The following is a 144,179-nucleotide window of genomic DNA, read 5'->3' as shown; positions in this document are numbered from 1 at the left end:
CCACTGATATTTTGTTCTCTTCCTCCACTGTGAAAATAGATACAAACTATTCAGTTGAGCAACCATTTCCTTATCAACCATTATGGGCTGGATTTTATGAGGCCTCTGGTGCAGGGGTCATGGCAAATAAACTTACCTTGTCCCAGTGGCCGTCCCACGTCAATATTCCAGCCAGCAGCCAGAAATCCCATGCCTTTGGAACTCCTTTTGGAGTTCCATTGGCTGTGGGGATGGTGGGAAGGGGTTGAAGGGTAAATGTTACGAGGTTGGGGGGAAGGTTCAAGTTGGGAATAAACATACTTTTGGTGATAAAGGCCCAAAAGCAAACATTGTGGGGTGGGGTGGGGTGGCGGGAAAGGGCCTCAAGCTTTCTTTAATTTTTTAATAACAATCACTTTAATATGACCTTAAAAATTCAACTTTCATCCAAGGGCTTGAAGCCCTTTAAAAATGGGGCCGGCGCCTGCGCGGTGGCGCCGGACGCCATTGCCAGGGAAGGAGCGGCCGCCCCCTCCATTTAAATGAGCTCCCGTGTGAAATATCACGTGGGCTTGCGACAGCGCATCCGCGCCTGTAGATCGTCAACTTTAAAGCAAGCCGCCACGATTTGCGGCGCACTAATAAAATTTAGCCCTATAAGTCTTACCTGCACTCATCTTTAATGAACCCACATTTTCCTGTACCACTCTCTTTTGCTTAATATTTTATTAAAACCTTTAACTTTGATATTCCTTGCAATTTTATTTTTATATTTCCTTTTTGCCTCCTTACAACTTTCCTTGTGTTACTTTTTCATTGCTTTCCCAGTCTGCTGAATTCCCATCTCTAAACTAAACTAAACTAAACTAAGCCTTTACTTTTAGCTTGATACTGCCTCTTGCATCATTTGTTGACCATGGTTGCTTAACTACACAAGTGGAGCCTCTGCCTTTTAGAGGTATGTACTAGTCTTGTTTCATAATGTGTAGTAGAAATTCGTTGTCTTTACTACTTGACCTGTTCTACTCCCAGTCTATGTACAAATTAAAATCTCCCATTATAATCACATTGTTTTAGTTACATCGGCCTGCGCACCCGATTTCCCCTGCCCATTGTTCTCCGAGCCACAGCAGAGCCTTGAGGAACTCAGATCAACTGTTATTTCTTCGCATATCCACCGTGTTATGGAATGCTGACAGGTCACACACTTCGGGCTGGATCTTGGTCTCATCCTGACAATGGGTTTCGTGGTGGGAAGGGCTGGAGAATCAGGGAAGAATATCCCTTGCATATCCGAAGACCATGCCCCCACTACCCCTCACCGGGGCCTTCCATATTGGCCCCAGCAACGCCACCTCACCTACCTCTTCTCCGGGGTTCCAGCACTGGACGAGGGTCTGAGGCCGCTGCAGTCCCGGCAGTAGCCACCACTCCTGGTGGCGCCGCCAGTACTGCTGGGCTGCTGGCCGTGTGATTGGCCAGTAGCTCTTGGGGGTAGGATCCCTGTCCCGATTAAGTCTTTAAAGGGACAGGGCTCCCACCTCCTTAAATTTTGATCCCCAAAGACCGGATGATTGCTCCAGGGGGGTTGAAAAAAATGCAGAGGCGGGGATCCCCCTGACTTTTCAACCCGGTGCTGGGAGCCCTGCCTCCTGCACAAAATCCAGCCTGCTCATCTCTGCCACTGAGAGGAAGGGGAAATAATTGGCTAGGATCCAGGCCATCATTTATATTGCTCTTTCACAGAATCAGAGAGCATGAAGGACATTGACTTCTATATTGAGAGGCCCTATTTCTACATAATGCCTACTTGTGTGCCATTATGGTCAGCAACCACACAGATCACACTGGTCATACTCTGAATTTTGCATTGAAGCTTTTGGATGGTTATAATAAATGATGATGACTAAAAGACTGTCAGGCCCACTGACTTTACAAACAGTACTTTCCATTATTGCTTGCAATTCTGAACAAGTTTACAATTGGAATATCCCTGATAACATTGCTCCTTTGAGATTTTTTAAAGAATCTACCATTATAACAACTCTTATTATAGCTGATCATTATAAGTTTGTTAAATGTGATGTAAAGCAGAAGCCAGAAAAATGTGGGAAAAGAAGGTTGATTTAAGAACAAAATTAGTCTTGGCATGTTTCCTCGATCCTGAGAGACCACACACACCCAAACCGAAAGGATGTGAACTATGTGATTTTTTTTTAATGCTCACTATGGTATAGTTTTTATATCAATATGTCCTCATGTTACTGAGAAAATAAGATGGTGACCAAAAGAATGTCAAAAATATTTGAATGATTTCATTGGTTCCTCCATGCTAGTCATTTTATGTACAGCAGTTTCCTATTTATTGCTGATTGATAATTCGTACTTCATTGGTAGCGCTTGATTGGTCGGTTTTGTCCCTGCTTGCTACTTGTTGATTGGTAGATTGCCTAATTGTTTAGCTGTGATTTATTGCTGTTCTAGGAACATGGTATTTTAGCCAATCAGATAGAAGTGCTCTTTCACACGTGATACATTTAGATTTGACAGACATTGTAATGAAAGTGTAGTTTTTTTCTCTCCTCTGTTTAACAACTAAGGGGGGTTGTGGACCTTTAAGGCAGAGAGAAGCTTTTAGATTCTCTGGGCACAGCGTGCCAGCAGCAAGCCTGTTTCCTAGGCAACAGCAGGAGAGAGGAGGCCACCGGCTGTATTGTATCAGTTGACTGCGGGTAAAGACTGGCTAAAATCAGCTTGATTTGGAGACCAACGAAGTGTGCTCACTGAAGGAAGGATCTCTCTCAACAGAAAAATCTACATTGATCTACAGGCTGTGGTATTGCCTAAGAAGGGGAAAAAACACAGAAAGGAAATCTTTGTATTGTTGGAGATAGCAAATTCCTTTTTACTTCCAATCTCTAAAAAGTCTTTGCCTCTGTTGCCTTTTTGTGTTTCTGGGAGTTCTAGAATGCTAAGTAAAGTTTCTACCTATAGTCCGCCAATTTAAAAGTCCAAATAGACCAGTCATTATATTCCTTGTTGTGTGGCGTCTGCTGCAAACAAAGTGCTTTGAAAGCCTATCCATTATAAACTGTTCACCAAATTCGCCTGGAGACTTTGAGTGGCATTTGACTATTCGACTTTGGGATACCTCACTGAACCGGGAACGTAACGCCCAAAGACTTACAACCCGGTTATTTATTTATTCCTAAGGAACAGCTCTAATTTTAAACATAATTTTTGAAACCAGTTAACCGTTGGTTTTTGAATGTATGCGTGTGTGCATGAAGGTTAGGAGAAATAAGAAGTTATAAAGTCTTTTAGACATAGGTTTATCTCAATAGTGTTTAAGATTTAGTTTATTAATAAATAATTAATTTGTTGTTGTTTAAAGATACCTGGTTTGGTCTATTTTATTCTGGGGGGTTAACAAAGTGTTTAATTTGGCTACATTAATAATATGCTATGACCGGGAGTAATGGAACCGAATTAACAGTGCTTTACTCCCACCTTGGTCGTAACAACATACAGTATATGCGAAACCTCTATACATATAGATTGATAAATATAAAAGGTGATCACAATGAGATAAGGATCGCTATCTCAGGAACCTAACCCTGCTGAGTGCTGGGAGCACTTGAATGTGGGGAGCAATCAGCTAAACTGGTGTAAAAAGCACTTAAAAGGGATAAACACCAAGTTTCCATAAACATATTCATGTATAATTTATCAATGATGCGTTAGATGATAAAATGCAGTATTTATAGACGGTATCTATTTTCCTGGTCATGAATTTATATAGGTTTTGCAGTGAGTCCATTTCAGCTTTTAACTGTAGTAATACTACCATCTTTGATTGATTAAAATGCCTACCTTAATTGAGTACCGTCTTTATTCTTATGGCCTAATTTAGATTCAATACTCCGAATTGCAAAGATGGCTTGTAATCTTACTTTTCTGAATGTTAACCTTATCAGTTTTATTTGTCAATTAGCAGTTATGAATCGACTCTTGTTATTTTTTTGAGGATGAGGGCTGTGTAGCTGCTGACAGTGTAAAATATTGGTTCTAATTACTAATCCAAATGGTATACATCAATGGAACCAGCAGCAGCTACTATGACAGAAAATGAAAGCAAACAGGAATGCTTTACGCCATGTTCTACAACTCTACTAAGTAATTTTCCTTACCCTCTCCAGCGGGTAGACATTTGGGAAACATTTCTAAATATCTGGCACACTCCGTATGAAGAATTGTTCCTCTTCCATTGCTAAATATCCACAGGTCTTCTGCTAAACTCTTTAACTGAATACTTGTAAAACAGTTATTGCAGTCTGTGGAAAGAAAAAAGAATGATAAACTTGCATTTATATTGCCTTTCATAACATGAGGACATCCCAAAGCAAGTGTTCTGTAGAAAGTGCGGCAGCCAGTTTGTGCACAGCAAGCTCCCACAAACAACAATGAGAAAACAACCAGGTAATGCGCGATAGAGATTTAACTCGGGCGGTGGTGCAAACAGACGGTATTGGATCTGCCACCCATTATATGCAGCGCCTGGTATTCAGTTCCATTGCAGTCAATGATACTAAATATCAGGCACTGCCTACAACAGGGGGGCCGATCTGATGCCATCACTTTTGTGCCACCGCCCATGATAACTTTCTACCCCAAACTGTTTGCATCATGTTGGTTAAGGGATGAATATTCCCTTCTTTGCCATAATGCCATGAAATTTTTCACATCTACCTGAGGGTAGAAGGGGCCTCAGTTTAACCTCTCATCCAAATGACGGCACCAAGAACAGTACAACAGTCCCTCAGTACTGCACTCCTATCAGCCTAAATTATGTTCCCAAGTCATTGGAGTAGGACTTAATCTCACAACCTGCTGACTCGGGGCAAGAATCCTATCACTGATCCAAGGCTGGTACCTAAGAGAAATGGATTGGTAGAATTTGGCAAGATTAATGAAAGATTCTAAAGCTCTGTTGAGGATCACCTGCTCTCTTGCCAGATCTTGGCTGGGAGATTGGTGGTACCCCCAGAGAAACTGTACAAACAGTCATTTTTTTCCCCATTCACTGTGTTTCCCTGGGTTTTCAGCCAGTCTCACTGAGACCAGGAAAACCCCTGTAGGATTTCAGGCCTATAAAGTTAGACAAAAAAAACCTCACTGGCCGAGAAATTGCGCCACACTGTGCCCATTTTACAGGCATAAAAAGGGTGCTTTAGGGTCCAATATGGCAGAGGTGTGCCACTCACCATATTGCGCTGTGCATGCTGTGGTCAGTTTCTTCAGGCACTTGACAAGCCAGAGGTCTTGAAGGAGCCGTTAGAGGCTGCCACCAAAAAGGCGTGTTGTAACTGTTTTTACTTACTGATAGTAGAGCCGGGAGGAGTAGAAATACTCCACCCTGTTCCACATTAATTCAGCAGGACTGTGTTGGTTGGCAAAGTAGACAAGTGGACCAATTATCTGTGGTCCTTCCACCGGTCACTTTTGATGTGTGCTGTATCTGGATCATGATCCATTTTCTAGGCCACTGATTCTGCATGGTCAAGTGGAATAGCAGTTGCAGATATGCTAAAAAATGCAACTGACATCAATGGAGGGGCCTATCTCTGCAGAACACATTTGCCTTTACTCTCTTTTCATCTCTTTATTGTTTTGTAATTTAAAAAAATAAGAAAAACAATGTTTCTGCTTTCATATCCTCATTATTTCTGCCTGGCTTAATTTGTCACTATCGCTCAGTACTTTAGCTATGTGATTTATGGGTGTTGGTCAGCTCACTGATCCAGACACATCCAGCCAGCACAGTATTAGTTCATGGAGATTTCCATTTTAGAAATGACTACAAACTGCCAAAATCAATATCCAAAAGACATTGGGCTGGATTGTAAGAGCTCAAAAAATGGCAGGCGGGCCACTACTCATTTTAGTAGCCGGGGTGGCCCACCCACCGCAGCCCCCCGCAATCTCATGGAGGGGGCGGGCTGTCCATCCCCGGCAATGGCATCAGCTGCCTGTGTGCAGGTGCTGGCACCACTTTTGAAGGGCAGCTAGCCCTGCCGCCCAATTTAAATGTTTCAAGACAGTCCTCCCAAAATTAAATAAATATATTTCTAACACCCCTTTCCCACCCCCCCCCCCCATAACAACTACATTAACTATTTGCCCTTCCCCCCCAAAATACTTGCCTTTAACATCTGACCTGTACCCACACCACAAACTGCACAAATTTTACAGTTCAACCCTTCCCACCATCCCCCACAACCATTACAAGTATTTGACCCCGTTCCCCACTCCCCCCCCACCCCCCGCACTGACAAACTTACCTCCTCCCTCCTCCCACCCCCCCCCCCCCCGCCCCGAGTATGGTGCCTCATTTCCCCGGACAGGGATCTGAAGGCACGGGAGGGCCAGCCGTCATGCCAAGGATCGCAGCGGGCCCTCAAGGTCGCCAGTAAGTATATTTAAATTTATTAATTTTACTAATTTGAATATTTAAATTGTGGTCCCGTCACCCAGCGGCAGGGGTGGGGGGTTGCCTCGGAGCCTCGCCGCCATCGGGAGGATTGGGCTAGGCCCGCAGCCAACTTCAGGCCACCCCTGCCACGGAACCCAACACCTGGGGGAGAACAAGATCCAGGTCACTGTTTCAGTAGCTACCCTGAGATCTTAACTCTCTGGGATCTGTGTGAAAGGCCACAACACAATTGGAGTGTTCAGGAGACTACACAAATTGAGAGTGCTTGTCTTTCCTGGTCAATTATTTTTATATATTTATTTAGAGATACAGCACTGAAACAGGCCCTTCGGCCCACTGAGTCTGTGCCGACCAGCAACCAGCCATTTATACTAATCCTACATTAATTCCATATTCCCTACTACATCCCCACCATTCTCCTACCACCTACCTACACTAGGGGCAATTTACAATGGCCATTTTACCTATTGACCTGCAAGTCTTTGGCTGTGGGAGGAAACCGGAGCACCCGACAGAAACCCACACAGTCACAGGGAGAACTTGCAAACTCCGCACAGGAAGGACCCAGAACTGAACCTGGGTTGCTGGAGCTGTGAGGCTGCGGTGCTAACCACTGCGCCAATGTGCCGCCCACGTTTTTTTTAAACTATCATACATCTGTTCCCATGTCTTTAGTAATGAGCCAGATTCAGCATTATCAATCCAGGTTTCAATGAAGTTTAAGTTAATAGCACAAATTCCCCAGTTATATGGTGCTAGGAGAGTGGAAGCTATCAAGTTTCTATCATCTGTACAATTGTGAGAGATATTTATTATGATTTGTAACTAGATGTGTTACACCCAGGACTCTCTCAATGGCTGAGTTGGGAAATGCACAGCCTGGTGTAGCAATTCACCATACAGACCAGTAGACCCAACATACAGACCAGACAATCCAACATATAGAACAGAAGACACAACAGTTGGACCAGGAGACACAAGATACATGATACAAGATAGCCTGCCGGACTGAACATTGAGTTCAATAATTTCAAAGCATGTTGGGCCCACTTTTTTATTTATTTTTTAGTTATTTTTTCTTTTTTCTTTTTCATTTTTTATGTGTTTATTTTATTTTAGTTTGTTTAGTTTGTTTCTACTGTGCCTACCCACTGTTTTTTCATGTTTGTGCTTGGGGCCAGGGCTGATCAGTTTTCTGTCAATTAACACCCTGTCCGTACTAACGCTTTGTCTTTCACCACACCATTAACATACTGTTTGCCTTTGTTCCATGACCTTCTGGTTAGATATTCTCTGTGATCTTGTCCTATCAACACCTTCTCATTTGTTATCTCTTGCCCCACCCCCGCTTTACTTGCTTTAAACCTATTACATTTCTGGCTCTGCCAGTTCTGATGAAGGGTCACTGACCTGAAACGTTAACTCAGCTCCTCTCTCCACAGATGCTGCCAGACCTGCTGAGTATTTCCAGCATTTCTTGTTTTTATTTATGATATAAGATACATCTCTAGTTAGCCACTCAGTTGTACCTAACTGCGACGAAGTCAATAAAAAGGAATGAAACCGGACGGACCACCCGGCATCGACCTAGGCACCGGAAACGACAACGGCAAATCCTGCCCTGTCGACCCTGCAAAGTCCTCCTTACTAACATCTGGGGGCGTGTGCTAAAGTTGGGAGAGCTGTCCCACAGACTAGTCAAGCAACAGCCTGACATAATCATACTCATGGAATCATACCTTACAGACAATGTCCCAGACACTGCCATCACCATCCCCGGGTATGTCCTGTCCCACCGGCAGGACAGACCCACCAGAGGTGGCGGAACAGTGGTATACAGTAGGGAGGGATTTGCCCTGGGAGTCCTCAACATCAACTCCGGACCCCATGAAGTCTCATGGTATCAGGTCAAACATGGGCAAGGTAACCTCCTACTGATTACCACCTACCGCCCTCCTTCAGCTGATGACACAGTACTCCTCCATGTTGAACAGCACTTGGAGCACTGAGGGTGGCAAGGGCATAAAATGTACTCTGGGTGGGGGACTTCAATGTCCATCACCAAGAGTGGCTCGGTAGCACCACTACTGACTGAGCTGGCCGAGTCCTAAAGGACATAGCTGCTAGACTGGGTCTGCGGCAGGTGGTGGGGGAACCAACACAAGGGAAAAACATACTTGACCTCGTCCTCACCAATCTGCCTGCCGCAAATGTTTCTGTTCATGACTGTATTGGTAGGAGTGACCACCGCACAGTCCTTGTGGAGACGAAGTCCCGCCTTCACATTGAGCATACCGTCCGTCGTGTTGTATGGCACTATCACCGTGCTAAATGGGATAGATTTCGAACAGATCTAGCAATGCAAAACTGGGCATCCATGAGGCGCTGTGGGCCATCAGCAGCAGCAGTATTGTACTCAACCACAATCTGTAACCTCATGGCCCGGCATATCCCCCACTCTACCATTACCATCAAGCCAGGAGACCAACCCTGGTTCAATGAAGTGTGGAGGAGGGCATACCAAGAGCAGCACCAGGCATACCTCAAAATGAGGTGTCAACCTGGTGAAGCTACACCACAGGACTATCTGCGTGCCAAACTGCTTATGCAGCATGCGATAGACAGAGCTAAGCGATCCCATAACCAACTGATCAGATCGAAGCTCTGCAGTCCTGCCACATCCAGCCGTGAATGGTGGTTGACAATTAAACAACTAACTGGAGGAGGTGGCTCCACAAATATCCCCATCCTCAATGATGGGGGAGCCCAGCACATCAGTGCGAAAGATAAGGCTGAAGCATTTGCAACAATCTTCAGCCAGAAGTGCCGAGTTGATGATCCATCTCGGCCTCCTCCTGAAGTCCCCAGCATCACAGATGCCAGACTTCAGCCAATTCGATTCACTCCGCGTGAAATCAAGAAACGACTGAAGGCATTGGATACTGCAAAAGCTATGGGCCCTGACAATATTCCGGCAATAGTACTGAAGACCTGTGCTCCAGAACTTGCCGCGCCCCTAGCCAAGCTGTTCCAGTACAGCTACAACACTGGCATCTACCCTGCAATGTGGAAAATTGCCCAGGTATGTCCTGTACACAAAAAGCAGGACAAGTCCAAACCGGTCAATTACCGCCCCAACAACCTACTCTCAATCATCAGTAAAGTGATGAAAGGTGTCATCAACAGTGCCATCAAGCGGCTCTTGCTTAGCAATAACCTGCTCAGTGACGCTCAGTTTGGGTTCCGCCAGGGCCACTCAGCTCCTGACCTCATTACAGCCTTGGTTCAAACATGGACTAAAGAGCTGAACTCAAGAGGTGAGGTGAGCATGACTGCCCTTGACATCAAGGCAGAATTTGACCGAGTATGGCATCAAGGAGCCCTTGCAAAACTGAGGACAATCGGAATCAGGGGGAAAACCCTCGGCTGGCTGGAGTCATATCTAGCGCAAAGGAAGATGGTTGCGGTTGTTGGAGGTCAATCATCTGAGCTCCAGGACATCACTGCAGGAGTTCCTCAGGGTAGTGTCCTAGGCCCAACCATCTTCAGCTGCTTCATCAATGGCCTTCCTTCAATCATAAGGTCAGAAGTGGGGATGTTCACTGATGATTGCACAATGTTCAGCACCATTCGTGACTCCTCAGATACCGAAGCAGTCTGTGTAGAAATGCAGCAAGACCTGGACAATATCCAGGCTTGGGCTGATAAGTGGCAAGTAACATTCACGCCACACAAGTGCCAGGCAATGACCATGTCCAACAAGAGAGAATCTAACCATCTCCCCTTGACATTTAACAGCATTACCATCACTGAATCCCCCACTATCAACATCCTAGGGGCTACCATTGACCAGAAACTGAACTGGAGAAGCCATATAAATACCATGGCTACAAGAGCAGATCAGAGGCTAGGAAGCCTGAGGCGAGTAACTCACCTCCTTACTCCCCAAAGCCTGTCCACCATCTACAAGGCACAAGTCAGGAGTGTGATGGAATACTCTCCACTTGTCTGGATGGGTGCAGCTCCAACAACACTCAAGAAGCTCGACACCATCCAGGACAAAGCAGTCCGCTTGATTGGCACCCCATCTACAAACATTCACTCCCTCCACCACCGACGCACAGTGGCAGCAGTGTGTACCATCTACAAGATGCACTGCAGCAATGCACCAAGGCTCCTTAGACAGCACCTTCCAAACCTGCAACCTCTACCAACTAGAAGGACAAGGGCAGCACATACATGGGAACACCACCACCTGCAAATTCCCCTCCAAGTCACACACCATTCTGACTTGGAACTATATCGCTGCTCCTTCACTGTCGCTGGGTCAAAATCCTGGAACTCCCTTCCTAACAGCACTGTGGGTATACCTACCCCAAATGAACTGCAGCGATTCAAGAAGGCAGCTCACCACCACGTTCTCAAGGGCAATTAGGGATGGGCAATAAATGCTGGCCTGGCCAGCGATGCCCACATCCCATGAATGAATTAAAAAAAAGGGTGGCATTAGGGCTACCATTCCCTAAATCCAAGACCACACAAGGTGAGATCATAATCTTCTGATGATAAACAATGATTGAAAATCTTAGTAACCTTAAGAATTAATGCCTCTACATCATACAGACAGAAGTCAATGGGTAAAATGTATTTCCGTTTTAATAACTGAGCTAATAAGGGCAACTTTGTGACTTTGTGCTTCTGGCAGGGAATCTTGCCTGCTGAGAGTGCATATTGGAAATTTGGGTGTACTCCGCAGACAAATTTCCAAGCTGTAATTCAAAAGGTCCCTGAATTTCTAATACGTGCTCCCAACAGGCAAGGCTTCCTGCCACGAATGCATAGTCAGAATATTGTCCCTTGAGTATTTAACCTTTATTTTAGAGACTCCCAGCTATAAAATGCTAAATATAGGGAGCAGTACTGTTTCAATATATAAAGAGTAAATCAAACCAAGGTTTTGGTCAGTCTAGCCTCTTGTTGCCAGATCTAGGGAATGGTTTGAGGATACACACCCAGAAGAAAGTCATACAGCGATTGATTGTCCTGCAAGTTGATAGCAAACATTCCAGACATGGGCATCTGGATAGTAGTGTTGCTGTCTGTCCAGATTTGAATCCAAGGGTCTGGCATTTGAGTGGATTGGCTGGTAGTTTTCAAATACTGACCTGACAAAAAAAATCTGGATGCTAAAATGAAAAAAAAAACTTCTTCCATTTAATTCCATATCTTATGATGTGAAAGCATTAATTCTTAAGATTGTTAAGATTTTCAACACATTTTCTAAAACAGCAACTATCAGAACTAAGATCATGTGATCTGCCTGGGCCCCAATCATCAAATAGTAACAATCCTACTGAATAGAAAATTGGAAAAGAAAGACGGAAATTGTAGGGCGATAGTTTATTTCTACTAAAGAAAATCAAGTATTGTTTCCTGTTAAAGCAAGGCTCGTCATAAAAGATGACTTGACTTTTATTTATTTTTACTTTTATTAGCGCTTTAGTTCTTTCCCCTCAATTATTTCTTCATTTCCGTTTCCAGTCTCTCACTATGATACTGCGCAATTCTCTTTGGAGTATATACAGACTCGAAGCTGTATTCATTGCCTGCCACTGATCAATCCCACAGGTTTAAAATTTAAACACTCTAATCTCACCACATCAGTGTGGCTTTTCTAATTATTTTATTTGATGAAGCAGTGAGTGCATGTAAAATACAGCCTGTTTCACTGTTTCAAGTGCTTGACTATGGAGTAGGACCATAGTTTCCTTCATTATGTACCTTGAACATTGATGAATTATTATTGACTTATTCATTGAAATTCCAGTTCCCGCTTCCTGAAATTTTTGTTTTATAGATTAAAATTGGAAAATAAATAAAAGTAAACAGGGATTTGAATATTTCACAATTGATTAATCTGGTCATTAGATTAGCAGAAAGAGGAATTTCATACCTACTTGTTAACATTTGTTACTAACATCACATAGTGCAATTTCAAACCATGTACCTCACGGCAGTTGGAGACCAAGAGCAGCAACAGTGCAGCATGCAAGCAGATTGACAGTCATCCCCATTAAATGGGCTTGTGTGATTTGGGGATGTGAAATGGTCATAGGTGACCATTCACAACTGCTCAGATACTGAAGCGGTCCGTGTCTATATGCAGCAAGATCTAGACAACATTCAGGCTTGGGCTGATAAGTGCCAACTAACATTTGCACCACACAAGTACCAGGCAATGACTATCTCCAACAAGAGAAAATCTAATCATCTCTCCTTGACATTCAATGGCATTACCATCGCTGAAACCCCCACCATCAACATCCTTGGAGGTTACCATTGACCATAAACTGAACTGGACCAGCCACATAAATACTGTGGCTACAAGAGCATGTCAGAGGCTGGGAATTCTGCTGCAAGTAACCCACCTCCTGACTCCCCAAAGCCTGTCCACCATCTACAAGGCACAAGTCAGGAGTGTGATGGAATACCCTCAACTTGCCTGGATGGGTGCAGCTCTAACAACACTCAAGAAGCTCGACACCATCCAGGACAAAGTAGTCTGCTTGATTGGCATTCCATCCAGCATCTTAAACATTCACACCCTCCACCACTGATGCATCGGGGCAGCAGTGTGTACCATATACAAGATGCACTGCAGCAACTCACCACGCCTCCTTTGACTGCACCTTCCAAACTCATAACCTATTCCCCCCAAAAGGACAAGGGCAGCAGACATGTGGGAACACTACCATCTTCAAGTTCCCCTCTAAGCCACACACCATCCTGACTTGGAACTGTATCGCCGTTCCTTCATTGTCGCTGGGTCAAAATCCTGGAACTCCCTCCCTAACAGCAGTGTGGCTGTTCCTGCACCAGATGGACTGCAGCGGTTCAAGAAGGCAGCTCACCACCACCTCCTCAAAGGCATTTTGGGATGGGCAACAAATGCTGACCTTGGCAGTGATGCCCCATGCCAGGAAACAAATGAAAAAAGGCAGGGAGATGATGATAATAGGTTGTGTGCTCCTTCTGACACACACTATACATATTAGACCCATATTGTGAGTCAATCAAGCCAATGAGAAACAAAGCAGGAATCAAATGACCTTTCCAGGGCTTCTGGATTTTTCAAGTTTTAATATTCGGCTGTAGAGAGACAAATCCCATCTCAACCTTGAATGTCCCAGTTGGGAAATAGAAGAAAAAACCTTAAAGGATATATAACAGCTGTGATCCTTCTGGCTATTTTACTTTTCAAGTCATCAAGTTATTCAAAGTTGTGAAAAGAAAATATACACAACACCCCACCACAATGGATTCCGCTGCCAATGTTTTATATGGAAAGGGAGAGCTTGTTTCACTTGCAATATGCAAAGTTCAAATATAGGCTCGGAGCAGGCTCGCAGGTGTCGAATGGTCTACTCCTGCTCCCAATTCGTATATTCGTATGTACAAAATAAATCACAGCTGTCAAAGAGCTAATCTCTTAAATACATCTTCAGTTTTGATCACATTTCTGTGACTCATTCTTCCATAGTAGAAAGACCAATGTGACTGACAAATTAGGTAAGTCAAGGCCACTTATCTCTAAAATGCATCCTAACAGCACAGTGGGTGCCTACACCCCAAGGACTGCAGTGGTTCAAGAAGGCAGCTCACCACCACCTTCTCAAGGGTAATTAGGAATGAGCAACAAATGCTGGCCAAGCCAGCGTTGCCCACATTCTGCGAACAAATAAAAAAAAGTATTGTTTGCTAAATTCAAATATGTGGAAAAATACAAGGGAAAAATTTAACCCAAGCAAAATGATTAAAACTGCTCCTAAAACAAGTGCACATATCTGTGTTTTTAATACAAATACTATAATTATTCCTGATATAAACACAATAGTTAATAACAGATATAAGAATTGCTCATGTCAAAATATTGAATTGCTCATATGTAATAGTAAGATAAAATAACTATTCATATACAAGTCAATTAATTAATAATTGTTCCTAATAAATAGAAAATAATTAATAACTAAATAACAAACACAAATACTAGAATATGGAATTACAGTTCAACCAAATACCATAATTAATAACTTTCCTTATCGCTAGGAAAAGTAATTGCAATTATTAACAACTGCACTTAGTTTAATAACTAATATCTTTGGATGCAAATTAAATGATTAATAATTATTGCTAATAGCGATAAATAATTGTAACAACTTGCATATGTAATGCATTCCTCATGCAAAGGATATGTCTCAGAGCAACTTTACAAGGCAGATATCGGAGAAACATTTGGTGGTGAGGGCCAAAGGCTGTCAGGATCCAGAAAGCCAGGTGGTGAAGGCTAGAACTAGAGATAATCTTTTTATACTTTTATAAGCATTTATTTACAGTTTTATACTTTGCAAATCTGCACCTCCTAACCCAACAACTGTAGTTTCAGTCTGTTCCTTTTTACAGGAGCACAAGTGAATAACCAGTTAATGCTCACCACCTGCATACAATTAAATACAATTAACAAATGCTTGGACAAGTTAACAGCTGCTCTAAATTCAAATATAGTAATTGACACTGTTTTTGATGCAAGAAAATATCTGGGGCCCTTTATTCAAGATACATTGATATATATGGCATTCAGATTCTCAAAGTAAGATTTTCATTCTTTGAAAACACGTAAGAAACTAGGGGCAAATACATAGCATTTAGCAATTTGAGCTTCTCTATTCTTCAAGTCCATGCACAGGATCCAATCAAACTAGATTTATCCTGTCCTGCTTTCAGTTCAAGCCAGTATCCTTCCAGTCCCTTTTGTTAAAAATCAGCTCACTTCCACATTTGAATGCTTCACCTGAATCCACGTTGATCATGCCAGGGAGCAGTCTCATCCCTGCCTTAACAATTTTCATATTCCTTAAGCTATGTTTAGTTCCAAGTATTTTTAACTTCTAATCATGTCCCTTTTCAGTTCTTGCACCTTTTGCTTCCTGTAGGTATTATACATAAAAACAAATAGAGATTCCAACACAGGAACAGGATGAAGGTTATAACATACTGGGTGACATTGAAGAAGCCCATATCAGAAGGGTGATCCATAAGGGGTTAAAATGTTTCATGAGATGAGGAGACATTCAAGCTTGGGCAGTTCCAGCATTGCATATACTTTTGCTGTAAGAATGAGTGGAGGAAGAAGATTTCGAGGAATGAAGACAGGAAATAAATAGAAGTTACAACAAGTAAACAGACTAACAAAAACAGAAACTGCTGGAAATACTCAGCAGGTCAGGCAGCATCTGTGGAGTGAAAAGCAGAGTTAACGTTTTATCAGAACTGGATAGGTTAGAAAATTAATAGGTTTTTGTTTCAGATTTCCAGCATCATCAGTATTCTGCTTTTGTATGTAAACAGGCTATTTGGCCTAACCAGCTCATGATCTCACCAGAAACACTTGCTACTATTTGTGGATTCTTTTAAATTCATTCTTTGAATGTGGATGTTGTAGACAAATAAATTAGTGCCCATCCCTAGTTGCCCTTGAGAAGGTGGTGCTGCTCCTCCTTCTTGAACCACTGCAGCCTGTGTGGTAAAGGACTCCCACAGGTTGGGAGTTGTAAGATTTTGACCCAGCAACACTGAAGGAATAGCAATATATTCCCAAGTCAGAGTTGTGTGTTATTTGGAGATGTTCTTGGAGGTGGGGGTGTTCCCATGCATCTGCTGCTCTTGTCCTTCTAGGCTTGGAGGTCACGGGTTTGAGAGGTGTTGTCAAAGTAACCATGGTGAATTGCTGCAGTGTATTCTGTTGATAGTATATACTGCAGCCAAAATGCACTAATGGCGGAGGGAATGGATGTTTAAGTTCTTTTTAATTTTTTCATAGAAAGTGCGCATCACTGGTAAGACCAGCATTTGTTGCCCATCTTCAATTGCCCTTGACAACTGAGTGGCTTGCTAGGTCATTTCAGAGGGCAGTTAGGAGTCAACTGTAGTCACATGTAGGCCAGACCAAATAAGGACAGCAGATTTCATTCCCTAAAGGACATTAGTGAACCAGATGGATTTTTGCAACACTCGATGATAGTTTCATAGCACCATTACTGAGATTATCTTTCAATCCCAGATTGTTTAATTAATTGATTGAATTTAAATTCCACAGCTGCCATGGTGGGATTTGAACCCATGTCCCTGGGGCATTAGCCTGGGCCTCTAGATTACTAATTCAGTGACATTACTACTATGCCATCATCTATCTGATGAGTGTGGCAGATGAAGAAGGAGTTTTGCGCGTAAATACTTATCGAGGTCCTATAAAGCAGATTGGCAACTGGTGGGAATGGCAAAGAGGTTCTCCATGTTAAATGTAAGACTTTCCTTTATGGGACTAGGAGGAGCAAGATGCTGCCAAAACCCCCATTCCAACACTTACCTGCAAGCCGCTGACAGCCAAAGGCTGCTTGATATTTCCCTGCTGGGAATCACTCTGCACCCTCTTCCTGCCCAGTCTTGGTGGGAAGTTTAGAGATACAGCACTGAAACAGGCCCTTCAGCCCACCGAGTCTGTGCCGACCATCAACCACCCATTTATACTAATCCTACACTAATTCCATATTCCTACCAGATCCCCACCTGTCCCAATATTTCCCTACCACCTACCTATACTAGGGGCAATCGCTAATGGCCAATTTACCTATCAACCTGCAAGTCTTTGGCATGTGGGAGGAAACCGGAGCACCCGGAGGAAACCCACGCAGACACAGGGAGAACTTGCAAACTCCACTTGCAAACTCCACCAAGTGAATTGGTGGTGTTTAAATGAGGCCCAGGAATTGTAATAGCCTAAGCTTGAAACGTAAGCACTTTTTGCACTTTGCCTGCCCCTTTACAGTCTGAAACCACTAGGGGCTAAAATCGTCCCAATGTTTTTTCTGAGTTTGATCCAGTCCCTTATACATATAGCTATGTATAAGTGAAGATTATTCAGCAGTTTCTTAAAATTAAACAGATTCAAAGCACTGCACACACATAAACTGCACTCATCAGGTAAAAGATATTGCTGTGCCCTATCGGTTCTATGAGCACTAAAGTAATCCACAGATTATCCACTGACAGATGCTAAGATAAATCTCCACGCAGCCTGTTTTATATTGCAATGGATGAGATGGACTAATGATGAAAACTGATGGCTGGGATCACTGCTTCTCAAACATTTCTCACAGTCACTTTATCTGTCAAAAATACTGAAGTGCATTCTCATCATACACAGGGGAGTGTAGTGAATAAGTAATGCCAAGTGTAAGCCGACTGTGTACTTACAACTGTTATTTCAGATGTACATTTAAAGGATAATTAAGGTCCCTTGACTATGAATGACAGGGATAAAGTTTCTAATATACGAGACTGACTCCCAGACAGATCGAGCATTAGCTCTGGAAAGTCTGTTCTAAAATAATAAATATTGTTTACCTTTTTCTTTCTCTTTCTGACAGAATGTAAAGAGCTTTGAAAGCTCATCTAAATCAAAGATAGCTTATCAGTTCAGTAATAAATATTACATAGAGCATGTTGAATTATTTTTACAACATTCACCAACATGAGAAATTATCTATCTTTTGAATCAGGGGTTCAATAACACATAGAAGGAATGTACTTTAAAAGAGGATCTTACTTTTTGCTGATGGACAATGAAGTGGACTGTGCAAACTCGCATTCTTCAAACAAGTTGCTGTCAATGGAGATGAAGATTAGGAGAGATATTTAAAGAGCAGCTGAATCGATATTGCCCATTTTAAAATATCGTCCAAAGTCACAGCAACCCCCCACCCGCCCATTATGTCCTCTATTTATCTCCATCTCTGTGGCAGGACAGTGAAAGGGGAACTCAAACTGAGAAAAGACTCCACTATTTATTTTGCTTTCAGGCAGTATCTGAGCAGGGAGCTGTCAATCAACACCAGCACTGGACACCCTGAATGAAGTGCCTTCTACAACAGGTTCACACTCTACTGTAGGTCAGTCATTCCAATTAGGCAGCTACGCCTCATCCTCAAAGATTTTAAAGATTTTTAGACAATTGACAGAGAGACGATGAGCAGCTCTGGATTAGTTCTTAGCCCCTTAACTATATCAATTGATACATCAAACAGCCTGGCTTGTATGTTGAAGATCTTCTCCCCAGCAATCAGTAAGGCAGGAAAGCATTGCCTCCCGTAACTTTTCTATGGCCAGGCATGTTTTCCTCAAATGTTATTAAAAACATCGGAGAAGCAAAGGAATTCAAAAGTCACACCATTTACATAGTTCCTGGACCAAATAATTGTGTTTCCAACCATGCAGAAACCATTTGAACTAACCACAATACAGGCCAGAAACAAATGCCTATAAAGAAATACGAGAAAATGTAAGACTAAATCTTGTGAAGCTCCTCGCATGAGAACTCCATAGAGCAGAGTGCAGATCATAGAATCAGAGGCACAGAAGGAGGCTATTCAGCCCATCTTTCCTGTACCGGCACTTTGAAGGAGCTATCCGATTAGCCACATTCCCCACTCTGTCCCCATAGCCCGACAAATTTTTCCTTTTCAAGTATATATCAAATTTGCTTTTGAAAGTAACGAGCGAATCTGTTTCCACTACCCTTTCTGGCAGTGCATTCCAGATTATGATAACTTGCTGTGTAAAAGAAAATTCCCTTCATCTCCCCCAGTTCTATTGCTAATTACCTTAAATTTGTGTCCTCTGGTCACCGACCCTCCTGCCAATGGAAACAGGTTCTCCTTAACTACTCTATGAAAACCCTTCAGAACTTTGAACCCCTCTACTAAATCTCCCCTTAACCTTCTCTACTCTAAGGAGAACAGATGGAGAAATGGCCACAGATGCCTGATTTATACTGATCCGAAAGTTCCAAACAATAACTTTAATTTATTTCAAGTGACCAGAAAATTACGAGTGCTACAAATCAGGCACACTGGCCTCTGATCTGCACCACCGGTGGATGAGGTCCCACGCTGGACGTGGAGCCTCAAAAAGTTTGCTCGACCGAGTATTTTATGATTTGAAACAGGACAGATATTTGAACCTTTAATGATAATGGCAGGAGTAAATGCGAACAGATGGGAATTCAAGCATGTGCACATTTACTACCCAAACTCTTATAACTGCTGCAAAATCCACCCAAATAGCACTGCACATCTGAAGATATACAGCAAGGAAAGAGAGTTCCTCCCTGCGGCCTGGATTTTAAGAGCCCACTGGCCAATCTTGGCGGTAAGCTCAAAAAATGACAGCCCGCCCATGTGGGTACGCCAAAGAGCCGCTGCAAACTTCCTACTTATCTTTGTGTCATCAGCAAATTTAGCAACCATACCTTCGGTCCCTTCATCCAAGTCATTTATATAAACTGTAAAAAGTTGAGGTTCCAGTACTGATCCCTGTGGCACAGCACTCGTTAGATCTCGCCAACTAGAAAATGATCCATTTATGCCTACTCTGTTTCCTGTTAGCTAGTCAATCTTCTATCCATGCCAAAATATTACCCCAGCCCAACTAGAAAGAGGCATTGCTCGATCTGCTGCTGGGAAATGAGGTGGGTCAAGTGGACCAAGTGCCTATGGGGGAGCACCTGGGTAAGAGTGATCATCATATCATAAGGTTTAGACTAGTAATGCAGAAAAGCAATGAATGAAATAAGGTAGAATGTCTAGATTGGAAGAGGGCTAATTTTAATGCAATAGGAAGGGATCTCGCCAGGATAAGATGGAACCAAAGACTGGCAGGAAGAGCTGTATCAGAATAATAGGTTATCTTTAAGGAAGAGATGCTGCGGGTACAGGCTAGGTACATTCCAACAAGGGCAAAAGGTAGGGAAACCAAAAACAGGGCTCCTTGCATGACAACAGAGATAGAGATTACGATGAAACAAAAAAAGGTGTAAGGTGCATGTCAGGTGAACTCACCAAGTGAGAACCAGGCCATATACATTAAGTTGAGAGGAGAGGTGAAGAGGAAAATAAGACTGGCAAAGAGAGAATATGAGAATAGAATAGCAGTTAATATAAAAGGGAACCCAAAAATCTTCAATCAGCATGTAAATAGTAAGCGAGTAGTACTAAACGAATAGTAAGAGGTGGAATGAGGCCTATTAGGGACAAAGAGGGTAATATATGCTTAGAGGCACAGGCAAGGCTAATATACTTAATGAGTACTTTGTTTCAGTGTATACTAAGGAAATAGAAGTGGAATCTGACAAAATATCGGTAGAAGCTGAGCGAGTAGAGGCAATGGATAGCGTAAAAATTGAGAGCGAGGAGGTACTGGAAAGGCTGGCTATGATTAGGGTAGATAAGTCACCTGATCCAGATAGCTTGCATTGCAGCTGCTAAAGGAAGAGGGGTGGGGAGACAGATGAAGGGCTTGCCATAATCTTCCAATATTCCCTAGATACGGGGGATGTGCCAGGAGATTGGAGAGTGGCAAATGTGACACCCTTATTCAAGAAAAGGTGTAACAACTACAGGCCAGTTAGTTTAACATCAGTGGTGGGTAAGGTTTTAGAAACAATAATCAGGGAAAAAAATCAACAGGCACTTGGAGAAGTTTGAGTTAATTAAGGATAGCCAGCACAGATTTGTAAAATAAAGACCATGCTTGACTAATCCAGTTGAAGTAACAGAGAAGATTGATGAAGGGAATGAGGTAGATGTTGTCTATATGGATTGTTACGACCAGGTGAGAAAGGTGTCTGGGGGTCTCTTTCAGCTTTCACCTGATCTTGTCGTAACAGGGTTTTGAGCTTCCCCTTGGTGAATCCTTGTTCACCACTTTCCAATTATAAGGAAAAGAAATGAGCACAAACAGGCCTGCTTAGGTTTAATGAAGAAAATTGAAATTTATTGAAACTTAAACTTAAACTCTAATATGGTTAACACCTCCCGATATATGCCACGCCCACGCTAGCATGCATACATGATACACACATGCAAATAGAGACAGAAAAGAGCAGAAGAAAAATAAAGTGTAGAGGTTTGAGGCAATAACTGAAGGGTTTCTTGTTACTGTGCTTCAAGCTCACTGTAGTTCTTTTTGTTGGGGCCCAGTATTCTTCTTAAACCTTGTTCACTGTAAGAGACTTGTCTCTCTTGGTTCATGTGTCTTCAATGGGTCTTCAGTTCGAGAGAAGGAGATGGGAGCAGACAGGAAAGAGGTCTTTTCCAGTCCAGGAGCAAACAGCTTTCTGAGTTCAAATTCTCTGTGGCAAGTTCAAATTCAAAAAATCTCCAACAACCAGTTAGTCATGTAACTAAACTGGTCTGACCACATCTGTTAGTGTATTCAGCCATCTTAGCAGTTAACCTGGAATGCTAGCCTCTCTACCTTCAACGTCTGGTAATCAAAAGTCCATTGTGGATTAAATTGGAGCATGGAGTGGCCCCTTTGTTCTTTCCAAGCACTGTCTGTTACTATGCAAATATCTTTCCAGTCAGGGGCGTGGCAACTCCTTGTAATAGGCCTTCTTTTCTTCCCAGCAACAATTCTAAAATTTAATGTCCATGTGACGAAATATCTGTGCCCTATTCTTGGCAGGTGGGGGCCTGCATGACAAGATTTTAAGAAAGCATTTGATAAAGTTCCACATAAAAGGCTGGTTAACAAAACTGAGGCTCATGGGATAGGCGTCTCAGTGTCCAACTGGATAAAAAATTGGCTTAAGGGCAGAAAACTGCCAGTCATGGTAAATGGTTGTTTTTCAGACTGGAAGATGGTTGACAGTGGTGTTCCCCAAGGGTTTGTGCTAGGACCACTGCTTTTCGATATAAATAAATGACTTGGATCTTGGAACACAGAGTAGATTTTCAAAATTTGCCAACAGTATCAAACTTGGAAGAGTGGCATACAGTGAGGATGATATGAACCACCTGCAACAGGACATAGATAGGCTAGCAGAATAGGCAGACAAGGGGCAGATGGAATTTAATACTGATAAGTGCGAGGTGATGCATTTTGGCAGAAGGGATATGATGAGGCAATATAGACTTAATGGCACAGTTCTAAAGAGTGTGCAGGATCAGAGGAACCTGGGGGTGCATGTACATCGATCTGTGAAGGAGGCAGGACATAGTGAGAGAGTGCTTAACAAAGCATATGGGATCTTGGGCTTCATGAATAGAGGTATTGAGCACAAAAGCAGGGAAGTTATGCCAAACATTTATAAAGCTCTGGTTAGGCCCCAACTAAAGTATTGCATCTAGTTCTACTCACCACCCTTTAGGAAGGATGTGAGGATCCTTGAGAGGGTGCAGAGTAGATTTTCCAGAATGATTCCAGGGATGGGGGATTTTAGTTACAACGTTAGTTTGGAAAAGCTGGTGTTGTTCTCCCTGGAGCAAAGGAGACTGAGAGGAGATTTGATAGAGGTATACAAGATTATGACAGGCTTAGATAAGTTAGACAAGGAAAAACTGTTCCCATTAATTGATGGCACAAGGACTAGAGGACACAGATTGAAGGTTTTGGGAAAGACTGTGAGGAAGAACTTTTTTATGCAGTGGGTGGTAATGACCTGGAATTCTGTGCCCACAAGGGTGGTAGCAGCAGAGATAATCAATGATTTCAAAAGGAAATTGGATGGGCACTTGAAGGAAATTAACTTGCAGGACTACGGTGATCAAGCAGCGGAGTGAGACTGACTGGACTGTTCCACGGAGAGCCGACATGGACTTGATAGGCCGAATGGCCTGCTTCTATGCTATAAATAATTTACTCTATGCGGTTGTCATTGTAGTGAAATGACTCTAAGCGATAATCATTGAGTTTAGTGCTCTCTATATCACTGCCAACTCTCAGTAAATTAAATTTATGTTGAATACTTCCATTTCTAGCACACTGTCATGAATCTGCACTTTACAATAATACAAAGTTCAAGTTGCTATGCAGTCAGAGGCTCATTATTGCTCCAATGTGGCAATGAACATCTGGGAAAGTCAAATAACATTTATTTTGAACAGTTCTGAGTGGGCAAAGGTTAGGAGAGTAGGTGCAGATAAAATAATTCTAGTGCAGCAATCATTTTCCACGATAAAACGATTACATACACCACAACATTGGGTCTAACGTTCCTCAATTTATAGGAAAAAGTAGAAGTAACGCACCATTGCAAATGTTTAATCGATTTAATAATGAACAGCTGTAATGCATCACTTTCATCAATGACAAAAGTGAAAGTTGTAAATATTGAAAAGTCTGTGGGAGCGAAATCTGATACCCATCAAAAACAGGCATGGGGATCACGATGTGCAATTAACTGCACTGTTCATTGGCTGCACACATCAGCAGGGGGCCCAAAATTGAAACTTTGTAGCACCAATTAAAGCTAGCCTGTACAGCTTAAAGCTGGACATATACCTCCGAAAGGGGAGGCACATTGTGTCAGGAACAGGTGCTGGCAGTCATGCAGGAAGTGAATCTGACCTGGGAAACATTGAAGAATGGCACCACATGGGAGAGTGTGGGCTCTAACATTTTTCAACACTGCACTGGAAGCCTTCATTGAGGGGGTAGAAAGTAGCAGATGCCCTGTATCCACATGGGGCTAGGAGGTCCTCCAGACACATGCTCAAAAGAGCCGTGAAGGTCAATGCCAGGAGGCAAGCCCCAAGGACCTGAATCCAGTGCCACAAGAAGTCCTTGTTGCCCAGTAACCACCCTTTGGTTTGCTGTGATGGCTCAAATGCAGCTGACACAATGGACTGCCACAGAATGAAGGCACCATGATTGCTGCTAGGATACCAGGCATGGACCTGCACGATTCACTGCCTACGATTACACACCAGTTGGACATTGAGGGAGTGGAATCCATTTCAGTTGTGGTATAGGGCAGAGCTGATATGCAACACCTGCAAAGAGATGTGCATGCAGGTAATGCCACTGCACTGTGGGGAAACCTGCAATCCTAGTGAAGCCCTGAGCTCGTTCCATCTATTTGTCTCTGGCAAGAGAGAATTAAATATATTCTGCTCCCAATGAATAGAGAGCCTCAGTGACCTTACCTATGCAACAATGGACAGCAAACTGTGAAATGGCGCAAATATCTTCAGTTCCAGCCTGGAAAGAGTGAGACACATAAAAGTGCATCACCATGGTCGCCGTCACTGGAACTGCAGCCACTGGAACTGCAGTCCTTTCCCTGCTCTGAGGTTGCAGTTGTGGTTGCAGCAGGTGGCAGATTTCAGTGAGGACCTCCTTCTTGAAGCACGGACATCTCCCACATTGTTCCTCTCTAAGGTTCAGGTAGCAGAATTGCTCCCTGAGCACCCTGGGCAGATATGGCCTCCAGCTGAGAGTCCTTCTTCCCCCTCCTCCTCCCTCTTGCAGCAGTTTGTCCTACTCTGCAGGCCTCTATCCATGCTCCACGTCATGCAACTGATTTGTGCAGAGGCCTTGAAGTCAGCAAAAACTCCTGCAGCACCTGCCACACCACTTCCTGTAGACTTTGACAATTTTAAACAACTACAGAAAGCACCCAAACACTTATACAATTGTAACAACAGCCAGAAGAAATCAACCAGCAACTGAAAGTAGTTGCTGGTCCCTCAAATGCCACTGGTGGTGGTGGCAGTGGGGTGGGGGGTGGGGTCCTTCCTGCTGTTGAACATGTGTTCAGCTGTGCAATGTTAAGAGAGGGTGTTAGCTGCAGCATTGAGCTCCACAATGGCACTGCTTGTATTACAGGCTGATTGACATCCTGATCTGCCTCCTCTGCATACTTTCAACGACCTTTTACTGCATGTGCAATTTTATAGACAATGCGATTTGCCTTACAAGTGTGCAAATGTGTCACAAATAGCCTTTTGGAGCTCTAAGAACATTCACACCACCCAAACATGGGTGCTAACAAGCCCAATTTCTCACCCAGGGAATGGGTATGGCTGCCCAACCATCCATACCTCTCATGCACCAAACTCCCTGCCTACAGTGACTTGCTAAGATACATTTGGTGAGTATGTTGTAATATATAGCTTCAAATACCTCTTCGTCAGAGCAGTACATTGCAAAACAACACATCGATGGAAGCTAGAAATTTCCCTGAACACATTTGTCTGTTCCCTGCAGATCTTAATGGGCCAAATAGCACACATCTCTGGTGAGCCTGAGTTTGCTAAGGCAATAGTCCTCCACTGTGCTGAGCCGCTGATTGTATTGAAGAAGATCTGCTGCCAGGTCAAGCTATAGTTTATGAGCCTCCCTTGACTTCTGTAGTCCTGGAACTTTCTTTTCACCCCCTGAACCACAACACTTATACTTTGACACTAAATCAATACTCTCCTATAATCATCACTCTCTTCACTTGCAATGCTCGCTTATACCAATGCGAACCTCCACAGAATGCTCACCTTTCAGTATGCCCCATAGCTACAAATGGATTAACAAATTCAGAAGGCCTTTTCTCATACTTTCTCAAAAACTTTCGAAAGCCAAGAATGGTCAAAGTACAAATGATATACTCCAAAGTTGCCCAAGGTAACCACTCCCCCCTTCTGGTCTACTGTAAAAAGAACATGGGGGGGAGGGGATTTTCAATTTCAGCCCAAAATGGATGAAGTCAATGGAAATAAAAATGGCAAAAGATATAAACAGGGCAACCGATTCAGTATCACCCATTTTACACTATCACACAAAGACAAAATCTATCCTTACTACCCTTTGTGAATGGACATTTCAATCATCCATAAACTGCCCAGTGATACTTCACGATTGGACAATATTCAGCTGTGGGCCTTGACAATAAATGTCAGCAGGGGGAGTGGAACTGAGCCTGATCCTGCTTTCAATCAATATCCCCATAGTCACAGTTTAGAAGCAGGAACCTGGGACAGTTTTTCAATCACTATACTGGGGCACTGAGGCCAACTATTGCAATTGTGTCATTGACTCAGCAGAGATTGCCTAATTCAATACAAAAAAGGCATTGTATGACTCTCTGATCAAATTTCCTCAATTTTTCATACATTGCATCTTAATATGCAATTTAAATATCTCTTTAGAGACACAATTGTGTTCTTCAGAGTTGTCCAGAGACATTCTCAGAACAACATTGATTTCAGGTCATACTGAGATTAGTTTTACTCATAGGATTGGGCCGTGAATAAAAAGACTGTTGATAACTATATGACAGAATTTGAACAATTTCTTTCATGTGTTGTGATTTTTATTACTAACAATGTAGTATTTGTAGCATAAATGAGAAACACAAACTAAGCGTGAGATTAAATTGAAGAGAAACAGGCATAACTACATAAGCGTAGGTTATACATTTAGGTATATAAAATTATAAGGTGCTGAGATAGAGAGGAAGGAATAAAAACAAGAAATGCTGGAACCACTCAGCAGGTCTGGCAGCATCTATGGAAAGAGAAGCAGAGTTAACGTTTCGGGTCAGTGACCCTTCTTCGGAACTGAGGATAGGAAGGACCTGTTTCTGTTAGCAGAGAGGTCAATAACCAGGGATATAGATTTAAAGTAATTGGTAGAAGGATTAGAGAGGAGCAATGTTTTCACCCTGAGAGTGGTGGTGATCTGGAACTCAATGCCTCAAAGAGTGGTAGAGGCAGAAACCTTCATAACATTTAAAAAGTATTTGGATATGCCGTATTCTACAGGCCAAGAGTTGGCAGGTGGGATTATGCTGGATAACTCTTTTGGTTGGCACAGGCTAAATAGCCTCCCTCTGTGTCGTTAATTTTTCTATGTTTCTAAGCAAATTAGTAGCACAGAGACAATCATCTGTGGGTTTCCCAGTACAGTTTTCTCCTATAAGATCTTCTGGCTCCTGTTGAATAATAACAACAAAATGACCTCTAGACATGAAACTCTAAGCAGTACAGCAAAACTAAAAGAATGCCATCTAACATCTAGCACTCCTCTGCCTTGCGACACAGCCTCTTCAAACATTTCAGTCTGAGGACAGTCCAGGCACAAGGCTCACTGTTAGATTCTTGAGATGCCACTAAAAATGGCATTCCATTCTTATCTATCTCTAATCATAGCTAGAAAATTGCCATCAATGACAACTCTTCCTATTCCTGCAGTTACATCTGGTGTCTTCCAAGGATCTATTCTTGGCCCCCTCTTATTTCTCATTAACATGCTGCCACTCAGCAGCATCATCCGAAAACACAATATCAGTTTCCACACTGACGACACCCAGCTTTATCTCACCACTTCCTCTCTCAACCTCTCCACTGTCTATAAATTGTCAAACCGCTTGTCTGACATCCAGTACTGGATGAGCAGAAATTTACTCCAATTAACTATTGGGAAGTCTGAAGCCCTTGTCTTCGGTACCCGGTACAATCTTCACTCCTTCGATTCCATCCCTTTCCCTGGTAACTATCTGAGGCAAATCCAGGCAGTTTACAACTTTGGTGTCATGTTTGACCCCAAGATGAGCTTCTGACCACATATTCGCGCCATCCCTAAGAGCGCCTATGTCCATCTCTGCCCCGCCTCAACTCTTCTGCTGCTGAAACCTTCATCCATGCCTTTGTTACCTCCAGACTTGACCATTCTAATGCATTCCTGGCCAGCCTCCCACATTCTACCCTCTGCAAACTTGAGGTCATCCAAAACTCTCTGTCTATGTCCTAGCTCGCACCAAGTCCCATGTACTCATCACCCTGTTCTTGCTGACCTACATTGGCTCCCAGTTAAAGAATGCTTCTATTTCACCCTTTTATTCAAATCCCTTCATGGCCTTGCCCCTCCCTATCTTTCCAATCTCCTCCAGCCCCACAACGCTCATAGATATCTGCACTCCTCTAATTCTGGCCTCTTGAGCATCCTCACCTTTAATCACTGCACCTTTGGTGGCTATGCCTTCAGCTGCCTAGGCCCTAAGCTCTGGAGCTCCCTCACTAAATCTCTCCCACTCGCTACCTCGTTTTCCTCCTTTAAGACACTCCTTAAAACCTACCTCTTTGACCAAGCTTTTGGACACCTGCAAAAATATCTCCTCATGTGGCACGGCATCATATTTAGTTCTATAACGCTTCTGTGAAGCACCTTGGGATGTTTTATTATGTTAAAGGCATTATATAAATACCAGTTGTTGTTCTTGTTGTGTCCCTAGTCTATAAGTATAGGAATTTGAGTGGAAGGCCTGGGATTATCATCTTTCACCTCACCATCACATTTGTGCTTGGCCTGCAATTATTGCAGGTGCAGGATTGCAAGGATAGACCCTACCCCACTGCTGAAGCCCATCTACGGAAATCCAAGGGCAATATAAAAGGGAATGAGACCTGGGTGTGCATCTCTCTTTTTCCTGTGCAGGAGCTAGGCAATCCTTGGTGTCAATGGTCAGACAAATTGGCCCCACTATTTGCTGATCACTGAATTGAATATGTATTTAAGAATAAATACATATCACACAGTTAGATCTGTTTCTATAACTTATTGCTCATTATATTTTCTTTTAAAACATAGGAGACATATGATCAGGGGTAGGCCATTCAGCCCCTCAAGCTCGTTCCACCATTCAATTAGAGCAATGCTGATGCTTATTTCAAATCCTTTTACCCTCCTTGATTGCATAACTGTTAATAGTGTTGTGTAACAAAAATCTAGCACTCTCAGTCTTGAAATTTTCAATTGGTCCAGATGCAAGAGGGAGAGAGAGTTTCAGATTTCCTCTACCCTTTGTGCAAATAAGTGCTTCTGATAGTTCTAATTTTAAGGTTTTCACTGAAGTTGTGGAGGTGAATTGATAGCAGTCTTCAAGATTATGAAAGTTTATAATGAAGTAAATAATAATGGATTGTTCCCACTTTTTGGCAAAATGCTAATGAGAGGTCTCAATTTCAAGATAGTAATGGAAAGAATTAAAGGGTAGTTTAAGAAATATTTCTTTACACAGGGATTGGTTAGAATATGGAATCTTATGCCACAAACCATGATAGAAGCAGATTTCATAAATTCATTAAAAATAAATGCTAAGCAAGTAATAGTGAAGGGTGTAATGAGAAGCTTCTTATGTTGTCTGATGCAACATAAATGAGATGCATGGAGTTCAGTTGGTTGAAGATCTCCAACGAGTTTATTTACAGCTAACAAGTATATACAGTGCAGAGCAATCTATAGGACCGACCCCTTGGTGAATCAGTCACAGACTGACTCTAGCTGAAAGTCAAATGACTGCATCCTGGTACATAGCTCAGTGGCATACTAAGGTCTTAAAGGGACATCACTCATAAAGGCTATCACACATCTGTCTTCTTTCCAAAGATAAGTCTTGTATGCTAAAAGTAAAAAGACATAAAATTAGATATCAAAATTATTTACACGTGAATAGGGATTATGAACTTTACAAATGTAGAGGCTTGAAAGTCCATTTATAGTCTCGGTGGTTTGACAAATCTTGCTCGGGGAGTTTGCACCTCATCTGTTGCTGTTTTTCTGAAGTTTCTCCCTCTCTACATTCGTTTCTGTTGCTCTGCCTTCAGTCTGCTAACATACTCTTGCTTTTCTCAAGATAACCAGTTTTGGGGCTTGTCATTCTTGGAAAGTTCCGGCACCTTATCTCGAAGAGCCAATAGACAATGCTTCAACTCTCATTCCTCCTCTGCCTCTTCAGGACATTGCATGTCCTTCCCCTCTCATCATCTTCCAGTCTGAAGGCTTGGGACTCCAGGTTGAGGACTTGATGGGGGAGGAGCACTTGGCTATATGGCGGTACCTGTCTATTCTAGCTCATTGTGGTGCTGGCGGTTCTCTAGAGAACAGAGTGAAGATATAGTTGTGCTGTTGCTGGGTTTCCAGATGCTTGTTAGAGTCGGCAAGCGGCTTCTGGACCTTGGAGATTTCTCCTTGGCAATGCTCTCATGGATAGTTATGATATTGAGGTCCTTACACGCTGGTAGTCCTGCCACTGCTGGTCCGCTTGTATCTACAAGGTAGAACGTTTCTGGTTTCCACGCCAACTTGCCGTATCTGCATTGCATCATCAATGTGCCACTGCAAAGGATGCGTGACCCATTGTCAACTTGGCAGTTGTCGATTGTATCATTGATCTCCAATGAGTACATATCATTGAGGATTTAAACTGGTAGGATATTCGCACGAGCACCAGTGTCAATTTTGACCTTGAGTGTATGTTTGCCAGCTTTCTTTGGGCACATGATGTTAAAAGCGGTGAAAGCTTCCAGTTGCTTGACTTTATCGACATTGTGTGTCAGGTTCACAATGTGGAATGCCTGTTCATCTTCTGACTGAGACTTGCTTCTCTCTGGGTCTTGCCTCAGGTGTGTTTTGCTGTGGACCTCGTGTATCGGCTTTTGTTTATGCAGAACTCTGGCACTTTCCTTGCTGTTGTTGCCCTGTTGCTGTGCCTGTCTTCGATTGGCTTGTGTCCTACCGAGGCTTCTGGCTGCATCTTTGCAGCCAGATTTCCTGCATAGGCAGACCCAGTGTCCTTTTACACTGCATGCCTTGTACAGGTCTAGAAAAACAGGGCAATTTCACTGAGAGTGGGACAGTCTGCATTTACCACACAGCTTACTTGCTCTTATCGACCTGGTTATAGTGCCGATACTGTTGGCTGCATCTAGTGCTTATAGGTGCTATTGTCCAGTTACAATGGCTTTGTATTTTCTGCCATCTTCCAGCAGTGTATCAATGCTGTGACCTTTTTTTTCCACAAGAGGTTTTTCTGAAATGCCTCAATGGGTGGTGATACAATCACCAACTCTATTATTTAGTCTGACAGCTCAACTTCTGAAAAGTCACACTCATTGCTCTTGCTACGGCATCTACTGATGAACTGGTCTATTGATTCCTGCGGCTGTTGCCTGTAGGACATCAATTCTGGGTGGTGAATTCGAAAATTCACTCTCAATCAGAGCTGATCTTCCAGCACTTTCCATATCTTTGTGGGATCTCTCTGGTCCTCGTCAGATATGCCTGAGGCATTGGTTCTGTGTAATCCCTCATTTTTAATTGCTATCATTATTTTACAGCTTGTTTTTCTGGTTCTGCAATGACTTGGTCTGTAAAGCACAATTGCATTCTCTGTTGGAACAGTTTGAACTCGTATAGGGTATCCAAGGATTTCCAGTCCACGCTGCGAAAATTGGTATCCATGTTCCTGCTATTCTATTGTTTTTAACCTTGCTTCCCTTTAAAACAAATTCTTTGTTCTTTAAACTGTCTGGTTATATTGACAGGAGCAGCTTGTCTTTCTATCTAGCTTCCAGCACTCTGGTCTGTTTATACAATTGCGCAATAAGCATTGCAAGTGCTTTTTTTTACGAGTTTGTTTATGCAGCCGTTCAATAGGCAATTCTTCATGCTTGAGTTATTTTATGAGATTTTGAAAAAGTCTGGCTGAGTGAATGAAAGCTCTTCACGCTGGAGTGATTTAATGGTTTCTTTTTATAGCTCTATCTGCGAGCTGCATGAATGGAGGATTCCCACATTTTTTGCTGTCGGGCACCTCCTGTAATGGTGCCGACCTGATCAGCATGGGGGATCCTTTGAAAACAATCAGTCAGCCTGAGATAGGGATTGGGTTTTCCCTGTTTTTTCCTTTTACTGTGCCTTTAAAAAAAAATCAACTTTGCAAGCACCTTAAAGCTTTTTTTTCAACTGGGGTTTCTGTACCAACAGCACACCGACTCACCCGATCACAGTGATTGATTTGCACCTGTCGTTTAGCTCTGCCTTCTACAGCTTGAGGTGAGTTTTCTTTTTCTTTACACTGTTTGGGCCAATGTTTCTTTTAACTTTCTCCCTTTTGGCTGTAAATAGTTTTTAAAGCTGCTTTCCTGTGGTCTTCAGTCTTGGATTCTGTCTTCTCACCACAGCTGCCACCATGTAATGAGAAGTTTTTTATGCTGTCTGATGCAACATAAACGAGATGCTTGGAGGTCAGTTGCTTGAAGATCTCAAACAAGTTTATTTACAGCTAGTAATATATACAGTGGAGAGCTATCTATTTATAGGACTTGCCTCTTGGTGTCACAGTTACCAAGTGACTCTGGTTCTGAGTCACATGACTGCGGCCTGGCACATAGCTCATTACCATACTAAGATCTTCAAGGGACATCACTCTTAAAAGCAATCACATAACAAAGGGTATGGAGACTGAGTTAGAAAAAGAGATTAGAATAGGAGGCTCATGTGTTTGGAAAACACAAGCATACACTTCATGCGCTAAATGGCCTGTTTCTGTGCTGCAGCATTTTATGATTTTTTTCTGTTATTTGTATTTAAGACTCACTTTTTAGTCTGCTTTAGAGATAATTAGAGATGTCTGATAAAACGTTCGGGAGGATTGAAGTCCGTAGAACCAGAGGACACAGATTTATAGTAATTGACAAAAGAACCAGAGGTGACATAAGAAAACTTTTTTTTTTAAGCTTAAGCACAGCAAGTTGTTATGATCTTGAATGCACTGCCTGGAAGGGTAGTGAAAGCAGATTCAATAACACCTTTCAAAAGGGAATTGGATAAATAGTTGAAGGGGGAAAATCTGCAGGGCTTCAGGGAAAGAGTGGAGAGTGGGACTAGTTGGAACATGATGGCCTGAATGGTCGCCTTTTGTCCTGTATTATTCTATGATTCGAAGAAGAATGCAGAATTATTTCACCCATCAATTAAGATGAATATTTCTGCCTTGCCTCCTGACATGGATAAAGAAGGAAATGTTTCAGGCAGATTGATGATTATGATTGGGGCAGCACAGTGGCGCAATGGTTAGCACCGCAGCCTCACAGCTCCAGCGACCCAGGTTCCGTTCTGGGTACTGCCTGTGTGGAGTTTGTAAGTTCTCCCTGTGACTGCGTGGGTTTCCGCCGGGTGCTCCGGTTTCCTCCCAAAGACTTGCAGGTTGATAGGTAAATTGGCCATTGTAAATTGCCCCTAGTGTAGGTAGGTGGTAGGAGAATGGTGGGGATGTGGTAGGGAATATGGGATTAATGTAAGATTAGTATAAATCTTAGTATGGTTGTTGGTCGGCACAGACTCGGTATGCCGAAGGGCCTGTTTCAGTGCTGTATCTCTAAATAAATAAATAAATAATACATTTAAACCCAAAACCAGGAAGGATAAGAATTTGCCCAGGCATCTCTTTCGTCATGCACATTGATCCATTAAAAGAAGCTGATTAAGTAGATTCTTTCTCCACAAGTTTGAATCCAGTCAAGATAAAGACAAGAAACTATTCCAGCTAGTTTACATGTAACTGCTGCTCTGTTTTCAAGATGCTGGTTAAGGGATAAATATTGGCCAAAACACAGGACATAATTCCCTTGCTTTCCTTTCTCATCTTCTTTTATTCATTCATGGGATGTGGGCTTCACTGGCTAGGGCAACATTTATTGCCCATCCATAATTGCCCTTGAGAAGGTGGTAGTGAGCTGCCTTCTTGAACGGCTGCCGTCCATGTGAGGTAGGGACGCCCACTTTGCTGTTAGGAAGGGAACTCCAGGATTTTGACCCAGTGACAATGAAGGAACATATAGTTCCAAGTCAGGATGGTGTGTGACTTGGAGGGGAACTTGCAGGTGGTGGTGTTCCCATGCATTTGCTGCCCTTGTCCTTCTAGTTGGTAGAGATCACGGGTTTGGAAGGTGCTGTCTAACGGTCCTTGATACGTTGCTGCAGTGCATCTTGTAGATGGTACACACTGCTGCCACTGTGTATCGGTGGTGGGGGGACTGAATGTTTGTGGATGGGGTGACAATCAAGTGGGCTGCTTTGTCCTGGATGGAGTTGAGCTTCTTGAGTATTGTTGGAGCTGCACCCATCCAGGCAAGGGAAGAGTATTGAATCACACTCCTGACTTGTGCCTTCTAGACGATGGACAGGCTTTGGGGAATCTGGAGGTTGAGTTACTCGCCTCAGGATTCCTAGCCTCTAACCTGCTCTTGTAGCCACGGTATTTATATGGCTATTCCAGTTCAGTTTCTGGTCAATGGTAGCCCCTAGGATGTTGATAGTGGGGGATTCAGCGATGGTAATGTCATTGAATGTCAAGGGGAGATGGTTAGATTCTCTCTTGTTGGAGATGGTCATTGCCTGGCACTTGTGTGGTGCGAATGTTACTTGCCACTTATCAGCCCAAGCCTGGATATTGTCCAGGTCTTGCTGCATTTCTACACAGACTGCTTCAGTATCTGAGGAGTCACGAATGGTGCTGAACATTGTGCAATCATCAGTGAACATCCCCACTTCTGACCTTATGATTGAAGGAAGGTCATTGATAAAGCCGCTGAAGATGGTTGGGCCTCGGACACAACCTTGAGGAACTCCTGCAGTGATGTCCTGGAGCTGAGATGATTGACCTCCAACAACCACAACCATCTTCCTTTGCGCTAGGTATGACTCCAGCCAGTGGAGGGTTTTCCCCCTGATTCCCATTGACCTCAGATTTGCTCGGGCTCCTTGATGCCATACTCGGTCAAATGCTGCCTTGATGTCAAGGGCAGTCACTCTCACCTCACCTCTTGAGTTCAGCTCTTTTGTCCATGTTTGAACCAAGGCTGTAATGAGGTCAGGAGCTGAGTGGCCTTGGCGGAACCCAAACTGAGCGTCACTGAGCAGGTTATTGCTAAGCAAGTGCCGCTTGCTAGCACTGTTGATGACAGCTTCCACCACTTTACTGATGATCGAGAGTAGACTGATTGGGCGGTAATTGGCCGGGTTGGACTTGTCCTGCTTTTTGTGTACAGGACATACCTGGGCAATTTTCCACATTGCCGGGTAGATGCCAGTGTTGTAGCTGTACTGGAACAGCTTGGCTAGGTGCGCAGCAAATTCTGGAGCACAGGTCTATTGCTGGAATATTGTAAGGGCCCATAGCCTTTGCAGTATCCAGTGCCTTCAGTCGTTTCTTGATACCACGCGGAGTGAATCGAATTGGCTGAAGTCTAGCATCTGTGATGCTGGGGACTTCGGGAGGAGGCCAAGATGGATCATCAATTCGGCACTTCTGGCTGAAGATTGTTGCAAATGCTTCAGCCTTATCTTTTGCACTGATATGCTTGGTTCCCCCATCATTGAGGATGGGGATATTGGTGGAGCCACCTCCTCAAGTTAGTTGTTTAATTATCCACCAACGTTCACGGCTAGATGTGGCAGGACTGCAGAGCTTAGATATGATCCATTGGTTATGGGATTGCTTAACTCTGTCTATTGAATGCTGCTTACGCAGTTTGGCACACAAGCAGTCCTGTGTTGCAGTTTCACCAGGTTGACACCTCATTTTGAGGCATGCCCTCCTGCACTCTTCATTGAACCAGGGTTTGTCCTCTGGCTTGATGGTAATGGTAGAATGGGGGATATGCCAGACCATGAGATTAATGATTGTGGTTGAGTACAATTCTGCTGCTGCTGATGGCCCACAGCACCTCATGGATGCCCAGTTTTGCATTGCTAGATCTGTTCAAATTCTATCCCATTTAGCATGGTGATAGCGAAGTCCAAAGTACGGAAAGTCCTCATCAGGGAACTCCTCTTTACTGACAATGCTGCTTTAACATCTCACACTGAAGAGTGCCTGCAGAATCTCAACGACAGGTTTGCGGCTGCCTGCAATGAATTTGGCCTAACCATCAGCCTCAAGAAAACGAACATCATGGGGCAGGACGTCAGAAATGCTCCATCCATCAATATTGGCGACCACACTCTGGAAGTGGTTCAAGAGTTCACCTACCTAGGCTCAACTATCACCAGTAACCTGTCTCTAGATGCAGAAATCAACAAGCGCATGGGAAAGGCTTCCACTGCTATGTCCAGACTGGCCAAGAGAGTGTGGGAAAATGGCGCACTGACACGGAACACAAAAGTCCGAGTGTATCAGGCCTGTGTCCTCAGTACCTTGCTCTATGGCAGCGAGGCCAGGACAACGTATGTCAGCCAAAAGCGACGTCTCCATTCATTCCATCTTCGCTGCCTCCGGAGAATACTTGGCATCAGGTGGCAGGACCGTATCTCCAACGCAGAAGTCCTCGAGGCGGCCAACATCCCCAGCTTATACACACTACTGAGTCAGTGGCGCTTGAGATGGCTTGGCCATGTGAGCCGCATGGAAGATGGCAGGATCCCCAAAGACACATTGTACAGCGAGCTCGCCACTGGTATCAGACCCACCGGCCGTCCATGTCTCCACTTTAAAGACATCTGTAAACGTGACATGAAATCCTGTGACATTGATCACAAGTCGTGGGAGTCAGTTGCCAGCGTTCGCCAGAGCTGGCGGGCAGCCATAAAGACGGGGCTGAAGTATGGCGAGTCGAAGAGACTTAGTAGGTGACAGGAAAAAAGACAGAAGCGCAAGGGGAGAGCCAACTGTTTAACAGCCCCGACAAACAAATTTCTCTGCAGCACCTGTGGAAGAGCCTGTCACTCTAGAATTGGCCTTTATAGCCACTCCAGGCGCTGCTTCACAAACCACTGACTGCCTCCAGGCGCTTATCCATTGTCTCTCGAGATAAGGAGGCCAAAGAAGAAGTGCCACACAACATGATGGAGGGTATCCTCATCGTGAAGGCAGGACTTCATCTCCACAAGGATTGTACGGTGGTCACTCCTACCAATACTGTCATGGGCAGATGCATCTGCAGCAGGAAGATTGGTGAGGACGAAGTCAAGTATGTTTTTCCCTCTTGTTGGTTCCCTCACCACCTGCCGCAGACCCAGTCTAGCAGATATGTCCTTTAGAACTTGACCAGCAGTGGTGCTACTACTGAGCCACTTTTGGTGATGGACGTTGAAGTCCCCCCCCCAGAGTACATTCTGCACCCTTGCCACCCTCGGTGCTTTCTCCAAGTGGTGATCAACATGGAGATGTGCTGATTCATCAGCTGAGGGAGGGCGGTAGGTGGTAATCAGCAGGAGGTTCCCTTGACCTTGTTTGACCTGATGCCATGAGACTTCATGGCATCCGGAGTCAATATTGAGGACTCCCAGGGCAATTCCCTCTCGACTGTATACGACTGTGCTGCCACCTCTGCCCTTCCAGTGGGCAGGACATACCCAGCGATGGTGATGGCAGTATCTGGGACATTGTAAGGTATGAGTATGACTATGTCAGGCTGTTGCTTGACTAGTCTGTGGGACAGCTCTCCCAACTTTGGCACAAGCCCTCAGATGTTCGTAAGGAGGACTTTACAGGGTCGACAGGCCTGGGTTGCCATTGTCATTTCCGGTGCCTAGGTCGATGCCAGGTGGTCCGTCTGATTTCATTGAATTTGTAGCGTTTAGATACAACTGAGTGCCTTGCTGGGCCATTTCAGAGTCAACCACCTTGGAGTCACATATAGACCAGATAAGGACAACAGATGTCCTTCCCTAAATGGCATTAGTGATCCAGCTGGGTTTTTACAATTATTGGCAATGGTTTCATGGCTATCATTAGACTAGCTTTCAATTCCAGATTTATTAATTGAATTCAAATTTCACCTTCTGCTGTGGGATTTGAACCCACATCCCCAGAGAAACACCCTGGGTCTCTGGGTTACTAGTCGAGCGACAATAACACTACACCACCGCCTCCCCTTGTCCACATCATTCAAAACCATAACACCAGGTTTCACATGTTGCTCCCAACTCTACCTCATCACCACGTCTCCCAACCTCTGTATGGTTTATAATTTGTCAGATTGCTTCTCTGATATCCAGTATTGGATGAGCAGAAATATCCTCCAACTAAATATTGGGAAGGCAGAAGACATTGGCTTTGGTTCCTGCCACAAAGTCCATTGGCTAGCCACTGACTGAAAAAGACTATTTCGCAACATTGATGTCACATTTGACACGCAGGTGAGCTCCCTGCCACGTACCTGCTCCATCACTAATACCACCTATTTCCACCTCCGCAATATCGCCTGACTGTATCCTGTCTCAGCTTATCTGCTGCTGAAACCCTTGTCAATGTCTTCACTACCTCTAAACTTGACTACTCCAATGCACTTCTGACCAGCCACCCATCTTCTACCCAGCAATAAACACGAGCTCATCCAAAACTCTGTTACCCGTATTCTAACTGGCACCAATTCCCATTCACCCACCCCTGTGCTACATTGGCTCCCAGTCCGACAATGCCTCAATTTTAAAATTCTCAATCCTTGTTTTCAAATACCTCCACAGCCTCACCGCTCGCTACCTCCATAAACTCCACCAGCCCTACAATTCTCCAAGATCTCTGCATTTCTTGAATTCTGGCTTCTTGAGCATCCCCAATTTTCACAACTGTACCATTGGCTATAAGATCTCGAATTCCCTCCCTAAATCTCTCCGTTTCTTTTTCTCCTTTAAGATGTTTCTTAAAAACTACTTCTTTGACCAAGCTTTTGGTCATCAGTCCTAATATCTCCTTATGTGGCTGAGTGTCAAATTTTGTTCGATAGCTTTTCGGTGAAGTGCCTTGGATCGTTTTACTAGGTTAAAAGTACTATATAAATGCAAGTGGGTTTTGTTGAATAGTACCATGGGATCTTTTACATCTCCCTGAAAAAACAGACAGTGCCTTAGTTTAATGTCTCACCTGAGAAATGGCAGCTCAACAGTGTGGCATTCCTCAGTAATGCAATGGAGTATCAGCCTGGATTATGTGCTCAAGCCTCTTGGGTAGGACCTGAACCTACAACCTTCTGATTTAAAGGTTAGGGTGCTACAATTGAGCCAAGGCTGGCAGCTGAATTGAAAGCTGGATTTATGATGGACATAAAAATTCTCATTGGCAAAAGTCATTGAGGACTGAGAAGTAGCTTGGAGCATTTGAAACAGATTTCAAATGATTATTTACAGCAGTGACATCTTAGCAGTAAGATCCAGAATGCTGGTGGAGACAGACAAGGTCATTAGCTGCGTTGAATATTCCATAAAGCCTGATTGATATCATAAACGATGATAAAGGTGAACTTATTATCGAATATTATGTAGCAACTTAGAGGGGCATTAAACTTAACACAACGCACTAAAAAATAATGTGGTTTAGTAGTAAACAAAATAAAACAACAGACTTGCACTACTAAGTCAGGCTCGCTTGCTCCTGTTAAACATATTAGGGCTGAAAATCCACAGGCCCGACATCTCAGTGTAACTGGCAGGATGCACCCGTCGATGAACTCTGGTGCTGACGCTGCCAAAGTACAGGGGGTCATGGGAAGGTCACCTCATTGACATATGACAAGCCAACACTTGCATCACTCGGAGCACACCTCAGACACCGCCAGTTGGGGCAAACCTGGAATCCGAGCAGGCACTGTGGGTGGGGTAGGGGAACCAGGGCAATCTCAGATGCATTAAGAGGGCCAGAAAGTAAAGCAAAATTGTTTGAAGTCTTGCGAGCTCTTGTCCCTAAGATGGGCTGTTGTTGCACTAGCTATCAGACCAATAGCCTTCCTCTCAAAACATACGCATGGGCTGAATTTTACTAGACCTCCAACGTTGAGGGTCACGGTGGGAGGGATCCAGAAAATTCTTCCAGGAGAGGCCCACCATGACCCCTGACGCTGGGAAGGCCCCGCCGCATTTTACAGGCGGCAGCGAGGCCTCGGTGCAGAACCCTGCTCATTTTAATATGGAAATTATATTACAATTAAACAATGATTACTTACCTGGTAGTGATGGCTGCCCCACGCCGATTGGTTGTGGGGATGGTGGGAAGGGGTTGAGGGTCAAAGGTGCTGAAGTCGGGGGTCTGAAAGTTCCACATTTAACAAATTGGTTTTCTGGGGGGTTAGTGGGGTGGGGAGGGGGGGTTGTGGGAGAGGGGATTGAAGTTTTACTAAAATTTAATTTTTTGTTTCAGTGAGGCGGCACCTTTAAAAATTTCAATCTACCCAAAGGGCTTGAAACCCTTTAAAAGTGGCACCAGCGCCTGCGTGGTGGCGCTGGATGCCGTTGCCGGGGATGGAGAGGCCACCTATGTCATTGGGAGGGGGGGGGAGAAGCTCCACCCCCTTCATTTAAATGAGCCCCCGTGCGAAATATCGCGGAAGCTCAGCGGCAGCCACTCCACACGAGCAGACCACCATCTTCAAAGCACACCGCTGCGATTTGCGGCACGCTAGTAAAACTCAGGCCTACTATCAGGCTAGGGATAAGAAAACTCTTGGACATGAAGCCCCCTTTGATGCTGATCACCTTGCTTTAGGAGGGGAGTGGGGGAGTGAAGGCTGCACCCCAAATATGTTCCCCCAGTAGAAACAAGTGGAGCCTACCAGAACAACAATAACTATAACAATATAGCACCTTCAACATAATGTAACATAATAAAACATCCCAAGGCACGTCACAGGAACATTATAAAATTAGACACCAAGACAGGAATCCAGTGTGTTGGAAATTGCACATGAGAACAGGCCTTTGCATCATTGCTGGATCATTTTACATAGAAAAGCATAGATTTTCTGTAATGCCCACACAAATTGAATGGGAACTTTGGATAGTGGATCTTTGTACCCTTCAGTCTTGTGAATGTTGCTCCCCTTTCTCTCTGACTGTTGTGGGGTCAGGCTTAATTATATATGTGCAGCAAACTCCCGATGTGTCTTATACCAGTCACTGCAAACTCACTGTTCTGGGACTGGAATATATGGTGCTGCTGCAATGATCTAAAATCCATTAGCAGAATTTTAAAAGGGTTGATGGATAAAAAGTTTGATTGCATTACAATTCATAGCCAACATGGAGCAGATGCATCAATTCGTTCCTTGATTTGCTTATACGACAGTAAGCGTGCTGCTGGAAAAATTGCAGCAAAGGAGGATTTCCCCATAAGTTACTGCAAGGCATTGTCAATATAGATGAACCATAGAGAATGCACAGGAGGTGGCGCTGGTCCATGTTTCCACAATGCAATGGACCTGGTAACAAACGGGGAAGGTTGCAGACCTGAGGAGGTAAGACTACTTGCCATGACCTTATACTAAGTAGATTGATAAAGACTGCATGCTACAAGGGTTTGCTACCATTCAGATTACATTACAGCTCTCTGAATGTTGCACCATTTCTGCCCAATCTGCAGCTGGGTATGTTTGCAGCTGTAATTTATATACCTCTAATGACTTGCCATTCTGACATCCTCAAAGGGCTGTTGTCCAAAAAATACATCAGAAAAAATCCAACTTCATGAAGTATACGTGTGAACTCACACTCATTATGGACCCTAGAATGAGTGTCACTGTCTGCTGCCCATATCCTAACTCGCACCAAGTCCCGTTCACCCATCACCCCTGTGCTGACTGACCTGCATGGCTCCTGGTTAGGCAATGCCTTGATCTTAAAACTCTCATCCTTGTTTTCAAATCCATCCATGGTCTCGCCCTCTCAAGCTCTATAACCTCCTTCAACTCTACAGCCGTCCGAGATATCTGTGCTGAGCCGATTCAACTGGCCTCTTGTGCATCCCTGGTTTTCATCGCTCTACCACTGGCGGCCTTGTCTTCAGCTGCCTAGGCCCTAAAGTTCTGGAACCCGCACCCTAAACCTCTCCATCTCTCTACCTTTCTCTCCTCTTTTAAGATACTCTTTAAAGCCTAACCCTTTCATCTGTCCTAATATCTCCTTATGTGACTTGCTGAAATGTTAAAGGCATTATATAAATGCACGCTGTTGTAGTTTGCACTCCAGACAGTTCCAACTAAGTTCAGGGCCTGTAACATTGTTCTCATTATCATTCTTCACACAGTACTCACTCATTCACTCACTACCCACAGTTATATGCTCAAGCACAGTATCATTAGAGGGAATTTAACTCTTGACTGCTATTCAGGGACTCCTGCTGAAAAGTTTGTGGGTGAGGGCGGGTTCAGTGAAGTAGCTCATTTATTATCCATGAAATGATTGTCTAAGCTAGTATTGTAAAGAATCACCATCTCAACAAGATGGCAGAAGGTACTGCTGATGCCAGTGGAAGTGCAATATGGAACTGAACTCCAGCTTGAGTCATTGCCTTCAGAAGAAGAGCACGGAAACGGAGAAGAAAACGTGAGTGGCGGGGTGGGGGTGGGGCTGGGGGGGTGGTGAACTGATTTAAGAATAAATAAAAGAAAATTTAAAAATATGTCAAAGACATTGAAGGAGTTCTCACTATAAAAAGGAAAGCTGTTTACTGTAGAGTTACACAATGATAAAAAGCAGCTAGGAAGTTGACAAAAACTGAAAATCTAATTGTGCAGAAAAACAAACACGATCATTGTCCTTTATTTTTATCTGGGTAAATTAATTTACTCCTTTTCAACCCTCTTTAGTAATTCCACGAAAACAAAACTTGTTTCACTACTATAAGGTGCACTCCTTATACGCTAAGTCAAGAGAAAAATGTATCTTGCACTACGGTGTACATTAATAGTAAAACATTTTCAATTTAAGAAGTCTCAACAGGAGAGGCTTAATTGGGATTTCCATCTGACTGGACAGCAGGGTGCGCTGTATCAATCAATCCATTATTGTGTCTGGGAGGCAGAGCATGGAGCCCTTTGGCTCTGACCCACCTGCCCCTCAGCAATTCATTTTAGCAAGCCCTCCTCAGGAATTCATACTGCTCCAGTCCCCCCCAGCTGCCCCCTCCCCCAGAACTGCAGGCAATCCTGAGGGCAGAAACGTCATCGAGAGCTTTCCAGAGACTGCCAGACTGTATCATTTACATAACTACCACTGAGCAGTCAAGGAGGTTGGGGGGAGTGAGAAACAAGAACACCAGAGGATCCTTTCAGTGCAATTGTGTCACCACAAGAAGCACTGAGTGTGTGTATGAGAGAGAGAGAGAGAGAGAGAAAGAGGCTGAAGACTTTCCAGCTGGAAGCATTTAGATTGTGTTTACCCACTGGAGTATTTAATAGAGGGCTTAAAGAGAAAGATGCTGCAGAATGCGTGGATAAGTCTGTTAGCATTTGCAGAGTTTGTTGGCAGCGGGAAAACAGAAAGCAACAGGTAAGAATTTTATTAATAGTGAGAAAAACAAGAATTTAGTTAAGTGATCCTTTTCTTCAAATAATCCTTGATTTGTTCATTCAAACCAGAAAGATGGTGTCAGAGCAAAAGTGAAAATTTGAATTAAAAACTTTCTGTTCAATGAACAGCTATGGCTCTCCAGAGAAATTCTGTAATCGACTGAGGTGCTAAATAAAATAAAATACTTCCCAATGTTGTTGGCTTTCAATTCACCTCAACAAATGTTAATTTTAAACTGCCCAAGAAAATAAGAAATGCTAGACTTGTCTAGACAATGTGACATTAAATTCTGTGTGCACTGGCATTGGGCAAATGATAAATAGATAAGGGTAGACTTTCTGCTTTGGGCACAATCGGCAAATTGTGCCTAAAAAGCCCTTGGAGTTTAGCTGGTTAGGTCAGGCTTTGTTTCTGCTAAAATTAATTTGCATAAACATAAACATAAAATCTTTTATGAACCAGCAGAATCGGCAGCATAATAGAACGCAATTATTTTTGTTTCTTTTTCCAGTAAAACGTATTCTTTGATGTATTAAAGAGCTGTAACCTGGTGCAATTTTATTAATGCAGCTGAAAATAGGCTTACAAACAAAATTAAGCATTATTTAAAATGGGTGTTCAGTTCTCCTCCATTGATTATCACTAGTCAGGGTTTTTTTTAGTAAATTAGATATTATTTAATATAAAGAAACTTTTAAAACGTGCCTGCCAGTGCCTGTGGGACGTGCCTGCTAGTTCTTGAATCAGCACAATTAGCAGAATCTCCCCGTTTCATCCGGGAGCTATGGCCAGTTTTGGGGGCAAGGCCTGATTTGGGCAAATTGAATCTTGAACCAGTGAAAAGATTGTGGAAAACACAGTCTAACTGATTTTGGGCATAGTTCACCTATGTTTTAAATTCCCTAAAATTTTGTGCTGTTTCAGCTGAATGCGCTAACATCTGGGTGCAAAACTAACAGAAAGAAGTGGAAATGCAACCCTATAATTGTTTCTGTTCCGCAAATGCACTAAGTCCATTACTTAAACCATGCTGGCTTTGTTTACTTGAAGATGAAGTTATTGTTAAGTAGATTCCACGCAATTTTATATTGAAATGGCAGTGACGTTGAACAAATATTTTGTGTCTGTCTTCACAGTAGAAGACACAAATTACGTACCAGAAATAGAAAGTAACCAAGGGCCTAACAAAAGTGAGGAACTTAAAATAATTCATATTTGCAGAGAAAAAGTATTGGAGAAATTTAAGGGAATAAAAGCTGATAAATTCCCATGACCTGATGGCCTACATCCTAGGGTTCTAAATGAGGCAGCTCCAGAGATAGTGGATGTGCTGGTTATGATTTTGAAAAATTCCCTAGATTCTAGAAGTCTCAGCAGACTGGAGGTTAGCAAATGTAACACTATTCAAGAAAGGAGGGAGACAGAAAGCAGGGAACGACAGGCCAGTTAGCCTGACATCAGTCGTTGGGAAAATGTTGGAATCTATTATTAAGGAGGTCTTAACAATGCACTTAGAAAAATCATAGTATGATGAGACTAAAACAATATGGTTTACAAAAAGGAAATTGCATTTGACAAATTTATTGGAGTTCTTGAGGATGTAACAAGTAGGGTAGATAAAGGGGAACCAGTAGATGTAGTATACTTGGATTTCCAAAAGGCAATTCAATAAGGTGCCACACGAAAGGCTAATATGCAAGATAAGGGCGTATGGAGTTGGGGGTAATATATTAGCATGGATAGAGGATTGGTTAACGGAAGGAATCAGGGATTATGGATAACCGGGGTGTTTTCAAGTTGGCAAACTGTAACTAGTGGAGTGCCACAACGATCAGTGCTGGGGTCTCAGTTTTTACAATATACATTTATGACTTCGGAAAAGAGACTGAGAATAGTGTGTCTAAGTTTGGTGATGATTCAAAGCTATGTGGGAATGTAAGCTGTGAGGAGGACACAGAATCACAGAATTGTTACAATGCAGAAGGAGGCCATTCGGCCCATTGTGTCCGCACTGGCTCTCCGAAAAAGCTATTCCTCAGTTCTAGTCCCCTGCCTTCTCCCCATAACCCTGCACATTCTTCCTCTTCATATAACTGTCTAATTCCCTTTTGAATGCTTCAATTGAACCTGCCTCCACCACCTTCACAGGCAGCGTGTGAAAAAGTTTTTCCTCATTTCACTTTTGCCGTTCTTACTAAGTACTTTAAATCTGTGCCCTCTTGTTCTCGATCCTTTCATGAGTGAGAACAGTTTCTCACTAGAGAAGAGGCTGTAAAGAAATATAGGCAGTGTAAGTGGTCAACAAGGTGGCAGATGGAGTATAATGTGGGTAAGTGTGAGATTATTCACTTTTGTAGCAAAAACAGAGAGCAGAATATGTTTAAAAGGTGTGAAACTTCTAAATGTTGATGTTCAAAGGGACTTTTGTGTATTCATAAAAGGAACACAGAAAGTTAGCATGCAGGTACAGCACACAGTTAGGAAGGCAAATGGCATGTTGGTCTTTATTGCAAGGGAATTGGAGTACAAGTGGCACAGTGGGGGCAGCACAGTGGTGCAGTGGTTAGCACTGCAGCCTCACAGCTCCAGCAACCCGGCTTTAGTTCTAGGTACTGCCTGTGCAGAGTTTGCAAGTTCTCCCTGTGACCGTGTGGGTTTCTGCCAGGTGCTCTGGTTTCCTCCCACAGCTGAAGACTTGCCAGTTAGTAGGTAAATTGGCCATTGTAAATTGCCCCTAGTGTAGGTAGGTAATAGGAGAATTGAGGGAAGGTGGATGTGGTAGGAATATGGGATTAATGGAGGATTAGTATAAATGGGTGGTTGATAGTCAGCACAGACTCGGTGGGCCGAAGGGCCTGTTTCAGTGCTGTATGACTCTATGACAAGAATAAGGAAGTCTTGTACATGGCTTTGGTTAGAGTGCTGTGTGCAGTTTTCATATTTAAGGAAGGATATACTTGCATTGGAGGCAAAGGTTCATTAGATTGGTTCCTGGGATGAATGGGTTTTGCTAGGATGAGAGGCTGAGTAAATTGGGCCTGTATTCTCTGGAGTCTGGAAGAATGAGAAGCATTTTGAAGCATACAAGATTCTGAAGGGGCTTGACAGGGTAGACACTGAGAGGTTGTTTCCCAGCTGGGAATTGTAGAACAAGGGGGCACAGTCTCAGGGTAAGGGGTCGATCATTTAGGAATGAGATGAGGACAAATTACTTCACTCAAAAGGTTGTGAATCTTTGGAATTTTCTACCCCAGAGGATTGTGAATGCTCCATCATTGAATATATCTAAGGATGGGATAGACATATTTTTGGTCTCTCAGGAAATCAAGCCATAAGGGGAGTGGGCGGGAAAGTGGTGTAGCGGCAGATTGTATTGGATGGTGGAGCAGGCTCAAGTGGATGTATTGTCTACTCCTGCTCCTATTTCTTATGTTCTTATGAAATATTTGGGATTTGCGCTTCTGATGTGAATGAATGTTATGGCATTTTGTGTGGTAATGGGTGGACATAGCTGATGGGCTGTAACCTGTTTCCATGCATGGGTAGTGTATGTAATTGGCTGTGTTGACCTTTATTTCAAGGGATCGATGCCAATTCTCAACATTTTCGCAGCTGTACGAGCCATACTCTGTAAGAGAAGTGATACTCTCTTGAGTTTTAGTTAAGAGAAGAATAGTTGTGCACAATTTCTGAATGGAATAGAAAAACAAACAGAAATTTCAGATAAGAACCTGACAGTCTTTTTTGCTTAGGGAGAGGATAAGTCAAAGTCTATCTTTTGCAGTCAAAATTATCCAATCATTTGAGTTATGTTATGTAAGTAACAACAAAGTGCAGATTCAGCGCTAGAAGAAAAATGACGACAAAAAATTTCAATAAATGAAGCAAACTGAAAGGGATTAGCTGTTTTAGCAGGTTTAAAAGTGGATAAATCCCTAGGCCCAGATGAGATGTGTTCCAGGCTGTTACGTGAGGCAAGAGAGGAGTAGCAGAGGCTCTAACACAAGTTTTCAAATCCTCTCTGGCCACCGGAGAGGTACCAGAGGATTGGAGGACAGCGAATGTGGTACCATTATTCAAGAAGGGTAGCAGGGATAAACCAGGTAATTACAGGCCAGTGAGTCTAACATCAGTGGTCGGGGAACTATTGGAAAAAATTCTGAGGGACATGATTAATCTCCACTAATCAGGGATAGTCAGCATGGCTTTGTCAGGGGGAGATCGTGTCCAACTAACTTGATTGAATTTTTCGAGGCAGTGACTAGATGTGTAGATGAGGGTAAAGCAGTTGATGTAGTCTACATGGACTTCAATAAGGCTTTTGATAAGATCCCGCATGGGAGATTGGTTAAGAAGGTAAGAGCCCATGGGATCCAGGGTAATTTGGCAAATTGGATTCAAATTTGGCTTAGTGGCAAGAGGCAAAGGATAATGGTCGAGGGTTCTTTTTGCGAGTGCAAGCCTGTGACCAGTGGTGTACCACAGGGATCGGTGCTGGGACCCTTGCTATTTGTAGTGTACATTAATGATTTAGACGTGAATATAGGAGGTATGATCAGTAAGTTCACAGACACGAAAATTGGTGATGTTGTAAATAATGAGGAGGAAAGCCTTAGATTACAGGATGATATAGATGGGCTGGAAAGATGGGCAGAGCAGTGGCAAATGGAATTTAATCCTGAGAAGTGTGAGGTGATGCATTTTGGGAGGACTAACAAGGCAAGGGAATACACAATGGATGGTAGGACCCTAGGAAGTACAGAGGGTCAGAGGGACCTTGGTGTTCTTGTCCATAGATTACCGAAGGCAGCAGCACAGATAGATAGGTGGTGAGGAAGGCATATGGGATACTTGCCTTTATTAGCCAAGGCATAGAATATAAGAGCAGGGAGGTTATGATGGAGCTGTATAAAACGTTAGTTAGGCCACAGCTGGAGTACTGTGTACAGTTCTGGTCGCCATACTAGATAAAGGATGTGATTACACTGGAGAAGGTGCAGAGGAGATTCACCAGGATGTTGCCTGGGCTGGAGCATTTCAGCTATGAAGAGAGACTGGAAAGGCTAGGGTTGTTTTCCTTAGAGCAGAGAATGCTGAGGGGGGACCTGATTAAGGTATACAAAATTATGAGGGGCATTGATAGGTTAGATAGGAAGAAACTTTTTCCCTTAGCAGAGGAGTCAATAACCAGGGGGCATAGATTTAAGGTAAGGGGCAGGAGGTTTAGAGGGGATTTGAGAAAAATACTTTTCACCCAGAGGCTGGTTGGAATCTGGAACACACTGTCTGAAGGGCTGGTAGAGGCAGGAACCCTCACAACATTTAAGAAGTATTTAGATGAGCACTTGAAATGCCATAGAATACAAGGTTACGGGCCAAGTGCTGGAAAATGGGATTAGAATAGTTAGGTGCTTGATGGCCAGCACAGACACAGTGGGCCAAAGGGCCTGTTTCTGTGCTGTATAACTCTATGACTCTATAACTCTAACTATATATAGCTTTTGGATTCAGATGTGTAAACAGTGCTGTGGTTAGGAGAGACAACACATTCAAGCTACATATTGGCCTTGGTATTTGTAGTGAGGCGAGGAGGGTACAGCGAAGGGCGAAAATGGCTGGGGAACACATCAAGACCGGGGAACGCCACGGAGGCCAAGAAATGTGCCAAGGCCAGGGAGTTTAACAGCAGGAGCACGTTATAAATGTTTTCATGCATTTTCTTGCAACTGGTCAAATTAACAGGTTGGCCAGCTGCCAGGCAAGGAAACCAATTTGTGGCAGAGAGGAGGGAAAGGCGATGATTTGCAGAAGGGAGACCAAAGGCTCCTTTGAGGGGCTTGAGGAGCACACCTGCTGCAATGAAAAAAGGCATGTAGGTGGGGCATGTGCAAAGGAGGGGGGCAACACATAGGAGGATCACGGGGGGGTGGGGTGTGCATGATGGGACACACAGTTGGCAGCATGCTCAGGAAGTTGAATGGGGCGGGGCTGCGCAGGGCAGGAAACGCACTGCATATGTTCATATGGTCCCAAAAGTCACCTTAAGTTTACACTGAGATCCCATTAAAATGGTTGAAACATACAATAGTACCTGTACTAATCATCACCTGTTTGGGGAGGCCCTGAAATCAGGCAGATCTTAAAGGCAGCCAACACCTCTTAAAAGGAATGTGCACTTTGGTTGCAGACTGCAGGGAAACTGTCCAAATTCAACATGGTGGCTGAAAGAGGTCCAGACAGTGTAGACGAGTTCTCTGATGGCACATTGGAGGTCCTGGTGTTGGGACTGGACAAGGCCATGGTGGTGAATATCCCCTTTAAGCTACATAGGTGCGCAGCCACACAGCAATCGGGAATGTATCAAGCAAGGAATAAACAGACCACGCACAACCAACGTTCACTTTAAGATGCGTGCATGTGCGGCTATCTGTGCATTGCAACAAGCAGGCCGCGCACAGAAAAGAGAAATTCAAGGGAACGCGAATGGCGACTTTAACAGCCACAGGCAACACTCTCTGTGTTCTGGTGTAAGACTTGAGTTGTGGCTGCACCAGGTTCTATAGCTTGATGACAATTTCCACATTGCAGGGTAGATGCCAGTGTTGTAGCTGTACTGGAACCGTTTGGCTAGGGGCGCGGCAGGTTCTGGAGCACATGTCTTCAGTAATATTGCCGGAATATTGTCAGGGCCCACAGCCTTTGCAGTGCCTTCACTCGTTTCTTGATATCACACGGAGTGAATTGAATTGGCTGAAGTCTGGCATCTGTGATGCTGGGAACTTCAGGAGGAGGCTGAGATGGATCGTTCACTTGGCACTTCTGGCTGAAGATTGTTGCAAATGTTTCAATCTTATCTTTTGCACTGATGTGCTGGGCTCCCCCATCATGGAGGATGTGGATATTTGTGGAGCCACCTCCTCCAGTCAGTTGTTTAATTGTCCACCACCATTCACAACTAGATGTGGCAAGACTGCAGAGCTTAGATCTGATCTGTTGGTTATGGGATTGCTTAGCTCTGTCTATCGCATGCTGCTTACGCAGTTTGACATGCAAGTAGTCCTGGGTTGTAGCTTCACCAGGTTGACACCTCATTTTGAGGTATGCCTGGTGCTGCTCCTGGCATGGCCTCCTGCACTCTTCATTGAACCAGGGTTGGTCTCCTGGCTTGATGGTAACAGTAGAGTGGGAAATATGCCGGGCCATGAGGTTACAGATTGTGATTGAGTACAATTCTGCTGCTGCTGATGGCCCACAGCGCCTCATAGATGCCCAGTTTTGCATTGCTAGATCTGTTCGAAATCTATCCCATTTAGCACGGTGGTAGTGCCACAGAAGAAGACAGGACTTTGTCTCCACAAGGATGTTCGGTGGTCACTCCTACCAATAGTGTCATCGACAGGTGCATCTGCGGCAGGCAGATTGGTGAGGACAAGGTAAAGTATGTCTTTCCCTCTTGTTGGTTCCTTCACCACCTGCCGCAGACTTGGCCAGTCATGGTGCGACCGAGCCACTCTTGTTGATGGACATTGAGGTCCCCCACCCAGAGTACATTCTGGGCCCTTGCCGTTCTCAGTGCTTCCTCCAAGTGTTGTTCAACATGGAGGAATACTGATTCATCAACCGAGGGAGGGCAATAGATGGTAATCAGCAGGAGGTTTCCTTGCCCACGGGGTCTGGAGTCAATTTCGAGGACTCCCAGGGCAACTCCCCCCTGACTGTATATCATTGTGCCGGCATCTCTGCTGGGTCTGTCCTGCCGGTGGGACAGGACATACCCGGGGATGCTGATTTCGGTGTCTGGGATGTTGTCTGTCAGGTATGATTCTGTGAGTATGACTATGTCAGGCTGTTGCTTGACTAGTCTGTGGGACAGTTCTCCCAACTTTGACACAAGCCCCCAGATGTTAGTAAGGAGGACTTTGCAGGGTCGACAGGGCTGAGTTTGCCGTTGTCATTTCCGGTGCCTAGGTCAATGCCAGGTGGTCCGTCCAGTTTAATTCCTTACTGACTTCGTAGCGGTTTGATATAACTGAGTGGCATGCTAGGTCCTTTCAGAGTCAACCAGATTGCTGGGGGTCTGGAATCACATGTAGGCCAGCAGATTATCTTCCCTAAAGTGAACCAGATGGGTTTTTTACAACAATGGTTTCATGGCCATTGTTAAACTAGTTTTTAGTTCCAGATTTTATTTATTAATTGAATTCAAATTACATCTTCTGCCCCAGAGCAATACCCTGGGTTTCTAGTCTGGTGACAATACCACCCCCACAGCTCACTCTATAACCCAAGAATGGAATGCCAATCTCTGTGCTGGTGCAGGAGAGGAATGGAATGTGTGACAGTGCATCGTCCGGAAGATTATCCTCCTCTGAGATGCCTTCTGCAGGATCCAGGTGCTTAGAAGGATCTCGAAGTAAACAAAGAAGAATAGTGTACCATACCATTGACAAGCTAAGCATTAGTAGCTGACAGTCTTCAGATTGCATCTTGAAGTTGGCTGAATGTGCAATTTACTGAGGTGACTGAAGGGCTACAAGTAATAGGCTGCTCAAATAAGCTTCCTGGGTGCTCGTTGTTTTTGCTCTGTCAAGGCCTGCTAGATATTAGTACAGGGTATTTTCCTGCGAGTGCTAAGGAACAATATTTTCTTCCTTGCTCTGACTTCCACCACCAGGAACTCCACAAAGACACACCAGGGCCAGAATTTTACGGCCCACAAACCAGCGGGCTGGTGGCCGGGGGAGGGGGAGGGGCACAAATTGTCTGGGAGGCGGAGGGGGGGTGGGGGGGGGGCGGGATGCCATTCCCGACCTCCTCTCACCCCTGCTGCAACTTTCCACAAGGCGGCAGCAGTGAGAAATGGCCCGCCCACCCCAGGCCAATCACAGCCCTTAAATTGCCAATTAACTGTCACTTAAGGACCTCCTCCCAGCGCTGCAGGTATTTTACCCATGGCAGCCGGATGACAAAGGCCTCAAGAACCCTGGTAAAACCAGGCGGCCTTCTTGCCGGCTGGGGGCGGGCCCTCCTGATTGGGCACCCTGTGCCCCACTGATTGGCCGGCAACTCCATTAGGCGGGACCTCCTGCTTCAAGATGGTGGAAGTCCCGCCCAAGGCCAATTAAGGGCCTGGATAGTGAAAAATCCCGGACTGGCTGCCCTGGCTAAGTGGAGTCGGGCTCGCCACTGACTTTTCGGCCGGTGGGCTGGGCCTCCCGCCCAATGTAAAATTCCAGCCCAGAAACCTGGGGCAGCCCCTGAGTCATTCCTGAGATTCACTTTCTTGCAGCAGTATAACAATGAACACTGAAAGCAGCAAATGCAACCTCCCTTAAAGAGGTAAATTCCAACTTTAGATGGGCTGAGGGAGGCCCACTAGAAACTGAGCCACGGAAATGAGCGGGCTGTCCATTTACTGCATTCTGTAGGGCAGCCCATCAATCATATAAAAATGAAGCCAGTGGGCAAAAATCACCCAGATTTCACGCTGGCAACATCAACAGGTGACACTCACCTGTTTGAATCTCACTACAGATTAAAATCCTGGGCTTTATCTCTAACACAAATATTTAAAACCCATATTGTAAGTAATCAACTATTTATGTTTTTAAAACTCATAACTAGACTTGGCTATATACCAAAAATAGTATTGCACCTGTGCTGGAATTCCAACCATTTTCAAAGGGGACTTTTATTGGAGACTGAAGCATTTGCCTGTATTGTTCTTCTGTCTACATGCATTCCATTAGAGTTGGTTGAAAAGTCCAACCTACCATTAAGACGGTCTGGACCATAAATGCAATGTATTTACAAAGAGAGGGGTCCATAAGGCCCCAATTTGTATTACGGTGATGTCATTGTATCTGCTGCCACAAATAACCCCGTGCAACATGCAGTGGCTGAGGTGAATAGTATAGATGTATTTAAGGGGAAATTAGATAAGTACATGAGGTAGAAAGGAATAGAGGGATATTTTGATAGGGTTAAATGAAGTGTGGTGAGGGGAGGCTGGCGTACAGCACAGACACTGGCATAGACCTGTTGGGCTGAATGGCCCATTTCTGCGCTGTAAATACTGTGTAATACTAGGTAATGTAATCTTATGTTTTTGTTAAAATTAAAATGAAAATCAGGATTAAGAACACCTTGATAAAATTGTTGAAGCTGCTGACTTATATCCACTGCAATTCAAACTTGCTGTCATTGCCAAAACAGGCTGGGCATGACAGGCATTCTGGGGGTGCAAGCAACATAACAACAAAAGCAGCTCTTTGAGGCACATCAGATTCATTGAGACATGCATCATCAGTCCTTGAGGGCTTCATCAGTACAGCCCCATCCACAAACCTCCTCTTCACATTGAGGTAGCATCACATAGGAGTAAGAGGTTAGGGACAATAGTGAAAGTAGGCACAATGGGGAGTCATGGTGTTAAGAGATAGCAGTAGTTGTAAGATACAATAAAGGGATGAGAGGTACTTTGCATATGTGTGTTTGTGTATTTTGTGCAGGAGGCCTTCTGTTGTCCATCTTATATGATTAATATTTGTAACCAGCCTCTTACACAGAGGATATTAGAGGTATTATAGATCAGCTGAATGATTGCCCGAGAGCAAAGCAAGGGAATTTGCAGGGGTTTATTTATCATGTAGTTGGATAGATGCTTGAAAATGCACTCTACCTGATGGCATGTGCTGCTGGCAGGGAGAGTATCATCGTGCACCCCCTGGGCTTCTTCATCATCAGCGGGGAATTAGTTTCCAGCTTCTTCATTTTCTGTGTCTGGAAGACCCAACGGTCAAATTCTGGGAAATGCAGCAAGCCACTGAAATCATGGAAATCCTTACTGGACTGTACTGCAGTGTTCCCCCTGACCTGCCCAGGTGCCAGAAACAGAACTTAAGAATTCTGGTGATCTGTCAAGATCCTGGTCATGCCCACAGCCTAATTATCCTGTTTTCAGCCTCCATCCTTGGATTCCTAAAAGATGCCATTAGCCAAGGCTGAAATGCGTGTTCCTAAGTGGATTATGGCTATTCTCTAGATAGTGTGCATTGACAAGTATAATGGGGAGTTGAGCATCACTCACTATCTGGAGATTAAGGAATGAAATACCTTTCAGTTTGTGAAGTTGATGGGGTCTTTATAGTCACAAGAGTGACATCAATGATGCTTTGTACTTGTGAGAATTCAGCCATTCAGGAGAGGTTGGTGGTTCTCCCTGTGTACTTTGGTGGGCCCACGTGGAACTGAATAAACTCAGAGGCTTGTCTAACCAGGGCATCCATGACCTGTCTAATACAGCGATGAATCGTTGACTCACTGATTTGAGTAATGTCATCAGAGGCTGCCTGGTAGCACCTCTAACCCTGGTGCTTTATCACCTTCACACCCATGGCAGCAAGAATCCACAAGGGTGGTTCAAACAGCTGTTATGGCATCAGGGGGTAACACCACCTTCTCAGCCACAAGTCAAAGTCCAGATAGGACCTCCATAATGTGTGGACCCTGATGCATGGATATCTGCGGCTCAGGAGTTGCCTCTGTACCAGCGTCTGTACTCTCCTGGCTTCCATCCTTTCCTTCTGCAAGTCCTCATCATTCTTCTCTTCAGAGCACACCAATACTGGAATCCTCAGAGGGAAATGTTTTACTTCATATGAACAGCTGCCTTTAAATACCCAGCAAGTTTCATCAAGTGCCTTTAAATGTTCAGAAACTGTAAGCTTCAAAGTACTGGAAATGACTCCCTGACAAAAAATACTGTAGAATGGTTCAGCTGTGTGACCTTTCACCTTCACAATTTCTTATTGCCTATCAAGCACTGTCCAGACACAGCAAAGCCACCTAAATAGTAATGGTTATCTGTTGAATGTGTAAGTATGTGGAAACACAAGGAAATCGCCGAGGGCACTTGGCCACCGTCCACTTCACTTAAATGACCTAGCAGAGTGCTTCCAGTGGGCACATCAGGAGACCAGCAGGGTGATTGCAGTAGCCATTTTTCAGGACGGAATGCCTCTCCAACTCATTATGCTTGCCAAACCAAAACAACACCACCTGAAATTGGTGTTGTCTTTGTAGGAAGGTCTAAGGTAGAAAGACTAGTCCTTCTCCTAATCAACACATAGGGCCTAAGCCTGCTCCTGTCCTGCATATTATGCACCAGTCCAGCTCTCTTGAAAGTGCAGCTCCACAGAAAATAACACTCCCCAAACCCTGAGTGCAGTACACATGATGCTACAGTCATATAGTCAAAAGTCAAAGAGACATAAAGGAGGAATACAAGAGCCACACGCCGTTCATGAGCCACTGTTGGTATTGCTGATTTGGAAGTTTATCAGCATCAGCACATGAGCTTTTAAGCAATCCAAGGGAAAAAGGCAGATGTTAACTCTAATTAAATGTGTTTTTCTCCCCCAGTTTTCGAGACCATAGACGTTCTGGAATTCAGTCTGGACTTTGTCGCTATGGATCCCGGCTTGAATGCTGCTATGGATGGAAAAAGAATTACAAAGGACAGTGTGAAGGTACAGGAGCAGCATTCACCTTTTCCTGCCTTTCTGACACAGTAAACTGTAGCTTAATCCTTTTCTGAAAATGTTGTAACATGAATTCATTTGTTGGTCAGTGGATCAGCAGAGTGAACGAAAGAAAAATAAATAAATGAAGAAAGAAAAAGTTGCATTTATATCGCACTTTTCACAGCCTTTAGGATGTCCCAAAGAACTTTACAGCCAATGAAGTACTTTTGAAATGCAGACTTTGTTGTTATGTGGGCAGATGTGGCAGCCAATTTGTGCACAGCAAGGGCCCACAAACAACTACTTGAATTTATATAGTGCCTTAAATGTAGAAAAATGTTCCAAAGCCCTTCATAGAAGCATGGAGGAAATGGCTGTCAAGCCAAAGGAGAAGTTATTAGGAAGTGTGGTCATAAATGGGCTTTAAAGAAGGTCTTAAAGGAATAGAGGAAGGTGAAGAGGTGGAGAGATTTATGGAGGGGATTACAGAGATTTGGACCGAGACGGCTAAAACACAATCGCCAATGACGGGATGAGGGGACGGGATGCCCAAGAGGTAGGAGTCAGAGGAACAGAGAGTTTGGGATTGACTGTGTGGTTGATGGAAGTTCTGGCAATAGAGAGAGGTGAGACCATGGAGGCAATTGAATACAAGGATGAGACTTTGTAGCATTGGTGGATGGGGAACCAACATGGGTCAGCAAGATGGATAAGCAGGACTTGGTGAGTGTTTTGAGTAAGCTGAAGTTAATGGAGGATGGGTGATGTGAGGCTTGAAAAGAAAGCATTGGAGTAATTAAATCTTGAGATAAGGAAGACAGGTATTAGAGTTTCAACAGTACATGGGCTGAGGTAGGGACAGAGGCAGGTAATGTTATGGAAGTGGAAGTAGGTTGTCTTTGTGATAGAGAGGATAAGGGAGCAGAAACTCAGCTTGGGGTTGAACGGGACACTGTTGTTGCAGACAGTCTGGTTCAACCTGTCAACATGGCCCAGGAGGATGAAGGATTTGTTAGCTAGGGAACAGAGTTTATGCTGCCTGCCAAAGACGACAGCTCAAACAGAACCTTAGATGAATGACCAGTTAATCTGTTTTTGGTTTGTTGTTTGAGGAAACCAGAAGTACTCCCCTGCTCATCCTTAAATAGCACCAGAGGATCACTTCAGTCCATCTGGATAGGCAGATAGGGCCATTGTTTAACATCTGACCTGAAAGGCACCTCCTTCAACAATGTAGCACTTGTTAAAACTGCACTGACGTACTCATCCATAGTGGGGCTTTAACTCATAACCTTCTAATGCAGGTGATAGCCACATAGATATTGCCCACCGAGCAAAATAAGCACCACAGAATTACACTCAGATTCATAGGGGTCGATTTCAACTCTCCCAGCTGTTGGAAACCAGGTCCCTGAAAAGAAGTGAGCAAAACCACCTGCCAGGGTGATGTTGTGCAGCTCACATTGTCTATACAATAAAAGTGCTTCCAACGGCACAAGTTTTGGATGTATTTTATTAGCACAAATGAGGTATAAAATATCTCCAAATATGTTGTCATTGGCCTCCTGTGTGGTACTTGAGGTGTTAAAGCTCACTGCCAGAAAGAAAGCAGAAACTGAACAATAACAGTAATTGGAAAACCTTGTGGAGCTTTTGACTTGAAGTCTGATTACAATCCCTGGATCACCAGTCTGAGGGAAGCTTGTGAGAACCTGTCTGTGCAAACAAACTACAGGAAGTGTGCACACCTGCTTTGCCAATGGCTTGAAGTAACTGTATAAAACATCTGATGAAAGCTGCTGTACAGGTCGTAATTTTGTGTCTAGAACAGTTTTCCCACCAACTCAGATTTAAGTCTTAGCTGTGTTCGAATCTACCTTTGGCTCCAACCTCAACAAATAGTATGTCGTAGACAAGTAGGGCTAGCAGCTGTGTGTCTGGTTCACTCAGTCTGAACGGTTTACCTCATGTCACATCAAGCCAAAACTTAGATGGTTAGTCCAGAGACACTGATATGAATTGCTTTTACTTTATCTGGTGCCTGATGTTTGAATTGTTGTACTGTGTAGCATTCTTTCCTGATTAACATAGGATTGTTCTTAATGCTGCTTTTCAATGATGAGTATATTGATAGCATGAATGACATAATGTCATGGTGACCTGTGGTTTGGAGAAGATATGAAGCTGATTGCAGCTTTGCAGCCAACATTTCTTCCAACATATGGATTTGTATTTAGGATTGTACAGAGAGCAGAATGAAATAGTTTTGGGGATGTGCAGGAAATATGATCGCCTGCAGGAATGCTTCCTCTTTCACTCCAGAGAGGGTTAAATGATTGCAAGCCACAAATCTCTCCATTACCATTGCCAGAGTGTAATCTGCTGATAGGTTGTGTGAGACAATATTGGTTTGGTCATATATTTTCTCCCCTCTCCCAAGTGGACTATTCACCTCAAAATATTTGTCTTTTTCCCCCAATTTCCCCCCTTTATTTTTTCGCTTCTGTCTAGAAGGTGCTGAGTCCAGAATCCTTTGGGTTCTGGGGGGAGGGGACATTTGACAAAACAGGCCTTGAGGGAACAGGAATTCTGGTGGGCTTCAAAAGTTCCAGATGTCCACCCAAAATCCTAGTGCAGGGGTCGGCAACCTCTTTTATTTAACAAGCCTTTTTTTAAGAAAAATTGCCTAAAATTTAGACTACTGGGAGCCACAAGACAAAAATTTAGCATTTCTAAACCAAATACTTGGCAAATTGTCAAGTGTCTCTGGTAAAATGCTTAATTTGCACATACAATTAATCAAATGCATGCATTGAATTTATTTCATTTATTTTTTATTTAGTTAGAGATACAGCACTGAAACAGGCCCTTCGGCCCACCGAGTCTGTACCGACCATCAACCACCCATTTATACTAATCCTACATTAATCCCATATTCCCTACCACATCCCCACAATTCTCCTACCACCTAATTTATTTATCAATAGAAAATAATCAAAATTAAAATAAACCTAACTCTGAATTATTGCTTTTTTTAAACTTTTTTTACTATAATTTTGTCAATAAAATCATCTTTAAAACAAACTTTAACTTAAGATGCATAGAATTAAGACAATTTTTTCAGCGATTCATTCTCGTGATAAATAGTTTCTAATAGCACATTCAGAATAATTTATCTTCGCTGTTACATTAGAAACAATAATGGCGCAACCATAAAAGCTGTTCCTCAAACCAAAGGCAGTATCTATAACCATTGTGCAGCTATATCACTTCAACAGGTTTATTTACAGCACAATGGTGTTTCTTTTGTTAAAATAATCATTTGAAACCATAAAGTGCAGCATAATGATTAGCTTTTTATCCCCACAATAAAAACACAGCGTTTACTTTTCTTGGCTAAATTGTTTTAGGCTTTTTTCATGGTAATGTAATCCAACAGGAAAAGGTTGGGAGCTGTAAATGAGATGTTAAAGAATAGGGTGTGGCTCTGGAGCCACAGGTTGCTGACCCCTGACCTAGTGGCGCCCAATGGGCTGAATTTTAGTAAGCCCGGCCCCGGGTCCTGGCAGCGGACCAGGAAGTGGGCGCAATTGCTGCTTGTCATGTGCAGACGGCCAATTATAATAATGGAGTCGTGGGGCATGGCCAATTATACAACAGGGGTTCAAGGCGCCAAATACGGTGTCAGATGACTCTGGAGCAGGAGCTGGTGCCATATTTAAAAACCAGCCAGTCCTGCTTGCATTGCTGCCTTAGAGCCATTTGCTGTTTCGTGTTCTCTGCTGAAACAAGTGTTGGAGTAACTCCTCGACTCCCCACCCCCCAGAGAAGGATGCTGCATTAAGGCAGAAGCAAGACTCAGGGTGGCCCCACAATTTAGCGATGCCTCCTTGGAGATTATCCTCTTGGTTGCAAGGGAAAGGCGGGAGGTTCTCTTCCCCAGCGAAGGGAAGAAGAGGCTCTCCCGCCTGATCAAGCAAGCCTGGATGGAGATCACAGAGGAGGTCTGCAGTCGTGTGGTCATGTATCCAGTGCAGGAAGATAGTCAACGATCTCCATCTGCCAAGGTGAGTGCTCCATACCTCTCTCCTTTTTGGGGATTGCATGTGGCTATGCAGGAGGCAGTGCGACATAGGGAGGGAGGCACCATAAAGGCTCTGGCAAAGGAGGTTAGGCATCAACACATTCAGCCAGATGTGTGGATGCTTCTCAGCCACAGGCCACTATCTTAAAAAGCTCATCTCCATTAACACCCTGAATAGCTGACGTGAGGATGAGCCTCATAGAAAACCCCAGGAGGGGACAAAGGGCTGCCATTAGCACAACTTTCCTGTTGATTTTTCTGCGAAGTCTGACTATGTCCCTCTTTCCACTTGCAGGACAAGAGGCCCCATAACAGCAGGGAGACCTCATGGACTGGAGGAGGAATTCCAGACATCCAGCCTCTCTCGACAGCTGAGGAGGAGGCACTAGGGTTGGCGGGGGCCTAGGGTGGCCGCTCAATAGAGGATGATGAGACTGGAGTCTCTGCACAAGAGAGTGAGGATTGTCTTCAAATGATATACAACACATTTGTAGAGATCCACATCACACATGGTTGGCATGATGAAATCTGCACAGACTAACCCACTTGTGTTCTCTCATGCAGCTCAGTGTGCTCAGGAGACTCTCGCTACAAGGGGGTTAGATGTCCAACTCTGGAGGAGGAACCGCAATCAGATAAAGCACTGTCCCATGACTCTCCTGCACCTCCCACCAGCCCAGATACTTTCACCTCGGTGGTTTTCTGCTCAACTGTAGAATCAGTGTCACAAGCTGGTGAGAGCAGCACACACATGCCCAAGCAGCTGGCTGAGGCTGAGACAGCCGAGTCCACTGACAGTCGGAGGACTGGGGGTGTCCAGGCCCATGCTGAGCCCCAGGCTGATGACGAGACTCTGGTGGCGACAGCATAGGGCATGCTGGAGTTGCAGGGAGAGGTAAGGCAACATCTGGCGGAGATGACAGAGGACATGGGCAGCCATGAGCAGACGATGGAGGAGTCCATCCATGCCATGACTGCTGCCATGTCTCAGCCATGTGTCTTCTTCCATCGAGGGCCCATTTGTTTTGTCCTGTAAAGTTTATTCATAATTGAACTTAACACACATTGTGAAAAATGCTTATTCTTTCACGCCTTAATTGTGAGATGCTGACTCTACACTTCCCCCTTCATGGCTGCCAGTGGAGGCACAGCCCTCATTTGATTAGCTTCTCCCATGGGCCATAGCACATGTTTCTGCTGGGCCCTAGGCACGGAAGACAAGAGGAGGCAACAGACTGGATGCTTTGAGGTGAATCTTTATTGATTTCACATGCAGAGGCCAATTTTGGGGCTGGAAATGGGTAAGTATGAGATGGTCTGTTGTCTCCTTGGCAAATTGCTCAATGTGCCTAGCCTCCAGTGCAAGGGCTTCAACATCCAGTGCTGCTTGCTCATCACCCTCCTCCGCATTCTCCTTGTAAGTTGAGAACTGGCGGCCAATCATGTTCTCTTCATGCAAGTCCTCCCCCCTCTGCAGTGCTAGATTATGTAGGGCACAGCAGACCACCACAATACGCGACACCCTCGCAGGGCTCCACCAGATTGATTGAGGCAGTGGAATCTCATCTTCAGCAGCCCAAAGGCCAGCTCGATGGTTGCTCAGGTGGAGACGTGGCAAGTGTTGTACCTCTCCTCCGCTGCAGTGCGAAGGTTCCTCACAGATGTCAGTAGCCAAGTCTTCAACAGGTAGCCCTTGTCCCGGAGGATCCATCCTTCAAGACAAGCAGTGAGCCTGATAAACTGTGGCACCTGAGACTGTCAGAGTATGTAGGTGTTGTGGTTGCTTCCCAGTAAGCGGGCACACACCCGCAGGAAATGCTTTTGGTGGTCGCAGACCAGTTGAACGTTGATGGAATGAAAGCCCTTCCTGTTGATGAAGGTGGCTGGCTGTTCCGTTGGAGCCTTGATGGCCACATGCATGCAATCTATCATACCCCACAACCGGCATAATCCAGCAATGGCCCCGAATCCAATGGCCCTCTCTGCCTGAGTGTCAGTGTCGGTCCAGTAGTGCACAAAGTCAGTGACCCTCTTGAACAGGACATTGGTCACCTCCTTGATGCAGTAGTGGGCTGCTGCCTGGGAGACCCACATATGTCCCCCCTGGATCCCAGGAATGATCCAGGCACGTAGAAGTTAAGCACCATTGTGATCTTCAGGGCCACTGGCATATGGTGACCCCCAAATCCCATAGGTTGCAACTCGTCCTGCAGCAGAGCACATAAGTCAGCAATGGCCTTCCTGGAGAGCCGTAGTCTTTGCTGACAATGCAGCTCAGCCATTTGGAGGTAGTTGATTTGAGTCCATTGTACTCTCTGGCATAGGTGGGCCTTTCTTGACATGGCCTGCTGCTGTTGCTATCGTCGTGGAGCTTCACGGGCATGCACAGCAGCCTCTTGGCCCTTCCTCCGTCGGAGCAGCTGCATTACGTCACAGGGATCCATAAAGACAGGATGTATGAGACCCTTGCCAGGTGATCAGTAGGCCTCAAGAGCGCTGTCCTTGCAGAGATGAAGCTGCCTTGGCAGCTTTGCCTTTGCTACTTCTCTCAGCTGTCTCACTAATGGCCCTCAGTGCCCACAGTTGCTGACAGCCGACCCTCTCACCCAATAATATGGTCACCCAACCCTCTCACCCTGCAATATGGTCACCTGTGCAGACCACTCAAGACCAAACCCACCCAGTCAGACCACCCAAGACCAAGTCCACCGGTACTGCTACCCGAGACCAAGCTCACCCGGTACTGCCACCGAAACCAAGCTCACCCGGTACTGCAACCCGAGACCAAGCTCACCCGGTACTGCCACCCGAGACCAAGCCCACCGGTACTGCTACCCGTGACCAAGCCCACTGGTACTGCTACCCGAGACCAAGCTCACCCGGTACTGCCACCCGAGACCAAGCCCACCAGTACTGCTACCCGAGACCAAGCTCACCGGTACTGCTACCCGAGACCAAGCTCACCCGGTACTGCCACCCGAGACCAAGCTCACCCGGTGTTGCTACCCGAGACCAAGCTCACCCAGTACTGCTACCCGAGACCAAGCTCACCCGGTACTGCCACCCGAGACCAAGCCCACCAGTACTGCTACCCGAGACCAAGCTCACCGGTACTGCTACCCGAGACCAAGCTCACCCGGTACTACCACCCAAGTCCAAGCCCACCCGTGCAGACTACCCAAGACCAAGCCCACCCAGTACTGCCACTTGAGACCAAGCCCACCTGCTCAGACCACCCAAGGCCAAGCCAACCCATACAGAGAACACAGACCTGAAGGCCAACAATGGCCTCCGCTCAACCCTCTTCCCCTTTGCAGTGCTGGTCATGTCTGCCTACCATTCGCGGTACTGAGGCCTCACCTCAGTGGCGCCAGCTTTCAGCAGCTGGAGATCCGAATGCATGTGAGGGTCACCCATCATCTACTTAATACCAACCCCGCCATTGAATTGCTTTAATTACATGAACATTGTAAGTAACTGTTCTACAATTTCAATGGCATTCTCATCACAGCGTGATGGCAATGCTGCCTTGCTGCTTTCCTGCTGCTGACTCAATCCAGAACCAACGTCACGATGTTGGATTTCTGGGTAGCTGCCCCGGTGCTCTTCTCTGGTCCCCTACGCCTCCATTCCTGCCATAGAGGGAATGCAACAAAGGTTCACCAGACTAATCCCTAGGATGGTGGGTCTGACCTATGAGGAGAGATTGAGGAGAAAGGGCCTGTATTTGCTCGGGTTTAGAAGAATGAGAGGTGATCTCATTGAAGCATACAAAATTCTTACAGGATTCAACAGGGTAGATGCAGGAAGGATGTTTCCCCTGGCTGGAGGGCCTAGAACCAGGGACACAGTCTCTGAATAAGAAAGAGATAGGCTATTTAGGACTGAGGTGAGGAGGAATTTCTTCACTCAGAGGGTGTTGAATCTTTGGAATTCTCTACCCCAGAAGGCTGTGGAGGTTCAGTCACTGATTATGTTCAAGACAGAGGTCGATAGATTTCTAAATATTAAAGATATCAGGGGATTTGGGAATAATGTGACAAATTAGCACCGAGGTAGAAGATCAGCCATGATCTAGTTGAATGGCAGAGCAGGCTCGAGGTACCAATTGGCCTACTCCTGCTCCTGTTTCCTATGTACCTATTGTTATGAAAGTACTTCCATTTTTTGTTAAATTTTGAGGACTTGTGTTTTAAAACTGAAAAAGAATTCCATAGGTGCTGGACTTTGTTTTTTTTTTAAAAAGGTCATCGTAAGGTCTTTTTGACTTGGTTTGTAAACAGCCCTGACTGGAAGTCACCTGTCTTCAGATAATTACCCAGCAGGGATTTTTTTTGACTTGGAGAAGATGTTTACAGAGAAGTGACAGGTCAAGATTTATACAGCTTGACTTTTGAGATATTGTTTTGGTTTCACTTTGGACAGTCAGTTGGAGTTTTAACAATCAACCTGAAGGACAGAACCCCAGCTCAGCCTGTTCCATCTCTTTGAGAAGCTCTTAGAAGCAAGTGTAAGAAATAGAGAAATTGATGATGCATTCCTCCTTAAAGGCCTGCCTGAAACCCCAGTTGCCACATTTCTCCTGAGACATTGGAAAAACCTGCTGGATAAATCCTCGATGCCACCAAATTGCTCCAGAGAAAGATCCCAGTGACAGCCGCCTACATGTATTTGGGACACCAAATTGAAAAAAAGGACATCTGACATTTTTCCATATCTTTTCTTTTTGCTTCAAGAATTAGCAAGTATTTGGCCAAAGTATTCTTTTTCTTTTTTTTTTGTAAAGAGAAAATCTCTTTATTTTGCAGTTGACCGGTGTGTATGTGTGTGTCTGAGTGAGGACCAAGGTAAAAGGGAACTTTCATATTTCAATCTGTGTGTTAATGTTTTGCTTCAATACTTGTTAAGTCTTGTTTTATAATAAACTGATAATTTTGTTGTTTATTAAAGAAACCTGGTTGGTGTATTTTATTCTGGAATAAAAATAGAGTCCATGATTGACCGTATCGGTATCTGAATTAGCATTTAAAAATATGTTGTGACCTGTGGAGAAGTAGAATTAGAAAAAACAGTGCACTCCTCCTGTTTCGGTCATAACACTTTATTGCAAATGGGCTCACTAAATTCAGCCCAATATGTACAGAGTCCTCGGACAGGCGGGACTTTTGTCCGTTCAAACCATGGACCCTAATATTAGAGGAGAAGGGTTCCAAGGGGAGAGAATTTCCTCAGCCCAGGCCTCCCTTCTGCCCATCAACATAGATGCAGGGATGAACCTATCATACAAGTCACCCAAGAGGTAGATACGATGACTGCTATGGCCTCCCAGCTGGGCTATGGCCTGGAACACACTTGAAATTATTGTCTGGTTTACTCCTATCAAGTTAGATCAAGTCTACAGCACAGAAACTGGCCTATGCTGGTATTTCTACTCTACTCAAGCCTCCTTCTTCATCTAATCCTGTCAGCATATCCTTCTATTCCTTTTTTCCTCGTGTTTATCCAGTTTCTCCTTTAATGCATCATTGCTGTTTGTCTCATTTATTCATTGTGTTAGTGCGTTCCGCATTCTTACCGCTCTTTGGGTAAAGAACTTTCTCCTGAATTACTTACTGGATTTATTAATGACTATTTTATGTTTATGACCGCTAGCTCTGGTCTTCCCACAAGTGAAAACATTTACCTAATTCTGTCCTATCAAACCCTTTTGTTATCTTCAAGACACCTATCAGGTCACCCCTCAGCATACCCTTTCCTAGAGAAAAGAGCCTAGCATATTCAATCTTTCCCGATTGTTCTAACTTTTCAGTTCTGGTATCATTCGTGTCAATGTTTTTTGCACCCTATCCAGTGCCTCTATGTTCTTTTTATAATATGGAAAGCAGAACTGTTCACAATACTCCAAGTGTGGTCTAACGAAGGTTCTATACAAGTTTAACATTCTCTGCATTCCCTTTAGGAATGATCCCCAGTGATTTGTTTAGTTTTTTCGAGACCTTATTAACCTGCATTGCTGCTTTAAGTGATTTTTGCATCTGTACCCGCGGATCCCTTTGCTCATCTACCCTGTTTAGACTCTTAGGGCTGAATTTTCCCAGCTGTATGATGGGGACTTGGAGATGGTGAGGTGGGAAAATACGGGAGGAGCCGCATTGGATCGGCTCCCTGGCGCATTCCTGCCGTGGGCAAGTTTCCCATGGGTGGGCGGGGACCTAAATCAGTTGTCGCACTACTAAGGATGTCAGCCAATGAAGCTAATTACAAACCCAATTAGGTCTGATTACGCAGGCATGCCGGCATTTTGGCACCAGTGGAGTGGCCTCCCCACCCCGCCACTGCCACGCGCAGAAGCCGCCATCTGCGTGGGAGCAGCATCCCTGTGGCAGGCCAGGGAGCCATTGGAGCTGGAGTACCAAGCCCCAAAGTGGGGGCTGCCTACTGGAAAGACTGCACCCGAGACCCAAATGAAGCACCGCCAGGTTTCCCCTCTGCTTCAAGGGGCCTAACAGCTTTGCCCCTCATAATTTTAACTTTAAATACACGCCTCTGAGGGCACCTCCATGTTGAGACACCCTCGGGATTCCCGACCTGTCTCAGCAGCACCAACCTCTTCCGTTGGGGCTGCCAAGGTTGCAGAGCTGCCGGCCCTCTGATTGAGCCAGCAGCATCAAGAGCCCACCAGAGGCAGCCAATTAGAAGGCCACCTCCAGGAAGATTGCACCATCGAGCATGCTGCCAGTAAGTGCAGGCTCAAGACCCTCATTTGGTCCTGGAGTCGGACCCTATGTGTATGTGGCCTCCATATGCTTCCTACTAAAATTCACCAATCATACTAATCTACATTGATTTGCCAATTACATGCCCATTCTGCAAGTTTATGAATGTCTTCTTGGTATTTTGTTGCGTTTAGTTTAGTTTAGTTTAGAGATACAGCACTGAAACAGGCCCTTCGGCCCACTGAGTCTGTGCCGACCATCAGCCACCCATTTATACTAATCCTACACTAATCTTTCTTCCTTTGTCTTCACTACACACCGCAATTTAAATCAGAAGATCATAAGAAATGGGAGAGGAGTAGGCCATTCGGCCCCTCGGCTCCTGATCTGATTGTGGCCTTAACTCCGCTTTCCTGCCTGCCCCCCATGACCCTTTACTCCGTTGTGGATCAAAAATCTGTCCAACTCAGCCTTGAATATAGTCAATGACGCAGCCTCCACTGCTCTCTGTGGAAGAGAATTCCAAAGATTAATGAACTTCTGGGAGAAGAAATTCCCCTTCATCTCAGTCTTAAATGGGAGACCCCTAATTTTTAAGCTGTTCCCCCTAGTTCTAGATTCCCCCATGAGGGGAAACATCATCTCAACATCCACTCTGTCAAGTCCCCTCAGAATCATATATATTACAATAAGATCACCTCTCATTCTTCTAAACTCCAATGTATAGGCCCAACCTGCTCAACCTTTCCTCATAAGACAACCCCTTCATCCCAGGAATCAGCCTAATGATCCTTCTCTGAACTGCTTCCAATACCAGTATATCCCTCCTTAAGTAAGGAGGTCAGGGTCCCGAAGCCTATCCCACTATGGCAGTTGAGAATTAGAATTCTTTTTTTAAAAAAAAGCTGGAATCAATAAAAGTGACCATGAAGCTGTTGGATTATCATAAAAATGCAACTGGTTCACGAATGCCCTTCAGGGAAGGAAGGTTTTTGACTTAGCCTGATCATGCCTATTTGTGACTCTAGTCTTGACTCAATGTGGCCAATAAATGTCAATCTTTCCAGCCATGCTCATCTTCTGAGAATGCATTAAAAAGAAAATTAAAAGACATGAAGGAATTATCAGTGTTTGCTCAGGAGAAGACCCCCTGCCAAACTTCACCCCTTATGGAGATGCCGAGGCTATTTCCCACCTATGCCTTATCCTGTGAAGGATTGTTAAGGCTTTCAATGAATTTTCATGTCGAGCAAAACAAGCATCAAAAGTTCCCCAACTCTGATCCCACCCTCTGACTCATCCCCACTTGGCTTTGATAAAGTGGCAGCTCCTTGACACTGATTAGGCGTGAGACTATTTTAATATCTCTCCCTTCCAAATAAACACAGCTCCTACCTATAAATGGGTTCAATTCTAACTCCTCGGAGAGGCATAGATAAACCTAGGACAGAATCGGACTTAAAAATAGATAATTGCTGAAAATCCACAGACAGTTCATCATCAACCAAAGAGAATGGAAACATGTTAGGATTTTGGGTCAAAACTCTTTAGTAGAATTCAACTACTTTGTTCGACTTGGACTGAAAGCAAGTTGCAGCTTCAGTTTTGTAATTTTTAAGTGATTACGTTGCTTGTGTTTGTGTCTGCTGCAGGTTGGTAAATTAATCCCTCTTTGAGTAAAGTCGTATTTCTGATCTCTTGTTGTAAGTTTACTTTTCACTAATACCCATTTAAGTCCTCTTGTCCTACTTTCTTGGTAACTTCAAACTACAAATGTCAGTTTATTTCATAGAAGAATGTAGCAAGCTGGTCAAATTCTAAAGCTGATTTCTTTCTGTTGATGTGATCTCTTTTCAGCTGTCTGTGTACATGGATGTAAACATGGAGAATGCATTGGGTCAAATAAATGTAAATGTTACCCAGGGTTTACTGGTAAAACATGCAATCAAGGTGAGTGTCAAGACAGACTTCTAATGGTCTAAATATGTTAAGTTGAGTGAAATCATGACCCTGATATTTACGGGGAGGCAGGGAGGGAGATGTGGAGTGTGGTTGTGCAGGATAAACACAGCAAGGCTGGGGACATGGGGGTCCTCCTGAATTTAACAACGGGACCTTGTTATAATTTTTTTTTCTGTTTGCGGCCTGACAGACTGCCAAATTGGCAGGACTCCAAGGGTGTGACATTTTGTCTCTTCCATTCCCATTGTGGACAAATAATTTGCATTGTCCCCTCAATGCTGTTTTGAAAGCAGTACAACATTATCTAAGATGGGTCGATATAAAACAGAATTTAAACTCTTTTATTTGTTTTACCATTGGTGAAATCTGTGCAGGATTTAAAATGAGTTTTTCAGTAATTTTACTTCTTTGACTGTTGAGCACCTCCCAAACTGTGCCAGCGCAAGGTTATTTAATGTTGCATGTTCTCGCAATCACTGAAGGTGGCTAACGTCCGTGGCGCTTGGGTATCATTCAAGGATTTAGAGTTCACAGCCCTTATGCACACGTGTACCTTCATCGCCGAACATCAGCAGGCCACTTTGGAGTGTGCCAACAAGCCTGTACAGTTTGGGGCATCGACAGCATCCTATTTCGAACACAGGTCTGAGAGGAGTAATGGCAGTCTTCTAGAGGACAAAGGCAGCATGGGAACACCATCCTTTCCAATGGACAGTGCAATGCATATGTAGAAAGAGTACACCTTGACCATAACACTGCAAGTAATGAATCTTAAGTTTGATATATTAAGTCCTCTCCATTTAGATGTAATACCATATTTGGTAATGGAAATGGAAATGGAAAGCTCCAGAATCCCTACAGCACTTTGGGCAGCAAAGTCCCATATTATCAGAGGCCTGAGGTCTACTCTGTGCCCAATATGGGCTGAGCTTAATCATATAGTGCTTCGAACAGTCAGGCCATCATGCGAGATGTGGATTGTGGACTCTCTGTCGATGCCCCAAACTGTACAGGCTTGTTGGCACACTCCAAAGTGGCCTGCTGATGTTCAGTGATGAAGGTACACGTGTGCATAGGGGCTGTGAACTCTGAATCCCTGAATGCTACCCAAGCACCAAAGACGTTAGCCACCTTCAGTGATTGTGAGAACATGCAACATTAAGTAACCTTGTGCTGGCACAGTACATGATGCTTGTTACTAGACATATGTAATGGGTGACATGGTCGACATTTTCAGACAGCAACAAGACACACTGCAGTGAAAGAACATGATCATATTTGTGCTTTTAGAAATCTGAATATATGGCACAGTTCACCCCAGTCTCCCTCTGTGATGCTGTTCCAAGTTTACAATGAATACCTATAAAGCACCAAGGCAAGATGTTGTGACTTGTCCACATACTTAACTTGGCAACCTTGCATAGGCAAAAGAAACAATTCCCCTCTTGCTCCCAGGTTGAGGCCACAGGTGAGACTGTGTTTATAGCCTTCAACTTCAGCTGCCTGGTCTTTCCGTCTCCCTGTGTTCCTATATCAGATCCCAAATCTTTTCCCCCTTTGCCTACATGTTCTGATCTCAGGCTCCTCCATTCATGTGCCCTTGACTTTTGATGCCTCACCTCCTGCTACTCACTGATCAGGTTTTATATATTTACTCATTGGCATTTCCAGCCCAATTCTCTGTTAGTCACTTTTAATTCCTCAAACCTGCCTATTAAATTTATTAATTGCTATAAAAGCAAAATACCGCGGATGCTGGAAATCTGAAGTAAAAACAGAAAGTGCTGTAAATACTCAGTAGGTCAGAAAGCATCTGTGGAGAGAGAAACTGAGTTAATGGGCTGAATTTTACGCCGTCCCAGTGGGTCGGATGGTGGTGTGGGTGTGGATGGGGGGTGGGGGCAGAGTAAAATTGAGAGGGAGGCTCCGGGAGGCCTTCCCACCCCGCTCCCGTCTCCAGCCAACTTTACGGCGGTTGGGCGGGGGGCAACGGTCCGCCCGCTCGAGGCCAATCAAGGCCCTTAAGTGGCCACTTAACGGCCACTTGAGGGCCCTTGCCCGCCTCCATGGGTATTTTACCCATGGCAAGCGGGCGTGCTGGGGACATGAAAGGCCACCCAGCAATAGCTGCCAGCCTTTCCACACGCCAGGGGGTGCCATGGCAATCGGGCACAGGGTGCCCGATTGAGGGCTGCCTCTGCTTCCCAACCCACCGCCGGGATCCAACATGCCCCCCCCTGCCCCCCCCCCCCCAAAATAACCACCCTAGCCTGGTGAGGCATGCCCAACTTACCTTCACTCCTGGCTCCATGTCATCAGCTGGGTTGCAGTCCCAGCAGTGGCCACCACTCCCGGTGGAAGTCCCGCCTCGGGACAATTAAAACGTGGGGACCCGTAAAATACGGGACAGATCCCCGGGCTGGGCGGAAGCAGGTTCGCCACCAACTGTTCAGTCAGTGGCGAATTCCTGTCCTAAGTAAAATCCAGCCCAATGTTTCAGGTCTGTGACCTTACATCAGAACTTTCAGGTCTGTTACCTTTCATGAGGAGTTCTGATATGGGGATAACTCAGGAAAGTGGTGTTGATGTGGATGATCAGCTATGATCTAATTGAATGGTGGAGCAGGCTTGATGGGCTGAATGGCCTACTCCTACTCCTATGTTCCAATGAAACGTGAACTCTGTTTCTTTCTTCACAGATTTTGGCAGGCCTGCTGAGTATTTCCAGCACTTTGTGTTTTTATGTTCTATGCCTCACTTTACTTTATTTACCCTGAGGGTGGCATTCTACCACCCCCCCCCCCCACCCCCCAGTTCAAGGGGGCAATCTTCTTCTATCTCCCTTACCCATTTGCACGGCATCACTTTACCCCGTTTATGTTTCCAAAAGCGTTTGAACACTTTGCACATTCACATGCTACTCAAGAGTGTTAAAAATCATCTTGTCAAACAAATGAAACAGTTCTTTCAGCTATTCTTGTTTTTGTGCCAATGTTTTGTGGCTGCAACAGATTTTAACGAATGTGGACTAAAGCCAAGGCCCTGTGAGCACAGATGTATGAACACACATGGCAGCTACAAGTGCTACTGTCTAAATGGCTACATGCTGACGCCAGATGGCACATGTGCTAGTGAGTAAAACATCCCTGGAATGGTGTGATAAAATATTTCTGTTATATGTATCATCTGTTGGGTTCATTATGTTGTACTCATAGCTAATTTTTAAGTTTACAGCACTCAGCATGATGTTTTGATAATTTTGAGGCCATTTGGTACAATTGAGCATTTCCTAAAAGCTCAGCGGCAATGGTCATTTGATGTTTGGCAAACACAGCAATATCATGGATCAGAAATTATTGTCAAAATAGCAGTGTGGCTAATAGCATTCGCTATTATTTAAGCCTAAGTAGCATAGCAACCTCAGGCAAGGGGCAGGTGCATAGTTAAATGCAAATATCTGAAAATGACTGCTGGAGTTGCCACTCTGTTAGCTTTGCAAAAACGTCATCTCACTGTCTGCCTCACCATTTGAAATGTATTGAATGGCATGAAGTTGATGTATTGTGCACGAGATAAAAACTAAAGCCACCACAGAGATTTAAGGCTAGCATGGGTACACCTTTAACAACATGATGATTGTTAATTACCTCTCTGGCACTGAAAACTAGCTGTTACAAATGTGGACTCTCATTCCTTCAGGTTTTGAACTTTTCAGGGACAATTTAAAAATGTCAAATTATAAATTTTAAACAATTTTTATTACTTTCTCTTTCTGTCTCTTTTTTTCTCTCTCTTAATCCAATCTTTATATCTGTCTCTTTATTTTTATTTATCTTTCTGTATCTGATTTCCCATTGAATTCACCCTCCTTCACCTCATTGGTTAAGGCTTGCCCTGTTCAGTCAGGTCCCAGATGTTCTGTTTTCCTCATTGTACTGTTTTCAGCTTGCACTTGCAGCAACTTTGTAGGCAACATTTTTTTTTTAGAGCTGAGGAGTGCAGGGGCAAGTCTACCTAATGGCAGATACCATTAGATGCCCTGTTACACACTCTGTCCCAATATTGGTTTAGTTCTCAACAGATTAAGGGAAATATTTTTGTAATGGAAGATGTATATATGGGCTTACTTTTATCCTAATCTACTCATTGGAAAACTAACAGGATTGGGTGCAATGTTGGTTTTACCCGCTCCCCCACTTCTGCCCAATTGAAGTCACTGGGGGTTAATATCGGGCAGGGCGTAAAATGAGTATTCCACCCGATCCCATGGGTTTCCTTCCCGGTAAGTTAGGTTAAAATCCTCCCATACTTTCAGTAAGTGCTTTCCACCTAATATATGTTAGATAATCTTTCTTAACAGTAACAATTTGGATTGATCTAGCAATATTTACATAGTGAGTGTCCTCAGGACAAGGGGGGAGAGAACAAAAAAAAAGAGATAACGTTATGACTGCTGAGCCATAGTGGGACAGTTAGGAGAGATGGTCAAAAGCTTGGTCCAAATGATAGGTTTTGAGAAGGTGAAAAGAGAAGTGGTAATACAGAGGGAATTAAGCAGGGGATTCCAGGGAGTAGGGCTAGGTCTCCCCAAGATAGACACCGTCCACTCAATCCAGTGCCAGGCCCCTGACACTGCCACTAGGAGGTGTATGGAGTGACTAGGGGTGATTTTATTTCCCCCCCACCCCCCAAAATTTTCTCTTCCTCCTTTTGGGGAAGTGCCTGGTTTCCAATCAGTATATCTCCAACAGCATGGCTGAGATCAGGACTCCACTGTGTAAGCAATTGTGGGTAGAAACCTATGCTCTGCCAATCTGCAGCACAGCATCATAGAAATCCAATGCACTGTGTCAGTGAAGCAACAATAATGCCAACAGGGCACCCTTGCTGGCAGAATGACAGATATTTAGCATAAAGGGATGGGGAGACCTGCTCTAATTAGTGACTGACATAAACCTTTATCTGTTCTTAATCATCAATTAATTCATTAATTCCTATCACGTTCGGTAGTTGCATTTGATAATGATTTGTTTCATCCAACTATAAAAGACAAATTAATAAACAAACTTTGCCATAAAGAAAAAAATTAAACTAACAATTTACTGTTCAGCCTTTTCCCAGTCAACCTATTATGAAGGAAATGGCCTCTAGCTCTAAAATGATAGAGATCAAAAAAGGAATGTCCTTTTCCGTTGTCATTTTTCCTTGGGAATTGTGAGGAATAGAAATATTAAAATAAATTATTATTTTTTCCCAGCACACAGCTGAATATACCTATGTAACTTGCACCTGCAAAGGTTCAGAACAACATTAAATTTAAGTCACCCAAAAAAAGGAAAGAGAATTTCCTGAATATTGTGAATTTTTTTGTCATTGTCCATGTTTCTGGGTGCCATTATAAGAAATCACTAATTTGACGTTTTTTAGATTCCAGGACATGTGCCATGGCAAACTGTCAGTATGGCTGTGAGGATGTGAAGGGAGAGATCCGCTGCCTTTGTCCATCCTCTGGACTACAACTAGGACCAGATGGAAAAACCTGCATAGGTCTGTACATCACTCTGTAATTTCATGCGCTAGAACAAGTTCACCAGTGACAAAACAACCTGACTTATGGTGGAAAAAAAACTGTTTCTTTGAGGTTTTTTCCCCATTATTTATTACAAAATATATATAAAACTTATTATTTTCTGCAAATCAATTTTGGATTATTATTTAATAAGCATACGCCAATTGTACCACAATCATGTTTAATGTCGGGTCTACTAAAACTTCCAGGTCTCTATCAACTTTGTCCTGAACTATTTCAACACCATTCATGGAGAATGCTTGTTGACTTCCAATGTGATATTGTGCAGTTTGTGCAGACAGAATGCTCATTGCAATGGAGATAGCTTTCAGTGTTCCCTACCACTTGATTTACAGAGGAAAGCAAACGGAAGCAAAGCAAGGCTTCAGTAGATGTCAGGTAATAACAAGGATGCATTGTCTCTACCTACCTCTAGTCCACACATCCTGCTGAATCTTAACCTAATAAAAAGAACTGAGTTTTGGTCGAGTGGGGGATTGAACACTGAGCTGTATTTTACGCCGGGCAGATGGGAGCTGGCCACCGACGTAAAAGTCGGTGGCAAACCCGCTTCCGCCCAGCCTGGGGATCCGACCTGCATTTTATAGGTCCCCAGGCTTTAATTGTTTTGAGGCGGGACTCCCACCCACTTGAGGGAGGAAGTCCCGCCTCACTGAGCTGCTGGCCAATCATCGGGCTGGCAGCTCTTATTCCCAGCAGCGCCACAAGGAGCGGTGGCCACTGCTGGGACTGCAGCCCAACCGAGGACATGGAGGTGATTTGGAACTTTAAATATGATAATAAGGCTATGAGCCTGTTTGTTATTCAATTTCTCAACTTTAGTTCTGGTTGGCCAGATTTCCTGAGTCAGGAAACCAATCAGCCTCATCGAGGCAAGGACTCAGTAGATTCAGGAAATAAGTGCCTTCACACCTACCTCCTGGATCCAGGTGCCTGTCTGAGAAGCCTCTGCATTTGGGAAATCCCTATAACCTTCCTCCGAGGCCTCTGATCCACCCCCACCACCAGGCCCCGATCCCCCGCCAGGCCTCCTATCTACACCCTCTGCTTCCAAACTCTAATCCCCAACCCCCAAGGCCTCCAATCCCCCACTCCACTGCTTCACCCTCGATCGAACACCTCCAATCAACCCCTCTCCTTCCCCGATTGATCTGCCCACATCCAATTGAAACCCTTTCAACCTACACTCCTCCTCCCCTCCAATCAACTCACCCTCCTCCTCCTGACTCATGACCCCTCCTCCCCCACACCCCAATTGAACTCCTTCCAATCGACCCCTCCTCCTCCTTCCCCTACCCCCAATTAACTTCCCCACCTACTCATCCCCAGCATGGGCTTACCTGCTGCTGCAGCCTTCATTGACTGGCACCCTGCCCAGCTTGAGGTCCAGCTGTCAATCAGGTTGACCTCCGGGAGGGGAACCAATCAATGACATCACTGACACATTGTGATTAGATAGATTTTTTTTTAGATTAGAGATACAGCACTGAAACAGGCCCTTCGGCCCACCGAGTCTGTGCCGAACATCAACCACCCTTTTATACTAATCCTACACTAATCCCATATTCCTACCAAACATCCCCACCTGTCCCTATATTTCCCTACCACCTACCTATACTAGTGACAATTTATAATGGCCAATTTACCTATCAACCTGCAAGTCTTTTGGCTTGTGGGAGGAAACCGGAGCACCCGGAGAAAACCCACGCAGACACAGGGAGAACTTGCAAACTCCACACAGGCAGTACCCGGAATCGAACCCGGGTCCCTGGAGCTGTGAGGCTGCGGTGCTAACCACTGCGCCACTGTGCCGCCCTGAGTCACAAAGTGGGAGAAAATCCCGAATAGTGGGTTCCCCCCCACTTTCTGACCAACTCACTCCCTGTGGGTCAGGTAAGTAAAACTCCCTCCATTGTCCGAGGCACATCTACCCAAAAGCTGCTGAAGAACACTTATTATAGAGGTTTAGATTTAGCATGGAGCCATCTGCTTGAGCAAGCCCTGCAGGAATCTCAAATAAATAGACTATTAGCAAGCATTAAGGTGACCACAGCACCGAGCCTTGATACCTCTGCTCCTTCCAGGCTAGTGCAGAACATTTCAGCTGAGTTAACTAATTTGCTATCCATAGATACGTGAAACAGGTGATTGATGCTTTACTCACTTCCCTTTCCTGTTCTGCTCACCATAATAACAGCAGGACATGTAAGCTTGCCAACTCTGGTTGGCTGTATTTCAGAAGATTTAATCCCATGACTTTTATGGTAGCATTGTAAGACACAGTACAAATACATCAAAGATTGGTCAATGAAGCTGAGATACAGATCAGCCATCCTCTAACTGAATGGCAAACCAGGCTTGAGGGACTCAATAGCTTACTGCATGTTCCTATGTTCCTACACCAATAGGATGGTCAAGGTAGGGAAAGCACATGATGCCTTGATATTTCAAAGACTGACTGGACTAGAGAGTCTCCAGGAATGTAAGGCACAAACGAACAAGATAACAAGATAAATCTGATTCACCATTCAATACTCATTTTGAGAATTCCCTATTATTTTTCTCATAGGTTGCTTGAAGTAATGTCCAGAAAACAAATTTTTATTTTATGGACATAAACGGGGCATTTTCAAGTTGGTAGGCAGTAAATAATGGAGTGCCGCAAGGATTAGTGCTGGTGCTCAGCTATTTAGAATCTTAGGTGAAGAGACAGAGAGTAATGTATCTAAGTTTGCTGATGATGCAAAGGTAGGTGGAAATGTAGGCTGTTGGAGGGCACAGAGAGGCTGCAAAGAGATATAGACAGGTTAAGTGAGTAGGCAACAAGATGGCAGATAAAGTATAATGTAGGGAAGTGTGAAGTTATGCACTTTTGTCATAAGAGTAGAAAAGCAGAATATTTTTTTCAAAGGTGTGCAACTTGTAAGTGTCGATGTTCAAAGAGACTTGGGTGTGCTTGTACAAGGAATACAGAAAGTGAACATGCAGGTTTAAGCAATTAGGAAGGCAAATGGCATGTTGGCCTTTATTGCAAGAGCATTGGAATACAGGAATAAGGAAGTATTGCTACAGTTGTACAGGATTTTGATGAGATCACATCTGGAATACTGTGTGCAGTTTTGGTCTCCACATTTAAGAAAGGATATACTCACAGTGAAGGTTCACTAGATTGGTCCCTGGGATGAGGGGGGTTGTCCTTTGATGAGAGACTGAGTAAATTGGGCCTATATTCTCTGGAGTTTAGAAGAATGAGAGATGATCTCATTGATAAGATCTTAAAGGGGCTGGATAGGGTAGACACAGAGATTGTCAGGGAATCTAAAACACGGGGACACAGTCTCAGGAAGAGGGGCCGATCATTTAGGACTGAGATGAGGAGAAATTACTTCACTCAAAGGATTGTGAATCTTTGGAATTCTCTACCCTACAAGGTTGTGGATGCTCCATTGTTGAATACATTTAAGGCTGGGAAACAGATTTTTGGTATCTCAGGGAATCAAGGGGTATGGTGAGCGGGCAGGAAAGTGGAGTTGAATCCTAAGATCAGCCATGATCATTTTGAATGGTGGAGCAGGCTCGATGGGCCATATGGTCTACTCCTGCTCCTATTTCTTGTGTTCTTGTGAATTTTTATTTCCAGGATAATCCAGGGGGATTAACAACTCTAATGGCAACGCTTTCCAAATCCACTGGACTCCTGGTTTTCCAGAAGTGCAGGGTGTGCTCCCTAATTAAAACATTCTGCAAAACATTTCCTCAAAAAGGTCCTAAGACCCCTTAGGGGTAAAATTCACATTGGACGGTAACATAAAACAGGTAATAGCACCTCCGCAGCCTCTTTATGCTCTGCCAAAACCCAAAGACGAATTTCACCCACGTCCCCACCCCAAATTTTAATCTATGAAGCAATTCAAAATAGTAAACTAATTCAAAATTAAGTTCCTATCAGTAGTACACTGCAACAGTTTCCTCACCATCCGATATTTAATTAAACACATAACCTTCAATAAATAGTTTATTTACGCATTAGGCTGCTATCTGAAAAGAATATGCAATTATATCTTTCACTGTTACTGTTTCTTCTTCCAGATATTGATGAATGCGCAACTGCCAAAGCTCTTTGCCCTCCTATGCGGAGATGTGTGAACACATTTGGCAGTTACTTCTGTAAGTGCCAAACCGGCTATGAACTCAAATACATCGACGGCAAATACAAATGTATAGGTAAGGGTAATATGCTCGTTTCTCAGCCGTCAGCTGATAACCATGCAGTCATGTAAACAACAATTATCAAACAAATTATGACAGTTTCCTGTTCCCATTTCCTCCTCTCCAGAAGCCATTGACTCATCCTAAGATATAATTTCATGAATACTTTTTATTACCTCATGCAACTGTTTATTCTGTATATGTAAACCTAGACTGCAAGTGTGGGCAAGTTATTCAATTCTTAGGGGACTTCACAGACACTGATAATCTATCATCACTGATGTCCCATGCACATTGGTTAGTGCTCAAGAGCAAGAACCCTGACCAATTTTCTGCTTCTTAACCCTGAGGCTTTGCGGCCAATTATAGTTCCCCTAGTGCCATCCCAGCTGAGGTCAACTAACTCTGTACAGACTGGGAATAAATCCTGGAGCATTCTGACCTATATGGTTCAGCTGTACAATATATCTACCAAACAAACTGTTTTACTTTTTTAAAAAACAGGTCTATTGACAATTGTGTTGTTTGACAGATGTTGATGAATGTGCTGCCAATACACACTCGTGTAGTGCCCATGCAGACTGCTATAACACGCAAGGATCTTTTAAGTGTAGATGTAAGCAGGGATTCAGAGGCAGCGGCTTTCACTGCTCTGGTAAGTCTCAGTAATTATTATATCTAATGTTGCTTTCCACAATGCATGCTCCTGGTCAGGAACCTCAGCTGCTGGGAGTGCAGATCAGGAAATCACAAGTGCACTTCATGTGATTTTCTGCCGATTAATGCATCATGCAATTGGAAAAGTGGCCTCCAAATGTTCAAGTTTTTATTAAATGTAATTACTATCTTTATAGTTGGATAATCCTGTAACAGGTAAAATCACATAGCACTCATAAACACATAGAAACATCTGCATAGACATATAGGTAACATTAAAAAAAAGATAAAACTAGTGGCATTTCTTTATTAATGGTTCAAGGCCAGACAGAGAGAAGTCAGTGCATGTTGGACAATAAATGCAAGTGACTTAGAAGCGGTTTAAGGCTTGTATTGGTGCTTGTGAAGGTAATGGGGAATTAGTGCATTCCCAGACTCAGCCTTCCTAGGTCTGGAGCACGGGAGAGACCTGAGGTGGTAGAAGGACCTGGCAAATGGAGGGGCTTGGGGTGTTGGAGGGGCCTGGAGTACTGGAGAGAACTTGAGTAATGGAGGGACCCGGGGTGCTGGAGGGGCCTGGCGTACTGGAGGGTTGGGTGCAGTGAGCCAGACAGCTGGTACATTTTATTAAATCCCCGCATGTCCTCATCCTTTTCTGTCTCTGTAACCTCTGCCAGCCATACAAAACCATCCATCGAGCTCTCCATGCCTCCGACTCTAACCTATTATGCGTACCCCCGCCCTCCCACCCCTCCTTTGCACAAATTGCATTTGTAGCCTCGTCTTCAGGAGCCAAGGCCACATAGTCTGGAATTCTCTCCCTGAAACTCTTGGCCTCTCCACCGCTTCCTCATCATTTCAGACCCACCTTAAAACCCATCTTAATGATTCAGCTTTTTGTCTTCCCTCCTAATATCTCCTTCTTTGGGTCAGCATCCTTTTTTTGATTACATTTCTCTGAATGTTTATCTTTGTTAAAGGAGGTACATAAATGCAAGTTCTAGTTGTTGTTTTCCCAGCTCCAGGTACAACCATGTATTACTAGTTAAATTTGGCATATATCCCACAAGGTCTTGTCCACTTGTTATAGTGGGGTGTCAGATTGTACCATGGCTGGCCTATGCATCCTCTCACTGTCACTTTGTACATTTCAGGTGAGTTTTATCTGACAGGCAACAGACAACACAATATTTTGAGTAGCTCTTGGGGGATGGGATTGTGAGACTAGTTATGGTCCTGATGATCTCCAAAACCTCTTTCCTGAGGAATATGACAAGAATGGGTGCTCTTTGGACACAGCCCCTAAGACAATGGTCTGACAGGGTATGTTGTACATTAACATTACAGAAATAACTGCATCCGAAGTCACAGATAGGACAACACATGCACTGCACAGTGCTAACATGGGATTATGTGCTATCTGCACCAGCTCTACACAGACCATTTAACACCATCCAATGAATTCCAGGAAGAGAAAAATAAATAACATTATAAGCCATCAGCAACAAATGAGTTAGCAACATAAGAAACTGCTCCTTTTCAATATATGCTTTCTTTCTATAGGGTTCTAAGCAGTGGGTTTAAGTATAAGTGTAAATCATGATGGTTATGAAGGATTTAACCATGAACTGTTTAGAATTAGAACTAGCTTTGGTTAAACAACTTTCTGTCCAAGAATAATGCTAATTTTCTACTGAGTTCAGAAGATTACAATGTACAAGATGCTTTATGGTGCTTGAGGTGCTCTCAACATAATGATGTTGATACAGCTGTACATCTTTTACCAGTCAAAAACCAAGCAAAATTTCTAGGTTAAAAGATTTTTTTCTAGATGAAAGAAAGTTCTAGTGTTCTTAATTTGTATGATTCACACTTCTTAACTCAAGCAGATTAATGTCTTATAGTTTGCTGGTACATACATTGAAGGATGTTGATTATACTGAGAAATAAACCATTAACAAAAAGAACCAAAGGGACATCCTCTTGGATGTAGAGCACACCACTGACCATTGAACATTTATTGGTTGAATGGTTTTTGCTCATATTTCTCAAGATATCCGAGGCACTCTGTGTAGCATGGATCTTGCTCCTGAAGCCTAGGAGTGGCGGGAGGTGGGGAAGGGGGGTCTTCCAACATCATCAATCATGGTCTTCACTAAGTAGATGGTAAAGCAAAAGCATCTTTTACAAACTGGTCCAAATTGCAGACATGTTTGATCTGAAGTTAGGCACTTATGACATGAATCATGTAATTATGCAGGTCTCACAGAGGTGAACCATTTTGAACATCTGCATAACAACCTTGGAGCTTTTAGTGCCAAATAATTATTTAGGGCTTTTTCTGCTATTTTCAGCAATTTTCTAATGGGCATTGGTAGCTTGTGAAGCCTCATCAGTAGTGTAGGCTTTTGGGTGGTTTATCACAAAATCTCCAACCATCTTAAAGAGCCAAAGTGTGCTGTCATACCCTCAGTTGACTAGCACGTTTGGCTTCACCGCCTGCTTTTTCTGAGATGCAAATATTTGTAAGAAGTTAACAAACAAATCTTTGTTTTATAGTTAAACCTTACCTACAAGGAACCTTGGAAGGAGAACAGGGCAGCACTGATGATGAAATCCTCAATGGTGAGAACCCAATGAATATAATGCAATCTCTCAAACTCCCTTTCCATATGCCATTGTCATATATAATCATCCTTTCCACATCTGCAGCCAAATACTATCTGTGGATTCACATCTGTCTTTAACTATCTGCCATTGTTAATCATATTTTAAATCTACAAAACATGCAGATCACATCCATCGATTTCCCATGGAATGACTATGGTTCAGATGTTGTGGTTAGACTTTGCTTATGCTGATTTTCAGGTGTTTGACTGAATTGAGGTGCAGTACCACCTTTTCAAACATAATTTTGTCCTTGTGTATTTGCCACATCTACGGTCAACATTGTTTGTCTGTTCTACTGTTCCTGTCCAATTACTCATTTACTTTTGGTCTGGTTTATGCAAGAACAAGAACAGGAAGTTAATATTTACTACCTTCTTATTACCTTCTGTTGTGTGGTTCATTGGCCACTTGTGCATGAACAGAAGACCAACAGGGCGGTTTGATTTTTCTGTGAGTTTTCACTCCCTTGAATTTTCTTTCCTCCTTTCTGAAGATTGTTACGACAGGGGGAGGAAGGGGTCTCAGGCTCCCCTCTGGTCCCTTTCCTTGTTTGGCTGTAGCAGGGTTTAACTTTTAAAACACTGTGTTTTTAGCTGCACCTCTAAGTCCTTGCTCACTGCTCTCTAATTGTAATTGTAAATGAACCAATTAGACAGGCTTCCTTAGGTTTAAACAAGAAGGGTGTAAGTTTATTAGCCTTAGCACTCTAAAACTCAGTTAAAGCTACTAAAAATACGTGATGCAACCACACTAGCATGCATACGTGCTAAACACACACACACACAAATAGATACAGAGAGGAAGAAAGAATTAAAGGGGGAGGGTTTGGAGTAGTAAATGGAATTCAGTTACTGTTTTAAATTTTGCTGTAAAAGTCTTTGATTGAAGTTAAGTCTTGCAGTTCTCGTTGGGGCCCAACGCTCACTTTCAAACTTGTTGCGCTGGTACCAGAAGGCTGCAGGGGTCCTCTGTCTTGAGGCTTAAGTTGCTTCTGGGGTCCCTGGAACTTTGCATGAGCGAGAGAGGGAGAGCGCGGTGCTTTCTTCTTGAAGTTCAATTGCAGTCTGCCCCAAACTTTTCCGTGAGGCACAATTCAATCAATTCCCAAGTTGGCCAGCAGGTTAGTCATGTGACTAGCACTTTGTTTGAAACAGCATCGCCTGCGAGGGTTGTTGATTCTTCAAAGCTTACTAGACGCACTCGGTGGGGGGGGGGGGGGGTGGGGGGGTGCAGTGGGGGGGAGGTGGAGTGCTGGCTCTTACACAGACAAAAGGTGGATCATCACTGTTGCCCAGCCTAATCTTGTTAATTGAATTAAGGAGAACTTACATTGTCTCTCTATTCAACTGTGTCTCAGAATTCAAATGTGCAGCCATGTTTTCAGCCATTCAGCTCTGTGGTCTATTTAAACAAGCTATGTTCAGTGTCCAGTAAATGTTCAAATGGTGTTCCATATGACGAAATTGATATGTTTCCATTTGGTAGGTGTGGTTTCATCACAAGGCAATAGTTGATATTAGCATATAAAGCCAGGGGTCATGTGCACAAATCACTAAAAGCTGGTGCACAGGTACAAAAAAATCAAAAAAGACTAATGGAATGTGGGCCTTTATCTCATGGGTCTGGAATGCAAAGGAGAACAAGTTATGCTTCTGTTGCATAGAGCCTTAGTCAGATCCCATCTGGAGTACAGCATTCAGTTTTGGGCACTGCACCTCAGGAAGGATATATTAACCTTGAAGAGGGTCCAGAGCAAATTTACCAGAATGATACAGGGGTTTATAGGGTTAAATTATAAGAACAGATTGTTTAGCTTTAAATTGCCTTGAGTTTAGACAGTTTAAGGGAATGCATTTAAACTGATGAGTTTTGATAGGGCAGATGCAAAGAAACTATTACCAATGCTGAATGATCCAGAACAAAGAGGCATGATTTTAAAATTAGATCTAGGCCATTTAAGAGCAAAATCAGGCAGCATTGTTACACACAAAAGCCGGAATTTTATCCGAGCGACAGGGGGTGGGGGGCAGGGGGTGGGTCTCAGCCACTGGCTAAAACGCCAGCGAGAGCCCTGCATTGCCTCCTCTGCATTATGTGCCAATTAGACAAGTGGACAGCGGTGGTCCTTCCCTGGGTTAGGACCCTGGTGACAGAAGTCCTGCCTGCTGAGAGCTGCCGACCAATCAGAGGCCAGAAGCTGGACTCACTGAAGGCACTGGACCCATGCCACAGGTGTCAGGTTGGGAGGGGTTTCACGGGGTAGGGGGTCAGCAGCAAGGGCAGGGGGGTGGCTTTCAGTGGAAACCCCCCTTCCTGACATGTCCCTTCATCAGGCACTAAGTGCCTTTTATCGAGGTATTCCCCCACTGGAGCCAGCAAGCAACCTGCACATGATTGCTTGGCGTGCTCCCCGTGCAGCGACAGTCTTGCCCTCTGCTGGGTTGATACCAGTGGAGGCAGGATGAGGCCCTTAATTGGGCATTAATTGTCCACTTAAGGGCCTCAATTGGCGACCCATGGATGGCCTCCCGCCCCAGACTTATTTGGGGTGCAGGCGGGGAGGTGTCGAGGTCACCCCCACCACCATTCTGCCGATTATATGCTCTCCCCGCCTCCAAGGTCACCATGGGAAAGAAAATTCCTCCAAAGTGTCGTGCAAATCTAGAGCTCACTCACCCAAAAGGCAGTGGATACACGGTCAATTAAAATCTTCAAGACTGAGATCGATAGATTTATGTTAGGTTAGATTATTAAGGGAGCTGGATCAAAGGCAGGTAAATGGAGTTAAGCGATGGTCTGATTAAATGGCAGAATAGGCTCAAGGGAGTGAATGACCTGCTCCTGTTTCATTGTTCACATGTGGGCTCTGTGTGACCTCTGATACCTCAGCAGATCCACAAACTAAGTAAGTGGAGGTAGGCTATTTGATGATTACTGTCCTTACCTGAAGTCCACACACTTTCATTTCCAGCGGAAGTCTCCAGACAGATAGGAACGGGGACCTTATCTGATTTTTCTCCTCCTTAGCCCAGGATGCTGAGGCCAAATTTAGCCCCAAAACTACCATTCCAGCTGAAATCAGATAACTCAGTACAGAATATGGATTGAATCTGCAACATTCTTGGTTTGTGTGGTTAAGCAACTGGGAAGCATCTCTGACTTTATTTTATTATTAAATATTTTATTAAGACAACTTTGGAACAGCAATAAATATATCAAAGGTATGGATAGAGTTGGAATTAATTAGTTAGGTAGTGTGCTAAATTGAAGTTAAAAGTTTAGACATTTTTATAACTAAATGTGCGCATTTTCTAGAACATTGGATGTTTTGAGGTGTACTATAAATAGCATGCAGGAATGCTAGATTACTTACAGTTACTTGACTAGTACAAATAATGCAGGGTTTTCTGGGGAAAGTACAGGATTGCAGAAAGCATCAAGCAAGATTTACAGATAAAGACCATGACAGATAGCTTGAGAAGACGGTGAAGTGCTTCCTATACAATAAAGGAACAAGTCAATATTGCCCAAAGTAACACCAACACACAAGAGATCAACATGGTAACGGATCATGGGATATTCAGAAGGATGTCCAGAAGAGGGTGTCAGACTTTAAAAAAAATGTCAAGTGAGAATGAATGGATAAATATAGCGTGCCTTATACGGAAGCTGTCAGTTATAAAGGAATGACAATCAAAGTAAGTTACATTTATCAATTACTTTTGTATACATAATCTGAATTGATCCAGTAGCATGGAGCAAATGCAACATAAAGGAAAGGTTTAGCACAGCAAATAAAATACTTTATAATGATGTAGCTGAAAATAAGACTGATTCATAATTACTCAGACACAAGCTGACCATTACAATGCACTCACAAATCAAACATTCTCAAATACCTTCTGGAGGCAAGATATTTTACACTCTAGTCACCTATAAATCTGTGTTGTGGCCTAAAATACATAGAGCAAAATGCTCACTCATTCAATCCATGCTCATTGCTTGACTGAAAAAAATTGTTTTGTCAGAAGGCATAGAGCACAGAGAATAAGCAAAGAGAACAACAAGGCAAACCTCAGGCATCTACTGAAGATACTACCCTGAAGGTCATCTAATGGGGAACTGTACATGGTGTGGGTGACATGCCAGAAGAGGAATATGCTTCAGGTCTGCAGCATTATAATTGAATACCTTCCCTTTGCCCATGTGGTTCAGCAGGTGTAAACGAGCGAGGGGCAATTTTCCCAGGATACTTTAAGGCACTAAAGAGCTTCCAAGATGGGCAAGGTGGGATCTTAAGCCGAAAAGCCAGGTTAGACCACGTTTATCGCTAAACACCACTTTGGTAAAGGAGTTGAAACCTGTGCTAGAAGCGACCGCCCGGAGGATGATAAAGAGCTGATTGCTACTTAAATTGCCTGCTAGCACTCATTAAGGAGACTGCATGGCATTTTAGTGGTTTGACCTAAGATTGGCAATAAACAAGTAATTGCTGAGGATTTTGGATGCTACTTAAAGTTATATCACCTTTTACTTGCTGTTCATTTGCTGCTGGATGTTTGAAGGGGACTTTTGAAACATATCAGGAGTCTTTTTGGACACTTTGTCAAGACTCCACCAACATTCTATCAACACTTATTCTGGAAATTCTCTGAGGACTTCACCTAAAAAGAGCTAGTGTACAACTCGACCTTATTGGACACCTTATAGGTGTTATCAGGCAAAAGGGAGTGCTTGGTCGTGGGCTTCTTACTAAGGGTCCTTCTTGTCGGCAGGAGGAATAGGAGGAGGACGTGAGGCCAGGCAGAGCAGCACCAGCTGCTGCAGGAGAGAGGGACGGAAGGAGCAAGGGGGTGATGTGGATTCTTTCCGTCCTTAAGGCACAGGACACCCCTCCTCCTTTGGACCTTCTCCACCAGCACCACCAACAGTTCCTGTATCACATATGAGAACCTCTCACTCGCTCCCTAAATGTCAGCTAGCCCATTCCATACCTTCAGTGGAAGTGGGTGCGTGGATCCCACATTTCCTGCTCCACAAAAATTGCTTCTCATTGGTACTGGAGTGCTAAACCTGCAGTTGTCCGTTTTATCGCCTCCAGGTGTATGTTTAAATCACGGTAATCATCAATTAGCCCCAAATTGCATGTTAAAGCCAGCCTTTCAAACAGGGGTGTCTTATTAGCAGAGCACCCACTTAGTGCCTGTTTCACCCTTTCACCAAACTAACCCCCATAAAATGTGCCATGTACTGTTTCCACAGTGACAATAAGTATCTAAGTGCATTGAGGTATCATGTTCCTTTTCTCATTGCAGATATACCACTACTCCAGGAACTGACTGCTTTCAGTAAAAGAAAATCACCGCAGTACTCAGCATCATCACCTCTTTAAGCATTCACCAGTTCAGAGATGTACAGTCTGGGAGGTTTTACAGATTATGAAAATAAGTTATTGGGTGATCACCTCACACAGATGCGCAAGGTGCAGAGATTGGGTCTGACAAAGGACTGGTCACTGGTGAGCAGAGGTATTGTATTGCCAAGGACCCAAATAAATTGCTTTGGGATTGCAGTCTCAGAGGGCACATTATCAGTACTATTGGGTGCACCAATCAGCTTTTCTTCTTGCAAAACACACGACAGATTTAGTTCACTGCAGCTGCAGATTTTACTATCCTGTTAAACGTTATTATGTAGCAAGGGTTCTCCCTTCTGCAGCCTATCACTGAGCTGTTGGCAGTATCAACACCATCAGCAAGGAAGATCACATGCCCAGCGAACACAGTTAGAGCAACTCAGAAATGCTCCCACTGATGATGTCAAGGTGTTGTGATCCACACCCCATGAATGATTAACCTCAACATGCTTGAAGACAAGAATCCATCACAAATGAATGGTTCAGGGATAGTGTGGCAGTGCAACACTCACTGTTTGAACTGATTAGGTGCCATCAAGAGGACTCCACCTCCAGCAGCAGCATGCAGCCCAAGGGGCGGGGGCAGGCAGGTGATTCTGAAGTCAAGCTTGTCTGTAGACATGCTTGGTCAAGTAGCAGGGGATACTCCCAAAAACAAGCAAACTAGCTATTTATGGCAAATAATCTGGGTCTTCTACATGATGTTACGACCAAGGCGGGAATAATGCACTGTTAATTCAGTCCCACTACTCCACAGGTCACAGCATATTAATAAAGTTTCCCACCTACCAGAAATTAGCCAAATTAAACATTGTATTTATTCCCCAGAATAAAGCATATGAAACCAGGTTTCTTTAAGTAACAAATTAACTATTTAGTAATAAACCAATTTTAAATGATAATGAGATAAGTCTATATGTATGAACAAATTTTATAACTTACTCTTCCTCACCCTCATGCACACACATACATTCAAAACCCAATGGTTAACCAGTTTTTAAAATGATGTTTTAAATTAGAAGGTTTTCTTAGGAATAATAAAATAACTGCATTGTAACCTCTGGTAGAATATTTCCAGATTGGTGAGGTATCCCAGAGTTGAATAGTCAGATGCCGCTCAAAGTCTCCAGGTGAAATTAATGAACAGTCTGTGGTGGGTAGGCGTTCAAGGCAATTTGTTTGCATTAGGCGTCATACAGATCTCCCATCAAAAGGATCCAGCAACAGGGCTACTTGGATTTTTAAGTAGCAGTCCAACAGCGAAACCTTCATGAGGTTTCAGGATCTTTCAAACACACAAAACGGCAACCAGACTCACTTTTGAGGCAGAGAGTTTCCAGAGACTGGAGACAACGGGAATCTTTCCACCCTTTATGATGAAAGGCTTTCTACCAGCAAAGGAGCCTTTCTCCGAAGCAGTGATTCTCCACAGAGTGTTGCAATCCCTCTTCCTGGATTTTTTTCCTCTCTCTTCAGGCATAAACAACAACAAGGGTTTTAGCTCCCATACCTTAGATTTGCACCTCCTTCAAAGTTCTTTTAATTTCATGAAGAAATTAGAATTTCCTTTGATACAGTAATTATTTTTCAAGAGAAAGAGTTTCTGGGCTGTCTTCCTACCCAGTTTATAGCAGAAAACTGGTCTTTTACTTTTTTTCAAAGAGAGATCTCTTTCTCTGGTCTCCAAACAGGTTCCAGCCAAAATTGGTCTCTTCTTGTAAAAAGAGAAACTAAAAACTCCCCAGTAGCCAATCATGTGACAGTCATTTCTCTCTGCTGAGTGGCTTGGAAAAACAGATTTCTTTACAATTAACCCACCCAATTCAGCATTCACTGTTCTCAGGGAAATCCTTTTTCTCAGTCTTAAAGGCACACAGACCTCTCAGTTTAAAAAAAACTCTCATGACAATTACAAGACAAGTGGCAAACTGAATCACAGGGAAGATCTTAGCAGATCTCTCAGGAATTTATATGCCCAATCATTCCAGTAGTGCATTGCATGAGAGTTGTAGGGTAGAAACAGTATGATGCATTGCTTCATGTACCACATAGTTTTGGCACAGTGACATTAACACCAGCACTGTTATATTCAATAAAGAAACAACACATCACTTAAATTTTACATTCATTGTTTAGCTGAAAAATGAATAGTTTCTACATCAATAGCAATCCTGAGAAAGAACTCAAGGAAAGAGATGCTCAATAAAAAATTACTGAGCATCTGCTAGCTTTTTGTCTTCATCCTGTAACTCCTCCGGATCCTTCTCCTGTGCCCTGGCTTGTAGCTGTTTATTTTCTATAAACACGTATATTGCTTTTGATGGCTATGTATGCAACACACCATTAACATTATATTTCTTTGTGCACGTTGTAGAGTATTCCAGGTAATGTCCAAACATCCAAACCAATGTTTAAGCATGCCAAATATCTGATTGATAATACACCTGCCTCTCAAACGGGCACCATACTATTCTCTTTGTTCAGGGGTACAGGGATTGTCTAGTGTTATCATGACCCATGTTTTGAGCAGTTAACCCATATTTCCAAGCAGCCAAATATTCAAGTTGTCTTCCCTCTGGGATAAATAGGGAACCCAAAATTTTATTAAGCTATGGACTCTCCATGGAAATAATTAATTTAGCAATAACTAGTCAATGCTTGTTGTAGGCAATTTGAATATTGATCACATGATTTTTTTCTTTGCTGAACATCAGGGGACATTGCACTGTGCCTGAATGGCCACATGTTCATGTGTCCTTTAACCTGGGGTTTATTTTTCAAAAACTCTGTCAGCACTTCTCGCTGTTAATGCAGACTGGTGTCAATATTAGTGTAGTCATCAGCATGTCAAAATAAGGCATCTGTGATCTGGATAACGAGGAGCAAACTATGATCTGACCGATCCTTGCCAGTTCTCTTGATATTACCTGGAAGAATCCTATGACAAAAGAAGTGCAGTGATCACTTTTACTCTGTACAGTGCTGATGTTGCTGCTTATTTGCAGGCTTGATTTAAGGAAATGGTACTATTCATCTTGGTGAAACATTTCCTTCTTGGCGAGGTTAAAGTAGTTCATATCACTGGGAATAGACATGCTGCTGGGGATAGTGGTAGATCCTGGTGGTCCTCCACCTATGGAAGAGAATTATGTTGAATCTCCTCTGCTGATGCTCATCCTCCTCCTCCTCCTCCACATTGTCCAGGAAAGTAAGACTAACCGATACACCCAGCTGCTGTGGATTGAAATGGTTGAGTTACTCTTTACAGTGTCTCTTGCTCTGCCCCATGCTGGACTTCAGTCAACGCTCACCACTGATTTGCCACCCACCACCTTTATAGTGGGCATCATTATCAAGCGAGCTGAAATACCGACAGGAACAAACCTGCACATTTGCAATTTAATTAATGAGAAAAATTCCCTCAACAGGTCTTTGGGCCTGGGCAATAACGTGCTTGAAACTAGTGCCGTCTTTGGAATTTTTTGGGAGGGTGGATAAAAATGTACTGATGCTCAGTTAACATTAACACACTAAGTTATTACACACATAGCACATGTAGTGGCTGTAACAAAGAGTTATTTAGTACCCCTGGAATGTTATTGAGCCATACAGACAGGACCCTGAAATTCTGTGGGGGTTATGTCAGTCTACCAGCATAACTCTGAGTAGAGATCAGCAGAAATCCACAGCATTTTCAACAGGAAGCAGTACTCATGGGAGCTCTGGTTGGGAAATCACAGCTCCGATGTTCCACTCATTAATTTAAATGGACCAAAGAATACAGTCTGCGGGCCACGGTTCCAAGCTCCTTGCCGGGAGCGTGCATCAGGGAATAGGGTCCCTGCAATCTTTGCAAGATTTTAAGGCTTAGCATGTCCTATAATCTTGTGTCAAAGTCCTTAAGTTTCCACATATTTTTTGCGGAATTTGTAATATTGGCATCTAATAACACAGTGTTCCTCAGTGCTGTTGATTACATTGATATTGCATTCTATGCAGCAGAACGCTACAATTCGAACTCATAAGTGTCAATACTTATATCATCTAGTGTCCATATCAGTACTATCGTTCTTAATCTTGCTATTATTATAAATTCAAAAAAATCTGCACAATAATGTTAATAAAGTGAGTACTAATCCTTTCCCACACTCCGTAAATTGCATGTTTAATTCCTCAAAATAATACTATTAACCCAATTTGCTTAAGTAACATACCCAAAGTGGACCATAAAAACAGTATCAACAACATCAAGGTTATGCTTCCTCCTATTGCCTAATGGAGAATGTATTAATAAAACAAGTGATGACATTTATTTCCAGGAATGCAGTCCAGTGCAACTCTTCCAAATCTGGTGCTGCAGTGTATGAGCAATCTAAGGAGTGTGAGCAAATGTTAGCACTCATTTTAGTACTGCTGTACAGAACTATTACACCTGTACATACACAATTAGTACCTGCATTACCTCTGTTACGATCAGGTGAGAAAGGTGTCTAGGCATCTGTTACTGTCTTCATCTGGTCTTATTGTAACAGGGTTTAATTTTAAACACACTGGGTTTTGAGCTCCCCCTTTGTGAATCCTTGTTCACAGCTTTTTAATTATAAGGCAAAGAAATGAGCACAAACAGGCTTTCTTCAGTTTAAGGGAGAAAAGTGAAATTTATTAAACCTTAAACTTAAACTCTAATACGGTTCACGCCTACGGATATAGGATGCACCCACACTAGCCTGCACACATGATACACACATGCAAATAAGGACAGAAAAGAGCAGAAGAAAAATAAAATGGCAAGTTTTGAGGCTGTCTCTAAAAGGGGGTTTCTTGTTACTGTTTCTATGTTTCCAGCTCACCGTAGAGTCCTTGATTGTAGATAGCTCTTACTTTTCATTGGGGCCCAGTATTCTTCTTAAACCTTGTTTACTGTAGGAGACTTTTCTCTCTTGGGGTTCATGTGTCTTCAATGGTTTCAGAAGTTGGTGAGAGTGAGATGAGAGCAGACAGGAGAGAGATGTTCTCAGTCCAGGAGAAAAGTGCCTTCTGAATTCAAACACTGTTTTCTCTAATTTAAAACTCTCAGTTCAAAACTCTGCAACAGCCAGTTAGTCATGTGACCACATCTGTATTTGTGGATTCTGCTATTTTAGCAGTCAACCTAGAATGCAAGCTCCCCCACCTTCAACGTCTGGTAATCAAAAGTCCATTGTTGGTTGAATGTGTCAGGGCATGGTCCTTCGTCCTTTGTTGCAACACTGTCTGTTACAATGCAAATGTCTTTCCAGTCAGGGGCTTGCAATTTTAAGTTTTAATGTTCATGTGGCAAAATAATGTGTGCCTCAGTCTTGGCAGGTGGGGGGCTTGCCTGATACCTCTAATGCAATTTAGCAACCATAAGCCTGGCAATTGTAGTCATCAGCACTCATAGTAATGCAGTAATGTGGAAAATGCAGAGTAATGTACATTTCCCAAACATTTACCACAGGCTGAGAAATTGCAGCAGGGGGAAGTAACTTCTGTATCCTACAAGATTTGTCTGATATACACTGCTGGATGAATAGAAATATCCTGCAACTAAATATTAAGAAAACCAAACCCATCGGCTACGAATTTGGACAGGGCCTGAAAATGGACATGGGGATTGTGATGCGGGATTACCCAGTGCCCATTGCTTCTGGAGCAGGCAGCATGAAAACTTTGTGCTGTGTGCTTATTTAAATGATTGCAATGTGAAGCCAGCGTGAAGCACACTGTTGAATGACTGCACAGCCGAGTAGGGGACACAAAATCATGAGAGGCTATCATGAGTTGAAGTTAGCCTGCACAACTTCAAGCCAGACTGCACCTCTTAAACATTGTCCTAAAAGTAATTTTAACATGAGGAAAACTCAATAATGGCACAACACGCCAGACAGTGGGATCCAAGATTTTCCAGTGCTGCACTGGAGTCCTTGGTACAGGAAGTGGAGAACAAGAGGGATGTCATCTATCCACAGTGGGCCAGGAGGCCTCCAGACAAACTTTGCAAAGGCAGTGGGACTAGATAGCCGTGGAGATCTATGCCAGGAATCTACCCCAAGGACCTGGATACAGTGCTACAAAAAGTTCAATGACCTCAAGGCTAGTGAATGTATCTTCAAATGCCACATCCTACTAACTGCCTCACCCACTGCTCAATGCACCACACCCCCATTACTCACCTACCAAAAATCACTATCAGTCATGACTCATGCCAACATTGATAGCTTCACCTCACCCTCACACACTTAGACTACTGCCAGCCTCACACCCACATCTCACAGGTTGCACACACTGCCAGCTATACAACATTGACAGCCACATTGCCCAAACACACTGCACCACACTCACTGATGCACTTCCCACTCTCTTGCAGGACAAGGTGGGACTTGCATAATCAGAGGCAGCAGCACCTAACCAGCAGGGGACAGGCATGGCTGTATATCCTTAACCCCATAGAGGAGACCATGGTTTCCATATTGGAGCAGCCTTGACTGAGGCCGAGGTCAGCGGCAGAGCTGTAATCATTGAAGATGATGGTATCCTCATACCTGATCCTCTCTCTCACATCCCACTTCCCCCAATACCCGAAATCCCTTCTGACTTACAGGTTGCAGAAGATGTAAGCGTGCACCTCCAGCTTTCTCCTCCCCACCACCGCACCCTCCACCCCACCCCCCCACCCCTGTCATCATCACAACCTTACCCTTGTGCCTTTCTCCTTTCAGATACCCAAGAATGGCAACCTGGTCAAGCAGTGGTAGGAGATAAAGAGATGGAAGACCAGGAAGACAGTGATGAAGAAGAAACACCGCCAATCACTCTCACACTCACGGCTACCAGCTCAGATACTGACGCTATATGTACTTCAAAGGATAGCTTAGAGGTAGGATGTGCACGTGGCGAGACACCAGGCAGGAGTGGCCTTCAGCCAAAGCAGGAGACAAGGATGGCGCAGGTGCCAGTTCTCCAGAAGGCAAGGTTGCACATGAGTTCTGCTGCAGAGGACTCAGATGAGCCCATTGATGAGCCATCATCAGGGAAAGGCTGATGGATATGCACACATTGGCAAAGCCTGCAGTCAATGTCAAGGAGTGTGGAGGAGTCCGGCACCAACATGGCACAGGTCTTTGTACAGAGTTGGAGCCCATCCTTTTCAGCATGGAAGTCATCGCCAACCTCATTAGCCATGATGCAACATCTGATGGCTGATGCATACTATTGCATCCATGTCTGGGAGTCTGCTTGGAGCAGAATCGTTGAAGTCAGGACAAAGTCTTTCAACATATGCCATACCACTCCTTGTAGTCTTTTGCAATTTTAACAAATTCTAGAATCTACCAAACCACCAAATACTCTACAATTGCAACAAAGCCAGTAGAAATCAATCAGCAGCTAATCTGAAAGTAGTTAATGATCCCTCAAATAGCACTAGTAGGGGATCCTTTGTGCTACTGAAAACATGTCCATCAGTCCAAGGATAAAAGGGGCATTATCTGGAGCGTTGAGCTCCAAAATGGCAGTGCTGGCATAAAATCAGCATTAGATGCTGATTGACATCATGCTCTGCCTGCTCTTTGTACTTCTGGCAGGCGCTCACTGCTTGTGTGCAAATAACTTCATCAAAATGGTGTCTGACGTGGCTTAATCCAGAAAAATGCACATACACCACAGCCACCATTGTGGAGGAAATATATCACTCATAGCGCCGAAAAACTGGGTGCTAAAGAGCCAAATTTCACAGCAATTGTCTTTAGTCCCTGTGACAAACTCCATTCTCCAGACACCAACTCCATCCCTCTCCCTGGTAACTGTCTGAGGCTGAACCAAACTGCATCATATTTGACACCAAGCTGTGCTTTTGAATACATATCCACTTCGTTACCAAGCCCACCTTTGTAATATTGCCCAACTCCACCCATGCCTCAGCTCATCTGCTGAGAACCCTCATCCATGCCTTTATTACTTCTAAACTTCACTATTTCAATGCTCTCCTGGCCAGCCTCCCATTTTCCACTTTATGTAAACTGGAGCTCATCCAAATCTCCGCTGTTCATGTCCTAATTCGCACCAAGTCCTGTTCACCCATCACCCTTGTGCTCGCTGACTTACTTTGGCTCCTGTTCCAGAAACATCTTAACATTAAAATTCTTATCCTCTTTTTCAAAATCCTTCATGCTTCCCCCCTCCTCCTCCCTACTTCTGTAACCGCTCAAAGCTCTAAACCATTTGAGATCTTTGCACTCCTCCCATTCTGGTCTCTCACTCATCCGAGATTTTAATCGTTTCACCATTGGCAGCCAACCCTTCAGCTGCCAAGGCCGTAAGCTTTGGAATTCTCTTCTCCTCTTTCTCATTTAAGATGCTCCTTAAAGCCTACCTCTGACTGAGCTTGTGGTCAACTGTTCTAATAATCCCTTATGCGGCTCAGAGCCAAATTTTGTTTTGTTGTGAAGTGCCTTGGTATGTTTTGCTACATTAAAAGCGCTATATAAATGCAAGTTGGTGCTGTTGTTGACTAAAAACATGCATTAAACTCATTGAGGTTGTTACCAGCATTACAGATCAGTAAAGAGAAAGTGTGCTACATTGAAAGGCTCATGCATCAGCTGTACAAACATTTCCAATGCCCACATACAGTGCGTATTGTTGCAGAAGTACATTCTGCTTGAAAGGAGACCTACTGTATATCTCAGGTAAAAGTTGAATTTTTGAGACCAATTTTTCAGACTAAAATTTTGGGGTGGTGGGGGTGTGGGGTGGAGGTTGACTTTTACACGAGTCATATTTTCAAACTTTTATTAACAAAATAATAGCCACCATGGAGACAGACATAATTAGTGCAAACTCATTTATTTAAAAAAAAGTCATGTACAGTTTTATACAATTTTTATTACAGTAAATGAAACAATTTGATAAAGAAAACTAGTTAGAACTGAGCATGTATTAAATCATATCAAAATCACTCTCATAATCACCTGCAGCTCCGATTAATTCTTCTCAATCATCTGCTTGAATGGCATCATCATATGGATCATCATCAACAGCAATTATGCCATTGTCTTCATCATTCCACAAATAATCATCCTCTGTCGCATTGAGTGCATTGGAAATTCCATTTTTCTTGAAGGAGCCAGTTTTGAGCTCATTCCAAGCATCCACAATCCATTCACACAAAGCTTTTAGTGCTGGAGCCCACATGCTGCCTCTCTTGGTGAATGCTTTCTCTCCCTCTAGCATCCAGTTGCTCCATTTATTTCTGATGCTGTCCTTGAAGGGCTTGTTGATACTGACATCTAATGGTAGGACCACGCTGGTAAGGCCTCTGGGAATCACGGCAATCACGGTGTTCAGTGATCGAACCTCAGCGACATCATCCACTAGGTGCAATTTAAATATGTCCCAGATGAACTTTCTTTACGTAATCCATCTGGTCACAAATTCCACACTTTCCTCAGCCATATTTTGCAGCCACCTTCATCCATCCATCCTTTTTCATGAACATCAATAACAATGCCTCGCCAGAATTTTTTCTTGGGGATGGTTTTCCTCTTAAATATCACCATTGGCTTTAGCTGTGTCCTGTCGAACAAACAAGAAACTACAACAGTGAATCTAGTCTTCTCATGGCCAGTCGTTTAACTAATAATGTTTTTTCTCCAATTTTGTTCACCGTTCGATTTGCTGGCGTATCAAAGCTCATGGGAGTTTCATCTTTTTGCCAATCCAAGCCAAACTAGCTATTCTTCTCTCGATGTCTGAGTATAAATTAGTGGAATTCAGTGATCTTGGTGTCAAGTTCAGCGGGTAGACGCAGTGAAATCTTAGTCTTTTGGCAAAGTACAAAATTGTGTCTCTGTATGAACCTGGTACACCATCCAGTGCTGGCCTTGAAATCTGCTATGCCTTCTTTTACTGCTTCTTTCAGGGCATAGAGTCAGATTGATGCGCAGGAAACTATGGGCTGAATTTTACGAGTGCGCCGCAGTTCACGGCAGTGCACTCTGATAGTGGCATGCATCCTGCACGGATGCGCGGTCCCTGAGCCCCCGCGATAGGATACGTGGGAGCTCATTTAAATGGAAGAGATGGAACACCCGCCCCCGATGGCGTAGAGGGGGTGGCCGCTGCATCCCCGCCAATAGCATCCGGCACCACCGCCATTTTTAAAGGGCTACAAGCCCTTAGGAAAATTTTCATATTTAAAGTGATAGTGCAGCATTGTGTCTAAAATATTACGTAAATACTGGAGGTCCTTTTCCACCAACCTCCACCCCCCCCACCCCCAATGTTTGTTTTCGAGACAGTATGATCAAAAGGAACTTTGTTCCCAACCCAAACTTTCCCGCCCAACCCCTTAACATTTGCCCTTCAACCCCTTCCCACCATCCCCACAGCCAATAAGATGTGTTATTCCTGCTCCCCCCACCTCCCGCTCTGATAATTTCAGGACCTCCCCTTCCCACCAGTGTCCCGCCTCAGAACTCCAAAAGGAGTTCCAAAGGCGCACGAGTTGCGGGCGGCACCCGTAATATCGGCATGGGACGGCTGCTGATTCTAGGTAGGTTCATCTGCATGTTTATTTAACTACTTGGAACATTTAAACGAAGGCCCCGCTGCCAAGCGGTGGGGGGTTGGGGGGGGGTGGGGGGGGGAGAGGCCGCACCCAGGCCTCGCCGCTGCGAGTAAAACGCGGCGGGGCCTTCTCGGCAACATGGGTCGTGGCAGGCCTCTCCCACAAGTATTTTACGGGCCCCCCCACCACCACCCACGACATCAAGGAGCCTGTAAAATTCAGCCCTATGTATCCATTCTGGCAATATTGACTGACCAATCTGCAATTTTACCATCTAACTGCAGCCACTTGCCAGGCTTTCCCCTGTTGGGATTTATATTCTTTGGCATCTTCATGAGCCGTGTGGAAAGCTTTCTACAATCTCTGATACTCTTCTCTGATACTTTGAATTCTCTTGCTGCCGCATAATTATTCACCTTCTCTGCACAAGCAACAACTTTTATTTTAAACTGTGCTGCGTATTTGTTGTTCTTCCTTGGCACTGTTATAATCAGGTGAGGTGGGACTGAAGGGCTCCCCTCTTTTCCGTCTCCTCGTTTGAATGCGACAGGTTTATTTCTTTTTGAAGGGGATATACTTGCCAATTCACTGAGTGTTTAACTGTTTACGTGCTGTGATCATAAAAATAACCAACCGAACAGGTTTTCTGGAGTTTACCAAAAGAAGAAGTTAGCTTTTTTGTACTTAAACCGATCTAAGTAAAATAATAAAATATGCTCCGACTTTCTCACATACACACACTCGAAGTTCACACACACATAGGTTCGAGAGTGGGGAAGGATTATGTTGGTCAAATTAGAGTCCAGAGAAATAAAAGGGGTATACAGGCTCTGGAAGTTGGTGACACGACTGGCTTCTGGCTGAATTCGGTGGTCATGCGACTTTCCTTTGGTGGTCCTGAGGCTTCTGATTTGAAGATGTGGATGGCTGATTTGGTGGTTCTCCTGGAGACAGTAGTGCAGCTGATTTCCTTCAAGGAGTCTCAGTCTGCAGCGGGGACATCCCTGGGAGGTCACGGTCAGCAAAAAGGGTTTGAAGCTTTGCCGGTTCTGATGAAAGGTCGCTGAACTGAAACGTTAATTCTGCTTCTCTCTCCACAGATGCTGCCAGACCTGTTGAGTATTTCCAGCATTTCTTGTTTTTATTTCAGATTTCCAGCATCTGCAGTATTTTGCTTTTATTATACTGGCAGCAGTGTGGTGGACAGAGACAAATATGTGTGTAAAGGAGTCATAACTATGTCAACTGACCATGATTAATGCATATCCTAGGCTCCTACTAGTTGCACCAGGAGCCTCCCAGTTTGACGTCCATCCAAAAACTCAAACATAAAGGGAAGTAAGCTTTAGGTCAGCATTTCAACTGTGTTTTGGTCCTGCAACAACCCATTTATTGTTGAAAATAGGGCAGTAGAGACATGAACACCTGTCCTAAATGCTCAAAGTTCTACTCAGCTGTCCTTCTCCTTTTGATTTAAGATTAGATTGGCTGATTTCCAAGTAAATGTTCCCTGTTAAAGCAAACCTATCCCTTTACAGTACCTCTGCTGAGTGCTCTTCCCTGCCTCAACCGCCTTAGTTGAAAGGACAAGTGTCTAAAAGGAAAGAAAATAAACTTTGCTGACTTGTATCGGATAACAATTTTTTTTATTACGATGGCTGCAAGCTTACTTTAACCCAGCCCCCAGAAAGGATTAATTAATTACCTCATAGTTAAGGGACCCCTGGGTATCCACGATCATAATATGATTGGATTTTTCATTCAGTTTGAGGGAGAGAAGAGTGGGTCCAAGACTAGTATTGTAAACTTAAATAAGAGCAATTATGAGGGCATGAAAACAGAGCTAGCTAAAGTGAACTGGCAAATCAGGTTAAGGGATAGTTCAATAGAGATGCAGTGGCAGACATTTAAGGCATATTTCAGAATACACAGAATAGATACATTTCAACGAGAAAGAAAAATTCCAAGGATGGGACCTGCCATCCGTGGTTAACTAAAACAATTAAAGATAGTATCAAACCTAAAGAAAAAGCCTATAATTTTGCAAAGATGAGAGGCAGGTCAGAAGATTGGACAGAATATGAAAAACAATGAAGAATGTCTAAAAGTTTGATAAGGAAGGTAAAATTAGAGTACGAGAGAAAGCGAGCAAGAAATATAAAGACTGATAGTAAGAGTTTCTATAGATATTTTAAAAAGAAAAGGGTTAACAAAGTGAGCTTTGGTCCTATAGAAAGTGAGTCTGGGGAATTAATAATGGATAATAAGGAGATGGCAGAAGAATTGAACAGATATTTTGCATCGGTCTTCACTTTTGAGGATACAAGTAATACCCCAGTATTAGCTGTAAGTCAGGAAATGGAAGAGAGCGAGGAACTCAAGAAAATTACAATCACCAGGGAAGTGGTACTGAACAAATTGTTGGAGCTGTGGGCTGACAAGTCCCCAGGTCCTGATGGACTTCATCCTAGTGTGTTAGAAGTGACTAGTGAGATAATTGATGCGTTAGTTTTAATTTTCCAAAATTCCCTATATTCAGGGAAGGTTCCGTTAGATTGGAAAATAGTGAATGTAACTCCTTTATTCAAAAAGGGAGGGAGACAGAAAGCAGGAAACTACAGGCCAGTTAGCTTAACATCTGTCTTTGGGAAAATGTTGGAAGCTATTATTAAAGACGTTATAGCAAGGCATTTAGAAAAATTCCAGGTAATCAGGCAAAGTCAACATAGTTTTGTGAAAGGGAAATCATGTTTAATCAATTTATTGGAGCTCTTTGAGGGAGTTACATGTGCTGTGGATAAAGGGGAACCGGTGGATGTATTGTACTTCGAGTTGCAGAAGGCATTTGATAAGGTGCCACATCAAAGGTTATTGCAGACAATAAAAGCTCATGGTGTAGGGGGTAACATATTGGCATGGATAGAAGATTGGCTAGCTAACAGGAAACAGAGAGTAGGCATAAATGGGTCATTTTCTGGTTGGCAAGTTGTAATGAGTGGTGTGCCACAGGGATCTGTGCTGGGGCCTCAACTTTTCACAATTTATATAAATGACTTAGATGAAGGGACCGAAGGTATGGTTGCTAAATTTGCTGATGACACAAAGATAGGTAGGAAAGTAATTTGTTAAGAGGACATAAGGGGGCTACAAAGGAATATAGATATGTTAAGTGAGTGGGCAAATGGAGTATAATGTGGGAAAGTGTGAATTTGTCCACTTTGGCAGGAAGAATACAAAAGAAGCATATTATTTAAATGGTGAGATTGCAGAGCTCTGAGATGCGGAGGGATCTGGGTGTCCTACTGCGTGAATCGCAAAAGGTTAGTATGCAGGTACAGCACGTAATTAGGAAAGTTAATAGAATGTTATCATTTATCGCAAGGGCAATTGAATACAAAAGTAGGGAGATTATGCTTCAGCTATACAGGGCATTGGTGAGACAACATCTGGAGTACTGTGTACAATACTGGTCTCATTATTTAAGGATGAATGTAAATGCGTTGGAGGCAGTACAGAGAAGGTTTACTAGACTAATACCTGGAATGGGTGGGCTGTCTTCTGAGGAAAGATTGAATAGGCTAGGCTTGTATCCACTGGAACTTAGAAGACTAAGAGGCGACTTGATTGAAACATATAAGATCCTGAGGGATCATGACAGGGTGGATGTGGAAAGAATGTTTCCCCTTGTGGGAGAATCTAGAACTAGGGGTCATTGTTTAAAAATAAGGGGTCGCCCATTTAAGACAGAGATGAGGAGAAATTTTTTTCTCTCAGAGGGTCATGAGTCTTTGGAACTCTCTTCCTCAAAAGGCAGTGGAAGCAGAGTCTTTGAATATTTTTAAGGCAGAGGTAGATAGATTCTTGATAAGCAAGGAGGTGGAAGGTTATCGGGGGTAGGTGGAAATGTGGAGTAATCAGTTCAGCCATGAACTTATTGAATGGCGGAGCAGGCTCAAAGGGCAGAGTGACCTACTCCTGCTCCTAATTTGTATGTTTGTATGTGCCCTTGTTCCAACAGATTATTTAGGGAAGGAGGTATTAGGAGGTTTCTCTACTCCCAGTTCCATGCAATGTATATTAATTCTGAGGTAATACTGCTGGGGATAAGGTGAGGGGAAAAAGCTTATCAAATAATGTGGCCCTGAAAATCCACAGGCTGGGTTACTTCCTGTCAGTTCTCCAGCACTGACCTCACCAGAGTTTGCAGTGTCAGTGGAAGGGCACCTCATTTGTATCTCTAGTATCCAACTGCTCAATGCAGCTGAACAATCCAGCATTGGCTCACCTTCAAGCGGAGGGGCCCAAGCTCCCCCATCCTCTGAGACACCATTCATCTCTGTGTAAAGGGATTGACTTATTTAATTTCCTACCTTAGGGATTCAGGCCAATTCACTGCCTTGGGCCCCCCTACCTCTTTCCTGCTTAGGCCCATGCACCCATTTGGAGGCTGGTAGGCCTCATGTCGCTGGGCCAGAAGGTGGCAGCCCACCACCAAGTTCTCAAGGGAAACTAGGGATGGACAATAAATGCCGGCCTTGTCAATGATGCCCACATCCCAAGAATGAATTTTTAAAAAGATTGCTATGTTATTCACTTGGTGCTGCGAAAATTATTGCCGCTTTCAAAACTTTTGGATTACAGTTAGAGGGAGCTATGTATGCTGGGCTCGTATCAGCAGAATGTATAATTTATGAAAATATATTATATTTATTACATTATATTATTACTCATTGCAGACATTCTCCTGCACTGGCTAATTAAAGAGCTGCTTTGACAGAGCCCAAGACACAGCAATTTTACCCAAAGGGTTAAGAACTCTGATTGGGTGCATTCCTAGAGGTTTCATCACATGACCTTCTGCTTAAACAAGCCCACCCTCACACTCCCACCATTGGTCCATTCTCCAGACTTGCCACACCAATTGAAAAGGGAACCTCACTCTTTGTTATTCCATTGTATTCATTTAGGCTGTTCGTGAAACTGCTTTTTCTCTTCTCTTTTATAACTAATAAATGAAATTGGCCAAAGAAAGGGAAAATTGGAGTTTTCTTAATGCCCCTATGATTATTCTCCTGCATTGCTTGCAGCAGTGTCATGGAGATTAATCTCCAATTCCTGGAGGGTTGACAACCCTCGTCTACCCAGCCTCTTAGCTGGGAAATAACATGGGGTCTGAGGTGGAACAAAAGTGAGAGGATGGGGGAAGCAGTAAAAAAAAGGTTAAATGTAGCAGGAATTCATGGAAACCAAATTGGACCTTTGTTAACAGTGTCAATAAAAAGAACTCAGTAGGTGTTTCTTGCGTATGAGAGATGACAGCGATGAGGGTGCTTTACATAAACAATAAATAATGCTGTTTCTTTCTCTCTCAGCTGTTCCTGAAAGCCCTTACGAAGAAGGGCCTGTGATTCTGGGAGGAGGCAGGGAAGCCATAAAGAAAATCCTGGCAAATAGGAATAATGGAAGAAAGAGTGAAGTGATAAAGAATGCCATCCCTCGGCCTGTAGCTACCCCTCCGTCCCAGGGCCATCTCCAACCATTTGACTATGAAGATGGCATTTACATCGGGAGTTATGACGAGAAAGAACTTGACGTGGGACACGAGGGCACCAAAGATGTGGTTGAGAACTACATTGACTTGGAGGAGCTGAATCCCAGGGGAGATGTATTTGGTAAGTCAAGCCTCTTCCACATAGCAACCAAAATGTTGCAGTTCACAGTATAGACTGTAAAGATAATGTAAAACATCTGTTGTTGTCATTGCTTAAAAAACTACAGGAGTATTTAGTACCATGAAAGATTGGAGATTATAGCTCTTCAGAGACAGCATTTGAAAAAAAGTTTATTGTACTTGTCTCATTCCACTCTATCATAACTGAGCAATATTGTACGAAGGATCATTCTTTCACACATTACAGGTTTACAGGTTTAAATTTGGGGAAAATTTAAATTGTTAATCTCGACATTAAGAAATGGGCAGGATAATTGTAACACACTTGAGGGACCTCAATAATGTTAAACTATAAAAGCAGAGTTCAAATATTTATGGATGCCATGCAAACCCAAACATAGATGAACATTCCCAGGCATCTATTTTTGTTCTTTATTCCGTATACAATCTGCTGATAATATCAATTACTTTCTAATTTTTACTACTGTGGAGTTGTTTGCAGTTTCTACTGCTCAAGGAAAGTCTTTAACAAGAGTATTTGTTAGCTTCAAGTTATGCTGCTTCTACACTGCATACTTGCTACTGCTTTAGAACAGAGTGAACAAGCAATACTAAGCTATATTGCTAACTACGCATCACTCTGTATTCAACCAAAAGAAGGAATGTGCACAGAGTGGTAAATATATCTACAGAGCTCTGCTCACTGGTGTTGGAATGCCAGCAAGCTTTTTGATGTTGGGACATAAGAGCAACTGCTTCCACAATTCATACATACCTGACTCCAGGATGGTGTGTTGCCTCCCTGGTGCCAGGATGCAAGGATGTCACAGAGTGACTGCAGGACATCCTTCTTGGGGAGGGTGAACAACCAGAGGTCGTGGTCCACACTGGTACCAATGACATAGATAGGAAGAGGGATGAGGTTCTGAAAGCAGATTTTAGGGAGTTAGGAAGGAAATTAAAAAGCAGGACCTCCAAAGCAGTAATCTCAGGATTAATCCCAATGCCACGTGCTAGTGAGAATAGAAATAGGAGAATTGATCGATTGAACACGCGGCTGGAGAATTGGTGTCGGAGAGAGAGCACCAGATTTCTGAGGCATTGGGACCAGTTCTGGGGCAGGTGGGACCTGTACAAGATGGACAGGCTACACCTTAACAGAACCAGAACTAATATCCTTGCAGGGAGATTTGCTAGTGCTGTTTGGGAGGATTTAAACTAGCTTGTCAGGAGGATGGCAACCTGACAAGTAGGTAGCTCAAATTGGAAGGAAGAAAAGCTGGTAACAGGAAGTAGAAAAGTAGCAAGTGACATTAGAAGGCAGGCGAAACAAAGGCGAGCATCAACGAGGCTTAGAATGCAGAATGTCAAGAAGACAAGGTAAGGGCACTACACCTCAAAGCACGCATTATTTGCAATAAGGTAAATGAATAAAGGCCCAAATAGAGGTAAATGGGTATGATCTAATTGCAATAACGGAAATGTGGCTATAGGGTGACCAAGACTGGGAACTGAATATTCAAGGATATTCGATATTTAGGAAGGACAGGCAAAAAGAAAAAGGAGGTGGTGTTGCGCTGATAATAAGGGATGGGATCAGTACATTAGTAAGGGAGGATCTCAGATCGGAAGAACAAAATGTGGGATTTGTTTGGGTGGAGCTAAGAAACAGCAAGGGGCAGCAAACATTGGTAGGAGTTGCTTATAGGCCACCAAACAGTAGTGGTGGTGTGGGGCGTGGTATTAATCAGGAGAATAGAGAAGCATGTGACATGGGTAATACAGTAATCATGGGTGAATTCAATCTGCATATAGACTGGGTAAACCTAATGAGCGCTAATGCTGTGGAGGACGAGTTTCTGGAGCCTGCTAGGTAGGGTTTTCTAGAGCAGTATGTTGAGGAACAGACTAGACAACAGGCTATTTTAAATCTAGTATTATATAATGAGAAAAGGTAATTAATAATCTTGTTGTAAAAGAACCTTTAGGGATGAGTGACCATATTATGATAGAATGTTGCATTATGTTTGAAGGTGAGGTAGTTCAATCTGAAGCCAGGGTGTTAAGTTTGAACAAAAGAAATTATGAAGGTATGAGGGGCAAATTGGCTGAGGTGGATTGGGAAAATACATTAAAAGGTATGACAATACATAGACAATGGATAGCCTTTAAAGAAATATTACATAGTTTACAGCAACTATACATTCCTTCAAGGAACAAAACCCCCAAAAGTAAAGGCAGTCAACCGTGGATAACAAAGGAAGTTAAGGATAAGATTAAAAGAAAAGGCCAATAACGTTGCCAGAAATAGTAAACCTGAGAATTGGGAGGATTTTAGAATACAGCAAAGGAGGACCAAGAAACCGATAAAGAAAGTGAGAATACAATATGAATGTAAGCTAGCAAAAAATATAAAAACAGACTGTAAAAGCTTCTACTGGTATGTAAAAAGGAAACATTTGGCTAAGACAAATGTGGGTCCATTATAGGCAGAGTCTGGAGAATTAATAATGGGGAATAGAGAAATTGCAGAGAAGCTAAATGGTTACTTAGTGTCTGTCTTCACTGAGGAAGAATCAAGACATTTCCCAGAATTAGAGATCCAAGGGATTAAGGGGAATGAGGAATTGAAGACAATTATTATTAGTAAGAAGGTTGTATTGGAGAAATTAATGAGGCTGAAGGTTGATAAGTCCCCAGGACCTGATATTCTACATGCCAGAGTGTTGAAAGAGGTAGCTATGGAGATAATGGATGCATTGGTGATCATCTTCCAAAATTCTATAGATTCTGGAAAGGTTCTTGCAGGTTGGAAGGTTGCAAATTTCACCCCACTATTTAAGAAGGGAGGGGGAGGGAAAGGGAAAACAGAGAATTACAGACCTGTTAGCCTTACATCAGTCATTGGGAAAATGCTAGAATCTATTCTAAAGGATGTGATAAATGGACTCTTGGATCATAATGATCTGATTGGGCATAGTCAACATGGATTTATGAATGGGAAATCATGTTTGACGAACCTGTTGGAATTTTTTGAGGATGTTACTAATAGCATTGATAAAGGGGAGTTGGTGGACGTGGTATACTTGGATTTTCAGAAGGCTTTTGAAAAAGTCCCCCACAGGAGATTGGTTAGCAAAATTAAAGCACATGGGATAGTAGGTAATATATTGGCATGGATTAAGGACTGGTTAACAGGCAGAAAGCAGAGAGTAGGAATAAACGGGTCATTCTCGCATTGGCAGGCTGTGACTAGTGGGGTACCGCAGGGATCAGTGCCTGAGCCCCAGCTGTTCACAATATATATCAATGATTTGGATGTGGGGACCAAATATAGTATTTCCAAGTTCATAGATGACACAAATCTAAGTGGGAATGTGTGTTGAGACGAAGATGCAAAGTGGCTTCAAGGGGATTTGGACAGACTTAGTGAGTGGGCAAGAAAATGGCAGATGGAATATAATGTGGAAAAATGTGAGGTTATCCACTTTGGTAGGAGGAATAGATGTGCAGAGTATTTCTTAAATGGTAAGAGATTAGAAAGTGTAGATGTACAAAGGGACCTGGGTGTCCTTGTCAATAAGTCACTGAAAGCTGCCATGCAGGTGTAGCAAGCAATTAGGAGGTCTAATGGTATGTTAGCCTTTATTGCAAGAGGATTTGAGTACAGGAGTAGTGAAGTCTTGCTTCAATTGTATAGAACCTTGGTTAGACCACAACTGGAGTACTGTGTGCAGTTTTGGTCCCCTTACCTTAGGAAGGATATTATTGCCATAGAGCGAGTGCAACGAAGATTCACCATACTTGTTCCCGGGATGGTGGAACTGTCCAATGAAGAGAGATTGGGGAAACTGGGCTTGTATTCTCCAGAGTTTGGAAGAATGAGAGGTGATCTCATTGAAACCTACAAATTACTTAAAGGGATAGACAGGATAGATGTAGCTAAGATGTTTCCCCTGGTTGGGGAGTCTAGAACCAGGGGACACAATTTCAAAATAAGGGGGAAACCACTTAGGACAGAGATGAGGAGAATTTTTTTTACATGGAGGGTTGTGAATCTTTGGAATTCTCTACCCCAGAGGGCTGTGGAAGTTCAGTCATTGAGTATGTTTAAAGCAGAGATTGACAGATTTCTAAATACAAATGACATAAGGGGATATGGGGATAGTGTGGGAAAAAGACACTTTCAAATCTCTTACCATTTAAGAAATGCTCTGTCCATCTGTTTCTCCTACCAAAGTGGATAACCTCACATTTTCCAACATTATATTCCATCTGCCACATTCTTGCCCACTGACTAAATCTGTCCAAATCCCCTTGAAGCCACTTTGCATCTTCCTCACAACACACATTCCCACCTAGTTTTGTCTCATCCGTGAACTTGGAAATACTACATTTGCTCCCCACATCCAAATCATTGATATATTTTGTGATCAGCTGGGGCCCAAGCATTGATCCCTCCGGTACCCCACTAGTCACGTCCTGCCAATGCGAGAATAACCCGTTTATTCCTACTCTCTGCTTTCTGCCTGTTAACCAATCCTTAATCCTTAATCCATGCTAGTATATTACCTCCTATCCCATGTGCTTAAATTGTGCAAACCAATCTCCTGTGGGGGACTTTATGAAAAGCCTTCTGAAAATCCAAGTGTATCACATCCACTGACTCCCCTTTATCAATTACTAATACTAATTTCCTTCAATTCCTCATCCCCCCTAATCCCTTGGATCTCTAATTCTGGGAAATGTCTTGTATCTTCCTCAGTGAAGACGGACACCAAGTAATCATTTAGCTTCTCTGCCATTTCTCTATTCCTCATTATAAATTCCCCTGACTGCCTGTAATGGGCCCACATTTGTCTTCGGCAAACATTTCCTTTTTCCTTTATAGAAGCTTTTATCGTTCGTTTTTATAGAGCCCTAGACCCTTTCCTCACCTAGTTGTGACACGCATGCAGGGGCTAGCTGATGCTGCTGCCAGTCTGCTAGCAGTCAGAAGAAATTTTGAGGTGTGACATCACAGGGAAGCAGGTAGGTGATTGTTTAAATAATGAAGAAATACTTACCAGCCAAAGAAATAAACTTGTGTGCTTTAGCTTTTTTAACTGGTTACATTTATGACTACCAATAAAGTTTATTAAGTATTAATAAGGTTTATTATTAATAAGGTTTATTAACATTAGTAAGATTTATTAATAGTAGTAAGGATTATTTGTATTGGTAAACATTTATTAGCAGTAGCAAGGTTATTAACTAATAAATAAAGGAATGGCAGGGCTGTGCCAACCTCAAGAGTGCACATCCTGTGCTATGTGGCAGCTCCAGGATGCTTCTCGTATCCTGGATAACCATATGTGCAGGAATTGTCGTCAGTTGCAGCAACTTGAGCAGCAGCTGGCAATGCTGCGGTGCATCATCAAGGATGAGAGTTTCGTGGATAGCATGTTTATAGATGTGGTCACCCCGCAGTTTAAGAGTACGCAGGGAGACGGGGAATGGGTGACCGCCAGACAGTCAAGGCAGGTAGTGCAGGAGACCCATGAATGTGTCTCACTGTTCAACAGGTATTCAATTCTGAATAATGAGGAAGGTGATGGCTCTTCCGGTGAGTGCAGCCAGAGTCAAAGGCCATGGCACCATGGGTGGCTCAGCTGTACAGCAGGACAAAAGGAAGACGGGAAGAGTCATGGTGATAGGAGATTCAATAGTCAAGGCAACAGACAGGCATTTCTGTGGCCGCAGATGTGAATCCAGGATTGTGTGTTGCCTAAGATAAAAGCGAAATAATGCAGATGCTGGAAATCTGAAATAAAAACAGAAAGTGCTAGAAGGACTCAGCAGGTCAGGCAGCATCTGTGGAGAGAGAAACTCTGTCAGGTTCAGATCTTTCTGTTTGTATTATGGTGTGTTGCCTCCCTGGTGCCAGGGTCAAGGATGTCACAGAGCAGCTGCAGAGCATCCTGAGTGGGAAGGGTGAACAGCCAGCAGTTGTGGTCCACATCGGAACCAATGACGTAGGTAGAAAGAGGGATGTGGTCCTGCAGAAAGAGTTTTCTGAACTATGTATGAAATAGCAAGCAGGACCTCAAAAGTAGTTATCTCCGGATTACTCCCAGTGCCACGCGCAAATGAGTACAGGAATAGAAGGATAAGACAGATAAATACAAGGCTGGAAAGTTGGTACAGGAGGGAGGGCTTTAGATTCATGGGACATTGGGACCAGCTCTGGGGGAGATGGGACCTGTACGGGCCAGATGGGTTTCCCCTGAACAGAGCCAGCACTGAGTTCCTTGCAGGACATTTTGCTAGTGCTGTTGGGGAGGGTTTAAACTAGTTGGCAGTGGGATGGGGACCTGATGGTAGACTTAGTTGGGACAAAATCAGAAATGAAAATAGAAGGCAGAAAATTAATGGATATGTCTGGAAGGCAGAGGAAATAAAGGTTAGAAAATAAAAAAGTTTGGCAGTGCTCAAGGGTATCTATTTCAATGCAAGGAGTATAGCAAATAAAGCAGATGAGCTGAGGGCACAGATAGACAAGTGGCAGTATGATATCACAGCTATGACATAAACATGGCTTAAGGAGGGACAGGGATGGCAGCTCAACTTTCCTGGTTACAGGGTTTTCAGATGCGATAGGGAGGGGGATAAGAAAGGACAGAGAGTGGCAATTTTGGTCAAAGAAACTATTGCAGCTGTGAGGAGAGATGATATGTTGGAAGGTTCATCAAATGGGAGGAACAAAAAAGGGGCAATCACACTGCTGGTAGTGTACTTATAGACTTCCAAATATTCAGAGGGAGACAGAAGAGCAGATATGTAGGCAAATCTCTGAGAAGTGCAAAAACAATAGGGCAATAATAGTAGGGGATTTTAACTACTCCAATACCAACTGGGATAGTTTTAGTGTGAAAGGAATTGAGGGAGCATTCAGGAGAACTTTTGGCCAGTATGTGGCAAGTCCAAAAGAGGGCACAGTTTTAGATTTAGTTTTAGGAAATGAACAGAGAGATCTTGGTGTCCAGGTGCATAAATCCCTGAAGGTTGCTACCCAGGTTAATAGGGCTGTTAAGAAGGCATATGGTGTGTTAACTTTTATTAGTAGGGGGATCGAGTTTCGGAGCCACGAGGTCATGCTGCAGCTGTACAAAACTCTGGTGAGACCGCACCTGGAGTATTGCGTGCAGTTCTGGTCACCGCATTATAGGAAGGATGTGGAAGCTATGGAAAGGGTGCAGAGGAGATTTACTAGGATGTTGCCTGGTATGGAGGGAAGGTCTTACGAGGAAAGGCTGAGGGACTTGAGGTTGTTTTCGTTGGAGAGAAGGAGGAGGAGAGGTGACTTAATAGAGACATATAAGATAATCAGAGGGTTAGATAGGGTGGATAGTGAGCGTCTTTTTCCTCGGATGGTGATGGCAAACACGAGGGGACATAGCTTCAAGTTGAGGGGTGATAGATATAGGACAGATGTGAGAGGTAGTTTCTTTACTCAGAGAGTAGTAAGGGCGTGGAACGCCCTGCCTGCAGCAGTAGTAGATTCGCCAACTTTAAGGGCATTTAAGTGGTCATTGGATAGACATATGGATGAAAATGGAATAGTGTAGGTCAGATGGTTTCACAGGTCGGCGCAACATCGAGGGCCGAAGGGCCTGTACTGCGCTGTAATGTTCTAATTCTAATTCTAAGATGGGTAGGTGGAAGGAGTGGCAGTGGGAGAGTATTTTGTTGGTAGTAATCATAATTCAGTGAGTTTTAACATAATTAGGGAAAAAGACAAGGATAGAACAGGGGTTAGAGTTCCCAATTGGGTCAAGGCCAATTTTACTAAGCTGAGAAGTGATTTAGGGAAAGTGAACTGGAAACAGCTACTTGAAGGTAAATCAGTGTCAGAGCAGTGGGAAGCATTCAAAGGGGAGATTCAAGGGGTTCAGAGTAAACATGTTCCCACAAAGAAAAAGGGTGGGATGGCCAAATCTAAAGCCCCAGGAATGTCAAAGAGCTTACAGGGTAAGATAAGGCAGAAAAGGAAAGCTTATGTCCGACACCAAGAACTCAATACTACAGAAAGCCAAGAGGAGTATTGAAAGTGGAGGGGTGAAATCAAAAAGGAAATTAGGAAAGCTAAGAGAGGGCATGAAAGATTATTAGCAAGCAAAATCAAGGTGTACCCAAATATGTTTTATCAATACATTAAGAGTAAGAGGATAACTAAGGAAAGAGTCGGGCCTGTAGAAGACCAAAAAGGTAACCTATGTGTAGGGGTGGAAGATGTTAGTATTGTTCTTCACAAAAGAGGGGGATAATACAAATATTGTAGTTAAAGAAGAAGGGTGTGAGGTATTGGGTGTGATAAACTTAGGGAGAGAAGTATTAGTGGGATTAGCATCCTTGAAAGTTGATAAATCACTAGGGCCGGATGAAATGTACCCTAGGCTGTTAAAAGAAGCAAGAGAGGAAATAGCAGAAGGTCTGACCATCATTTTCCAGTCCTCGCTGGATACAAGTGTGGTGACAGAGGATTGGACGACTGCTAACGTTTGTTTAAAAAGGGAACAAGAGATAGACTGAATAATTACAGGCCAGCCGGTCTAACCTCAGTAGTGGGCAAATTATTGGAATCAATTCTGAGTGACAGGATAAACTGTCACTTAGAAGGCACATGTTAATCAAGAATAGTCAGCATGGATTTGTTAAGGGAAGATTTTGTCTGGCCAACTTGATGGAATTTTTTGAATAAGCTACAAGGAAGATTGATGAGGTAGTGCAGTTGATGTGGTCTACATAAATTTTAGTAAGGCTTTTGACAAGGTCCCACATGGCAGACTGGTTAAAAAATAAAAGCCCATGGGATCCAGGGAAATGTAGCAAGGTGGATACAAAATTGGCTCAGTGGTAGGAAACAAAGGGTATTTCTTGACAGGTGTTTTTGTAACTCAAGGGCTGTTCCGCAGGGCTCAATACTGGGTACCCTGCTTTTTGTGGTATATATTTACGATTTGGATGTAAATGTAGGGGGCAATCAAGAGGTTTGCAGATTACACAAAGATTGGCCGTGTGGTAGATAGCAAGGAGGATAGCTGTGGGCTGCAGGAAGATATCGATGGGCTGGTCAGGTGGGCGGAAAAGTGGCAAATGGAATTCAACCTGGAGAAGTGGGAGGTGATGCATTTGGGGAGGTCAAACAAGGCAAAGGAATACACGATTAATGAGAGAATACTGAGAGGTATAGAGGAAGTGAGGCACCTTGGAGTGAATGTCCACAGATCCTTGAAGGTAGCAGGACAGGTTGATAGGGTGGTTAAGAAGGCATATGGAATCCTTTCCTTTATTAGTTGAGGAATAGAATATAAAAGAGCAGGGAGGTTATGTCGGAACTGTATAAATCATTGGTTAGGCTACAACTTGAGTACTGTGTGCAGTTCTGGGCACCTCATTACAGAAAGGATGTAATTGCACTAGAGGGGATACAGAGGAGATTTACGAGGATGTTTCCAGGACTAGAAAAGTGCATCTATGAGGAAAGATTGGATAGGCTGAGGTTGTCATCCTTGAACAGCGAAGGCTGAAATGTACAAAATTGTGAAGGGCCTGGATAGAGTGGATGTGAGAGACCATTTACCTTATCAGAGAGGTCAGTGACTAGGGGCATAGATTTAACATGATTGGTAGAAAGATTAGAGTGGAGATGAGGAAATTTTTTTTTACCCAGAGGGTGGTGGGGTTTAGCACTCACTGCCTGAAAGGGTAGTAGAGGCAGAAAAACCCTCAACTCATTTAAAAGGTGTCTGGATATGCACCTTAAGTGCCGTAATCTGCAGGGGTACGGACCAAATGCTGGAAGATGGGATTCGACTGGTGACTCGTTTTTCAGCTGGCGCAGACAAGATGGGCCAAGTGGCCTCTTTCTGTGCCATAAACTTTATATGATTCTATGCTGGAAATTTGAAATAATAGCAGAAAATGCTGGAAACTCTCAGCAGGACAGGCAGCATCTGTTGTAAGAAGTACAGTTAACAGCCTCAATATTAACCACTCCACAATGGGCAGGAGTACGTTGGGGAGGGAGTTAAACTGTCAAATGCCAGAAGCACGACCCTAACCATCCGTGCAAGTTCCCATTGCCATTCTAACAGTGGCATGGCATCCAGGTGTCCCGCCATGGGACACTGCATTAACATATTTAAATTGGGCTCTCACTGTGCATTGGGAAATCCGGTGGTGAATGGGAAGTGAGAGCTGCATCTCCACAAGACAAGTGCCTTTTTACAACACTCCTTGCAGGCCAGGAGGAGCATCTCCCTCAAGGAAACCCTCAGCCTCTAATGTGCTGATCACAGCTTCTCTCTACCCACTCCTGATCACCAAACTCCATCCCCCCCCAGCCTCACCAACCTCCGCCTTGATGTCCTCTTTTCCTCCTCATGATTGCCTGGTACCATCAGTATCGATAGTGGTGTAAGTCCTGCCACTGGTGCTCCTTCCTATCCACTCTCCAGGCTGTCCATTTGCTTGACTGCCAGCCAGGAAACTGATCATTAAGTTTGGCTGGACCTCCTCATCCCCTGCTTTGCCAGGTGCTTTTGCTGTTTTTGCCTCTTCCCACCTCCCCATGAATATCAGGGCCCATATTTCAGTTCTGAACAAGGTCAGTGACCTGAAATATTAATTGTGCTTCTATCTGCATTTGGATCACATATTTGTCATCTCTATTGGGCTCTGGTCTGTTGAAAGTATTTAGCCATTAGATTTCTTGAGCTTCTTCAGCTGGACTGACTCAGTTACTTGGATAAGAGCCAAATGAGCAACTTGTCATTTTTCTTAACCCTGGGGGCACCAAAGAGAATTTTTAAAGCGACTAACTTGAGTGTTGACCTGGCTAGGAAACAACAATATGTTCAGCACAAAATCTGTTGAATGCCATGCACATAAGGTAAAAAGTTAGAGCTCAAATAACAGGATTAAAAAGCTGACAGGACAACGAGCAATTGTATTAAGAAATGTAAATGTTTGAAACAATGGCTTACAATTTTCTTAAATCAGGGCCTCTTCCAGTTTTCATTCTCCAGTATCTAGTGGGGAGGTTTGGGGTGGCATATTTTAAGAAACAGAAATGCATGTAACTGGCTTTCTGAACTCAATAATTAGTACAGTATGTGACCATTTCTGAATGAAATGTATTGCCAGTACTTAGTTCTTTTTATTTGCCAGGAAGGAGAGCTGCATCAATGCCTTGCAGCGAGAGATGTCAGGGTTCACCTCGAGTTTCTCACACCACTACCCTAAGAATTTAGACAAAGCTCCTCTCCAATACAGTCCTTGTTGCATTCTTCCTCACTCCCTTCATCCAGCTCTGAAGAACAGTCAAACCCTTCAGACAACTTCTAGATCAATTCCATTCTGGCCATACAGACTCTGAAGCTACTAGTAAACCATGCTGCCAACCAAAGCCCCAAAGGCCATAAATTCAATGCCAAGCATAATAAATGCCCTCCATTCAAATGATCAACCCATAGCAATTTTCTTTAAAGGAAGTTTCCATCTTTCCTGCTGTTCTGAGGCAGTCCTTTAGGGGCCTCAGAACAGCCGATGGAAGGCCACTGTTCCTAATGGGGGCCCTCGAGATGCTTATGGCCAGTGACGTCTGGGAGCTCGAGCCTGTGAAAGCCCAGCTGCAGAATGCTGAGACTAAGCTGCTACCAGAGCAGTCTGGCCCAGCTGACTGGCTTGCACCATGTGGATATTGGTTCAGATAGTGGGAGGGTGCAGGCAAATGTGCAAACATGCTGACATCCTGAGAGAGCCCAGTACGTACTACTCACAGTGTCCTTGAGGGCTGGGGCTCATCACTTCAACTGCTCTGTGGGATAGCAGATTGCAGAAAACCCCATCCAAAGCCTCTATCCATACGATTCACCACTCTCTTCATTGTTGAGCTCAGACTCTGCCTGACAGCCATTTGAACTTCTGCCAAAGCTGCCAATCATGCTATCATGAACTCCTGATGTGATGGTTCTGCTGCAGTGTCCCTGGAGGATACCACATTCTCCAAGATAGACTACAGGATGGTGACATCATGCGAGATGATGCCGCAGAGGCGGAATGATGATTCCTCCACATTCTTAGCCATAATGATGAGACTCCTTGGCAGGCCTTCTGTTACAACCTGTTGAGAAAGGGTCTAGGGTTCCCTCTCAGCCTTCACCTGGTCTTACTGTAACAGGGTTTTATTTTTAAACATACTGTGTTTTTAGCTCCCCCTTAGTGAATCCTTGTTCACTGCTTTTCAATTGTAAGGCAAAGAAACCAGCCAAACAGGTTTTCTTAGGTTTAAAGAAGAAAAGTTGAAATTTATTAAACTTAAACTCTAATTCGGTTGACGCCTACGGATACGTGACGCATACATGATACACATATGCAGATAGAGACAGAAAAGGGCAGAAGAAATAAAGTGGAAAAGTTTGAGTCAATATCTGAAGATGGTTTTGGTTACTGTTCTTCAAGCTCACTATAGAATCCTTGATTGTAGGTAGATCTTACTTTTCGTTGGGGCCCAGTATTCTTCTTAAACCTTGTTCACTGTAGGAGACTTTTCTCGTGAGGTTCATGTATTCAGTGTATTTGGAGTTCTGTGAGAAAGAGATGGGAGCAGACAGGAGAAGTCTTCTCAGTCCAGGAGCAAACAGACTTTGAGTTCAAACTCTCTGTAGCTACTTCAAAAAACAACTCTGGATCAGCCAGTTAGTCATGTGACCAGCTGGTTTAAACAGTCCTGGCTTTTGTGGATTGCATCACCTTAGCAGTCTCTGGAATGCTCTTCCTTATACCTTCAATGTCTGGTGATCAAAATCCATTGAGGGTTAAAAGTGGACCAGGGAATAGCCCTTTGTCTCCACAAGCACTGTCTGTTAGAATGCAAATGTCCTTCCAGCCAAGTGTCTGGTAATTTTTATAACAACTCCAGCAACAGTTTAAAATCAATGTTCATATGACAAAATTAATATGCCTCATTCTTGGGAGGTGGGGGCCTGCATGACACTTCCAATACCTTGTACAGCCTGTTTGTGCAAGGTCAACAGTTTTCTTCTCATGGCTTGGTCCTGGAAGTTTTCGTCTCTATTGTCTACAGCAGAGGTGGGAGCAGGCGAGGCCAAGCTGGTGCTGCTCCTCGCTGGTGCTGGGTATTCCTCCACTTGCAGATTCCTCTCGCTCACTATCTATCCTACATAGAGTGCTAGCGTCTCAGCTGGTGCCTGGGAGCGTTGGAGTGTCTGACACTGCAGCCTCAAAGGGACTGTCCTCTTCTGAGATTTCTACTGGGGACTCCTCCAACCATCCTGTTCCTCACACTGCATTTTGCACATGGGAGTTCATGAGTGCGCGTTGAGAAGGTGAGTGAAGCTGTGCGGGGCTTGTGCATATAGTGGATGCTTTGAGAGGTGTAGAAGAAGCGAGGTGGAATGAGGTTGGGGAGGTATTGAATGTAAAGGAAAGTGTGTGTGATGTGAAGTGAGTAAGCAGTAGTGAGTTATTGTGCAAGCGTTTGGATGTGAGCAGAGTTAGAGTTACATGCTGTTAGTGTGTGGTGTGAAAAGAAGGAAGAGGCAAGCCATTTGGAATGAGGAAGAAAGGTGTCTTAGTTCATCCTTGTTTGTATATGTTGAAGGATGTGATGGAGGGTAGGTCATAGCTGAAAGTGGTGAGGGAGGGGGTGAGGCATGAAGAGCTGTACTCACCTTTACTGCTCCTGTGAGGTCACTGAACCTCTTTCACCATTGAGCCCAGGTCCTGAGGGTGATGCTACTGACATTGATCCTCTGTCACCTCTGTCCAGACCTACTTGGGGATGCTTCTATGAGTGCTGGAGAAATGTACTTCATTCTGGTTAGATTTCCATGAGGACCTCCAGGGATGCATCAAGAAAGCAAATGGCAGCCCTCTGAATCATGTCTGCAACCTGCAAGACTTCACAATTGTTTAATATAAAATGAAACGAGGCAATTCAACCTTGCTTAAAGATCTGCGTCTCCACTTTAGTGAGTGGAGTTAGGAAGGTGGGCGAAATTGTATTGGTCAGGCTTCAACCGACAACATTGCGCGGTCTGCTGCCTGCATACCCTGCCCTGCCCTGAGTAAAAATGGGCCATCCTATATTGATAAATTACACATTCACAGCTCATGACTTTCCACCTGGTAATTTTAATGGAAGTGGAAATTTTACCCTTAAATTACCAGAAGGCACAAATATGGCTTGTGCAGGAGTTTGAAAAACTGTTAACAATACAAGGAGAGAAACAGGGGGCTCATCTGAGATTGGGGTCAAGGCATATTGTTGAAATAGAATGAGACAACATTATTTTAGATCTGTTCTTCCTCTACATCTCTTGGCAGTGCTTAATACTGATAATGTATGGCAAATGTTTTATTCTTCAGTAATGGCATGCTTTGGTGGAAAATATAAGGCTAATTTTACAAATTTACAGTCCCAGCGCAGAGCTTTGAATACCAAAAGCACGTTTTGGAAAATCTGAGCATGGTAGCCAGTGGGCTTCTCCTTCATCTTTTCAAATGAATGAACAGAAATTCGGAGGCCGGATTTCTGTGAAGGGTTCTCTGGCACAAGATCAGCAGAAACTCCCACCCCAGAGAAATGGGTCAAAAATGGCTAAAAATGCTCCTGATTAAAGATAGCTGTGTTTCTCAACTTTAGAGCTGAATTGTTAATATTGTGATTCCACCAAGAGCAAATTGCCAAATGAAACCTATTTCTTATGTTCTTTAAAAAATAAATAGATGTACAATACTACTTCCACTACATCACATTTTGATCACATCACACACTGCAACTTAACACTCCTAGTATCTTCAACTTTTATTTTTTATTCTCTTATGGGATGTGGGCATCACAGGCAAGGCCAGCATTTGTTGCCCATCCCTAATTGCCCTTGGTAATTGAGTGGCTTGCTAGGCCATTTCAGAGGGTAGGTAAGAGTCAACCACATTGCTGGGGATCTGGAGTCAGAAAGGCCAGACCATGTAAGGATGGCAGATTTCCTTCCCTAAAGGACATTAGTGAACCAGATGGGTTTTTAAGACAATCAATGATAGTTTCAAGGCACCATTACTGAGAGTAACTTTCAATTCCAGATTTTTATTAATTGAGTTTAAATTCCACCAGCTGCTATGGTAGGATTTGAACTCATGTAACCGTGGCATTAACCTGGACCTTCGGATTACTAGTCCAGTAACATTATAACTGCGCCACCATCTCTCCAAACTCTGGGGCTAAGAACTTCCATTTACTTTAGCAAGTCTCTCAGCATTTCCCATAGATTAAATTCCCATAAAGGTGCCATCACTGTTGCTATGTAGACAAATGCACCAGTGTCTTGCACACAGTAGGATCTTACAAACAGCAATTAGGTCAGCTAATTTGTTTTGGGTGGCTCTTCTTCAGAAAGTGCCACGGGATCTTTATCTGAAGAGGCAAATAGAGCTCTGATTTACCATCTTATCTGAAGGATGGCAGCTCTAACAATGCAGCACTCCATTGGATTGTCTGTTTTGATTGGATTATGTACTCGAGTCTTGTTGTGGCGCTGAAAGCAGAATCTGCTACCCCAGAGGCATGAGAACTATCAACTAAGCAGCTAGTTTGGTGACATCACTACAAGTTTCACTCTATGTGAAGTGGACCAGTTGTCTTGTGGGATCAATGCTGTTACATTTAAAACAAAATTGACAACAAAAAAAAAAATTAAACTTTACCCTCAGATTACAGAAGGTAAAGTATACTTTGAAAAAAAGTAAGGGAGTTCTCCCCAGTGTCCTGGCCAATATCCATCCCTCAACCAGCATCACTAAAACAGATTATCTGGTCATTATCTCATGGCTGTTTGTGGGACCTTGCTGTGCACAAATTGGCTGCCGTGTTTTCCTAAAGTACAATAGTAACCACACTTCAAAAGTACTTCATTGGCTATAAAATGCTTTGGAACATCCTGTAGTCATGAAAAATCCCATATAAATGGAACTCTTTTTTTTCTGAACAGTAGTTTTCTGCTTTTTAATTACCAGTCTGCAAAGTGTACTAATTTAACACAGCAAGATTTTATGGGTTTTCATTTCACTTAGGCAGCACCCTGAAAGCACCATCTGGTAAGGATAAACTCTTAACACGCTCTTCAAAGGACTTAACGGATGTCACCAGCTCGGTGAAAAATGTCCAGTTTGAAGCTTAGGTCACCAATGAGCTCATAAAAATGAATTATTGCTATGAATTAAACATTGGAAGAGTTCTCCGTATTAAATAAAGTTATTTTGGAGCCTGGAATTTCCCTTTAGCATAAGAATAACATCTAATGCTGGCAGCTGTTTTGTAGCTAGAGGAGATATTAAGACTAAGGATTAAACATGGGATCATATGACAGAACTTGTTTCAAAGGATCATTACTGACAGCGTGTTTGAAGTAGAGAAACAGTAACACAAATGACTGCCTGACAGTAAGATCTTTATCATAGTTATTTTCAGCAATAGGCTAAAGATTAGATTCTCCCAAAACAGGAGGCTACAGGCCTAGGAATTCCTTCATTAATCACGTGAGCTCCTAGTGAAGGAGTCGGGTGCTCTACAGGAGATTACTTAGAGTAATAGTCCTCCAAGTAGACCTTACATTAAACAGCTTAATGTATATTTAGAGGCCAGGTCTTATAATAGTCTCTGAGAACAGCTGGTGCAAAATCCACACAGATATGTCATAATGCCAGTCACTCACTTCAATGTTGTCCTTTTCCATACACAAGTAAAAGAAGCTGGACAAAAGCAGGAAAGAGGTGAAGCTGTGCACAAACCATTGGCTTTTCCTCATTTCTTCACCAGAGTGTCCCATTAGTATTGAAGCAGACGAAAATTAGCACAGGACACACTTTTGCACTTTATTCACAAGGCAATTTTGAGACACAACTGGTAGATGAAGAATGTTCAATTTAACCCCAAATGATTTGGAAAGAGCTTCTTCCCCTTCTAAAATAAGCCTGGGAAAGTCATGGGGGTTTAAATTAGATAGCCCTGAAAATGAGCACATTAACATGCACCAATTCAAAGTAATGCAGGCAGCATGCCAACTTCATGCTGCCTGATCATTATAATGATTGCTGTGTATAGCCAGCATTAACCATGCTGTTCATTGTCTGCACTCCTCAGCAGGGGGCCCAAGACCATTACTTCTAGCACTACTTAAAGCTAGCCTGCATCACCCAATTCCAGTCTGCACCTCTTAAAGGGGAGGTTCATTATGCCTGCTGGAGGTGCTGAGATTATTGGCAATAATGTGCTGTGCAACAATCAACAATGACTGACCAAGGAAGAAATTGGGAACCAAGGTTTTCCAGTGCTGCACTGGAGGTCTTGCTGAAGGAGGCAGAATGGAGAAAAGATGTCCTCTATGTACAGGGGGTCAGGAGGCCAACCAGACACACCGTGAGAAGACAGTGGGAACAGATAGCTATGGACGTCAATGCCAGGAGTTTAGCCCCAAGGACCTGGATGCAGTGCTGCAAGAAGTTTCATGATCTCGTACAAGTGGTCAAAGTCAGTGAATGCATCTTCAAATGCCATATACTACCAACTGCATGACCAGCCTCAGCCACTGCTCAATACAACACCCCCTCATCACGCACCTACCAACAATCTCTATCAAGCAGATCCATACCTAACCTTCATAGCTTCACCTCACTCTCACACACTTAACACTGCTGCAAGTCTCACACCTACATCTCACAGCTTGCACACACTGCCAGCTATTCAGCTGTGCAGCTACATCACCCAATCATATTGTATGACACTGGCCAACATACTTAAAATCTTTCTTTCAGGACAAGGTGACACACAACTGGAGGCAGCAGGAACTAACTGGAGGGAGAGAGGCATTGTCTGCATGTCCTAACCCCCATAGAGGAGACAGTGCTGGCCATAATGGAAAGGGCCATTGCAGAGGCTGTGACCCACTTTGGGGTTGGATCCATTGAAGATGACAGTATGCTCATACCTAATCCACCCTCTCACATCATACTTTTTTCTCATCCCACAATCCTTTCTGATTTACAAGCTGCAGATGGTGTAAGAATGCACCTTTTACTTTCTCCTCTCCCCTCACCACAACACAGTGTCCCTTTTTCCTTTCAGATAAACAAGAATTGGAGCCTTCACAGTCAGTAGACGAAGACCAAGAAGACAGTGATGATGAAGACACACAGTCTCTCGATTTCACATTCGCAACCACCAGCTCAGATACCTACACTGCCTGTAATTTAGGGGATAGAATTGAGGCAGGATCTACACATGATGAGACACAAGGCATGAATGAACTCCAACCAGGTCAGGGGGCTGTAATAGCGTAGGTGCCAGCTTCCCAGAGGGTGAAGTTGCACATGAGTCCTGCTGCAGAAGACTCAAATGAGGATTTCAATGGGATGTGTTACTGAAGAAGACAGATGGGTATGCACAATGAAATGCCTGGCACATTGGCAGCTCTGCCAAAAAGCCTGCGGTCAACGTAAAAGAGCATGGAGGAGTCCAGCACCAACTTGGCACAGGACTTTACGCAGAGCTTGGAGCTTATCCTTTCCAACATGGAAGTGGTGGCCAACTCCAACAGCACACTTGTGCAACCAAACATGATGCAGCATCAGATGGCTGATATCTCAGCTTCCATTGCAGAAAAAGCAGCAGCCATCCAACATCTGAGTGCTGTAGTGGAACCTCAGGCTGCTGCCATCATGGCTGTGGATACCAGTTTTCAAAGGGAATTTCAGGATGTCACAGCAGTCCAGCAATCTGTCCTCCAATGGATTACTAGGATTTCAGAGGCATTGCCCCGATGAGCACAACCTGCTGTCCTCTCTCAGGAAGACAGAATTTGTGCTCTCACTGCTGTCACTCCACCAATGCCCTTGCTGTAGCCCGTTAGCCAGCCAGCCCAGATTGCTGTTGCCGAGATGGTGCAGTCTGAAGCTGGGTCTTCTAGCGTCAGAGCTGCTCAAGGCCGTCCTACAAGACCATCTGCGGTCTCCTCCAGTGAAAGTCAGCAGCCTTCAACCAGCCTTTGTGCAGCCACTAGGGTAACACTGCATAGAAGCATTAGGACAGGCAAAGGCACATGAAAGACAAGCACTAAGGCAGTGCCCAAGGATGATGTATTTAATTTTATATGAAATATGGCATTACTTAATTTATAAATTTGGTTTGGAATTTGTATTTTGTGTTGGCTTTTATTTGTGAATTGTGGCCAAGAGGACAACATGATGGTTAGTGATAGAGGGAAGGTAAGGAGTGTGGGACTGGCGATGAATGGAGAATTGGGGTTGAGGTTACTGGTATCTCACTTGAATTAGTTCTTCACATAAAGCCCAGGCAGAAAGGGCCTCTCTAGGTTGCAACCTCCCTTCCTCTTCCTTCTTTTCCAACTCCTCCTAATGCTAGTCCCATTGCTCTTCTTTGTGCTCCTGTTCCTCAGCTTTTCACCTGATGGGTGGCAAGGGCTGTTTCTTCATGATGGCAAGGTTGTGCAGCAGGCAGCATACCACCATAACCTCGAGAGCAGTTCCCAGGGCTTCTCCAAAGTGGTTCAGGCAGCAGAATCATTGCTTCAGCACTCCAATGGTCCAATCTATCATATTTCTTGAGGTAGCATGGCTCTTATTATATGCATGCTGTACACATGTGCATGGGTTGAGAACTGGAGCCATCAGCCATGCCATTAGCAGGTAGCCCTAGTCATCCAGTAGCCACACTTTGGTTTGCTTTAGTGGCTGAAATACAGCTGGCACAGTGGACCACTGCAAAATGAATGCATCATACTGCTGCCAGGATGCCAGGCACTGATTTGCATGATGTGCTGCCTATTGATCACACACCAGTTGGTCCTTGTGTGGAACCTCTGTCAATCCCAGTACATTGCAGAGTTGACATGAAGTGCACACAACGCAATATGGGTGCAGTCAATGGCTTCCTGAACTCTGGGGAAGCCTGCAATCCTTACAAAAAACCTTGTGCTTACTCCACCTGCTTTTCTCAAGCAAGAGGGAATGAAATGAATTATCTCTCTTTGAATAAATGCAGTGACCTCCCTTTTGCAGCATTGCACTGCAAACTGAGAGATGTTGGTAATGTCTCCAGCTCCAACCTGGAAGGAGCCAGAAGCATAAAAGTTCATCCATACGGTCACCTTCACAGTCACTGACAATGTTGTTCTTGCCCTGCTCTGGTGTTAGGGCTGTGGCTTTAGCAGGTGGCAGATGTCAGTGATGGCCTCAAACATTTGTATTTGCTGAGATTCAGATAGGAGAGTTGCTCCCTGAACACCCTGGATGGATGTGGACTTCTGTTGAGAGCCCTCCACCCACTCCTCCTTTACCCCTCTTCCAGCAGCTTGTCCTGCTCTGAGTGGCCTCTGTTCATTGTCCAAGGGAATGTCTACTATTACACTCGTGTCTGGGAACAACTGCTTTTTGAAGAAGCCTTGAAGTCAGCAAAAAGTACTTCAGCATCTGTCTTTTCACACCCTGTAGATATCTGCAACCTGAAACAATATGGAAAGCACCAAAAATGTTTAGAATTGTAGCAACAGCCAGAAGAAATAAACCAAAAACTAACCTGTAAGTAGATGTTGATCCCTTTAGATAATGCTGGTGGGGGATTTTCATGCTGCCTATCATCATGTTCAGCTGAGCGAGGTTAAGAGAGGGTATCGACATGAGTGTGAATCTCCAAAATGGCAGCACTGACCTCAGTCAGAGATGTGCACGCATGCCATGGATACCATTTTTGAATCCTACAGGATCTCAGTGCCCCCAAAAATTGGCACTACCGAGCTTGATTTTGCCCTTATGGACTCTGGTGTCACTGTGTGAAGTACTTAACTCGTGTTTTTACTAAATATTGAATTTGTGTGGGGCTTTGCAAATTACTGATCCACAATTCCAAAGGAAAAACTGCCTAAAGTGCATATGTGGAATCTAAGTCTTTACGAAGTTAAGAATGACGTGCTATCATGCTACAACATGTTGGAGTACCACAGAGTGGTGGTGTGGAGGCTCTGCCTTGGAATACTTTGTGTTTATAATTTCAGTTTTATTGAATAGAGGCCAAGGATCTCCCCAAAGGGAGAACTGGAAAAAGTGCTATCGGTGGATCACTTTCACACACCTCTGTGAAGCTGGTGCAAGAGCGTCACCCAGTTATGTAGAATTACATAGAATTTACAACATGGAAACATCTTTCGGATGAGACATAAACCAAGGCCCCGTCTGCTGTCTCAGCCGGACGTGAAAGATCCCACCATTTTGAAGAGCAGGAGAATTCTCCCTAGTGTCCTGGCCAATATTTCCCTGGTCATTATTTCATTGCCGTTTATGGGATCTTGCTGTGCACCAATTGGCTGCCATATTTCCTACATTACAACCGTGACTACACTTCAAAAGTGCTTCATTGACTGTAAAGTGCTTTGGGTCTTCCTGAAGTCACAAAAGGTGCTATATAAATGCAAAACTTCTTTTCTTTTTTTTTCAAAGTCATTTCTATCCTTATACAATATCAGTACATTTCTTCCTGATCCAGCCACCTCTGCTTGAGGATTATATAGAATTATAAAGCTGCATTTCAACCAGTCTATGCTGGTCCACATGAGGTGTAGACTGAATCCCATTCCCCTCCTTGTTCCTGATCCCTTTATGCCCCTTTCCTTCAACTACCTATCGAACCTATGCTTAAAAGTTGAAGAGAGACCCGATTTTAACCTGGATCAAGAATCAGACAGACGGGGCCTGAGGTGGGCACCAAACCACCTGCCTCCCTCAACTTCAGCAGGATGAGATCTAGGAGAATTTAACTCCTGGGCCTCATCTGCATTCCCCCACCCTATTCCCCACCTTCCGAGATGGACAGGGAGCAGCAGCTGGCCAAAGACTTGCAGCATAATTACAGGCAGCAAGAGGCCAGGACTGAAGGACCAGTCAACAGCACTCAGCTAAGTTGCAGGGAGGGGGGTTTCAGGAGATTCTCATGTTTAGGAATATGGGGGGGGAGGGGGGGGGGGGTGGCGGGGAGAGGTGCTGGAGCCTGGCGAGGAGCAGGCCTAAATTTTCTTTGTGCAGCCTTGCGAAGCACTCTTTTCCATCCAGGCCCCACAAAGAAAATCAAAGAAATGTACCCATCCGGGCCCCTTGCTGCTAACTTCATCTGGCAGGAAACCCATAACGGCTTCCTTTCTCAAGCCACTGGTTAAAATAGCAGTTGGTCCCCAAAAGATTTCTCTTAATCTGGGGAAAATAGAGTGTGAAAATTCCTAAATCACAATTCTTTCATTCACTGTGACAGAACTAAAAACCATCTGCACAAATCAAAAGCAGCCAGCACCAAAGGGAAAGTCTTCCTTAGTTATTTTCTCAAATCACATAGCAATGTGTTATTCCAGGGAAAAGTGGCAAATGGAATTCAATCCGGAGAAGTGTGAGGTAATGTATTTGGAGAGGGCAAATAAAACAAGGGAATACACAATAAATGGAGGATATTGAGAGGGGTAGAAGAAGTGAGAGACCTTGGAGTGCATGTCATAGAGTGAAGACAGCATATGGAATGCTTTCCTTTATTGGATGAGGTATAGAATACAAAAGCAGGGATGTAATGCTGGAACTGTAATGCTAAAATGCTGGTTAGGCCACAGCTGCAGTATTGTGTACAGTTCTGGTCACCACATTACAGCAAAAACATAATTGCTCTGGAGAGATTACGGAGGAGATTTACAAGAATGTTGCCAGGGCTTGAAAGTTGCAGCTATGAGGAAAGATTGGATAGGCTAGGGCTGTCTTCCTTAGAACAGAGGAGGCTGAGGGGTGACTTAATTGAGGTGTACAAAATTATGAGGGGCCTAGATAGAGTAGACAGGAAGGACCAGTTTCCCCTAGCGGAGACGTCAATTACCAGGGGCACAGATTTAAGGTGATTGGAAGGATTAGAGGGGACATGAGGAAAAACTTTTTCACCCAGAGTGTGGTGGGTATCTGGAATTCAGTGCCAGGAATGGTGGTGGAGGCAGAAACCCTCAATTCTTTACGGACCAGGTGCTGGAAGGTGGGATTAGATTGGATGGCTAGTTTTTTCAGCCGGCGCAGACACAATGGGCTGAATGGCCTCCTTCTGTGCCATAATTTTTCTATGGCTCTAAATTTAAAGGGGAAAGCTCCAGCTGCATTTTTGACACTGGGAATTTGGCACCATGTCCACTAAATATCCTTCTATAAACTGGAAAGCCCAAGACCTCCAGCATGAGTTTCAACTTTTTAAACAATGGACGTAGTTGTGTTTTTTGGATATGACCATCATGAAGCTGGAAAAACAAGCGGTTAAGATAAAAATAGCAAATCAGTAATGATGGGATACACCGGATTAACACCTCAGGACTTTCTGAAGTGGAACAGAAGGACTCAGCAAGACTATGATCTACACTAGAGGACCAGCTCAAGGTCAGGATTAATTTCAGGATTCACCACCTAGAGCTGATAACACACAGGCAGCAATCAAGAGAGACCATTGGCCAATTAATGCTGAGAGAAAGGCAAACACTGATTTCTCAGGTGGAGTTATCAAAACGCATTACGGAGTTGGTGATTGTGTCTACCCCAACACAAGCTTTTCAGAAAGAGCTTCTAGACAAGGAATAAGTGTATGATGTTGAAAGCCTCCTAAGAGAAGGCAGGAAGTTTAAAGCCATTGCGAGTAGGCAGTGCATATGAGCGCTTGTTACTACAGTTATCGGTGAGGTAACCAGGACACCTCAGCCAGGTAAGATATACAGCCTTATGCATCAACCAAGGAACTCTCCCGCCTTCATGGACAACTGCAAAGTGTGTGGCAAGAAAAGACACTGGGCAAGGCTGTGCAAGAGCTCCAATAATGGAAAAATGGCCAGGAGTCATAGCAGACCACAACCTGATAAGAAGCAGACACTGCTTGGTAGAAGAAACATGGATACATCAGCCAACAGCAGACATGTCCATGAGATTCACTGTGAAGTGAGTAACATGCAGGCCACTGAAGGTGAGCAAGCCCTCCACACAGTAACCCTTCCATACCAAATGGATGTGGTTACTCAGAAGGTGTGCCCAGGGAAAAGTGGTCAACATACATTGTGCCTCAAGATCGATAGAGAGGCAAAGTGCAAACATTTTACCGTTGTGAATAGTGAGGATATGTACCTGGCGAGATGGAAAGCCATGACACAACCGACAAAGACAAGACTCACCGCGTACAATGTACACCAATCAACTCTATTGGTACTCTAGGGTTGAAATGCAGGTATGGAACCTCGGTTTGGTCACAGTAAGTTTTCTACATTGGCAACACAGATGGTCCAGCAGTTGCAGCCCTGCCGGCCTGTAGCGAGCTTCAAATTGTAATGATCAATGGGATCAACAGTGTGCCAAAGACACAGAACAGGTTCAACCCTGATGAGTCTATTCAAGTTTTGCAAAGAATGGTACACATAGTCAAGTCCTTGAATGCACAGTGTCAAGATGTTGTACAGGATCTACATATAGCCATGTTATACCTGCAGACAACACCAATCAACACAAGGTACCATTCCCTGCTGAAATCATATTTGGAAGACAAGTAAAGACAAAATTTCCAAGTCTCCATTTAATGAATTCCTCCTCAGTACAAGATAGGCTCCTAGCAAGACAAGATAAGATGATGATGTACAATAAGCACGAGGGTGTGGAATTACCGCCGTTACAGATAGGGCAGAAAATCAGGGTATTTCATCCACAAGGAAAAGTGTGGTTCCCTGCAGAAGTATCCAAAGTCTGCAACAAACCAAGATCTTATGAAGTAACCACCCCCAACAGAACAGTGCTAAGAAGAAATCGAAGTCAGCAAAGAGAACTAGCTAACAACACAGTGCCTGACAATCCTTCTGCATCAAGAACATAGTCACACTCAGATCTGCAGAACATAGCAGGAGAAAATGACCAGTGTAACAATCAAGCACAGGATGACTGCCAGAATACACAGAAAAGTCAAGCCAAGAAAGCTAATAAGTCTAGTTCTCCATCAAGATACTCTGTGACAAGATCAGGTCAAGTCAGTAGACCGCCTGTATGGTTCAGACACTTGACTAAAAACATTACAGTCAATCCATGTGTAAATATTTTTCAAAGTCTTTTCATTCCATTATGTATATAGTTTATCTTTTGTGTGTTTCCATTTTAGGAAAGGGGGATGTTGTGATATTGCTTTAACAATGTAAGTACACCACACAGCATCACAGGAAGTGATGTCATTCAGCACGTGATCAGTTGGTTGGAGTTGAGCAAGACAGCTAGTCACACGTGTAAGAGAGAGTTCTCTCGTAAATGTGTAACTCTACAAATAAGGAACCCACAGCTTATGACAACTCAACTTAAGATTATTTGGTTCCTAATTGCTACATAAAAGCAATAACACAACAGCCACTGCTGAGGACAATTATAATTTTAAAAGTTGCAGAGAGGGTGGCTCAAGATGGAGGTGCTGTCTCTCTCTCTCTCACTTACCTGAACTGCAAGCTACTGCTGCCTCTTACAAGCTGTAGGGCCTCCTATTGGCCCTCCAGCCTTCAGAGCCCGCCCACCAACTTCAGTTGGATGCTGAGACTGCCCTCTAGCCACTAATTGGCCAATCTGGGAAAATCATTGTCAGGTGAGTGTTGCCCTCACAATGTGGGGCTGTGATCCCCATTTGACCCTGATTCAAAGCCCAATAATCTGACCAAAAGATCTGTCCAGTAAATTTGGTTCAAATTAATGGTTTACATTCAGCTCTGAAAATTCAGTGACTATGCCATTATTGTGCTTTACAGAAGCAGTACCAGATTTTTTTGAAAAATTTTGAATTATCTTTGGGGGACATCCATATTCTCAACTTCATTTAGTGCATTCCATGATCTTCAAATCTTCCTCGGTCAGATATATTCCATGATGAACCTGTGAGATTTTTGTCATGATTATTATTAAGGTTTCTGCCACCAAGGTCAGATGCAAAATTAATGACCTGGTGAAGAAGCAGAGCATCTCCCTCTTCCCAGTGTTCACTTCTCCCGGTTTTCCTCCAGTCCTATCATTCGGGCACTTACTGATGCTGGGGTACAGATCCACAGGTGCTGGGTGCCCTCCAGTACTATGCCTGAACAGTGAGTGTTGGTAGACCAGTTGTGTGTGGCCAGATATGACCAGTCATATAAACCAGACTGGATAAGGAAGGCTTCTGTTCTTATAGGACATTAAGGGAATTAGTTCGGATTTTTACGACAATTCAACAGCTTCATATTCACTTTTTACTGATATCAGCTTTGTATTTCCAGATTTTTAAAAGTTCAATTCAAGTTCTTAAACTGCCATTCAGGGGGAATTTGATTCATGCTCTTTGAATTATTAGTCTCCACCTCTGAGTTACAATTCTAGTAACATAACTTCAACACCAACAAATCTAATTTAGTTCACTAGTTGGGGGTGCCCAACATTCTCCTTTAATTTTACCTCCCTGTAGAAAGGGCTCAGCATTGATTCAGTGTTGTCCTATGGTTGAGCTGAACATATGGGGGATTGCCAGGGTAAATCCCAACACAGAGAACTTGTATAATATCTAATATTAATTTAGTAAGAATTCACATAAGAATATGCTCACTGGATTTATGATATGTTACCAAGCCTCACAGGATATTGTTTTTCTTTCCCCAGTTGTTTCAGTTCCCAAGCGCAATGAAGCTGCTGTATTTCGTCCTCTTCTGAGCAAGAAAGAAGTTGCTGTACGAGAAACACTTAATGAAGGTAAGACTGTAATTTACTTCTGTTGTTGAAGTCCGAAAGTGGATAACTTCAGTACTGCAGCTACCTGTCTGCACACTGACAGCACACAAAAAAAAATGAAGGGAACACAATTACTCTAAATTGGCTTTATATGGTATCCTATTGATCCAACTCACTGGGGTAATGACATGTTGCATAAGAGTGGCAGAAAGCAAGCATATGCCAATGAAATCCTAGCCTTTACTAAGCTACCCAGGAGATGTGGGAATGGAGTTCTCCCACAAGGAGGAGGAGACAATTTGATGTCAACATTTATTCTGAAGCCAAGATGAAGGATCAAGTTTCATAGTGCAGGAAGGTTTAATAAAGAAAATGAAGCAAATTAAGAAATAGCAATTAAGTGGCACAAGACTTGTGGCTGCGAAACAGGTGGTGGCAAATTCGTCACCTGTTATACACCCTACACGATTTTCCTTTCCTTTCCGAGATTGAGTTACACCCCCTTGAATTTAAAGTCTTGAAAACTGTAGAAGGAAAGAAACTGAAGGTGGTCTTGGAAAGATTATATATTGGAGAAGGAGACTGCGTGACAAGTCTCCATTTCCACACGTAGGGAGGAGGGCGAGCCGATAAGCTGTGACATTTGGGGCTCAGAGGAAATGCAACAGTACCAGAAAGACTAGCTGAGCCTGTACTGCTGATGGGCATCTCTTCACAGTGGTAATAGCAGGAACCTTTCAGCAGGTCACCTGTGCACTGTTTCAAGGGTAAAAATGTGTGGCATGGGGAGCCTAAACTAGGTGGGAGAATCTTTAAATGTGAAAGTGAAAAGAAGTTTCTTCAGGAACCTTCATCAAAGATTCCTATAGTAGACTTTCAAATAAATAAATAAATATATGTCAGCTGGTACTGGTAAATAAAAAAGTCTCTGTGCTTTTTAGATCTTTCAGTGGACTGTAGTTTTAATCAAGGAGTTTGTGAATGGATACAGGACACTGAGGATGACTTTGACTGGAAAGTTGCTGATCGGCCTAATGGTAAGTTTTTTTCTTAATTAAGGTACAGCTTATTGGAATTAAATTAAACTTTTTAAGTAAAAACATCACTTTTTAACATGCAGTCAGGTGTATTTATGCTTTCTAATGATTAAGTCATTGACATAAATCTAGAAATTAATATAATGGGACAGTTATTTTTTATCAGATTACTTCCATTAATTATCATTTACCAATACCATTGTCCCCAGAGAAGTACATAAGTTACAACCTCTGATGATATCCAGGTTGATATCTCTTAAAGATACAGCTAAATCTTAGAGAATTGGCAAAAGAACCAGGTGGAGATGAAGAGGAACTTTTTTTAACGCAGTGAGTTGCTTTAATTTGGAAAATATTGCAGGGCTATGAGGAAAGAGAATGTGTCATAGACAGGAGTTTTAGAGAAGTGGTTACACCCAAGGTGCAGGCAGATAGATGGGTGACCGCTAGAAGGGGCAGGCAGTCAGTGCAGGAATCCCCTGTGGCTATCCCCCTCTCTAACAAGTATAACGTTTTGGATACTGTTGGGGGGGGTGGTCTATCAGGGGAAAACAACAGCAGCCAGAGCAGTGGCACCACGGCTGGCACTGTTGTTCAGCAGGGAGGGACAAAGCGCAGAAGAGCAATAGTTATAGGGGACTCTATAGTCAGGGGCACAGATAGGCGCTTCTGTGGACATGAAAGAGACTCCAGGATGGTATGTTGCCTCCCTGGTGCTAGGGTCAAGGATGTCTCTGAACGGACAGGGGGAATTCTGAAGGGAGAGGGTGAACAGCCAGAGGTTGTGGTACACATCGGTACCAATGACATAGGCAGGAAGAGTGATGAGGTCCTGCAGGGGGAGTTTAGGGAGTTAGGTAGAAAGTTAAAAGACAGGACCTCTAGGGTTGTAATCTCGGGATTACTCCCTGTGCCACATGCCAGTGAGGCTAGAAATAGGAAGATAGTGCAGCTAAACACGTGGCTGAACAGCTGGTGTAGAAGGGAGGGTTTCAGATATCTGGACCATTGGGATCTCTTCAGGAACAGATGGGACCTGTACAAGAAGGACGGGTTGCATCTAAACTGGAGGGGCACAAATATCCTGGCTGCGAGGTTTTCTAGCATCACTCGGGAGGGTTTAAACTAGTGTGGCAGGGGGGTGGGAACCAGAGCAGTGGGACAGCAAGTGAAATAAATAGGGGGAACGAGTAAATAAGGCCAGTAAGACTGAGAGGAAGAGCAGGCAGGGAGATGTTGCGGAGCACAGCGGGACTGGTGGTCTGAAGTGCATTTGTTTCAATGCGAGAAGAACACAGGTAAGGCAGATGAACTTAGAGTTTGGATTAGTACTTGGAACTATGATGTTGTTACTATTACAGAGACTTGGTTGAGGGAAGAACAGGATTGGCAACTAAATGTTCCAGGATTTAGAAGCTTCAGGCGGGATAGAGGGGGATGTAAAAGGGGTGGGGGAGTTGCATTACTGGTTAATGAGAATATCACAGCTGTACTGCGGGAGGACACCTCGGAGGGGTCATGCAGCGAGGCAATATGGGTGGAGCTCAGGAATAGGAAGGGTGCAGTCACGATGTTGGGGGTTTACTACAGGCCTCCCAACAGCCAGCGGGAGGTAGAGGAGCAGATATGTTGACAGATTTTGGAAAGATGTAAATGTAACAGGGTTGTAGTGGTGGGTGATTTTAACTTTCCCTATATTGACTGGGACTCACTTAGTGCTAGGGGCTTCGGTGTGGCAGAATTTGTAAGGAGCATCCAGGAGGGCTTCTTGAAACAATATGTAGATAGTCCAACTAGGGATGGGGCCATACTGGACCTGGTATTGGGGAATGAGCCCGGCCAGGTGATCGAAGTTTCAGTAGGGGAGCATTTCGGGAACAGTGACCATAATTCCATAAGTTTTAAGGTACTTGTGGATAAGGATAAGAGTAGTCCTCGGGTGAAGGTGCGAAATTGGGGGAAGGCTAATTATATAATAATATTAGGCAGGAACTGAAGAATTTAGATTGGGGGCGGCTATTTGAGAGTAAATCAACATCTGACATGTGGGAGGCTTTCAAACGTCAGTTGATTAGAATCCAGGACCAGCATGTTCCTGTGAGGAAGAAGGATAAGTTTGGCAAGTTTCGGGAACCTTGGATAACACGGGATATTGTGAGCCTCGTCAAAAAGAAAAAGGAAGCATTCGTAAGGGCTGGAAGGCTAGGAACAGACAAATCCCTTGAGGAATATAAAGTCAGTAGGAAGGAACTTAAGCAAGGAGTCAGGAGGGCTAAAAGGGGTTATGAGAAGTCATTGGCAAACAGGATTAAGGAAAATCCCAAGGCTTTTTATACGTATATAAAGAGCAAGAGGGTAACCAGGGAAAGGGTTGGCCCACTCAAGGACAGAGAAGGGAATCTATGTGTGGAGCCAGAGGAAATGGGTGAGGTACTAAATGAGTACTTTGCATTAGTATTCACCAAGAAGAAGGACTTGGTGGATGATGAGCCGAGGGAAGGGAGTGTGGATAGTCTCAGTCATCTCATTATCAAAAAGGAGGAGGTGTTGGGTGTCTTGCAAAGCATTAAGGTAGATAAGTCCCCAGGGCCTGATGGGATCTACCCCAGAATACTGAGGGAGGCAAGGGAGGAAATTGCTAGGGCCTTGACAGAAATCTTTGCATCCTCATTGGCTACAGGCGAGGTCCCAGAGGACTGGAGAATAGCCAATGTTGTTCCTTTGTTTAAGAAGGGTAGCAAGGATAATCCTGGAAATTATAGGCCAGTGAGCCTTACATCAGTGGGAGGGAAATTATTAGAGAGGATTCTTCGGGACAGGATTTACTCCCATTTGGAAACAAATGAACTTATTAGCAAGAGGCAGCATGGTTTTGTGAAGGGGAGGTCGTGTCTCACTAATTTGATTGAGTTTTTTGAAGAAGTGACAAAGATGATTGATGAAGGAAGGGCAGTGGATGTTATCTACATGGACTTCAGTGAAGCCTTTGACAAGGTCCCTCATGGCAGACTGGTACAAAAGGTGAAGTCACATGGGATCAGAGGGGAACTGGCAAGATGGATACAGAACTGGCTCGGTCATAGAAGACAGAGGGTAGCAGTGGAAGGGTGCTTTTCTGAATGGAGGGATGTGACAAGTGGTGTTTCGCAGGGATCAGTGCTGGGACCTTTGCTCTTTGTAGTATATTAGAATTAGAACATTACAGCGCAGTACAGGCCCTTCTGCCCTCGATGTTGCGCCGACCTGTGAAACCATCTGACCTACACTATTCCATTTTCATCCATATGTCTATCCAATGACCACTTAAATGCCCTTAAAGTTGGCGAGTCTACTACTGTTGCAGGCAGGGCGTTCCACGCCCCTACTACTCTCTAAGTAAAGAAACTACCTCTAACATCTGTCCTATATCTATCACCCCTCAATTTAAAGCTATGTCCCCTCGTGTTGCCATCACCATCCGAGGAAAAAGACTCTCACTATCCACCCTATCTAACCCTCTGATTATCTTATATGTCTCTATTAAGTCACCTCTCCTCCTCCTTCTCTCCAACGAAAACAACCTCAAGTCCCTCAGCCTTTCCTCATAAGACCTTCCCTCCATACCAGGCAACATCCTAGTAAATCTCCTCTGCACCCTTTCCAAAGCTTCCACATCCTTCCTATAATGCGGTGACCAGAACTGCACGCAATACTCCAGGTGCGGTCTCACCAGAGTTTTGTACAGCTGCAGCATGACCTCGTGGCTCCGAAACTCGATCCCCCTACTAATAAAAGCTAACACACCATATGCCTTCTTAACAGCCCTATTAACCTGGTTAGCAACTTTCAGGGATTTATGTACCTGGACACCAAGATCTCTCTGTTCATCTACACTACCAAGAATCTTCCCATTAGCCCAGTACTCTGCATTCCTGTTACTCCTTCCAAAGTGAATCACCTCACACTTTTCCGCATTAAACTCCATTTGCCATCTCTCAGCCCAGCTCTGCAGCCTATCTATGTCCCTCTGTACCCTACAACATCCTTCGGCACTGTCCACAACTCCACCGACCTTCGTGTCATCCGCAAATTTACTAACCCACCCTTCTACACCCTCTTCCAGGTTATTTATAAAAATGACAAACAGCAGTGGCCCCAAAACAGATCCTTGCGGTACACCACTAGTAACTAAACTCCAGGATGAACATTTGCCATCAACCACCACCCTCTGTCTTCTTTCAGCTAGCCAATTTCTGATCCAAAGCTCTAAATCACCTTCAACCCCATACTTCTGTATTTTCTGCAATAGCCTACCGTGGGGAACCTTATCAAACGCCTTACTGAAATCCATATACACCACATCCACTGCTTTACCCTCATCCACCTGTTTGGTCACCTTCTCGAAAAACTCAATAAGGTTTGTGAGGCACGACCTACCCTTCACAAAACCGTGCTGACTATCGCTAATGAACTTATTCTTTTCAAGATGATTATAAATCCTGTCTCTTATAACCTTTTCCAACATTTTACCCACAACTGAAGTAAGGCTCACAGGTCTATAATTACCAGGGCTGTCTCTACTCCCCTTCTTGAACAAGGGGACAACATTTGCTATCCTCCAGTCTTCCGGCACTATTCCTGTCGACAATGACGACATAAAGATCAAGGACAAAGGCTCTGCAATCTCCTCCCTGGCTTTCCAGAGAATCCTAGGATAAATCCCATCTGGCCCAGGGGACTTATCTATTTTCACACTTTCCAAAATTGCTAACAACTCCTCCTTGTGAACCTCAATCCCATCTAGCCTAGTAGTCTGAATCTCAGTATTCTCCTCGACAACATTTTCTTTCTCTACTGTAAATACTGACGAAAAATATTCATTTAACGCTTCCCCTATCTCCTCTGATTCCACACACAACTTCTCACTACTATTCTTTTATTCCTGATATACCTATAGAAAGCCTTAGGGTTTTCCTTGATCCTATCCACCAATGACTTCTCGTGTCCTCTCCTTGCTCTTCTTCGCTCTCTCTTTAGATCCTTCCTGGCTAGCTTGTAAGGCCCTAACTGAGCCTTCACGTCTCATCCTAACATAAGCCTTCTTCTTCCTCTTGACAAGCGCTTCAACTTCTTTAGTAAACCACGGCTCCCTCGCTCGACAACTTCCTTCCTGCCTGACAGGTACATACTTATCAAGGACACGCAGTAGCTGCTCCTTGAATAAGCTCCACATTTCGATTGTGCCCATCCTCTGCAGTTTCCTTTCCCATCCTACGCATCCTAAATCTTGCCTAATCGCATCATAATTTCCTTTCCCCCAGCTATAATTCTTGCCCTGCGGTATATACCTGTCCCTGCCCATCGCTAAGGTAAACCTAACCGAATTGTGATCACTATCACCAAAGTGCTCACCTACATAATAATATATAAATGATTTGGAGGAAAATGTAGCTGGTCTGATTAGTAACTTTGCGGACGACACAAAGGTTAGTGGAGTTGTGGACAGTGATGAGGATTGTCAGAGGATACAGCAGGATATAGATCGGTTGGAGACTTGGGCGGAGAAATGGCAGATGGAGATTAATCCGGACAAATGTGAGGTAATGCATTTTGGAAGGTCTAATGCAGGTGGAAAGTATACAGTAAATGGCAGAACCCTTAGAAGTATTGACAGGCAGAGAGATCTGGGCGTACAGGTCCACAGGTCACTGAAAGTGGCAACGCAGGTGGATAAGGTAGTCAAGAAGGCATACGGCATGCTTGCCTTCATCGGTCAGGGCATAGAGTATAAAAATTTTCAAGTCATGCTGCAGCTGTACAGAACTTTAGTTCGGCCACACTTGGAATATTGTGTGCAATTCTGGTCGCCACACTACCAGAAGGACGTGGAGGCTTTGGAGAGGGTACAGAGGAGGTTTACCAGGATGTTGCCTGGTCTGGAGGGCATTAGCTATGAGGCGAGGTTGGATAAACTCAGATTGTTTTCACTGGAACGACGGAGGTGGAGGGGCGACATGATAGAGGTTTACAAAGTTATAAGCGGCATGGACAGAGTGGATAGTCAGAAGCTTTTTCCCAGGGTGGAAGAGTCAGTTACTAGGGGACATAGGTTTAAGGTGAGAGGGGCAAGGTTTAGAGGGGATGTGCGAGGCAAGTTCTTTACACAGAGGATGGTGTGTGCCTGGAACTTGTTGCTGGGAGAGGTGGTGGAAGCAGGTACCATAGAGACGTTTAAGAGGCATCTTGACAAATACATGAATAGGATGGGAATAGAGGGATACGGACCCTGGAAGTTCAGAAGGTTTTAGTTTAGGCAGGCATCAAGATCGGCGCAGGCTTGGAGGGCCGAATGGCCTGTTCCTGTGCTGTACCGTTCTTTGTTCTTTTGTTTTTTCCATGCTACGTGATTCTATGAAATCTACCAAGGATGTTTGTTTTCCTGGTGTAATTACCAGACCTGCTTTTACACTCGCTTTCCCTCTATTTACTTTCCTACAATCACTCTCTTAAACTTTATTCTGTCTTCCCTTCCTCTTGCAATGTACCATCTTTTAACACCCAAGTGTGTCACCAGCTAATCACTGCTCCCTGATTGGTGTGTGTATGAGTGTGTGTGATGTGAGTGTGTGTATGTATGTGTATGTGAGTGAGAGAGAGAGTGGTGAACTACCTGAATTATCATGAATTATCTCACGTCCTCACCTGCTGCTTTCAACCTTGAGCTTCAGCCTTCAACTACGTTTTAATTAAAAAACATTGAGGGATAGATAGATTTCTAGAAAACTGCTACTACCCTGGATTGATTCCCCTTTGTTAACCAATGTTATTTTACACCCACAAGGCATTGGATACTATATGGCAGTCCCTGCATTTGTCGGTCTTAAGAACGAGGTCGGTCACTTGAAGCTTCTCGTCGGTGATCTGACTCCAAAGAAGGATTTCTGTCTGACATTTAAGTATCGGCTTGTAGGAGAGAGGGTTGGAAAACTACGGATACTTTCCAAGATTGAGAATCCTGCAATCTGGGAGATGAATAGAGACAAAGAGGAAGGCTGGAAGGTTGGAAATGTCACAGTAGCAGCTAAAAACAGCTCTGAAACCCAAAGAAATGTAAGTCAGTGAACTGCTTGTTACTCTAAAAAGGCAAATAGTTTGAGTTTATGACTGCTAGAAGTAATGAAGAAGGGGAATAGGATCCCTGTTGTTTTAGTAGATATATATTATATAAACTGTATAAAATGCCTTGGGTTAGTTAGAACCTGTAACCCCAACAATAAAATGATCTCGAAAATTGTTGAGATTAAATTAAATAGATGTGGAACCAAGATAAATCATTTAATAATGATTTAAGCCTTTGACATCTGACTATTCCTCACTGGTCTCACAGCACACACATTACAATCTACCACTCTTCAATGTAACTCACACTAGGAGTTCCAGATTGTGTCTCCCCAATGGTTTACGTAACGCGCCACATTTTGGAAATAAAATCCAAAATTTTTTTTTCTTTACTTTTGTGAAATGAATTGAAAAGAGCAGTAATGAACTCAAGAAAGCTTTTAAGTATGACTTCCTCCAAACCCACAAGATTTTTGGGGAAATGTGTGACATTTAGTAAGCACGCATGGTTTCCTTAAATGAGTTAAAACACATGGGTGAAATAATAAAACGCCTGTTTTTAATCTGTAATTAACAACCTGCTATCAAAATCATAGGAACACAGTTTTGAAATGTGGATTTCTGAGATGGCGATGTTGCTATTGTGTCACAAATTATGGAGAGAACAGGCATTCTCCAGTTGTTCATTGAGAGACATTTCAGCCTCCCACCCTGCATGGTTCATGATAGACAAGCATGCTCCAAAAGCCATTCCAAAGACTGGGTTTTAAAAGCTCTGGTGATGGCCAGATAAGTAGCCATTTCTTTGTGAAGGAAGATTGACTTTATGGTTTGAGATCACACGTGTCACCAGAGATTAGTAAGATGACATATTACAAAATGCAATTTGCCTTGTGACAATAAGACATTTGGCAGAAAGCAAGTGAGGTAAGTGGATGTTAGTCATGCTGAGCAGAGTGTTCAAACGATGCATATCAGAATCCCCCAGAGGAATCTGTGGAAAAAGCAAATACATCAGATCGATCATTTGAAACCAAGAGTGATAGGCATTTTATTTTCAAATATTTTACAGCTATAGTTCCTCAGTGTTGGAGCTGCTTAAAGTCTTTATGAAAGAATTTTTATGAAATATGTTTTTCTGTGCCTGGAGCAGTCCTGCCTCACTTTCACCAGGATAGGGACACAAACAAGTGATATGGCAGCTGGATAGAATTTTCCCATCACCATTTGAGCAGTAATATGGCAGAGATGGATCGTCCGCCCATCATCGAACCTGCCTGGTTTGAATGAATGAAATCAACGGAATGAAAATCAGAGAGTTTCTACATAGTGCGAGCAGTCTACTCTGCCAGATTACCATTACTGTGGAAATGGTCCCTGGCCATCGGTTGAGAGGTGGAGGCAGTCAGGGGTGTGGGGGAGAGATGGTGGGAATTCTTTGGCTGCGATCGAGGGGAAAGGGTGCAGCCTGGGCAAGGCTTCCTTGAGAGGCCTGGACAAGCACGCCTAAAATTATAGTTTTCAAACCTACTTGCTGGGCCCCTTCTGGTCCTCGATTCGGCTCCTGGCAGGTCACTGCTTTCCCCACTTAGGCCTCCGTCTAATATTGCAGTCATCAGGAACCAATCTGCAAATTTAAAGAACAACCTTGCTTCCTTCCTGCAAGTATCCTGCTCAACTAGTAAAAAAGAGCAGGTTAAGATTAAGAAACGGCAGCAACGCAGACCTCATATTAAGTGCCCCTACCTGGGTTCTGCAAGGCAGCAGGAGTTTAATTCCAGGCCATTGAATTGTACTGCACAGAAGGCGGCCATTTGGCCCATCGTGCCTGGGACAGCTCTTCGAAAGAGCTATCCCATTAGTCCCATTCTTCTGCTTTATCTTCACAAGCCTGGAGGTTTGAAAAGGGCTGTTTGCAGTGTTTCTGCATCAGTGGTGGATAAATTTTTAATCAGATCACCATGAGCTGCTTGTATACACACACGGAGCTATATGCAAAAGGTTGGGATTGTTGATTTAAATTTACATGTTTCCCGCAGGGCACCATAGTATACACCGAAAGAGCCCACAGAGACCAAAAGTCCTACATTCAATTGCAAACAACTCTTGAGATGTTTATGAATAGTCAAACTATTATATTACCATAATTGCCTGGAGTTCTCCTCTTTTTCCCAAAGCAAATACCATCTTTGTGGAATTTGACTGTGAAAGAAAGGAAATGAATCTCCAGCTGAATCTGATATTTTCCTCAAAAATGTATTTCTTGTTTATAGATAATCATGCCACACAAAGCATATACAGTAACATGAGAGTGGGTTTGTATTAGTTAAGACACTGGAACAGAATCCTACTTCCAACTTAGCAACACTTTTCCAACACTGTGGAAATGGTCCCTGGCCATCGGTTGAGAGGTGGAGGCAGTCAGGGGTGTGGGGGAGAGATGGTGGGAATTCTTTGGCTGCGATTTATCGTATTTACAATTGGAAAGCAAAAGTTTTTTTTTTTAAATGCCACTCCACATTTAGTAAGTACATTTGGTCTCAATATTTACAGGGTGGCAGGGAGGGTGTGGAAAGGCCAAATCAGCTGAAGAGCCCACAAGGCCAGGGATGCGGAGGTCCTCTCAATCTTAATGTCAGGGCCTCATTATTAAATTCTAGGGCTGCCTCCCATCTAGCAGCAAACCAGATCGACAACCTGGCCAGTGAGTGGGATGGAACACCAGCAACAGGAGGCCATAGCCAGGGATCCTTTGGGAGGCCCACAGCACCCGGAAGGGAACATCAGCTCTAGCGGGTGAACAAGAGTGCTGGGGGTGGCCTGCGATTAGGGCTGGTGAGGGGAGGGCAAGACTGGTGATTGGGGCTGGGGGAGGCTGAAGGCTTCCTTCTAAGACTTGGCATTCCTGCTCCTCCTGGACCACAAGGAATGTTAAAAGAGCCACTTAACATGGGGAGCCAGCTGCTGTTGGGAATTCCACAGCTCCAGTCTCCTCTTCATTTACTATTAAATTTAAGTGGCAACGGTGATGCTGTCATCAGGCTGTGACTTTGGTATGTTAATTAGGCTGCCGCCTGCCTTTTGTATAAGCCTTGTCCATGGCCTGATTTCACTTTAAAATTTAAAAGGGTGGGAATATGGTTGGGTTCAGGTTGTATTGCCCAGGCTGGATATTTTATCTCCCTGATCCTCTCCCACCCGGCTATAAATTGCACAGAAGCGCAGTGAGATGAACCTCTAAGGCTCTGATTCATGGAATAGGAAATGATATGTTCACTCCTACAATTTCTCACTTGACCAGTCAAGATCTTAATTATGTCATCAATGGGAATTCATTGAGCCAAGGCCTGGCATTGGCAAAAACCAAAAAGAAGGATTATTTTATTCATCTTGGGGTGTTAGCATCCCTGGCAATATCAACATTTATTGCCCACCCCTAGTTGCCGCGGGAAGATGGTGGTGGGCCTTTTTTAAGAACCACTGTAGTCCATGTTTGTAGCAGCTTGATACAACTGAATAGTTTGCTCAGCCACTTCCAAAGGACATTAGTGAACCAGTTGCCTTTTTATGACAATTAGACAGCTTCATGGTCACTATAGACACTAGCATTTAAAAATAAAATCAATTTTTTAAAAACGAAATTCAAATTCTGAATTGCCCTGGTGAGAAGTTGAACTCATGTTCGCTGGACTATTAGTCCAGACCTCTTGTCCAGTGTCTGGATTACTAGTCCAGTAATATAACCGGACAACTACAATGGTTTGGGTATGGTTCAAGAATGGGAACAGCTAGAATAACTTCCTAACTGTGGACCTACACACAGGGTTACATGGAACAAGAAGCCGAGGAAGACCAAGAAAGCCCTGAATAGACAATATCAAGAGTCACTTGTCATAGAAATGATAACTGAAGCAGCTGAGCTAGTCCAGAACTGACAAAAATGGGCGAATTCTATCAGCCCATCATCGCTCCTGAGCTGACAGAGGGGAATTTATAATTAACAATGGTAGTAACTGAACCATTATGTGAGCTGCTAGTTGTTAGTGTGAGCTGTTAGTGGTGAGGCATAGAAATTGCAAAAAGAGAAGAGTTTAACCACACAACATTAAGGGAAAATAATTTGTTATTATCACTTATGACTTATGCATGTGAATTTCTGCTTTTTAAAAAAATTATCTTGTAGGTTATCTTTGAAGCAGAACGAGGAAAAGGCAGACTTGGAGAAATTGGATTGGACAATGTTATTCTGACCTCTGGATCTTGCCAAGAAGAGACCTTACAGAATGATAACTGAGAGGCATATATTAAATTTAAAACTCCTGAATTATTTGGTCGGCAAACACATGAGAACAGTAAAACCTACTTCAGATCAGACTGCTCTCCAGTATATAAAATGTGACTTTTTTTTTTACAGTGAAGTATTCTTATTCTGGTGCCTACATTTCTTTGGCATTGCAGGATTTTCACACTCAAGGTTTTGGTATTAACTATTATGAGCATCATATGTATGTTTCTTAACTGTACAATTGTAATGCCGTTTCATCAGTGCAGCTAAGTGCTGTGTGTATCAGATGTGCACTCTCCCAGTGATCTTTAAACTAACTACTCACTAGCTTGTTCTTTTACTTGGCCCATTGAATATCCAGTTTTCTAACTAGATTTTACTGTCATGTTCATTGACAACAGTATTTTGTCCAATGCTATATTATATGATAACCACCTAATGTGATTAAGCACAAAGCATTTGTAAATGTAAATGTATTAAAAAAGCACTCTATGATATTTGAAAAATAACAATGTATTTTTAAATTTGATACAGCCATTACCTAATTCCTTTGGTTCCTAGATTCTTCGCGATAATGCCTGGGAAAAAAGTTAATTTCCTGGATGCCACAGAGAGGAAAAGGGTGGGGGAAGGGGCGCAAAGACCTTTACGTCAGGTCTGCACCCCCTTTGAATTTGCCTCAGGGTTTCAGGGGTTTCCACAAATGGGAGAATTTTTAACATCATCTGCAATAGGTAGAGGCCCAGCATATCCAGCTAGAGAGGGGATTCCAGGTCCCCTTGCCTCAACCTCTTTTTTTCATGATCAAAGGATGCCCATTTCCAGTGACGCCCTGAGAAGTTGGCAATGGCCTTTGCGCCTAAGATCCCTCGGAATAGATAGTCTGATGTGCTCTGGCAGGAAAGTGAAGGGGGCCCAAAAGGGAAGTTTCAGCTTTTATTTCAGGTACCCACAAGATCTTTGGGTCTTGGGGCTTTCCGTCTGCTGCTCTCCAATATCAGGCAGTAGGGTCTCAAGACTGGCATATGGTGGCCTGGATGGTCAGTAAAACCTCAGGGCCAATGTTCTCCACTGTGGGAAAATACGAGTTCTCTAGAAAATCAGTGTGAATAGACTTCTTTAATATGACGGTTAAATCATACCTGTGCCTGTAGCAGGGATGAATTTTGATATTGATATTTTGTATTATTTCTTGTGTATTTGTACAACATTTTGCAATAAAAGTTCTCTTTATAGATAAATGTCCTTTTCTGAACCTGACTTCTGAGATTTTTTAAAAATTGACATCACAGAGCAATGCCTCAAGTTGCTGAGGTTATGGGAAGTGACAGGCCGGTCTCTCACACTCACTGTTGTATATTGTTGCTATCATTTTTGAGCTTGGTTTACAGAGTCTCGGAGTCGTTGTAAA

The 144,179-nt window shown here is 43.7% G+C and overlaps 1 protein-coding gene across 1 annotated transcript; it reads left to right on the top strand.

The window, feature by feature from the left end:
* The first annotated feature begins 43,078 nt into the window (after positions 1–43,078).
* Positions 43,079–143,892, top strand: egfl6 (EGF-like-domain, multiple 6). The gene is made up of 13 exons (XM_068040470.1): positions 43,079–43,399; positions 55,844–55,950; positions 68,602–68,694; positions 71,718–71,837; positions 74,134–74,253; positions 78,386–78,520; positions 79,038–79,160; positions 81,722–81,787; positions 103,209–103,508; positions 130,280–130,369; positions 131,290–131,385; positions 138,206–138,474; positions 142,667–143,892. Exons 1-13 carry the CDS (start codon positions 43,326–43,328, stop codon positions 142,775–142,777), a joined length of 1,704 nt encoding a protein of 567 aa, XP_067896571.1. The 5' UTR covers positions 43,079–43,325; the 3' UTR covers positions 142,778–143,892.
* Positions 143,893–144,179: the final 287 nt, after the last annotated feature.

The sequence above is a fragment of the Heterodontus francisci genome, chromosome 10 (assembly GCF_036365525.1).
Source record: "Heterodontus francisci isolate sHetFra1 chromosome 10, sHetFra1.hap1, whole genome shotgun sequence".
Taxonomy (NCBI): Eukaryota; Metazoa; Chordata; class Chondrichthyes; order Heterodontiformes; family Heterodontidae; genus Heterodontus; species Heterodontus francisci.
Note: the sequence above shows the minus strand (reverse complement) of the source record. Positions and strands in the feature narration are given on the sequence as shown.

Excerpts from the sequence above, each read along its gene's own strand:
- egfl6 (XM_068040470.1), top strand. The coding sequence starts at position 43,326 with ATGCTGCAGAATGCGTGGATAAGTCTGTTAGCATTTGCAGAGTTTGTT. Across the intron at positions 71,838-74,133 it reads GCCAGATGGCACATGTGCTA|ATTCCAGGACATGTGCCATG; the intron begins GTGAGTAAAACA and ends GACGTTTTTTAG. Across the intron at positions 78,521-79,037 it reads CGGCAAATACAAATGTATAG|ATGTTGATGAATGTGCTGCC; the intron begins GTAAGGGTAATA and ends GTTGTTTGACAG.